This window comes from Canis lupus, chromosome 11, assembly GCF_003254725.2.
Source record: "Canis lupus dingo isolate Sandy chromosome 11, ASM325472v2, whole genome shotgun sequence".
NCBI lineage: Eukaryota > Metazoa > Chordata > Mammalia > Carnivora > Canidae > Canis > Canis lupus.
In genome coordinates this window covers 4,227,978-4,372,156 of record NC_064253.1, presented here as the reverse complement: position 1 = coordinate 4,372,156, position 144,179 = coordinate 4,227,978, and positions in this window count along the sequence as shown.

Below are 144,179 nucleotides of genomic sequence, written 5' to 3'. Positions count from 1 at the left end.
GTTAAAAATCATTTAGTCCTGTCTTCTTTCCATACATCGAAACTAAAAGTCCAATAGTGGACATAATGAAAAGATCTACGCTCATTGAAGAACTCATATGCTGAGTTAGGTTTTCAAGCAAGAGGTAGAATTCACCTGACATGCTTATATCCTTGAAGGCACCTGAACCCCTTGTCATCACTTTCTGGGGCTAGGAGGCAAGGATATATGACCTACAGGCCAAGGAGGCAAATAGGGTCCCATGGGTAGATCTGCCATTATGGCTGCTATTGGTGTGGGAGGATTCAAACACAGTATGGCTTCTCACAAACCACTAGCAAGTTCAGAGTCCCATTCCAGGCCTAGCACCCTCTCCACTCTGTTTATGGTGCCACCTCTTTGCAGTCTGCTTCTCTTAAAAACAATTTCAAGTTTCTCTTAAAATAATTAATGCCCCCAAATAATCACCCAGTGTATTTTTTTTCCAGTAGGCCCACAACCATGACACAGTGACACCAGGACAGGGGCTTCTCCTGTACCATCGATAGGGAAGATGTGACCCATCCTTGGTCTTTCTTATTGCTGTTATGCAACAGTTCATTGTTTTCTGACAAAAACCTCATGACTTTTTCATTTATGTTTCATGAGATATGCTTTATATAAACAGGTCAGTTGATTTCTGCACTTTCACCTCATGCTTTATACTTGGACAAACTAAGCACCATCAGAAGGAAAGCTCAGAAGTGCTGGGATTATGGAACATGAAAGCAGGAAAACATTAAGCAAGCTTACAATTCATACTCAGGAAATGTCACCAAATGTGTATTGTTAATGATCATATCGTGGGTATGAAGAAAATGCAGAGTTACAGAAATGATGATAAGGACAGGAACTTCAAGGAGTTGGGGAAAAGATGAGCTGTTTCCAACTATAAAGACAGAATCAGTCATTAAGCATATTTAGCTGGGAGCCCAAAATATCATTTAATTGGAAGGAGGCTTCCTAGTCCCTCAATGAGGTTCCCAGGCACTTCCTCATTAAACCGCATGACACAGCTGTTGAGTAGGGAAGGTTCTCAGCATTCCCTGGGGAGGCCAGCTTGGCAGCCCTGCCTGCCCATGTGGCAAGCTCAGGATGGATGAGGCGGCATGAGGGGCACCATCCCAACAACCCCTTTGCTGAAAGAGGATTCCTTGGAAGCTCCCAACACCCCTGCTAGAGAAAGAGGCACATGTACAGTCTACAGGGTGCTGGTTGCGTTGGCCATTTTATTCTTTAATCTCTTCATGCCTCAGCAAAATAGAGTTGCTTTTCAGAAAAGGGAGGATTTCTCATGTGAACTAAAGGTCAAAGACTGAATTTTCTGTATTTTATAAACTAAGACTAAGAATTAAACATAGAGTTGTCTTGGTGGGACAGGGTGAGGCTGGTTGTAGACTGCCAGAGGAAGAGGTGGGCTGGAGAAGCTTTGAGAACTCAGGATGAAGAGGGCAACCCAATACAGAGGGAGGAAGAGAGAGACCTCTCTGTCATACAGGAACAAGTGTGTAATAGATGCGGCAGATTTTTTTTTTTAAGATTTTATTTATTCATGAGAGACACACGGAGAGAGGCAGAGACACAGGTAGAGGGAGAAGCAGACTCCCTGTAGGGAGCCTGATGCAGGACTCGACCCCAGGACCCCGGGATCATAACCTGAGCCAAAGGTAAGATGTTCAACCACTGAGCCACCCAGGTGTCCTTACTTTTATTATTTTTATGTCTTTTTGACACTCTCTTTGGAAGTATTTTCTGTAAGCTCCAGAATGGGGATGATATTACAGAATCATAATATTCTAGAGTCAGAGGGTAATTTGGAGATTATCTGGGCCCATCACTTTCCTTGTAAATAGGAGGACTGAAGTCCAGAGAGGTCAATCATTTTTCCAAGGCCACAAAGCTAGATGGCGGATAAGCCACAAGTAAGATCCTGTTACTCTTTGTATTACAAGCATCCTGTCTAAAGTTATGATTTAAAATGACTCTGAGGGCCACCTGGATGGCTCAGTTGGTTCAGCAGTTGGCTCTTGGTTTGGCTCAGGTTGTGATCTCATGGGTCATGAGATCAAGACCCGCATAGGGTTCTGCACTCAGCACAGTCTGCTTGAAGATTCTCTTCCCTCTGCCCCTCCTTTCAACTTGTGTACGCACTCTCTCAAAAATAAATAAATCTTTAAATACATAAATAGATAAATAAATAAAGTGACTTTGAAAATATTCAACATTGACAATAGTTGATTTTAAAAAATACAGGTTTCAGCCAGTACCCGAAGCACTTCTCAGGCCCAAACAGAACATAATTTTAAATCAACCCCATAAAGAAGTTACTACTATTTTTGCAATTTTACAGGTAGGGAAACTGTAGCACAGTGAAGGAAATTTCTCAAGATTGTTCAGTAGCAAGCCGGGATTACTCCCAGGCAGTTTGGCTCTGAAGCCCATCCATCCTTTTTTATCCACTCCACTATAATTAACTCTCTTGAAAAATGTCTTCAAGGCCTCTATAAACTTTGGAAGTCATCTAACATTTTTGTATTTTAACTGCAATTTGCTTTAATGAACCAAAACATTAATTTGCTAAGTGGCTGGCCTTGAGCTGTAATTGGCCCTTTCCAGAGTCTGATGCTCTTGAGAATTTATACTTTTTCAAGATCAACTACAAAGAATACTTATTGATCCACTGAGTACAGAGAGGCTACCTCCTCCAACAGGTAATTTTTTAAAAATTGCCCCAATGAGAAAGTCTGGCTTGGAAATAATAACGGGTAAGGATAGCACCAAGTCCGACTGGAAAACACAGATGGCCATAAACAAGCTGCCAACACTCAGAAATTATAAATTGAGGGACGCCTGGGTGGCTCAGCAGTTTGGTACCTGCCTTTGGCCCAGGGCATGATCCTGGAGTCCTGGAATTGAGTCCCGTATCAGGCTCCCTGCATGGAGCCTGCTTCTCCCTCTGCCTGTGTCTCTGCCTCTCTCTCTGGGTCTCTCATAAATAAATAAATAAAATCTCAAAAAAAAAAAAAAAGAAAGAAAGAAATTATAAATTGAACAGGAATCTCTTCAGGTATGGGCTAGAAATTGCCATTCCCCATACTGAGATGTCTTTTAATAAAAGCTATGTCACCATAAGGCTTTAAATGTTTAGCAAAGTGGGGAGTTCCCCCCTACTTGACAGATGAGATGCCACTCAAGTCATGAACTGCTTCTGAAAGCTAATTAGATCTTTCAAAACAAAAACTCAACAAAATGGTACACAGCACCCTGTGTTCTGAATGAGCCTCCCCTCATTTGCCAGGCAAGTTTTCCAGATGTGCAGTTCATTCAGGACCAAGCACCACAGCAACCAGCACCACATCCCCAGCTCTCCCGGGGCCCTCTGTAGAATGGCAACTGCCCCGGCCATGGACTGTGCATTTGTGAGTGAGACGTGAGAGCACGTCTTCTGAAGTGACTCGAGTCCATTTTGCCATTCCCAAGCATCAGAGTTTCTAGTAAATGCACACAGCCCTTGGCAGTGCATAGGCAGCATGACCAGCCTGCACCCTCTCCCAGCTCCTGATTAGTCATACACTGCTGTGGAAATAATTATGAGAGGAAACCCCACCTCAAGTACAACCATTTCCTAGGAGGCAGGTGCAAAAGCATCACAGCTCCTGCTCTCGGAAATTCAGTGATGCTCTGGTTCTCTGCCTTTGGGCCCTCCGATCGCGCTTTGGATGAAAGGTTCACCCTAAGGCCAGCACATACTATTCTGATGACAACATCAGCCTGTCTGCTTCCAGACTGTGTGCCTGGGGCCTGCATTCTGGGATGACTAGGTGGCAGGACCACGACAAACTGGGGTTCACACCTGCTGGACTCCTGGATGCTTGTTCCTAGAAGGACAGATATTTCTTCCAGGCCCTTACTCTCACCATGAAAGGGCAGAAGGGCCCATGTAATCTCTGTAGCCAACCGGATGTCTTGAACACAACTTACTTCAGCCATAGAGAGGTACTTATATCATCTCTGCTAGTGAATCTTTAGATGTAGATTTAAATCGCCAGGCTGGGAATCTTGAGAGAGTGGTTCACATACAGTGTATTCTTACTTTCAGATGTACAATGTAGTGATTCAACACTTCCATACAACACCAGGTGCTCATCACGACAATCTAGCGATCTTGAGACAGGGAATTCCCAAATGGAGCTCTTTAAATGTTAACAAAACACCCAAGAGCGTCCTATTACTAATGTGTGCACCAGACGTTTGTCACCTGATTATGTTGAAGTGTTTAAAAACATGACCACCCTGGAGAAGCACAATGGTCCAAGAGAGCAGCAGTCACACACTCATGCCACACGGTCTCAAAGGAAAAGCTTCTCCTTCTCTCTGCTCTGCAGTCTCACCTGGTAAGGCTTAAAACAGACCTGTGGCCTTACTCCATGCAAACATTGGGAAGACAGGAAGGTGGGAGGGTTGCCAGCTTTCCACATGCAAATAAAAGCCACCTGAATCTCCTGGAATATTCTGCTGTGAGGGGAAACTTGGGTGGAAGGGGAGGCAAAATCAAACAAAGGAGGGAAAAAGATTCCCCAAAACTGCTCTCAGGGAAAAGAGAGCTGAAGGCACCAAGACAGACTTTCTTTTCCTTTTTCTCATTCATTTAAAAAAAAGTTACTTATTCACATTCTACTCTGTCACAGGCACTGTGCTATCAGGATACAGAAGAGGACAAGATATTCAAGGTTCTTGCTCTTAAAGATTTTACTCTTCAATGAGGAAAGACAGTATCAGCACACATAAATCAGCCCACAAGCAAATAACTACAGACACTCATTCAGCAGCATGATTTAAGTTAAGAGCTGATGGACAAGCAGGGGGTAAAACCATGGAAAATCTGGAAGAAGGATTATAGAGGAAAGGAGGGGATAAAGCCAAGGGACTGAGCTGTAGAGGAATCTCAAGATTGCGCTGGAGAGGGAAGCCAAAAGTCCATGTGTTGTGTTTTTTTTTTTTTTGTCCCCTTAGAACCAATTTTCACCCCCTTGAAGGTGATATCACTCCCTCTTATGGAGAATGCATGATGTACATTTAGCAGAATGAAAAGGAAATGCCACCTATATTCTAGCCTTTGTATAGCTAATGACATGACCTTTGCATGGTTCCATCATAATTTTTACAATTTTTCCCCATGAGCCAATAAGAGAAAGACTCCATATTTTTTAAGTTTTTGTTTAAATTCCAGTTAGTGAACCTACAGTGTAATCTTAGTTTCAGATGTACAATGTAGTGATTCAAATAAATAAAATGGCATTTGAAGGATTTAATAAATAACTAAATAGACATGTGAATGATTAAAAAGAGAAAAAGGATCCAACAAGATGGGGGTAAGAAAATGGCAGTCAGCAGGGTCACTACTTCAAGGGCTCTAAGGATTTTCAAGGAATGGAGGCACTCTGTGGTTGGAGACTCAGAAGCCGGAGGGTGAATGGCAGGGGTCGGCTCGGCAGGTGGGGCAGGGGCTGGATCAGGGTGTGTGCTGAAGGCATGGGATGGAGTTTGGATTCTATTCTAAGCACAGTGGAATGCCACTGGGGGATGGCAATCTGGGTAGTGGCATGACTTGAATTACATATTTCAAAGTGTGCCTTTGGCCGCTGTGAAGAGCCTGTATTAGGAAAGCCTAATAGAAAGCAGATAGAAGCAAAAGAAGGCTGGTATCTCCCGGAGGTAGAACCAATGTGAACGGAGATCTGAAAGCCTTTCATCTATTTGAATCAGCTTATTGTCAAGACAAACCTCCAGGTCTTGTTTATGGATACAATGTGATCCCCTGCTGGCCCTACTAGTCTTCTTCAGCTAGGGGCTCTCAGACCAGGCACAGTTCAGAGCATGTCTGAATTAGAAGACTGTTCCCTCCCTTAGCCCAAGACAAAGTCCTTCAGTTATGCACCCATAGTCACATGAGCCCTATGGGTATCTCTGGGACTCTTAGTCAACACAGAGAATATCCTAAACTAATGTTATTAATTTATGGAGGCTCAGAGCAGGACTTCATTTCTATCTGCAATAAATTCCTCTCATTAAATTCATCCCATCCACCAGGAGCTCTCTACACACACCCGGCATCCTAGCTTCTCATGTTCACTTTCTTCTTTCTATCCTCCAGCCTCCCTCAAACCCAACCTCCCCAGGAGCCTCTGTGTTTGAATTAACTACTGAATTTATTCAACCAGAGCAGGTCCAGAAAGGTCAGCTATGGTTCAATCTAAGGACTAAATATTTTTTCTAGAGAAAAAGGGGACTGGTTAGATTTCTAATTTAAAACCAGAATCTACTTTGATCTTGCTATTGATGAATTAAAGTACTTGTGCATTTTTGTAAGCTGTATGAATATCAGTCTCCTCTTTGAATCAACTGGAGAGTTAAGCTGAGGAAATGAAGGATGGGCTAATGGGAGACATAATTAGCCTGGGAAATGAGAGTTTGGGGAGAGGGGGAGAAGAGCAGGATTTGGAATTTCTTAAAGACACTTCTCAATTTTGATCATTTAGCTCTGGTTTTTAATGAGTGCAAGTACCTATAGAAATGATTCTTAGAATAACAGGTCTGCAACATATGCCAGAGAGGAGTGTCAGATCGTCGCATCACTGCTTGGGACCTTCTGCTTCCTCCTGTTTACCTGGTCTTCTGCCTCCTTTCTAGAACATGTCTATAGAGGAAGATCTTTCAATACCATACTTCTGTGGCACCTCTTCCTCTCTCCCTTCAACTCCATATCACTACCTCTGCCCTCTAACCAAATACAAAGGACAAGGCAAATTTAAAGTAAATAGAAGTTTCCCCTACTTTAAGCTCTGTCATTTGGTGAGCTATGCCCAGGAAACAGACTGCTCTTTAAATGTGGCAAACCAACAAATTCTTATTGACTTACCAGAGTGAGTAAAATCCAGCCTCATAAATTCATCAGATTACTTAAGATTTATTTCAGGTAAAACCAAGTTTATGGGTAGCCATTGAATAGGGTAGTAAAATCAGAACGTTCAGCATAATTGCATATGGATTTTCTAAGATTTTGAAAACATGGCTGATCATTTTTTTTCCCTCTAACTAAATGAACACATTTCATTTAAATAGGTTTTTTTTTTAAGGTACAGTTTCAGGAGATTAAGGGATACAAGGATAAGCCCTGGCAATGTGGGGCAAAGAACGAGTGTTTTATGGCACAGTTATGATAAAGAAAAGGCTTAATCCAAGTGCTCTATTAAAATACAGGAAAAAAACACCCTGTAAGCTAAAAAGGACCTAATACCTCTTAGGATTACTTTTTTTTTTCTGAAATATTTACTGTGATAACTTCTTTGTAAGCTCCATTCTGTAGAGAGTGGGGGCTGGTCCAGCTCGACCATTTTGCTCTATCAACGGGTTTTTAAAGATGATCATTCTGCAGAAATTGAATGACCCATATGAAGGCATAATTTTGATCTCTCTGACTAAATATCAGTTTTAAAGAAATGAAAACTGTAATTTCAGGGAAGCTAATATCTGCTGCTCCCCACAATCTCAAAATCAGTAGAAGAAAGGTTTCTAATCTTTACACACACAGAATTCAGACACTGCATTTTGGGAGTTTTTTTTCTTTTTTTTTTTTTTCCTTCAGATAGAAATATTTAAAGGTCTTTTTTTTTGTTAAGATTTTATTTATTTACTTGACAAAGAGAGATAAGAAAGCACAAGGCAGGCAGAGCAGCAGGCAGAGGGAGAGGGAGAAGCAGACTTTTTGCTGAGCAGGGAGCCTGATGGGGGGCTTGATCCCAGGACCCTGGGATCATGATCCCAGCTGAAGGCAGACACGTAACCAACTGAGCCACCCCAAGAGCCCCTGATTTTATTTTTTTAAGTAGGCTCCACACCCAGCGTGGAGCACAACGTGGGACTTGAACTCACATCCCTGAGATCAAGGCCTGAGCTGAGATCAAGAGTTAGATGCTTAATGGACTGAGCCACCCTCTAAATAATCTATAGCAAAATACTGTGATATATTTACAAAGTTTCTTTTTCTTCCCCCAGAAATATTTTCATTAGATAAAAATATTTTTTGCCAATGAGCCTCAGAATAAAAGACTCATAAACTTTATTAGTAAATAACAACTATGTGTGCCATCAAGTTTCTCTTGCTCACCATCTTCAGACCTTCCCCAATGACGCTGATGAAGTCCCCTTATAGGCATTTTGTTTATGATAGAAAATAAAGGTCCTTCAAGCAGAGTGCCAAGATTTTCAGATTAATTGCAAAATAAAGACCCAATAAAGATTTAACAAGCATCCAGCCATCTACTACAACCATGAAGCTCGTTCTGAAAAATAATTATAAAAGATTCATAACTTGTGAAAAGCCCATGGTGCAAACAGGGTGGAGATGGAACTGCAAAAGAAGAAACAAGAAGGCAAATAAGGAGAGATCTCTTTCTCCTCTTCAGATGTCCTTTCCAAAAGCTTTTCAACAAATGAGAAAAAGCACATTGGCCTTGATTATGCCTGGGAGCTCTGTGAGCAGCTGGATAAAAGATCCTTCCCTTACCTGTTGCACTTCTCCTCTGCTTCTGCTCTGCTCCGGTTTGGAAGCTAGCTCCAGCCTCCCTGTGGGCTTCCCCCCCTTCCCCCCCAGGGGTGCTCTGCTCCTCCCACAGGACAGACATTCCTGCACAGCCAGCCTGGTCTCCCTTCTGATGATTCATTCCAGACCTTACTTTTTCAAGGGTTGAAGGCACTAGGAAAGATATCTAGGTCTGCTGCCCCAACATCCCAGATGGATGGAACAGCAGTCTTTAGATTCTGCTGGGGAAGACAATCAAAAGGGAAAAAAACAAAAAACAAAAAACACCTGCTACTTTCCTCTCTGACTAAACATGGAAAAGAATCTTATGGGCCACTTGAAGTGTACACAAACTCTATTTAAGAAGTGCTACCCTCCTGGGTAGCTCAGTGGTTGAACATCTGCCTTTAGCTCAGGTCATGATCCCGGGGTTCTAGGATCCAGTCCTGCACCAGGCTCCCTATAGGGAGCTTGCTTCTCCCTCTGCCCATGTCTCTGCCTCTCTCTCTCTCCTTCCTATCTTTCATGAATGAATGAACGAATAAGATCTTAAAAAAAAAAAAAAAAGAAGTGCTACCCTCTTGCAAACAGATACACAGCCATTCAGGATTGAGGCAGTTTTCAACAAGCCAGGAGAAAGACCCTGCTTATGGAAGAGATGCAGGTGCTTATGGTAGGTGGGTCAGGGACAGCTGAATGAGGTTCACGGCCCCCACTGCTCGCTTCTATTTCCAGCCCCAGCCCACAGCTCCTGGGACCATGCACACAGGTCCTCACAGCATCTCCCCATCGCTCCTTCCATCCTCTGTGTTCCACACACAGTAGGAGGAAGCATTTCCTAGGACGCTTACCTTCCATAAACTGATTTTTAATGTTGCGATCTGACCTTTTCTGTTAGCTAAGTAGAGAAGAAATCCTCAAATGAGATCAGACTAAGGGTCTCCTGGTGCATTTCCCCTCCATTGTAGGGCCCATCTTATACAGCCAGCTTCACTGCTGGAAAAGCAAGCAAGGAAGGAATATACCCATGCACATGGGGAACCACCTTCCTAGGATCCAGAACGTGGTAGGTACTCATCATAAATCCTTTTTGCCTCAGCTGGGAGACAAGGCAGAAAGAAATTCTGTCATTGTAAGCTTCTCTGCCTACCTATTTCTCTCCATTCTCCCACATTACAATGTATTCCTTGTCCTGATTATTGTTGCATGTGTTTGATAACCCAACTGGGAATATAAAGAAATACATGTTAATAGAAAAATACTTTTAAAGTATTACAGGAAACAGAGAAAAGCTGTATAAACCACAAATAAACTATGTAACTATATTATTCTATTTCTCCAGTTAAATGTAGAAAATAAACTCAGACTCAAAGAGAAGTAAAAGAATCCATATCTTCAAGGTGCGGGGACCAAAAATAACCAATGAGCACAGTATAATTGTGAGAAAATATAAAATATAACTGACAGGTGGGATGCACATGCTACCCTATCTAGGGCACAATTTTATTTAAGAGAGTTTTTTTAATGTTACCAAAGAAAAGACTTAATGAAATAGTTTTTTCTCTTAAGCAGTAATGTAGAAAGAACAAAAAAAATCAAAATAACAATAGCAAAAATAATACCTAGCATTGATTTAGTGCTGTTTTGTGCCAGGCCTTATACTATGTATTTTCTATAAAAAAATTTTTTTTACTATATATTTTTTTCATTTTTTATACTTATTTATTTATTTCAGAGGGAGGGATAGGGCAGAGGGAGAGGGAGAGGGAGAATCTCAAATAGAAGGCCCGTTGAGTACAGAACCCAGTGTGGGGCTCAATCCCACGACCCTGAGATCATGACCTGAGCCAAAATCAAGAGTCAGACACTTAACTGACTGAGCCACCCAGGCGCCCTGATGTATCTTCTTGAATCCTTAAAATAACCTTGCAAGGCAGGTATTCATACTCCCACTTTACAAATATGTAAACTGAGACTCAGAGAATTTAAGTCATTTGTTCAACATCAGACGTCTAATAAATAGCACAAAAAGAATCAAACCAAGATCTGTTTCATAAGCCTCTGAACCTTCCAGTAAGCTGTGGGGACTGCCCATCCCTCTGGATCAAAGTTACAAAATCAGATGTTTAGAAAGGCTAAGGGGCAATAAAAATGGGAAAAGAAGGCCGGTTGCAATAACAGTTGGCACCACAACTGAGCATTGACGAAAGGTCTGTGGCAAACTGAAGAGCTCTGGCGCCCTCCTACAAGGAGTCCATTTGATTGCTACCAGGACACCATGTGGAACCAGCATGACAGGAGCTTTCAATTAATCAGAGGATTTGTAAATCTATATATTTTTTGGTGAAATCATTCTATTTTTTAAAAGATTTTATTTATTTATTTATTTTTTAATTTTTATTTATTTATGATAGTCACAGAGAGAGAGAGAGAGAGAGAGAGAGGCAGAGACACAGGCAGAGGGAGAAGCAGGCTCCATGCAGGGAGCCCGATGTGGGACTGGATCCTGGGACCCCAGGATCATGACCTGAGGAGAAGGCAGACCTGAGCCAAAGGCAGACGCTCAACCACTGAGCCACCCAGGTGCCCCCAAATCACTCTATTTTTTAAATAGTGGTGCTCATGTGGCTTACCCATGAAAACCACATCAACCTTCTGGGCACCATTTGGCCTGGACATGTCCTTAATAACTTAAAGCCACAGTAACCTGCTGAGTTGCTCCACTCAGGGAGTCACAGTCTTCTCAGCACTGTGGGTCAGCAAAGAATGGTCTCTGGACAGTTGTAGAGATGGACTCAGCTCCTTTCAATTAGTACCAGACGGAGTAAGTACGACTGGGTCACACCAATGTGGCTCTCAGTGTGGTCCAAAATAGACCATGGCACCATTCACTCTGAATCCTGCCTGCACATTTCACAGACTCTTGCCTGCATTCCTCTGGGGCCCTTAGACTTCATTAGATCATTTATAGGGTCCAATTACCAGCCGTCTCCTGGATGCCATTTTCATCAGACTTACGGAGATGTGCCTTGTGTGCTCTACCTTTTCATGGTATCAGCTGACATTTCCATCCAAGTCCTGAAAATGTCTCTAATTTTGTTCCGACACATCAAAGGAGAGAGAGCAGCCTTTCATTTCTAAAGCTCTGGTCTCAGAGAACCTTTGAAAATGAGCTCAGCACTAAGCAAGCTGGCTCTCTGCTCCTCAGTAAAAGAGATACTCCCAGTTCTCCCGAGACCCTACGTGGGTGAGCTCAGAAACCCAAGATCCCAGTCATGAGGAAGCAGTTCCACCAAGTTCCCAATTCTAAATCCAAATGTGCTAACAGAGAGCCTTTCTGTCTTTGGGAAGAGGCATCAATTAAAACAACAGTGAAGCTTGTTTGCAATGTAATATTCCTTTTACTAAAGCTTGACCCAAATGCTCACACTAGATTTGGTATTTCCAGTCTCCTTACAAGCCCATAGAAGACAAAGATACAGAATCACATGCTCATTAAAAGATTTCTCCCAATTTTCCTAGACTCTTATTAGGATTTTATTAGACATATCCATGCTGAACTTTGTATACCACAATGAAAACCACAGGAACCAAGCAATCTAGGCGAGGCTGCCCGAGTTATCAGAAAAGCTCACACAAGGAGAACATGACGAGTATCCAAAGTCACAGAGATCCTAAGCCACTCCTGTAACATGTAACCTGAGATGTTAAATTTCAGCATTTCTAATTTGACCTGTGAATCCTCTCCTCAAGGTTTTGATCCATTATATACATACACACACACACACACACACACACACACACATATATATAATGGATCATATATATGATATATATATATATCATATATATAGCAGTAAATCAGCTTTGCCCACCTCTTGCTGAAAAACAAAACAAATGCTTCCCTTTCATTTCTCTCTCTCTCTCTCTCTCTCTCTCTTTGGAAGCTAGGGAAAAAAAAAATTTAAATTCTTAACTGTTGAGGCTTTTATTCATTCAGCTCAACTCCAACTTACACCTATTTTAATGGCTGGATTGATTTTTTGCAAATGTGAATCTATTATAATATTTTCAGGGAAAAATTCTTTTTGAACAAAGACAAAGAACTTTTAGGGTACCATGTTTATATCCTCTACAAAGTTAGTCCCTGGCACTTCCAACTCACGACCTTAACAAAATTGTTTACTCTTCATGGCTAAACAGCTAATCAGAAGAGCTTCAATGAATGTGTTAATAATATATTCATTATCATGGAAGCAAGCTGGTAAAATTATTTGAAAATGTTTGCTTTAGATAATGTATAGTATCTTCCTCCCAGAATAGAAATCCAAGTGATAAGTAGTTGAGTTTAATGTCAAAGACCGTGTTTTCTTCTCTGTGAATACATTCGATATCATTCTCTATCTGGTAAATGACTCTACAAAACCATATATACTTATTTTTTGTTTAGCTGCCAGGATATAGAGCCTAACTTACTGCAGAAGCAATGCAATCCTTCACAAAAGCACCTAGAAACATCTATGCCCTCTGTTTCCTTGAAACAGACTCTGAGCTCTTTGGCCTGCAAATACCTTACTTCTTATGATCATCCACCTCCTATATATTTTTTTTGGAAGTTGGTCAAGCACACACTTTATATTAAGTGTAATTTTCCAAAAATAACTAAACTTCTCACTAGCCTTGCAGTTCTGAGATAAATTATAATAGGTACTCTAGGTAGCATTTGATGGTACAACTATATTTGGTCAGCATTCTACTAAACATGACAGGGAGCTTTCTTATCATTATGTGGATAATACCCAAAGAAATTATGTGTATGTATCTGAATTAGTTTGAGCCCCTACTACTCATTTTCCCCTTTTTTGCTCATGTAACAATTTGGATGAAGTCAGGAGTGTTATTATCCAAGAAGGTCTAGGATTGACAGCCTTGAGCAAAACACTATGACCCAACCCAAACAATGAAGGAAGCCTGGGGCCCCTCCATGGCAGTCAGCCTACTGGTGAAGAGCCTATGTCGTGCTCTAGATCATGATGGAAAGCAAAAAGAAAGGTCAGAGACTCAGCTGCAAAGCATAAAGACAATACCACATTCTGAAAACAATTGTGCTCAGAAAGGCACAAGGAAGGCTTCCAATTAAACTTGAAAGAGGTAAACAGCAAATCTAGAGATCCACCTGAAACATAATCCCTCTTCTGGAAAGAAAAATAAAAAACACAACTAAATCAATAATAGCTACTTTCCTGAATGCTTGCTAGTGAGTCAGACAGATACTGTTGTTAGCAATTTCCATAGATTAAATAATTTATCATATTTTATTAAATCTAGGCTTCTGTTGATTATAAGCAGCATCATTACATTGTGTACCACTGGAAAAGAAAAAAATGATATGTATTAGAACACAGCATTGATCGTATAGTGTACTCTGCGGAGATGGTAAAATATTTTTTAAGCATCCATTTTTTTTTTAATTTTAAGTTTGTGGGATCCCTGGGTGGCGCAGTGGTTTGGCACCTGCCTTTGGCCCAGGGCGCGATCCTGGAGACCCGGGATCGAATCCCACGTCGGGCTTCCGGTGCATGGAGCCTGCTTCTCCCTCTGCCTGTGTCTCTGCCTCTCTCTCTCTCTGTATGTGACTATCATAAATAAATAAAAATTTTTTTAAAAAATAAATTTTAAGTTTGAGATACATTTTACAAGTCTATTATGGAAATAGGCATTATTTCTTATCTCTGACTTTCAGATGAGGAAATTGAATCAGTGTCACCCACGGTTAAAGCACTAGTTAGGTGGAAAAGTGAGTATTCAAACCTAGGCAGTCTGGCTCCACAGACTGTGCTCTTAACCACCAGGCTATAAACCTAGCCATATCCCATTTCCAGTGATATTGGTACCTTCCAAGGCAACCCATTCTAGTTCTGGATAATTTCTTAGAGTTGTAACAAATAGTAACAATAGCCACAGCAGAAGCAATGATAGCTACCACTTATATATACCAGGTAGGATGCCAAGTGCTCTACAGCCAGAAACTGGCCAAGGGACCCAACCCTGAGCCACACACATATGAGTCTCACCAATCACCTGTTGAAAACAGAGTCTCCAGGGTCCTTACCATGAACTTCTGATTCCTGCAGGGCTAGAGTAGGACCCAGAAGCCAGATTATTTTTAGAGGGGACTTATAAAAAACATCACTCTATCATTTCAATACCTTACAAAGTAAGTATGATTGGATCCACTTTGTAGCCACATCTCCTCCACTGGATCGCAGAATCCCCACTTGGCTGGGCTTGCCAAACACTGGCTGTGTTTTCTAAAATATGCAAATTAGCATTGTGGGAGTGGTGGGAAGCTTACAGCTGTCCTAGCACCAAACCTGAGGAAAGGATCACTTCTTCTAAGCTCCTGACCTGATCCTTTGACTGCCATGGAGGTGGGGCATGGGACAGGAAGTGTGGCCTCCGGGGGGGCCCCCCACGCTGCTGTGTTCACACTGGAAGGATGAACCTGAAGGAAGAATTTTAGAACACACTGCCACAAAATATACCACGTTGGCATACTGATTATTCTGGGCTGAAGCACCTGAGAAAGAGCAGATGCAGGCAGGACTCTCCGGCCTCCCATTCTCTCTCACCGTACATCCTACGAAGCATCCTGAGAAAGGTGCCCTCCCTGGACCAGGAAGAAAAAGAACCCCCTTATCATCAGAGCCTGAGAATCAGTGGCAAGTCAGGACCTGTACAAGCAAACCTACTAAATTAACCCTTAGCTTCCATCAGTTCCCCTAGATTTCCTAACCCCATGATTAGTAAACTGTCCCCACCATTTATAAGATTATGGACCTAACAGCTTAGGTCTCCGTCCGCCTCTGAAGATGCCCGAGTACAAGTACAAATATTACATAAAACGTGTATGTTTTTCTCCTGTTCATGTATCTTACACCAGCTTAATTCTGAGGCCCAGTTGCAGAACTGTGAAGAAGATCAAGGAATTTCTTCCTTCCCTACTGAACCACAGGTTGGCCAGGAGTTGGAAGGACAGGAGGGTGAAGTAGTTGATACTGAGACACATTGCTGTAGAGAATCTGAGTGCGTGTTTACACTGGGATTTTCCACTCCTGAGATGAGTGGCTGCCACTAGATGATGAATGATGCAATGATCCTCTCTGTCCCAAGCCTCACTGGGAAAGGCTTACCCAAACGCACTGAACAAAGCCACTTTGATTCCTGGCACCAGAAGCCTGTTCTCTTTTGCATCCTGGCATAAGGAACCTGACACAGTAGTCTGCCTAACTCACCTGTCACCGTTTCATCAGCCTCCTCTGGCAACCATTCCCAAGCTCACCCAGCCCCTGCTGATTCAGGGGGAGGGGACAGTGCCCAGCATGTTACCTTTGGCCCACTCTAGCACAACATGGCGGCGATCCAACCCACCCAGTGCCTGTTCTTGGTTGAGGAGAAGAAATCCATCTGGGACAGATATTTATAAAGGTTTGCCCTGCTACAGAAGGCTTAAGGAAATGCAGCTCGGAACCCCTGAAAGTTTGCTAGGGCCGTCGGAGTTCTCACTGAGGCAGTTAAGTGGTAAGAGATGTATCATTTCAAAGCACAGGACCAGCTCCCAAACCCCACCTCTTAGATAATGGCTAACCTTCTTTCTATTCATTCCTCAGGATCCAATTCGGAAAGTGAAACTGCCATCACAGTAGGTGTCCACAGAAACAAATACCGTAGCAATTGCTGCATAGAGGGACTATGAAGTTTTATACAACACTGACATTATTTGTGAATATTGCAGATGATTAATACTTAATCTACTGGGTGAAGATTCAAAGGGGCTTCCCTATGTTTACATACTCTTAATCCCTCTGTGAGGATAATAGACACATGGCTCTCTAGAGACAGCTGAGAGGCAATTTTTTGACATATTTTTCCAGAAAGTTTCTAACACATTCTCGCTGCTTTTTCTAGGATTGTCTAGACTGGCACTGGATACCCCAGTCACAGGTCATTGAAATGTTTTCTTTACTGTTCAAAAATATCCTAGGAATAAAAAGGCTGTTGGGGTACTCCAAAGACACTCTTCAAGATGCTCCAGGCACACTCTTTTGAGATGAGACTTTATCTGTGGCTCTTAATTAAGCACTCCCAGAGCAAGAGATCAGGAATCATGCTTCTCAGGCCACACCCGCAGAGATGGCAATCCAGGTCATGATATAGTTTTCTCTGGCTCCATCTCCAGCTGCCATCGAAAGATCTTGCTTTGAGATCCACCTTCACAAGAGATCCCCACAAACTTATTATTCTAGGATATTCTCAAGGGTCATCTACCCTCGAAGTGTTACACTTCGAAGTCTGCTACTTTCTTCACGTCCTGACTTCCCTTGGTGACATCTATGACAGGACAACCACCAACTGGTGTCCAGTGATGAAAATGATGCCCTCTGCAGCTTCTTCCACAGGACAGATGTGGGCAGGTCTGTCTGAGATTCAAAGAGTCATTGCTCTAAGGAGCTCCATGTGTCCCAATGTATTCCCTGCCACAAGTGTTATTCTACGCTGTACTGGGTCAGTCTCAATCCCAATATATTTTATAAAGATTTATAAAGATTATAGTATAAAGATTAGCTTGGCATAGTTCAGACATTCATAAATTTCAGTTGACCCCTCAACAACACAGTTAAATTTCCATTACCACAGCGTTTTAACTGCGAGAAAGTGTACAATGCACCTACTTTGCTGCTACCTCTACTACTCACAAAGAGACTTCTCCCAAAGCCTCCCATTGATTTGTCATGGTCCATTTGGGATTCAGTTTATTTATTTTTTTTTAAGATTTATTTATTTATTCATGAGATACAGAGAGAGGGAGAGAGAGGCAGAGTCACAGGCAGAGGGAGAAGCAGGCTCCATGCAGGGAGCCCGATGTCGGACTCGATCCCGGGACTCCAGGACCACACCCTGGGCCAAAGGCAGGCACTAAACAACTGAGCCACCCAGGGATTCCCCTGGGATTCAGTTTACACAAAGACAGCAAAGCAGGCTATTGTCCCCTGACCGATAAACCTACATGACATTTTACAAAACTGGTAATGGACAGAGGGAAATGATCAACCAAGATGCAATTGCAGGAAAGAAACAGACACAAAAATTATAACACTGGGAGGAAAACTGTAATAGAAGACAACTAGGCTTGCAGAAGAAAAGAGTGAATTGTGAGAATGCTGATGATGTCAACATTTAAGAGACTCTGATAGGCAGCCAGAGAGATTTGGTGAAGGTAAATTTAGGGATTAAAGAGTAAAAGTGAATTTATGGATTATATTTATGTTCTAGCGGATCCTCAGTGGCTCAGTCAGTTAAGCATCAACTCTTGATTTCAGCTCAGGTTATGGTTTCAGCCCCACGATCCCAGCTCGATCGTAGATCAAGCCCCAGGACAGGCTCCAGACTCAGTGTAGAGTCAGCTTGAGATTCTCTCCCTCTGCCCCTCCCCGTGCTCACCTGCTCTCTCTCTCTTGCTCTGTGAATAAAAATTAAAAAATAAAAATTAAAAAAAAAAAAGTGAAGATGTTCTAGAAGAAGTGATGTGAGAAAAAAACCTTTCCATTAAAGGAAACCTTGGAGCAATTTCATGACACTGAAAGAGCAAAGGATAGAGCATAGAAAGCTAATCCATGCTTGGAAAGCAGCATGACAATTGACCAAGGCACAGAAAAGACATCCACTAAGACATCCATAGAGTAACGTGCTTGACAAGAGGGACAAAGCAAGCACTGTTCAAGCTATTTTTACTAGATTGTTGACAAAGAAACGAAAACTTTAGTTCTCAGTATTTCTAATGTTTTAAATGAGAGTGTACTAAATCTAGTTTTGCTATGTCCTCATTTCTCTACATATTTATAGCCAACAGCAAGAGAGTTTTTGACAGTTTGACAAAAATTTTGAAAGCTCTTGGGACAATCTTAATTTTTCCCATGGATTATTAAGATTGCTATGCACATTTCAGCTTGTACACTCACTGGTCTTGCACTCCTGCGTGGAGCATATACCACTTAGACAATTTGCTATTATGTAAGTTGCAGCCTCTTTTGTCTTAGACTAAGTGATAGCCGCATGATAAACACTGTATCGGTCCTCTTTTCTCTTTTCTTTCTTTTGCTTCTTTTTATTTTATTTTATTTTGTTTATTCATGAGAGACACAGAGAGAGAAGCAGAGACACGGGCAGAGGGAAGCAGACTCCCTGCGGGGAGCCCTAAGAGGGACTCGATCCCAGGACCCCAGGATCATGCCCTGAGCCGAAGGCAGACACTCAACTGCTAAGCCACTCAGGTGTCCCTTTTTTGCTTCTTCTTACAAATCAGCTGAGATGTTCTGTACCTACCGCCATGCCCACCAACTCACTGTTTCCTATATACAAGCCTCATGGATGCAGGCACCACCTTAGATGCTCATGCTAGAACAGAATGGAGAAGAAATACACCTGCATTTACAGAAGGGCTCAGGATGTCTGCTAAATGCCACCATGGAGAGGACTGTGCAGGCATGTCCTCAGCAAGTTCAGGCTACCAAAAACAGATGAGGTGATTTCGCTATTTTTTGCAGCTGATCTAACTACAGGATGGATAACTTGAAAGTGGATCCTATATCTGTCTTCATTCCTGGTCCTTTCATTAAAAATGCCTTCAGAAGTTATGCAAGAGGGCAGAAGTTATTCACTTTGGGCAACATTTCCAGCACTTTGCTAGCTTTTTGGTGCTGGCCAATAATAGAGCCCAAGTGCAAAATCTCAATAATCAAATTCTATAGTGCCCTTTTCATCTAAATGGACCTAAAATAGACAGACTTTTGGAAGTGTTTATTGGCAGAGGATGACTGAGAGAGACTCATTCCTCAAGTGAGTAACAAGGGGATTTAGGAAGGTTTCTATTACTGGTGGGGTCAGCACAGATATTTCCTTATTCATTTGGTCCACATCCCTCTTTGGTTCTATTCACTAGCTGGGATACCATCTTACCATTTCCAGGTCACATATATTTTGCTTGATTTTTGTCCTTGGAAGGACTTGGCAAATCAGAGAAAGTATGTTCCAACAAAAGAGTTAATTTTGTTCTTATATTGATTAAGAACATTCCGGTAATTCATGGATTTAGATTTGAGAAATTACTATCAACTGCTGTTAGATGATAAAAAAGCATTACTTATTGAGGCTTCTGGATGGATTTAAAGTAATTCATTTGAAAGTTAAAAACCAACTGGCTTCAGAAATCTCCTTGGGATTATGATAATCACAAATGTTTTCCTGTTTAATCAGCCTTAAAATAATGTACAATCAGACTCAGGAGTATGATAAAAAATATTAGATTTTTTAGTTTTACATGATGATCATGTTGATTTTATTTGGCATAATTATTGATTGTTGTATAGCCTTTCTGGGTTCTGAATGATTTATTCTACTCTAGAAACAATTCAGTTCAGAGGCCAAAATATATCATTATAATAGGTAGAAATTCACAGACATGAAAAATGACCTTGACATTATATTTCTTTTCTAAATTTTCAAAAAACACAGTTTACTTCTACCGAGAAGTTTAGACTGCTCTTGCTGCCTAAGGAATCACAAAATAATTTTACCAAATAGGATATATAATAACCCCAAATTACATTTATTAGATGTTTTTTATGCATATCAACAACCAAAAGGACAGCATATGGCAGCCTTGTTGATATTAGATACACTTTTGCCTCCAAGAAGTATTTGAGTACTTACTGAGGCAGATTTACAGAGAGAGCTACTTTTGGAGGAAGTTTAGAGAGAACCTTATAGACAGAATTAGAGAGAAAGCCTGACATTCATGAAGGCGGGAATTAAAATCAGGGGAAATTCAACCAACAGATCAGTGGAGACCAGAAATCAAAATCATGATGCTGTATCAAAGCCTAAAGATCATCCTGATGCTACAAGCAATCATCTCCAGCCTAGGAAATCTGTTTGTAGGTTTTAATATCCCCAAGTGATTTGGGGCCATACGGACTCAACTGAGCTTTAGAGTGAATTCCCCATGAGTTTCAATGGAGGTGGTATGGGCAAACGGGGTGACGGGGGATGAGCACTGTAGCGGCAGCCCCAGAGGACAGAAAGTACACTCACTGGCTGGTTGTGGACCATATGTCAATTCATTCTCCTCCAGTCTGCTAAATGCACCTTGGCAAGGTTGTTTCGCCATCCTGACCTTGCTTTTCCCATCTGTGAAATGAATGACTTGCACCATGAATACTGAAATTTGTTGATAAAGTTGCTTATATTGTTCTTTCACCGTCAGAAAAACTGTTCTAGAAGAAAAACAACTCATCAGAGCTGCTTTAAACAAACACACAGCTATCCTGTGGCTGAAAGCAGGCTGTGTGGGGAAATTAGAAAATCTGCTTTTGATACAGTTTCCATGTAAACTTGGGCAATTCATCTTCCCTCTCCCAACCTCTTGTTAGTAACAACAGTCTTGAGAAGATTAAACGTAATAATATATGTGAAAGGCTTCTGTGAAGTAGAAAATGCTACACAATTGCAAGGTGTTTTATTACTTGCCTGGAGAGGGATCACATCCATCAATAATCCTGCTAACATTCCAGGTCATTCTAAGTCTGACCAGACACCCAAATTCCTCTCTGCCTCCCTCACCTGCATACCAAATGCCACTTCAGTGACAGCAGGACCAGAGTTTTTGATTAAGGAAGAAACTTACCCTGTTTTTACCATAGAGTATTTATTTTCATCCAATTTGACACCTTAATCTTCCTTTATTATTTTAAGGGCTTAAATATTTTATCAGCACCTGCTTTTGTCTGATGAATTTGTTTGCAACTGGCTGAGCCCTTTAATTGACAATTCTTTTTAAACAGCTAATGCATTGTAAACCTGTTATTTCTTGGCTTTTATGCTGAGTAATTTGGCAACCATTAACATTTTTTTTTGCTTTTTTTTATTTAAGGGTTTCAACTTGCAGAGTTATGATTGAGTTACAGAATAATCCAGCAGTTCCAAGAGCTCCAAAATGAAGGCACCATTTTAAACAAACCAACCCACTAAGAAAATAAATTGGAATTTATGACTTTAGGGACCCATAACCTGCCATATTAAACTCACTAAGTACAGTGTCAGGTAGCACAGTTAGTGTAAAACATAAATATAATACCAGGAACTGTGGAATTATCCCAAACATCAGCAAGGAAACATGACTGGACTAGTGTCTGAAGAAGTCCACACACTTCCTTTTCTCTTTCTCTTTTTATTTTTTTTTAAGATTGTATTTATTTATTTGAGAGAGAGAGAGTACAAGCAGGGGGAGGAGCAGAGGGAGAAGCAGACTCCCTGTTGAGCAGGGAGCCAGATGCAGGGCTAGATCTTAGGAACCTGGATCATGACCTGAGCCAAAAGCAGATGCTTAGCTGACTGAGCCACCCAGACACACCCACCTCTCTCTTTCTCGCCCTCTCTGTTTTTAAAGAAACAAGCAAAAAGTCTTTCTAGCTATTAGGTCCAAAATTTCTACTGATGGTCCCATCTAGAGTCTCTTGACTACCTTCTCCAACAGGAAAATGATGCGGTCACTTTACCCCTTCCTGTTCTTAGGAAATCCTACAATTTGAGGATAGCCCTGAGTCTGCACATGAAGCTCCTTTAAAGCTGTCTTTTCATTCTGGATTAGGGGGATCACATCTTCAGGAGCATTAATCAAATACACACATTTGTATCTCAGTTGGCCAGCTGTTGAGGTGAGATATGCGGGTGTCACCAAGAGTCAACAGTAACCATAGTCATCTTGCAATTACTTTCGGTGACTCCTTCCTTTTGGGAGCTGTAGGCACTTGTAATCTGCAAGTGGTGGAAGACAGGGATTTAGAAGTGCTTTTTATACCTATAAGGCACTCTGGATGGAAGCTTGCTCATCTTCTGCTTACTCCAGCCCAAAGTAAAACTTGCTTTGGCTGTCTGCGATCTATGTGTAAATTGTTATGCAGCTGCATTGATATCAAAGATCAGTTTGATCTATCAAAGTTTCTGTTCTCCATGACTTGCCATTTAACTGTGGAATTTATGATACCTTTCTTCTAAGCCATGATCCAAATAAATCAGATAAGGGCTTTTTTAAAAAAGAGATTTATTTATTTTAGAGACAGAGAAAGAAAGAGAGCAAGAGTAGGAGGGCAGAGGGAGAGGGAGAGAGAATCTGAAGCCAACTCTGAGCAGAGCCCAGAGCTTGATCTCATGACCCTGAAATCATGACCTGAGTCAAGACCAAGAGTTAGCTGCTTAACCAAATGCACCAGCCAGGCACCCCAAATATTTTTCCTTTTTTGTATGAAATATATTATGTACCAAGAATTTTATATGGATGCATATTCTTTTTTTCTTTTCTTTTCTTTCTTTCTTTCTTTTCTTTTCTTTTCTTTTTTTTTTTTTTTTTTTGAATCAGAGTGTCTGATGGTAGACTCAGGAATTCGTATTTATTTTATTTTAAAGATTTTATTTATTCATAAGAGACAGAGACAGAGAGAGACAGGCAGAGGGAGAAGCAGGCTCCATGCAGGGAGCCCGATGCAGGACTCAGTCCCGGGTCTCCAGGATCAGGCCCTGGGCTGAAGGCGGCACTAAACCGCTGAGCCACCCGGGCTGCCCTGGGTGCATATTCTGTTTGTTTATTTTCTGACATCCCCACTATTATTTTAGTTCCACGAGATGACAGAATTTGTGTTCACTATTATATTCCCAAGTAGCTAAGCAGCATTTGACACATAGAAAATACTCAATTACATTTGCTGAATTAACAAATGAATAAATGAGTTCTGAGCAAAGCTTGTTGAGACCCACATGTTGCAAAGTAATGACTAATTTGATTTCTTTCTTTCTTCCTTTTATTATTAAATAATTTGTAATTTTTGTAATTGGAGAGGGGTGCCTGGGTGGCTCAGTCAGTTAAGCACTGACTCTTGATTTCAGTTCCAGTCATGATCTCAGCGTCGTGAGATCGAGCCCTGCATCAGGCTCCATGCTCAGCCCAGAGTAGGGCTCTCTTTCCCTCTCCCTCTGCTCATGCTCTCTCTTCCTCCCTCAAATAAATAAATAAATCTTAAAAATAATAATTTGTAATAGGATAAAGGATACAAAGAGGGTAGGATTTTTTTAAATTAATAATCTACCCTCTCTACATTGCACTCTGCCTAAGGAATCCAATGTAATATTTTTCTATCCCTTTCACATGTTCACAATGATACAGAGATAGGTTTCCTTCCTTATTTCCTTTCTTCCTGGGTCTTCTCCTCTCCCTACTCTCTTCTCTTTCTTTCTAACATTTATTCTGAAGTATCTTTTTTTCTACTTTCTGTAACAGATTTCTCTCCAGTTCAATAGAAATAGATTTAACACTGGGTCTTTCTAAGGACTGAATAAAGAAATATTTAAATGAATGTAACCATTCTTCTTCTGCTAGACATTCAGGTTATATCTCAATTCCTGTCACTGTAAAGGATGTTTATGTAAATATCCTTGTATACAGATATTTACAGGGAACTGGATTTCCATCTGTCACATAAATTACCAGAATGTAATTTCTGGGTCAAACCTATGCATGTTAAAGATATATATATATATACACACATATAACAGACAAACTCATTGCCTATCATAGATGCTATAAATATTTTTATGAAGCTTATTGTTTTACTTCTAACTTTGTCTATGCCACTTCGGGGAGTCAACTCTTCATGAATCTCTTGACTTTCTGTCGCCTGAGCAGAGGCATTGACTGCCTGTGTCCTGCACTATCCTTATCAGGATGTTTGTACAGAGAAAGCAGGACAGACAGAGATAGTGCTTCACTCTGGAGAAAAAGGTACACATGCATATTGGCCATTATAAAAAATTCAGTCTCTGAGTTCTCTAATTTCTCCTATGCCCCATAGTACTGACAAGTGTCACCTGATAATCTCTGCTTCACTAAGTGGGAATCAGGGCTCTGGAAACAAGTGCAAGAAAATGCTCTGGCTGCTGCTGGCTACAGTACTCTGGTTACTGCTATTCCTGTGAGCAATAAAGTCCATAGTCTCTGGACCAGGAAACATATCTTCTGTCAGCATCTGTAAAATGGTGGCAGGCTAATGTGTTAGGTTACAAGTTGGTCAAGTCTCAGATACTTCATGGTTTTATTTTATTTTTTTTTTTCTTCATGGTTTTAAATACCTATACACAGGTTTAAAAAAACCTGATAGCACAATATGTATATATTTAAGCTTTCTGAGTATCAGGTCTCATTTGGATGGTCTTTTATACTCTCAGATTATGTAAATACTGTCATAAATTTTCTTCTAATATTTTTTATGTTTGAAGAGTCAAAACAGATTACATTTTTTCTTCCATGGGACACGAATCTTTATTAAATAAAACATCCTTTATCCACTGAATGAAAAGTTTATTCCTGGGGATCCCTGGGTGGCTCAGCGGTTTGGCGCCTGCCTTTGGCCCAGGGCGCGATCCTGGAGTCTCGGGATCGAGTCCCGCGTCAGGCTCCCGGCATGGAGCCTGCTTCTCTCTCTGCCTGTGTCTCTGCCTCTCTCTCTCTCTCTCTCTCTCTGTGTGTGTCTCTCATGAATAAATAAATAAAATCTTTTAAAAAAAAAAAAGAAAGGTTTATTCTTATTGTACACTAACTCCTCATACATACTTGAATCTATTTGGGAATATTTTAGGTTCCACCAGCCCACTTATTTATATTCTGGTGAAAATAAAATAATGTTTTGATTATAACAGCTCTGTGTACATTTTAACTTTTGTTAAGGCATGGCTATTTTTAATGTTTTACTGCTCTTAAACATTTATCCTACTGTATGGATTATTTGAAGTAACTTTTACCTATTTTATAATAAATCCATTGAAATGCTGAGCAGAATTGCATTAATTTATGTAATATGTTTGGAATGACTATGATTTTGTGATGTTCGATCTTTTTATCTTTTACTATTTGATGTTAGTAAGTACTTTTATAATATTTCATGCCCTCCTTATATAATTAAGTATCTTCTTTTCTCAGTGCTTTATGTTTATGTTTGGATTAGAATACATACAGACACACACACAAATTATTCTCTCCCCAAAATAATCCATATTAGGTAGATATTGCTGGTTTGCATGAAAGCTATTAATTTATATATAAATGTATATGTATTTTTTTTAATTCAGCACTTTTATCAATTCCCCAGTTCAGCCTAAGTGTTCTTAATAAAGCCTCTTGAGATTTCAGGTATGTTACCAGTGACTTTTCACTCTTTTCAAATATTTACATAGGTTTTCAAGGATTTAAAAATTATTTTGTCTGATTACATTGGATATAATTGTCAAAACAGTATTGCATAATAGTGTTGATAAGTATATACCTCTCTTTGTTCATGATTTTACTGAATATGGTTTTCTTTTTAAAATACAATGATAAAGGGCACCTGGGTGCCTCAGTGGTTGAGCATCTGCCTTTGGCTCTGATCATGAACCCGGGGTCTTGGGATTGAGTCCCACATCGGGCTCCCCAGATGTAGCCTGTTTCTCCCTCTGCCTGTGTCTCTGCCTCTCTCTCTGTGTCTCTCATGAAAAAAGAAATAAAATCTTAAAAAAAATAAAAATAAAATACAATAAGTATTTATATAAATAGTATTACCACGTTTAAGTAATTTTCTTCTATACTATAAGTTTTTATGAGGAATGACTGATGAATATTAGCAGTGCCTAAATTTTATATAATATATAAATATTTTTAGTGGCATCTTATAACTACATATTTGTAATTTTAAATTTTTTGACAATATATTTTGTAATTCAATTCACTAATGTTGAACTATACCTGCATTCCTGAAGTAAACTTCACTTACAGGTTATTATTCTGTTAATATGTGACTGGATTAGATAAGCTAACATTTTATTTAAACTTTCACGTCAATATTCATAAGTGAAGTGATCTTTAGTTTTCTCCATGCACCGGGAGCCCGATGTGGGATTCGATCCCAGGTCTCCAGGATCGCTCCCTGGGCCAAAGGCAGGCGCTAAACCGCTGCGACACCCAGGGATCCCGGGGGGTAGTATTTTTAACAGAGTTTTGGTATTAGAGTTCTACTGATCTCTTAAAATGAATTAAGAAGCTTCCTTTAAAAAAAAAATATTCCCTGGATTCTTTAAGTAACATAAGAATTACACTTAAAATATTTAGTTAGAATTCAACCATAAAATCATTTGCAGTCTATTGCTTCAAAAAGTTTGGATTTCTAATCACCTATCTAATATCTCCTATGGCTCCTGTTTTTTTGGTGTTTGCAGCTGATGATTCAAAGGCTCTAACATCTGCAGCATAAAATGAAGGTCTCAGAAGGTTTCCTCGAGAAAACTGGTAAAATAAATGGCTGGGAAGAGCTAAGTCCTACCGGAAAAGTACTGGAGAATTACTTCACTAGCAGAGCAAAGAACCATCTTTCTTACTTGGACCTGAGTAACCAACTAGTGGACGCAGCAAGATAACCAATGAACCAATGGTTGAACCCAGACATGCTCCATTGTCAAGTACTCCTTCAAGTGAGAGAGACCAGAGGAATCACGTGTGGTCCCATCGCATCTTCTTTGTCCCCATGTTGGCTTTGCCCCAGTGAGTCTCCATTATAAAGCAAGGTCAGGAAACAAATTTGTCATTTCCTTCACAGAATTCAGTTTTAAAACTCCTAAATATATTTCCCTCATGACTTCAATAAGCACCTCCTTTCTAGTCTTTATTCTTCATGCCAGGCAACTTTCCCTTTCTTTGTTCTCAGTCTCTCTGGTGGCTTTTTTATCAGGCAGTGAGAACATGTCCCTGATGCCCGTCATCTCCTACATCATTAGGTTTGTAACTTTATCTTTGCTTCTAGCTCAACTGTTGTCCCAGTTCTTTCAAAGCTACATGCCCACGCCAAGCATGGGCTTCTTTCCATTCTGCTCGTACTGTTGCTTTGAGTCACCAGAAATCACCCCCCGAAGAGCACACTATCTCAGCAGTGGGCCCTTCCTGAAATGATTTAATTGCTTCTGATGCAAGCTTTGAACCTCTCTCGATCATCAACAAAGTCAAAATTGAATCTGTTGTTTCAGAAAAGTGAACCATGTGCAGCAAGATGTACCACCAAGAGATGAGACGCGGCTCTAATGATAAAGACCATACTATCAAGCTCAAAAAAACACAATTAAGTCACATCAAAGATGGCCAGAAGGACTGTTTCTACTCTGTTCTCCTTCATCTCGGCCCAACACAGAAGAAAATAGGGAAACACTTCAGGAGAAAAAGGCCTTGGCATTTTGATCTGTGTAAAAGGAAATAGATTGCTCAGGCTGGAAAGACACAGGTTAGCAGAATTACATTCCAAAATAATGTGAATTGCTATACCTACTCCTCAGGGTAGAACCTGAGAAGTTATTTTTTTAATTGAATATTAGTTCAATAGAGAGCAATAATCCAATTTTTTTTTTATCTTTCAACCCTAAAAGCAAGAAAATTATGGGTCGTTGGGGGAACATTGCCTATTTCTCAGGAAATAAAACAAAATGAAGGACCATACTGCAAATCTTCTTAAAAGAATAACTTACATGAGGATAACAAAGTACCTTTCTGAGGAAATTTCTCTGTTTAACTGTATATCACCTTGACACTGACTCTTCTGACCTTTTGCATCTGAGTCATGTTTCTTGCACTCGGTACATGTGCTAGAGTTACTCTATACCAAATACTCATTGTGCTTCCCAATGTGTCCCAGCCTCCTTTGTGGTGACTCTGGAGCCATGGGTCTTGGTTTGGTTAATGGGCTATGAGTTCAAGGATCACTTCTGGACGGAGTCACTCAAAGGTGGGTGGGCTTTGTCCATTCTTCTCCTCCTCCCTATGCTGCTACAATCTACAATGAGGCCACAGGGTAAGAACACAGCATGACAGGATTGAGGGCTCTGTCACTTAATGGAGGAGAGCCTCTGCCAATCTATAGCAGGCCATGTGAGAGTAAAAAATAGACCTGTCTAGGGACGCCTGGATGGCTCAGTGGTTGAGTGTCTGCCTTTGGCTCAGGTCATGATCCTACGGTCCTGGGATCGAGTCCTGCATCAGGCGCCCTGCAGGGAGCCTGCTTCTTCCTCTATTTAAGTCTCTGCCTCTCTCTGTCATACATGAATAAATAAAATCTTTAAAAACAAACAAACAAACAAACAAACAAACAAATCTGTTTAGGCTAAACCACTGAGATCCAGGGCTTTATCTCTTGTAGCAGCTAGCATTAGTTACCCTAAATCATACAATGCATAATCACAGGATATTAGGGTAGAAAAGGATTTATGAGATTACCCATTCTGGTATGTTTCACACTTTTGATCATACTTAACAACATGAAATATAAGATACTTTTTTTTTTTTAAGATTTTATTTACTTATGATAGACATAGAGAGAGAGAGAGGCAGAGATGCAGGAAGAGGGAGAGGCAGGCTCCATTCTGGGAGCCTGACGTGGGACTCGATCCCGGGGCTCCAGGATTGCGCCCGGGGCCAAAGGCAGGTGCTAAACCGCTGAGTCACCCAGGGATCCCCGAAATATAAGATACCTATTGATAAAAACAAAACTAATTTGTTAGTGGTGTTGATGGGTCTCCTGGGTTCCCAGCCTTCTCCCTACTTCCCCTCCCTTACCTTCACCTTCAGCTACTAAATAATCTCCAACATCTACACCTCCACAGATGCACAGATGGAGGTCACCACAGGACAGTCTGAATCTAGTCTAGCTCTTTCCATTTACAGAAGCTCTAGGAACTTCGACATCCTGCCCAGGTTCTTTCTCATATAGAGAGACAGAACCAGGGCTGTTTTTCTATGTATGTGTGTGAATTTTTTCAACCCACACCATGAAATGAAGGTACCAGATAGTGAAATTTTTAAGGAGAAGGATTACGACATTGGTTTACTGCTTTATCTCTAGGGCTTTGCCTATCTATTGATACTCAGTGAACAGTAGCTGGGTGGATGTTTATCAGAGGATGTATTGATGCTTGCACATATTCAAGACACCAATATACAATTCAAAATGTAAATGAGAAGTGTTTCACTCATATTGGAAATCAGTTTGGCATTACCTCCTATCACTAAACAACCACATAACTCCTGGGACCCAGAAATTCCAATCTTGCGAATTTATTCCCAAGAGAAACATATGTGCATGTACAATGGAATCCCCATTCAAGAATATATGTAGCAGTACTGTTCCCTGTAGGAAGAATTTACTGTGAATAGTGATCTCCCATTGGAGAGCTGATGACTACGATTTCAACTTGTGTGAAATGAACCAATTATAGTAACATGAAACATACAGATAAATCTTGGCAATGGACTATTATAAAGGAATTAATTCCCCAGAGATTACAAACAGCATGGAATTTTTATAAACTTAAACAACAATAAGTATGCATACATGTGTTTAAATCTGTGTGTAATACACATGGAGGCAACAGATGTGCATTTCACATACACAGAGTAAGGCAGGTTAATAATAAACACATGATTCCAGATCATTATTAGGTTGGATTACAGGGGCAAAGGCAAGGAGGACATATGGTTAGATGCTAGTCACTATTTTTGAGTTTTTAGCTTTTACTTTAGATGCTGGGCTCACAAGTACTTGCTCATTTTAGATAGTTAGACAGATAGATATAGACCCAAAATGGGTATCTGACTTAAATCTTACTACTGCGATTAATCTAAATCTGAGCCTTAGATCTGAAGGAGAAGAATACTGTTAAAGAAGGTCAATGGATTTTAAGACCAAAAATATGGAGGCAAAACTTGTTTGTCTATTCCTCTGTAAGCACACCAAATACACACTTAAGTACTCTACTAAGGGAAAATTGGCACTTATCTGTTAATATCAGTAGCTTTTAGGAAGATAAAGAACTATTCTAGGTGATCTGAAGGGTACAAGTGGCAAATGATACCCAATTGGAGAATAACAATGGATTCTCATGCCCCAAATAGGAGAAAAATATCTATGCTTCATTCAATTATGGATGTTTACATACATATAAACACATACCCTTCACCTAAGGAAGATAAGTTTGAACCAGAATAGTTTAAATTGTTCGGCCTCTGAACACTTCTCTACTTCTCATTTCACATGCTCAACACCAGCATGGTGACCTTTCACTCTGACTAGTTTTCTTCTCTGATTGGGTAATCTTGAGCTTACCACCCCAGGTTTTTATACCCTAGTTTCTCCATCAACTTTTGTGAGCATCAGGAAATAAATGAAAATACCAGCACAGTGTCTGATATTTAATAGTTGTCCAAGAAATGTTGACTGAATTTAATCTTGAGGTAGACAAAAAGGAAAAGAATATTGAACACATCATATTCAGTGATGCTTCAAGCAAGCTGCAAGGTGATGATGCAGAGGTGAGTCCTTTACAAATGAGTAGCTAAGCCTGTGCCTCCACCTGCCCCTAAATCTGTGCATCCAGAAACATAGAAAAAGAAATACGTATACATGTCGGCAATCCATAGATAGAGTTTAGAGGCTTTCTATTAAATAACCAATGTTCGTTTATAGAATATCTTGAGTTTCCAAGTAATGGTTGTGTTCTATTTGGCACTGTTATAATGAAGGTAATGAATTTCATCTTCATTTTTGTGCTAGAGTTCCATTAAAACATTTACTAAAATTAGGGAATTTTTAAACCATGGAAATATAATTGCATTAATTATCCCTTCTCATCCTCAAATGTTTTATAATGAAACTAAATAATGGATGCAATAATGAAGCAAAGTACAAGTTAGATTTGCATATTTTATAAACATGCTCAGGAGAGTAACTGTGCTATTTTGCTGGGAATGGTAGTTAGGTTAATCATGTGTTGATGAAAGAGAGAGTCAATTTACTTGGCGCAGGGAGGGGCACAGAGGGGTGACTTTGAAATGATGTCCTGGTGTCCTCCTTTGCTCTGATGAGATAGAAGATGAGAAAACAAAGCTTTCAAAGTCATGTTCACATTTGCAAAGATGCTAATTGTGAAACTTAAAGCAGTTTCTCCATTGCCCCCCATGTGGGTCATAACTACATTTAATTCACTTAGTGCAAATCTAGACAGATTGAAAACCTCCTCTCCAAGCTTTAGTTCCTGAAATATCCTGAACTTGCTTAATGAAATAAAGACTATTTGTAAAAAGAGTGGAAGAGGCCAGTGTAGTTGACCAGTGTTGGCTCCTCCATCCACTCCAAGGAGACACACTTCTCACAAGGTTGGCATCCTGCTCTGATGCCTACATCCAATGCCCTAAGAGTAAGAAGAATGTAATCCTGGCCACTGTTCTCATTCCCCTCTCATCCACAACTCCTTTAAAACACACATAAAACTGAGACAGCAGATCCCTGATGACTGTGAAGTAAGTAGCACAGTGCATTTTTAGATTAGTCACCCTCCAAACCACATCTCACTGGGTGAAGAGTCTATGGATAAAGAAGCACCCTAATTCTTCCAGAATTCTTTTGTTAGATATATTACATTAGTTCAATATAACTGATGTAACAAGGCCCTGGGGAAGAAAGAAAATGACATTTGAGCAGAACAGAACATGATATGTGGAATTCTGACTGAATCTTAGAATTTAAGTAGAACAACCTATCTGCCCTGCAGTCCAATCTGTTTATTTGAGCAGAGAAACTTCCTATCACACATGTAGACCAAGGACAAGACCAAGGTCAGCCTTTTCTGCTCATTGGAAATTCTAACTGTAGATAGTTTGAGGATGAGGGAAAAAAAAATTGCATGTGACCTATGGAAAATATTGCCAATGAAGGTAAAGATTCAAAAGACAAAAGCTACTTCTCAAAATAAGTTAGACTAGGGCTCAGAAAAAAATTTCCAGGAACTGTTGACATCTTCTATAAAGTTCAAGCTACTTGGTCACTATGAAATAAAAGGAGACTGTTATAATAACTAGTTGAGGTAAGAAGTCAAAATAAATGAGAACAAGATGGATTGCTTAAAAAAAGAAAACAAAATGCTATAGCCAAGTTAAAATTCATGTTGGAGACTGTAACAAAAAGCAGTTCTATGACACACATCAGTGAAGTGTATGAAAAATTCTAGAGCCTTCTCGGAACTCAGAAGAATGAGACTCAATTAAAATAATGCAAGAGGAAATGGCTGATACAGAGAATAGAAGACAGAGGAGAAAAACATGCAAACAAGAGTAAGAACAGAAGAATCAGAATAAAAGCAATCAGAAATAAAGCATACCCAATCTTTTTTAAGCAAGCTGAAAAGTCTTATTGTGTTCTGAGTTATGACCGAGTGAAATGGCCCTCTTGATTCAAATGATAAGAATAAAGGAAATTCTGATATTTCTTTAAATTGTACAAATAACAAAAAAGTTTTTCATATATTAGTTCAAAAAAAGAAAGTGGTTTCCCATGAAGAACCCAAATCAGGCTGGCTCTAGACTTTTTCACCATATAATAAAATATGAGGAGTCAAGGAAGAAACATGCAAATAATGATCAGAGAAGATTGTGGCTCAATTTTTAAAAATGCTATGGAAGCTTTTTTTTTTTTCATGAACTAAGGTAGAAATATGTTCTCAGACATGTGAGTGATCATGTACCACTCACATTATCACTTCATGTACTTCATGAAGTACATGAAGAGGTATTCCAATCGACCCAGAAAGAGCATAATCAAGGAGTCAAAATTGCTTACCATTGTAAAACAAAACAAAAAAAAAGGACTTCGAAGCAGTAAAATCAGTTTTAAAAGGCTAGAGACTCACTTACTTCAGTGTCTGGTAAGAATACTAAATATTATGTTAAAAAATTACTCTGATAATTAATAATAAACATTTTCTCCTTCAAAATCATCCTTCTGCTTCCATGAACAATACTGAAAATCACTTGAAGAGGTCTTATGAAGAAGACTCAATATCCTTCCTTCTCACACCATGTTCTGAGTGTTCAGTATCAATTTCCTGGAATTGACCTTTACAATAAAACGATGTCACATCACAGCATTAAAGAACAGGACTTAAAATTTTTTTTAGTTATTTGTTTTGAGAGAGAGAGAGAGCACGAGCAGAGGGACAGGCAGAGGCAGAAGGAGAGATAGAGAATCTTAAGCAGACTGGAGCTCCCTGAGCACGGAGCTGGAGGCAGAGCTCAATCTCACGACCCTGAGATCGAGACCTGAACCAAAATCAAGAGTCAGATGCTTAAGGGACTGAACCACCCAAGTGCTGCAAGAACAGGCCTTTTTAAGATAGAGATGGTAACTCAGTGGGAATTCCTTATTAAAAACTTCAACAAACCAAGATCATCTTAAGACAATAAAAAAGATGTGACAAATTTTGGTTAAGCCTGATTTATTGTGATGTATTCCTCATTGTTGAATACAGTTATGCATCTTCCTGAATACATAAGAAAAGTATACTATAAATAGGATGATACAAGCCTGGATGACTATTATGTGGACAGATTGGAAAGCAATACACTAATATGAAAAGATTCCTATTGGTTACCAGTGACTATTTAGTTATGTTTTTTAATGAAATTTTTATAATTTATAAAGGAAGAAAAGGAAATACTGCATGATTTAAGGTGGACCATTAATTTTTATATATTTTATAACACTAATTCAGAATTAAATTTAATGTAATAACTTGTAGGATAAATAAGATTGATGATGTGTTCTGATCTTATTTCCAAATCAGACTAGACCGTTAATTCTCTATTCAGTGGAGCCTCTTGACTTAATGGTTTACTCCTATGTGCCATGTTCTACTTCAACTCAAAACAATAAAAAGTCTGGTCAAATAGCAGATTCTCAGTGGAATTAAGATACTGAGATTCCCATAAATTTTGCAATATTCCTTATCTTTGGGCTATTGGTACAAGATTAAAAGTATAAAAAACATTTAAATCAGTGGATTAAAATTGTATTTTTAACTGAATTCAATACTTAGAACTCAATTCACTTAAACATATTTTTGCCAATTCAGATGCTAACAGCCATGAATCCAATTAACCTACAGATCTCACCTGTAACAACCTAATGCCAAGTACATGGTGCTAATAGAAAAACAAGGCATTTCATGGGAAAAGAGGATTATGAGGGATTAAGTTATCCAGTTATGGACACAGCCCTGGAATATTCACCTTTCCTTACTGCACAAAATTCAGCCAACCAACCCAGCCTAAATTTTCTGTTAATTGGCTGTCATAATTTTTAAACTGTAACTGGCAAACTTAATTCACACTGGGGTTAGAAAAATATTAGAAGCAAAAGGCTAATAAATGTGACCATGGTGGTCATTATTAACGTAATTGATCACAATGTCATCTACCATTAGCTGAACACATGGAAAATCAAAGAACAGACCAGTTTCCCCAGGTAACTCTAAAATAAAGACATTGGGGCACCTGGGTGGCTCAGTTCGTTAAGGATCTGACCTAGGCTCAGGTCATGATCCAGGAGTCCTGGGATGGAGCCTTGCTTTGGGCTCCCTGATCAGCAGGGAGTCTGCTTCTCCCTCTCTCTATGCCGCTCCCCCTGCTCATGCTCTCTCTCTGTCTCTCTCTCATTTTTAAATAAATAAATAAATAAAGTCTTTAAAAAAATAAAAATTAAAAAAATAAGGATGCCACTAGTCTATAGGTCTATCACTGTATCTCTCAGAAATGAAGACTCCTAATGTATTTAAACTTACCCTTCAAAATTCTATTTCAGAACTACGTTTAAAGAAGAAAACTAACTGCCAATCCAGCTCAGAAGAATTTCAACCTCTTCTTTTCAAGGCAAATTCTTTAACTTCTACTGGATCTAAATGCCATTGTCTGCTTTTTAAGTCTTTATAACAGGTTAGTACATCTGTCTAAAACACCTGACATTCCATCCATACAAAAAGAAAAAACTGTGAAGTGTCTTCCAGCAGTGAGGATGTATCTAGTTCAAGTCCGACCCCAGGGCTCTATCCTTTCTCAATCTCCTCATTTCTGGCTTTAAAATGGGACTCTGTTCCCTGTCCCATCTACCTCAGATGGCCCCGTGTTTCAGGGGTCCAATTGCTGCTACCTTTTTCGGCAATGCCATAATGGGATTTTGACTGATTCCAAGAATTAAGTCTGAACAACACAAGGTTATTTTGCTCTGTTTCAAAAAAGTTTATAGATTTAACTGTTGAGGTGCCTGGGTGGCTCAGTCAGTGAAGCGTCTGCTTTCTGCACAGGTCATGATCCCGAGGTCCTGGGATCAAGTCTCGCGTTAAGCTCCCTGTTTGGTGAGGAGCTTGTTTCTCCCTCTCCCCACCGCCTGCTTGTGCTTTCCCTCTCTCTCTCTCTCTCTCTCTCTCTTTCTCTCTCTCTCAGGAATAGATTTAACTGTTGCTTCCACATCTTCATTTCCTAAATCAAATAATGACCAATAGAATTTTCTTTAAAATGCCTTAAAATACCCGAAAAAATTTTGATGACTTGCAAGTGAAACACAAGAGTATACAAGGTGGTTAAGATAAAGGTAAAGAGAAGGAGTCTTTTAGGGGAAAGGAGGGTGTAACTAGGCCAGTGGGAATGTACTTGCTGTATCTGAATACTAGGTTAAATCAAGAGCTACTAATAACAAAATCACAAGAGGAAAATGCAAGAAATGGTTGCAGAAATTTTATGAGATGACAAAGAAAGCAAGTGGTTTACATTTTCTAGGAATCAAAATTCTAGAAAGAAACCGTCACCATCATGTGAATCCTACAAAAATGAGCACAGAGTAACACACTGGAAAATATCTTCATCTGAAGTTCTGAAAAAAGATCAGTAAATCTGTGTTCATTTCCAGGGCAATCATCTATTTTTGGAGCTTGACTTTTTCTATTATTTAACTAATTCAATAATTGATGTAATTATTTAAATAATTAAGAAAATCAAATTCAATTCTCTTTGAACTATTTTCCTTTATTGATATATTCAGGAAAATGTATTGAAATTTTTAAAAATATTTAAATATTAGGTATTATGCCATTAAACTTATAATTTATTGCTGTTACTGTCTTTCATGTTTAACAGTAAAAAATTCTAACATTTGTAAAGAGAAAACACAAGTGACAGATTTTATGTGTAAAAAGAAGACAGTCATAATATGAACTTAAATCATATAAGCCCAAAAGTCACTTTTTTTCCTTGTGTATGATTCACAACATTCTGCACTTTCTGAACCCCAAATAAAATAATGAAGAAAAACACAGAGTGAAAAATCATGAATGGATAATTTTCAAGCAAAGAGTTGAGTAAAAAAAGCTCCATTTACATACCAGAAAAGGAACAACATAAAAGAAATTATCAAAATATAAATTCCAGGCAATATTCTGCTATTTGGTCTATGTTTTGATTAAAAAAATATTTCTAATTATTGATATTTAGTGTAATTCCTGCCAAAAGTAGAATATAACATCAGGATTTTATTTCAAAGAATAAGGCAGGTGGTTACATGATATGCATTTTAAGCTGACTGCCTTTTAAATTTCTGTGCTTGAGAACATTTAAAAAATTGGAAATGTGGTCACTAAACTTACTTTTATTACTTTGGTAAATTATTTGTTATTTTGGTAAATTCAAGATTTTCTCTTCTACCCCATATGTTAATAAACTTTATATAAGTGTATTTTGCATAGATGAAGCAAGCATTCAAAAGTAATTCACCTGTTCTTCATTTTATTTGAGACTTCTATTGAGAAGAGGCTCCGCGTTTGCTCATTTTTCAGTGAAACAAAGTTTGATTTTAAAGAAATTGAAAGGACATCTCAAGACTGGAATTCTGTTGCTCCAACAGAGCGTATACCTGAACTTCAAATATCTTAATTACTTAAATAAAAATGTATTTCCTTGTTTTTTTATCCTTCCCCAAATTACACGCATATATCAATGGGAATCCTACTAAACCTGGGGATTTCTTCTCCTTCATTGTCATCATCATCATCATCATGTGCATCTGGTATAGTATGCCCTCAAATGTTTATCAAATGAATGAATGAATCACTAAATACCTGTCTACTATGTTTCAAGAACTATATGCTTCATATATACTTTACACGGGCAAATGTTTTATATTTAATAGCCATTGCAACCTTGCAAGTTAGGAATTCCAATCCTCATTCACACAAGGGGAAAGAGGTATGTGGAGATTAATTCAAAATTGGTATCTTAGTGCTAAGAGGGAAAGACCTAGGTTTCATAGAGTTTTGTTCTGTTTTGGTTTGTTTTGTTTTTTCTGGTTCTGAGACAGGCTGGGATTCTGAGGGACTTGCCTTTTTAGAGAAGCAGATTTTGGCAGGAGGTTGCCCTGGGTAGGCCTAATCTCATTACAATTTCAGTCGGTTTCAAAACAAAAGCTCCTTGAACATGTGTCAATCTGTTTATTGTTTTCTTAGGCATTTGTCTTACTGGACAGGAACTGGCAGAAAACCCCTCGGCCCCCTAGGGTCACCTGTTCCTTTAGCTCACCTGGCAGGTGCTGCATGCAAGCAGGGAGCCAAAAGCCACAAGCTTGAAACAAACTCCAGGGCCCAATTTGCAACAGGCTGGCTCCTGCAAAGACCAGACCAGACCAGTGACAGCCACAGTGCATCCCACCTCTGACCTTTCACTGACTTTCCCCCTCATTATAATGCTAAAAGACTTAACATGCAAATAAAAGGAGGTATGGCATAGGCAGTCACACTCTCCTGGGACTCCCCGCCCTCACCTGCTTAGCCATGTGCCTTTGAAATGTTCTCTGGAGAGTGTTCAGGGAACAGCCGGGTATCCTTCCTAAGGCTGTCTCCTTCACACCTGGGCATGCGCTTGCAATAAACAGTACCTGCCTTGCATCTGTTTCTTTCTTTTTTTTTTTTTTTATTTATTTATTTATGATAGTCACAGAGAGAGAGAGAGAGAGAGGCAGAGACACAGGCAGAGGGAGAAGCAGGCTCCATGCACTGGGAGCCTGATGTGGGATTCGATCCCGGGTCTCCAGGATCGCGCCCTGGGCCAAAGGCAGGTGCCAAACCGCTGCGCCACCCAGGGATCCCCCTTGCATCTGTTTCTACACGGATAGTCAAAGAACCCCAAGGTCGTTTACAGTTCCGAATTTCACTCTTTTTCTACTAAGCCTACTAAAACTATGAAGGTACTTAATTGTAGTTTTTCAATTCAATTAAAAATTCTGTCAAGTCGAAAGGTACAATGATCAGTTCTCCAGAGGGCAGGAAGAAGAATGCACATAAGCTCTCCCTTCAAAGACTTTGCAATCTTCTGGGAGGCCAGCTGGGTGGACAATGAACGATGATATTCTGGTAGAAGCCAGAGGGAAATAACATGTCGAGTACTGCAGTTCAGAGCATCGTAGAAGCGGGAGTGGAGCAGAACGTTGTCTCTGACAGGCAAAGGATACAGGGAAGCTTCATGGATTAGAAGGAAATAGAACGAAGTCTTGAAGATTAAGTACAGTTTGACAGGGGACAACATTTTTTAAGCAGAGGGAATAGCAGGAACTTACTAACTGCTATCAATGTTAGGCATATAGCAGGTTGGACAAAATCTCAGCCTAAATAGCCTGCATTCTACAGGTGAACTGAGTAAAATACCAGGAAAACAAACAATTGAATCAAAACTCAAAGAGCTGTAAGAAGTTTGTCTTAGAATGAGTGGTCTGGAAAATGAATAGGTTAAAGACAAAGAAATTCACCTGTGATTTGACTGGGCTGTCTTCCTTTACACAAGAGCAGTTGTTCAAGAATGTTCATTATTAATAAGAGCAACAACAATGAAACAGTCATTATCTTAGTAAGTACCAGCTACTCTGAAACATTGTGTAGCTGTTTAAAAGAAGGAGTTAGATCACTTTTTTGGATTATGAGTCCTGGCACTCATCAGCCTGCCCTAAATGATTAAATATTTGAGTTCAAATATAGACTCCCTGTGGCAGCTCATTCTCAACAAGTAGCCCCATCACCAGTTCTAATAATTGAAAACAGTGAAGGTGAAGCAGTAACACTACACACACAAGACTGGGACTCTATCATAACAGACTTGCCAGGAGGTATCAAATAAACACATATTTTTGAGACCAGAACCACTTGCTTTAAAAAGTCTGGCTTCTTAAAATGCCTCAGCAGTCAAGAGATTGTGAACATAAGTCATGCCTCTCTAAGGTAGAGTAGCTCCCCTCTCCATGCTTTTGCTTTCTCTGGTTTCTGTGACCCATGTGGGGTCACATTTCATTTCATTAAATGAAAAATTCCAGAAATAAACAATCTATAAGTTTTACACCAGGAGCCATTCTGAGTGGTGTGATAGAACCTCAGGCCAGCCTGCTCTGTTCTGCCCAAGAGGTGAATCACTGCTTCAACCAGTATATCCTTGCTGTATATGCTCCCTGTCCCTTTGCCACTTAGTAAGCGTCTTAGTTATCAGATTGACTGTGGTGGTATTACAGGCTTGTGTTTCATTAATTCCTCATTTTACTTAATAATGGGCCCAAATGGAAGAAGAGTAATGTTGGCAATTTGGATGTGCCAAAGAAAAGCCATAAAGTGCTTCCTCTAAGGGAAGCACTTAATAAGAAAAAAATACCGTATGCTACAGTAAGAATGAATCTTCTCTCTATGAAATGGCAAAGGAAAAAGAAATTTGGGCTAGTTTTCTTGTGAATACTTTGCTATCCCTAATTTATAAATTAAACTTTATCTTAGGTATGTATATATAGGAAAAAACATATTGTACATGGTTTGGTGCTGTCCACTGTTTCTGACAGCCCCTGGGGGTCTTGTAACATCTTCCCTGTAGATAAGGGAGGACAACTGTAATCAGAAAATTAAGCAAAGCACCCTGACTATTAGTGCCAGTAATCTAAATGTACCCAAATGTGTGGTGGCCAGCTAGTCAGGGAGCAAAAGTATAAAAGAATTACCCATAGTCTGCTAAGATGAGGATTTTACCACCAGGATGGAGCTGCCAGGCCATATTTGAGATTTCCCTAAATAAATAATAGGGCAGCAATGCATCCTGGACTCAGAAATTGCTTCTAGACTGAACAAAGGAAGGTGAGAAGCTTGTTTCTGTCTGCTACATACAAAAATAACTGGGTGACATATCCTGAAAGAGTATCTCATTAAGAACTTTATCTTCAAAAGTATGTTTCTATTTTCCAACCAAAAATCATTTTTTTGTTCTTGTCTTAATAAAACCAGAAAGTATTTTTAAACTTAAGTTATTTGAGGGCCTAAAAGAGAACTCCACAGAAGACTGTCTCCCCAAAAAGTATTCATTGAAGCTTGCCATAAGTTCTTAAAAAGGTCAACAGTGTAATATGTTTTAAACTATAGATTCACTTTTATCACAGTGTGCTGGTAAAAAACAAACTAGGGATATAATTCTCGGCTCTGATACTTAATCCCAACAAAGTGCTGTCTCTCATAGGAAACTATCCTTAAAGTTTAAAAAAGAATGTATTTATTCACTCGGGAAATATTTTTGAGCACCTTCTATCTATGTAGTAGGCATATTAATAAACACTGGATGAACCTTTCCAGAAGTCACAAAGACAAATGAAAAGTTACTCTGTAGGCTCATTTTTCCTCAAACTATCAATATTCCAACCAAACTATCAACATCCCTTTTCTTAGCATAGGTCAGCTAGTAAGAGGAACGAGCAGCTAATGGTTGAAAAGAGTCACTATGTTGAAAATAGTTGAAGCCAGAGGCAGAGAGGAGAGTCCAATTGAAGTAAATTTAGCTGGCCTAACTTTAACATTTGTTTTTCAATAAATTACCATGTTTTACATTTGAACCAAATAACATATTGTACCGTTTCTACTCACCGCTATTGCTTATAGCCCACTCCATTCCTTGGATTCACTTTTCCTCTTGCGGGGATCCATCCTTTTGTAGTTCTCTCAGAAAGAATCTGTAAGAAATAAGTTCTATTAGACTTTGTCTGAAACTTTATTTCATCTTTACTCTGGAAAGATAATTTCGTGCTGTATAGAACCTCAGGTTATAAGTCTATGTACAGTAATTCTTGGCCTGTACAAAGTAATAGGTCTAAGGGAGGAAGTGAGGGCTGAGAACTAGGCCATGGGCCCCTTAGCTAAGTCATGAAATTGAAGGATAGCTTCCACCAGAGAGTCCCAAGTTCAATGTTACAAAGAAGTGTCCGATAGGGTAGTGATGCCACTAGAGTATAGAAAGGATTAGAGTTTTCTTTTTCAGTGACCATTTGGGTCACTGTCTCTCAGAGGACCTAAGTCTTTCTTCAATTCGGAAGATACTTTCTCATTGTTATGGTTCTAATTTTTTGAATATGTAAGACATATGTTGGAGCAAACTTCTTGATTGATCTGATCTGGCTCTTTAACTTTATTGTCATTTTTAAAAAGTTTATTTATTTATTTGAGAGAGACAGAGAGCAAGCACATAAGCCCAAGATGGGGGAGGGGCAGATGAAGAGACAGAATCTGAAGCAGACTCCCCACTGAGTGTGGTGCCCAATGCAGGACTCGATCTCACAACCCTGAGATCATGATCTGACCCATAATCTAGAGTCTGACACTTAACTGACTGAGCCACCCAGGTGCCCCTTTCTGTCACTTAAAAAAAAAAAATTCTCAGTGTTTTGTTCTGGGTCTTCCAAGGTATTCATTATCTCTTGAGTTATATTCATCTGCCAATTTAAAAACAACCAGAATTTTCAATTCCAGGGTTCCTGATTGGTTCTTTTTTGTTTGTTTGTTTGTTTTCCCTGTTCTTGAGTCACAACCTGTCTTTATATTTCACAGTTCCTTTTTCCTCTGTTATGAATATTACTTATTTCTACCTCTTTTTAGAATTTTGAAAGTACTCTTTTTAAAAATCTGTTTGGGAAGACTGCCTTAGAATGATAATTCACTCACTCACTGAGTTTTACTGGCTACCTTTTATGAAGTTTTGTGTCTTTCCTCTTGGGTAAGATTTTTCTTCTCTTTTGCTCCCTTCCATTAAGTGATGCAGCCTGGAGATACTCTAAATATATATTTTAAAAGATTTTGTCCAACATAGCTATGTCAGGGGTGTTGAGAGAGGAAGTCAATGCATCAATTAACGACAGAATTTTAATCATATTCAAATATACATTTCTAATGCATTATTTGCTAAACCAAGAGGTGTGCAAAAATATAGGTTTGGTTTTCCAGGTTAACATTCAGAACTTTCTTTTGCGAGATCAATGTTTCTAATTACACAGTCCAGAGATCAGCAAACTATAACTCATGGGCTTAATCTGACCTGCTACCTGCTTTCATAAGGCCCAACAGCTAAAGATTATTTTCTCATTTTTAAAGAATTATACATTAGAAACCATATGTTTAGGCCTATAAAGCCTAAAATATTTATGATTTGGCCCTTTACAGAAAGTTTCCTGATTCCTGACACAATCTATCATCAGATGCCATCCAGTGATTTTTTTCCCCTGATATTTAAAAATAGATTTTATTTGCAAGAGCTTTCTGTTCGCTGCAAAATTGAGTGGAAAGGAGATTTTCCATATACTACCTGCCACTTCCACACCCATAGGTTGCCCCATCCTTAACATCCCCCATAACGGAGCCGCTTTTATTACATTTGATGAATCTGCATTGACACATCATTATTACCCAAAAACCATAGTTTACATTAGGGTTCACTCTTGATGTTGTACATTCTATGGGTTTAGATAAATGTATAATGACATATATTCACCATTATAGAATCGTACCACGTAGTTCACTGACATAAACGTCCTCTGGCTCTGCCTATTTATCCCTCCCTTCCTGTTAGCCCCTAGCAACTGCTAACATTTTTACTATCACCATAGTTTTGTCTTTTTAAACAATGTCATATAGTTGGAATCAAACAGGCTTAGTCTGAGGAGGGAACCTGAGAAAATAAGTTACTTTGTGATTTTGATTTTTCCTCACAGTGTTGAAATTTCAAACTATTTTTTCTTAGTATAGTAATGTCAGATGAAACAGAGAAATAGGAAGTTATCAGTTGAAAAATAATGAGTCAGTGAATCAAGAATATTTGAAAATCACTGATAGGAACATTCCAGGTGAAATAAATTCATCAAACCAACAATGTTCTTTTCAATAAAATAACTGAGTTCTACAGTAGAAGTTCATTATGTTGCACATCTGAAATATATATATCAATTATATCAATTATACCCCAATGAAAATGAATCAAATGCTACATTTGTCTCTGAGTATAGTTTGGGCAGCAAGTTAATTAATAAAAATTCTCCCAATTCTAAGTGATGGACCCCCAAAATTTTGTTGTTTCTTAGTCTTATTCTGGGTACAAAAAATTGCTAAATGCTTTTGGTCCAAACAGAAATGTTCCAGGGCAAAGTCATAGCTACTTCTTAACATAAAAGTGCAAAAGAGCTTCTAAAATTGTTTGCAGGGCTATTTTCCCAGTGAGGGAAAGGGTACAGGTGACATTTAGTTGGTGATGACAGAACAATCCATTGTTGTCATCCTGTCTCTTCCCAGAGACAGGGGTCCAGGAACTAATCGATACAGAAAGACATGGTGATATTTTTGACATGCAGAGAAAATGGTTCAAGTACTGAATGCAAAGGGAGGCCTGACTCTCTAAAGTTTTGTGTCTTGGGTTCTAATCTGATTTATTGATTCAACTGCAGTGACTATACCTGACTCTTTTTCAAATCATGGAGACAGCATGGTCTCTTCCTGCCTCCAGAGTCTTAGTCCCTAATCATGCGGAAAGGGTTTTATATTGCTGAGCATAAGGACTATGTTTCCTAATGAAAAAAGTAACTCTCCTTTGCTACTCTTTATCTGGCTACCGGTTTCTTTCTCCCTGCTGAATATAAAGTATATTTTCCACTTTAAAATCACCCTTTAGAAATTTTGTTCTTATTCACCGTGGCAGAGAGGATAAAAAGTGATTAGAGTTTCCATCCGGAGCCTTGGATCCTGGTACAGCTGACAAGTCTATACTATGGTAGGAATAAAATCTTAAATGATTGCTATCATGCTGGCTTCCTATACAATACAAAGACAAGCTGTGAACCGAATCCTTTTGAAAAATGGAAATATTTCATTAAGTCTCTCCAAGTTACACTCTTGGCGATGCAAAATCATTCTGTCACCAAACCAGTACATTTCTACTCCTTTCTAAGCCCTTGGCTATGTGGAGGTGATAAGCAAACCTTTCTTCTGATCTTGGTTCCAAATGAATAATATGAAAGATGGCATCTCATTATTCACTTGGAACTGATGATACCATCTGTTTTTTGTTACCAAAACCATGAGGCTGTAACAAAAAAGTTAGGCACTGATGACTTCACTGATGTGTCCCTTTTGATTGACATTGAGGTTGCTTCTAAAATTTTTCCTCAGAGAAAGTTTTTCTTAAGGTGTTGGAACATTGAAAGATCCCAGGTTATGGTTTACAACCACATTCATTCTTTAACAGTGTCCATGGCTGTTTTCATGCTACAATAGCAAAACTGAATAACTACAATAGTCAAGACACACAAAGCTTAAAATATTTACTAACTACCAGGGCACCTGGGTGGCTCAGTTGGTTAAGCATCTGCCTTCAGCTCAGGTCATGATCTCAGGGTCCTGGGATCAAGCCGCATTTTGGGCTCCCTGCTCAGTGGGGAGTCTGCTTCTCCCTCTCCCTCCGCCTGATGCTCTGCCCTCTTGTGCTCCTCTCTCTCTCTCTCTCTTTCTAGAATAAATAAATAAAATTGTAAAAATATATATTTACCAGAAAAGTTTGCTGGCCCCTGGTTTAGAGTCCTGACACTATTTAGGACTTTCTCTTACATTTTGTGTGAACTTTCTATGGCTCAACTTTCTCATCTATAAAATGGGGAGAGAAATAGGAACTTTCTCATGAGGGTTCTTATGAGGATGAAATCAGATAATGTACTTGAAGCACTTAGCACAGGGTCTAGGGAAGCAATCAGCTTCTTGTTTGAAGTTATCAGTTTGTACTATTTATTGTAAAGCAGTTTGTATAAAGGACAAGAGCATCAAACCCAGGCTCAATTTGTATGGCACAAGTTTTTATGCTGTCTTAAGCAACTTATTGTACCTTTATTTCTTATCTAGATAATGAGAATAAAGAAAGCTACCTCAGAGGGTAATTGTACCACGATCTACCAAGGAAGATAGGAGACCAAATACATGCCCCCTGTAAGGTCTCCCAATGTTCAACTAAAAAAGACAATAATAGAGTAAAAAGCCCAAATTCTGCAAAATCTACGGATGCTGGTGAAGAGATGAAGCAGATAAGAAATGTTACCATATATTTACAAGCCAGGAAGCAGATCATGAAGTATGAATGATTAGAGGAAGCTGAAAGCTAAATGTGGATTGTGGGGGGCGGGAGGGGGGGTGTGCAGATAAAAAGCAATTCAAGCCCACTTCAAACAATGGAAAGGCTGAAAAATAAGACGAAGAAAGACTTTCAGGAAATAGATGAGCATTTGTATAAGAAGCTATTAGGGAGATCCCTATCAAGATGGCATAATAGAAGGAGCCTGAGCTCACTGTGGGACCCAAGAAAAGAAAAATTTAACTTAACAAAAATCCCCTGCCCCTGGACAAGCAGAGCAAAACTAACTCCATTTCGTGCTACACCCGCCATCTCATGTAAAACTCCCCACACGACCTGCCTATTGCTTAAGGCACTCCCTCACCCTAGTCTAGCTGCTAAGCGCACCCTTATCGGAAACCAGCCCACATAGGAATGCGGAACCTCTAACCACCAAAAAATGTAAACCCCGTCTTTTGCCCGCCAAACCTGTGCACCAATTCTAACCAGAATGATAGGCTAGTTCAAACGGTCACTATAGGGTAAATTATAATTCAATTGGCCACCTGCGTATGGACCGACATGACCATGCAACTTTCTCTGTGTGTTACAATCTCATTGGCCACTGGCCCCTATAAAACTGCTGTGCTTCTTAGTCTCGGGGTCCAAGTCCCGCTCCGCTGTGTCAGGTATACTTGGACCCAAGCTCGAGCTTGTGAATAAACCCTCGTGTGATTACATCGGTGTTGGCTCCTTGGTGGTTTCTCGGATTTGCATTCTTGGCCATGACACTCACCTCCTCCCATGGACACACCAAAGCTACAACGAAATGCAGAGCAAACACAACAATGATCTAAAGACTAGCACGACAGCTCTTCCACAGCTGAAGTGTAGCAGGGGTAGGGACCCACACCTCTAGCCTGGTGACCCACAAATAGAAGGAGTATCACAGGCATGGAGGTCCTCCTGAGGAGCAAGCAAGCACCCCCCCCCCCCAACTACCACTTATTAAGCTAGTATAAAGTTAAAAGACAAGAGTAGTACAATCAGTTATATATCTAAAAGTAGTTAAGGAATACACAAAATAAAAAGACGTAAAATTTGATGTCAAAAACATAAAACCCTAGAGGGGGGGTTAAAATTTAGTGCTTTTAGAATGTGCTCATACTTAAGTGACCACTGACTTAAAATAGTCTGTTTTATACATAGGGTGTTATATACGAACATCAGTGGTAACCACAAATCAAAAACCTACACAAAATACACAGAAAATGAAAAGAAAGAAATCAAACATAACACTAGAAAAAGTCATCAATCACAAGAGAAGAGACCAAGAGAATAAATATGAAAACAACCAGGAAATAATTAAAATAGCAATAAGTATATACCTATGAATAATTACTTTAAAATGCAAACTGACTAAATGCTCTAATAAAAAAACATAGGGTGACTGAACAGATAAAAGAAGAACCATTTATATGCCACCTATAAGACACCCTTCACACCAAAAAACATATACAAACTGAAAGTGAGGGAGAGAAAAAGATATTCCATGCAAATGGAAATGAAAAATGGTTGGGGTGGCAATACTTCTATGTCACAAAATAGATTTTAAAACAGGTTGTAACAAGAGACAAAGAAGGGCATTTCATAATGATGAAAGGATCAGTCCAACAAGAAGATATAATAAATGTAAACATCTATGCACTCAACACAGGAGCACCTAAATATATAAGCAAATATTAGCAGACATAAAGGAAGAAATTGACAGTGATACCATAATACTGGGGGGCTTAAAAACCACATTTACATCAGTGGAGAGATCGTCCACACAGAAAATCCTTAAGGAAACAGTAGCTTTGAATGGCATATTAGATCAGGTAGGCTTAACAGATAGATACAGAACATTCCATCCAGCAGAATACAAAGTTTCAAAGGCACATGGAACATTGGCAGGAAAGATGGCATGCGAGGCCACCAGACAAGTCTCGAAAAACTTAAGGAGATTAAAATTATATCAAGCCAACTTTTCCAACCACAACAGTATGAAACTAAAAATCAATTACAAGGGAAAAACCTGGGACACCTGGGTGGCTCAGCCATTGAGTGTTTGCCTTCGGCAGGGGGCATGATCCTAGGGTCCTGGGATGGAGTACGCGTCGGGCTCCCAGCCTGGAGGCTGCTTCTCTCCCTGCCTGCGTCTCTACCTCTCTCTCTGTGTCTCTCATGAATAAATAAATAAAATCTTTGGGGGGGGAGGGGAACAAGGAAAAAACCTGGGAAACCACAAACATGTGGATGCTAAACAAAACACTACTCAAAAATCAATAGGTCAACAAAGAAATCAAAGAAAAAAATTTTTAAAATACATGGAGGCAAATGAAAATGTTAACACAACAGTTCAAAATCTCTGGGGTGTAGCAAAAGCAGTTTTAAGAGTGAATTATATGGGTAGCCCGGGTGGCTTGGCGGTTTAGCGCCACCTTCAGCCCAGGGCCTGATCCTGGAGACCCAGGATTGAGTACCCCCTCTGGCTCCCTGCATGGAGCCTGCTTCTCCCTCTGCCTGTGTCTCTGCCTCTCTCTCTCTCTCTCTGTGTCTCTCATGAATGAATAAGCAAAATCTTTAATTAAAAAAAAAAGAGTGAATTATATATATAATGACACATGCCTACCTCAAGAAGAAAAACATCAAATAAACATTCTTACTTTATAAGGACTAGGAAAAAAAGAAACAGAATCCAAAGTTGATAGAAAGAAAATAAAAATAAAGATCAGAGAGGAAATAAATAGGGACCAAAATGAATAGTAAAGATTGATGAAACCAAGTACTGGTATTTTGAAAAGAAGCAAACTTGATAAACCTTTAACCAGGCTCATAAAGAAAAAAAAAAAAAAGAACCATATAAATCATATCAGAAATGAAAGACAACAGATACCACAGGATAACAAAAGTTTATAAGAGACTAACAACACACTGGACAATTTAGAAGAAATGGATAAATTCCTAGAAACATGCAATCTTCCAAACCAAATCAGAAAGAAAGAGAGAATCTGAATCAAACAATTAATAGTAATGAAATTGAATTGGTAATAAAAAATCTCCCAAAAAACAGGTGTAATCCAAGATGGCTTCAGAGGTGAATTCTACCAAACATATAAAGAAGAGTTAAGACCTATACTTAAACTATTCCAAAAACTGGAGAGGAAGGAACACCTCCAAATTTATTCTATGAGGAAAGAATTACCCTGATAATCAAAAAATGAACACTACAAAAAAATAAAAAATTACAGGCCAATATCTTTGATAAACACAGATTCAAAACTTTTAACAGCATATTAGAAAACTGAACTTAATATTGCATTTCAATGAATCATACACCATAATTAAGTGGGATTTATTCCAAAGATGTAAGGATGATTTAACATCCTCAAATCAATTAACATGATAGACCTCATTAACAAAATGAAGGGTAAAAATTGTATTATCATCTTAATAGATGCAGAAAAAGCATTTCACAGAATTCAACATCCATTTATGATAAAAACTCTCAACAATGTGGGTGTAGAGGCAACACACCTCAACATAATAAAGTCCATATATGACAAATCCATAGTTCAGATCATAGGTAATGCGATAAGCTGAAGCCTTTCCCTCTAAGATCAGGAACAGGACAAGAATGCCCACTATTGCCAATTTTATACAATATAGTATGGGAAGTTCTAATCACATTAATCAGACAATAAAAAGATTTAGCATCCAAACTGGTAAGGAAGAAATAAAACTGCCACATTTATAGATGAAATGATATTATATACAGAAACCCTAAAGATTCCACTACAAATCTATTAGAATAAATAAATTCAGTAAAGTTACAGAATACACAATTAACAAACAAAAATCTTTCATGTTTCTGTATACTGATAACCAACTATCCAGAAAGAGAAATTAGGAAAATAATCCCATTTATATAATTGTATCAAAACAATGTAATACCTAGGAATACATTTAACTGAGGGGATGAAAGACCTGAGCTCTGAAAACTTAACACATTGATGAAAAAAATGAAAGATGACACAAATAGATGTAATACATACCATGCTCATGAATTAAAATAATTAATATTGTTGAAATATCTGTACTACCCAATCTAAAAAGTCAACACAATCCCTATCGAAAATATCAATAGCATTTTCCTTTTTTAAAAAGATTTATTTATTTATGTGAGAGAGAAAGAAAGAGAGCATGAGTAGGGAGAGAGTTAGAGGGAGATGCAAAGGGAAGGAGAATCTCCAGCAGACCCCCTGAGCACAAAGCCTGATGTAGGGCTTGATCCCACCACCCCAAGACCATGACCTGAGCTAAAATCAAGAGCTAGACACCTAACAGATAACTGAGCCACCCAGGCACCCCAGAAAAATATCAATAGCATTTTTACAGAACTAGGACAAATAATCCTAAAATTTGTGTGGAACAACAAAAAGTCCTGAATAACCAAAGCAATATTGAGAAAGAAGAACAAAGGCAGAGGTATCATGCTTTCAGGTTTTAAACTATACCACAAAGCTACAGTAATTCAAACAGTATGATACTGACACGAAAACAGACACACCCATGCTTATATGGTCAATTAATCTATAGCAAAGGAGGCAAGAATACACAATGGGTGAAAGACACCTCCTCAATAAATGGTATTGGGAAAATTGGACAGCTGTATGCAACAGAATGAACCTGGACCACTTTCTCACATCATGCATAAAAATAAACTCAAAATGGATTGAGGACCTAACTTTTAGAACTGAAACCATAAACCTCCTAAAACAAAATATCAGTACTTAACCCTTGGACATCAGTCATTGTACTATTTTCTGGGATCCATCTCCTCAGGCAAGGGCAACAAAAGCTAAAATAAATAATTGGGACTATACCAAACTGAAAGGCTTTTTGCACAATGAAGAAACCATCAACAGAATGAAAAGGAAATTTAGTGAATGGGAAAATATATTTGCAAATGATATATCCAATAAGGGGTTAATGTCCAAACTATATAAAGAACCTCTACAACTGAACACCAAAAAAATAAGCCAATTTAAAAATGGAGAGAAGTTATGACTAGACATTTTTTCAAAGAAGACATACAGATGGTCAACATACACATGAAAAGAGGCTCAACATCATTCATCATTGGGAAATGCAAATTGAAACCACAATGAGGTATCACCTCACCTGTCAGAATGGCTAAAATCAGAAACACAAAAATCAATAAACGTTGGTGAGGATGTGGAGCAAAAGGAACCCTTATGCACTGTTGGTGGGAATGTAAACTGGCACAGCCACTGTGGAAAACAGTACGGAAAAAAAAAAATAAAAATAAAAATAAAAATAAAAATAAATAAAAAAAAGAAAACAGTACGGAGTTTCCTGAAATTTTCAAAAATATGATCCACTAATTCCACTACTGGGTATTTATTCAAGGAATGCAAAAACGCTAATTTGAAAAGACATATGCACCTATGTTTATTGCAGCATAACTTATAGCAGCCAAATTTTGGAAGCAGCCCAAGGGTCCATCAATAGATGAATAGATAAAGATGTGGTACATCTAGACAATGGAACATTATTCAGCTATAAAAAAGAATGAAATCTTGCCATTTCCAATGATGTGGTTGGAGCTAGAGAGTACAATGCTAAGTGAAATAAATCAGTCACAGAAAGACGAGTACCACATGATCTCACTTATATCTGGAATTTAAGAAACAAAACAGATGAAGGAAATGGATTTTCAACCAGAATGTTCTCTTTAGCCAAACTATCAACTAAAGATCTATATAAAGTAATTTAAGGAATGCAAATTATAAAAGAAAATAAAAACTCCCATAATCTCGTTCTTGGTTATTTGCTGTAAGAAGTGCTGAACAAGAAAAAAATATTAACCAAAAAAGAAGAGACATCATGGTTTCTGGAGACAATCCAGGAAGATAGAGGGTTGCAGTATAGATTTTAAATATCCCTGAATTAGCCCTAAGGAAATAGCAAATGGGATAAACCAAGCAAAACTAATGAGAAATGTCTCCAACAAAATTGAGTGACAGTGTACCTCCCTACATCATGAAGTATGAGTGATTGGGAAAGAACCACTAGAACAGCAAAGACCTGAATTTTATCAGCAGCCATGTGGGAGGACATATATGGTGCAGGGCAGGGGAGACAAAGGACTTCTGATGGCCTTCTAGCTAGAAGACCTAAACATTTATACATTTTCTATTGGATTCCTGCTCTCAAATTAGTTAACCTCCTCTCCCTGCCCTCTTCCCCAGCATCTAATTTAAAGGAAATCCTTTTATCCTCAGGAACACATCAAAGGCAATTATTAGGCTCATGCTAATTTTTATAAACTCATCCAGTGCTCCCCCCATCATTATTAAGTTGTATTATGTATCTGTATTGTTAGATCATATTGCCTTTACACATGCTACGCCTCCCATAACTCAAGGACATTCATATAATTTACTAAGTCAGAAAAGTTTTGAGAGTTAAGGGACCACTATTAATCAGGCCAGGACAAAAGGCATAAACTAGACTCTACTGGCAATTTGCATATGTCATTATCTTACTTATAATAATCATTAAGTCTTAGTACTACAAGTACATGTCTATTTCATGCTTATCACCTGTCCTTACACTGGTATCTCTAGTTATTCTCATCTTTTAAAACCCATTGTCTAGTAAACTCTGCAGGAAAAGCTCACAATGACAATATACCTGAGTCTCTGCCCATTCATGGACATTCTATCCAGCCATTATACTTGAAGTTCAGGTAAAATGAAGATAAAATGTGTTTCATATTTTCTTTCGTTAGTAAAATTTTTATACCAGCTTTATTGAGGTAATTCACCTATAGTACCATTCAACTATTCAAAGTTTACAGTTCAGTGTCTTTTAGTATATTCACAAGGTTGCTCAACCATCATCTCAATTTTAGAACATTTTCATCACTACGGAAGAAGCCCTGTCTCCATTATCCATCATTGCACATTTCCTGTCAATGTTTCCAGCTCTAAGCAACCACTCTTTTCTGTCCCTATAGATTCACCTGTGATGGGCATTTCATATAAATGGAATTATGCACTATATGATCTTTTGAGGCTGGTTACTTTTACTTAGCACACTGTTTTCAAGATTTAGCAATGTCACAGCATGTACCAGCACTTTATTCCTTTTTATAGCTGGGTAATATTCCATTGTGTATGTAGAATAAAATGAGCAAAATTAACATTTGAATGTAAATAAGAGCTGACAAAAATTTGTAAGAAATGGTTTGAATCGGAGCATCTGGGTGGCTCAGTGGTTGAGCATCTGCCTTTGGCTCAGGTCATGATCCCAGGATCCTGGGATCGAGTCCCACATCGGACTCACCATGGGGAGCCTGCTTCTCTCTCTGCCTAAGTCTCTGCCTCTTTCTGTGTGTCTCTGATGAATAAATAAGAAAAACTAAATGGTTTGAATGATTTTTTCTTTTATCAGCATTGTCCTTGATATGGTTATCACATTAAGTATAGGGCATATATTCATTTAACATTTAATACATAATTAATAACTATATGATATATTTAATATAATAAAGGACATTTAATATTTTAATAAGAAGTATCTTATACTTTATTTAGTACAAACTAATGCTTATTTTAATACAAATTCAACACTTAATTGAATTAAAATGTTGTGTACCTTATGAAACCAACCACAAATGCAATTATCAATATGGAGGAGTAATAAGCCCTGTTCAAGGTTCAGGCATAGACACAAGAGATGATAGAAATGTGGTTCATGGATTTTTTTTCTGTCTACAGGGGAAATACTCTCAATAAAATCATATTTCAGTATACCAATCACTATCACACCTTAATCATTGCAGTTTTTCCAGAGCAAAGGAACTTCATATTCAGTGAACAAAGCCCTGAGTGGGCTAGGTTTCTAAGTGAGAAATGGTTACAACTTTTGAGGTCAAACATATATGTGAGAAATAGTGAACATATCAATTATAATAACTGAGGCATAAACTATTTACCTCTTTGTGCTTCTTTTCTCACCACCAGTAATAACTATAATTTTGTTCCACTGGTATTTAGAGGCTTCTTAAAATTTAGATTTAAATATTACTGTAGTACTATCATTTTTTTTCACTTTAGTTATATGAATACTAAAATTTACTCAAGTCAGGTATGGTAATCAGGGCATGTATGTGAAGAAGAACATTATACCATGATCATGACTTGATATAGTTGTGTTCTGCAGAGAGGAACAGTTTTCAACACACACAAGATATTTGACTTTGTGAAGTTTTTAGCCTAAGAATGGGTTTCCAAGCCTGGCTGCTCATGGAAGCCTCGCTATATCTAGGGAGCTTTTAAAACATTTTGAAACATGAGCTTCACCCTCGGAGATTCTGGCTTCATTGGCCAGAGGTAGGGCCTGAGCATCAGTTTGGCAAAAGCAGGCCAGCTCATTCTAAAATGCAGCCAAGGGTTGAGATCCACTGTTCTAGAGGGACAGACAGACTGAGCAATACAGTTTAGAGCCATGGAGTAGATCTGGCCCTTCAACACCATCCTCATGTATTTCAACAGCAATGAATGGGATGGGATGGATGGAAAGGGAGGATTGAGGGGAACTATCACTTAGTGACCTTTATTGTCTCCATGAAGTTAAAGGTAAAAACTTTCACTGAGAGTGAGAAACGGAAGAAAACTTAAGAAAAGGACAAGGGTGTAGACTGGTTTGCCCCAAAGGTTGGGAAGAAATGACAGCTACACAACAAGAATTGAGAACCAGATAGAGAAAGAAATCTTGAATTTATATCAACCTACCTGATTTGTAGCTAGGCTGGACTTTCTGTTCCAGATGACAAGAAGAATCTATGTCTTACTTTACCAACAAAATGTGAATTATTCTCATTTTTATTTTAATATCTGAGCCCATGGGGTGATGTTGGCAATATTATCTGCACAGACTCAGTAAGCAGTATTTAAAGGCCAGGAATCCAGTGACACCTCCAGCATAATGAATTCCCATTGTAGATGCTTGTTCTGACACACACTGCCTATATATCAGCCTCTTCCGGGTCTTACATATATATAAATCACTTCTGACTCAGATGGGGCTTTTGGTTTTTAATGACTAAATTCGCTATTACTTTGATTCTTTGTGATTAGACATTCCCACTCCTTTCTAGCAGGTAAATGACAAGCCTGGGTAAGTTTAGAGTACTGGGTATCACTGGAGAGATGGATACCATTTAAGAAAACTGTCTAATGTTTTCTTTCCTCAAACTGCCCTCCAGAGGTAAACACAAACAGACTTAACGTTCCTGAAAGTCATTCTGAGAGAGACAATGTATTAGGAATGTTCCTGTTTGCCTTTCCTTCAAGCACAAGAAAACATTACAACAGCAAATTAAGAAAGGCAAAGGGAGCAGACATGAACGTCCCCAGACAAGATGTCTAACAAAGGTGCTGAAGATGTTAAAAATGAAGCAACATGCATTTGCTGAGAATTTACCAGTCATTCTGCAAAGATCGCTCAATTTAATAGATATGGATATAGAAAGTTGGCCAACAAGGCAGGGCCACTGAAAACAACACATACACCATGACCAGAATCATGGAATTCACCTTGGCCATTCACTATTGTCAATTCCTCCTTTTACAAATGAGGGGGCTGACTCCTACAAAAGGTAAAACCTTATTTAAGGTGTGGTTAGTCCACTCTGACAAACAAGGCACCCGGTAGCCATGTTATTTATGGTGGTGAGAAAGTGAACACAAGGCTGTCTATATGTTCAGAGAACAGTTACTATCAGAGGTCTCCTCAGAGACCCAGGTCATGCTATACGCCAAGCAGGAGCTTGTCACAAGGGAGCTAGGTACAAATACTCTTTCCTAAGGTCCCACCAAGACCAGCTTCCAAGACAGAATCCACCACAGATACCCACTAAATACATATTGAGTGCAGGAAATAGCCTACAAAAATAAAGAGGGGTATGGTGAACAGGCACGTATGCATCTGGCTGGGCACAGCAGAAGAAATTGTAAGTGAGAAATATGGAAGAAAAGGCTCACAATCCAATAGAGCAACTAGGGTCTTGCTGATGGGTCAAAAGACTGGCTTGGCTGGCGTGGAGAGACCCAACTGAGAAGGAGTAGAAAGTGAGAGGAAAAACACAGACTGGGGGCGGACCTGTGTCAATCCTTGAGTCTGAGGCTGGGATCTTTTCATTCTACTGTGTGGGCAAAAGAGAAGAAAGAGGGTATAACAAACAGCTGAAAATCATGGTGACATCAGTATTTGAGGAGGGCTGCTGTGGCCTTATGAAGGATGGACTGCAGTGAGGAGAGGGACACAAGGGGCCCAGTCAAGGAACTGCTATCCCAATGCTGGGTGAGCTGTGATGATGGCTGGGACAGGCTGAGGAGGGTGATGCTAGGGAGGGAAAGCAGGCTATTCAAGAGAAATTCAAAGAAAAGAAGAATGACCTGGATCTGGTGCTGAAGACATGTGGGTGGAAGGGAAGTAGAGGACAGGAGAAAGAAAGGTGAGTTGGAGAACCAAAGCCTGGGGCAGGAAGAAAGATGGTGTCACTGAGAGAAATAATGGGCTTTGGAGATATGAATGGAGAAAACAGGCAAATTTGGTATTTGACACATCAAATTTTGGTATATCTTCACATCAAAAATGGAAATAAACACAGAAAGGTTGGAGATTAGGAATTAATCTTGGAAGAAGGGAGTATGTCTTGGGGCACCTGGGTGGCTCAGTGATTGTGTGTCTGTCTTTGGCTCAGGGCGTGATCCCGGGGTCCTGGAATCGAGTCCTGAATCGGGCTCCTCGCAGCGAGTCTGTTTCTCCTTCTGCATATGTCTCTGTGCATGTGTCTCTCTCTGTGTCCCTCATGAATAAATAAATAAAATCTTTTAATAGTGGGGGGTGGGGGGAGTATTGAGAGCTCCAGATGTGAAAGTTCATGTATTGGGGGCTGAGAGTCCAAGTCACAGAAACAGGTGTCTTGGTGAGGCAAGTAGGCAAACAGAGTAAGAATATTCTTGTTTCAGATGGAATTGTCTACTTGGTACAAATAGAAACAAAGCAAACAAACAACACAATCAGAGAAGCCAGATTAAAAACCAACTAACTAGCATTTATGAGAATTTTTATAAACTTTGACCTTCAAGTCTTTCCTTTAATTGAACTATAAGGAACAGTTACAGTAGGCAATCACTAGTTGGTACTATTTAGTACATTAACAAGCTTGCTTTTGAAAAATAACACTTTCTCTCTCTGTACCCTATCCAATTATCTGTAGGAGGCAGATGCCTTTGAAAAGGAATGACTTAGCTAATTTTTTAAAACCCTGTAAGTATTATCACTTACAGTTTTTAATATACCGTTGAGAGCATGAGAATGTGGATATTTTAAATTAGGTGTAAAATACTGAGAAAGAAGTATTGTCTGTAAAATAGAAACTATCCTTAAGTGAATTATATTTAACTCTTCAATTCATTGGGATTGAAATAAGTTCCCATAGGTCCATTTGGGGGGGCTTCTTTCCAAAACAAGAAATCCTCTGAAAAGTCTTTATTCTGGTGGTTTGTTTTGCTTAATATTCCATTTTCATTTGTGATGATTCTATTGTATTGCTCTCCTTTACTAACCACAGTGACCAAGGCTCATTCCTTTTCATTCATGCTTCTTTTCCTTTTTTTTTTATAGGTTATTTAATACTACATAATAAGGTAATTAGGCCACAACCCACTGCATACCAAACAGTGTGGGAATGATCCCAAAAACACAAAATAAAGTTAATATAACATAAAAATGACTGTGCAGCATATAAAGAAATCATATTACTGGTAAATACTTTAGTGTCATTAGAATCCACAATAAAGCCTATTAGCAAACTTAATATCTTTAGTGTCTTCTACATGGGGTGATTTTAACCAGACTCTTTTCAAATGGGTTTTAAAATATTTTTCTAAAAAGACAGAACCTCAAGTTTAAGTGCATTTCCTATTAGCTTTCTGTGCTGCCCAACAACCAAAATTGAGTCCATTTTACCTCTACACAGAGATGGACAGTGTTTTACCAAAAGACAGAAGTGAATTAGAAGGAAAAAACCTGAAGAATCTTCTCAGGCTTTGGGCTCCATTTAAGTTTGCTCTTTCCTGCTACTCCTCAGAGGGCTTAATAGGCATGGTGTTCTCCTTAGTTCACATTATCAAAGAATTCTGCAAATTGCGTTCACAGTGACTCTTCTATGCAACAACGGCTAGAAGTGATCTCTTCTCCTGAGCTTTGGAAATTATATTAAGGACAGAGCAGGCGATGCCGAGGTAACAAACTGACCTTGCAATCTCAGGGGATTAACACAACAGAGTTTTATGACTTTCTCACTCTACCTGTCTAAAACTGGCAAGCCCAGTGATCTGCTCCATAAAGTCACCCAGGCTTTTGGGGGCTCCACTGTAAGGTAACCCTTTGCTGTGGCAAGGAAGGCAGGCCATGATGAATTCTTACCCCAGAAGTGTTGAACATTAAAAACTATCTTTACATCCAGGAAGTTACCTCTCCTGGAAGGTAGCTCCGTGAGCTCAAATAACGACAGGACTTGGAAGCAAGAGACCTGTGGGACTTTGGACAAGTCACTTGGTTTTTCTGGGTCTTGTCCTGAACACTTAGGAACTTAGATGAGATTGTGGGAAGAGGAACATTAAGATGTTAGAACTTTGTCCTGTTACACAAGGCTCAGGGCTTTAGATGCTGAGTTTCAATACAGTTTTTGGGTTTTTTTTAAGGTTTTATTTATTTATTCATGAGAGACACAGAGAGAAAGGCAGAGACACAGGCAGAGGGAGAAGCAGGTTCCATGCAGGGAGCCTGACGTGGACTCAATCCCGGGTCTCCAGGATCAGGCCCTGGGATTGAGCCACCTGGGCTGAGCCACCTGGGCTGCCCTTAGTATAGTTTATGACTCAACTTACAATAATCACAAAAGGTGTGATGCTAAAACAGAATTAGATGTTAAATCCAAGGGAGCCAAAAAATCTGAAACTTTCTTCCCTCCCTCCCTCATCCACTGCTTGAAAATATTTTCCACCCAGTGAAAGAGCCTTGAATAGCAAGCAGGGCAAATATGTAATGGATTTCCTTTCCTGTTAGGTTGGAATTGCTTTGTTAAACCTTTGTCAAACGAGGATGCTTTCAGAGTTTGGACCCAATTAGGTCCTCAGAAAATACACTAGAAAAGATGAAGGTCTCCTCCTTGTTTGTGGTACAATATCTGATACTTATGATTTTTTTAATGCTAAACAAAAAGTACTATAATGTCCAATAAAACCAGGATTCTTTAATGTTTTTGGTGGAAACTGCTGATTGTAAATTACCAGGAACTCACAATGACAAGATAACTTTTTAGAACTCTCAGAATAAAAAAGAGAAGGGGCCCCATGTTGATAGTGGAGTGGTTCTCTATTCCCTACCACCATGCTTATTGCCATTATGTGGATATGGATAAAGTGTTATATTAGAAAATTATCAGAACTAATAGGAAAGACCTAGAAAATTGGTTTAATTTGGGGCATAATATTATATTTTAAAATACCTCTTTCTCTGAGTCATGATTAGCCTGGTCTTTGCTTGACTCTCATAATATGGGGAAAGCCCCATGTCCAGTGAAATTAATTCTATCATGCAAATTATTTCTGCCTTAATTCCAACCATAGGACCCATGGCTACTGGAGGGAAATATAATTAATACATTATCAAGATTATAAAGCTGTATACTACGTCTGGATTGGGAGTGATATCTCTGCTCCAGTATTAAATCCAGGTAGGAATCAGAGGCCGTTACTGGGTTTGGTCTGAAATTTAATGCCATGTAACAAGACATTGCACAAGCAAACCAAAGGATGTGATGGTTTGCCTGAGTAAGGTTCCAAGATACTGTCCCCAAAGTGCTGTCTGTGGAAGCTCACAGACAGTAGTACATCACTGTTATATACGAACCAGAGCAGATTCAGTATAATGTTATCTACAATTTTTATCAGATTCAGACTCCACATAAATCTCAATGAAGCCATCTGTGTTCATGGAATAGCTAAGAACTGGCAGACAGTGAGCCCATAGAGAAGAAGCTATTTATTGAATATACCTCTACAATTCCATTTCAGGTTACTAACACTGAAATGATCTTCTTATAAAAATAAATCATCAAACCAAGAGTGAGACAGGAAATAGAAGGAAGGCAGATGAGGCCAGCAGGACTGGGTCTATATTCTCCACCCAGCTGCCACTCGAGGTGAAAGCTCGACCCCAGGCTCTGTTGGCAGAAAGTGAGGGGGCCTGACCCCCCTGTCTCACTCACTCATAGGCTAGACATTCCACACTGAGAGGGGCAAGGTGAAAAGGAACAGCAGGGAAAAATAGCCAATTCAGCAATGATAGTTGGAAACTTTATTACCTCACTTCCAACAATAGGTGGAACAACCTGGTGGGAGATAAACAAAGAAAGATAAGACTTGATGAATTCTATACTCCAACCAGAAACAGCTCTCCCTAGAACATTCTACTGCACAAGAGAACACACAGTCTTCTCAGGCACACACAGAATATTCTCCAGAGCAGACAATATACTCAGCCATTAAAAAAATCTCAATGTATTAAGAATAATTGAAAGAATAGAATGTATGTTTTTTGATCACATAGGAATGAAATCAGAAACCAGTAACTGAAGGAACTTAACCATGCTAAATAACCAACTGGCCAAAGAAGGAATTACAAGGGATACTAGAAAATATTTTGAGATGAAGAAAATGAAAAAAGTCAGCCAAATCAGTGTTCAGGGTGAAACTTATAGCAGTAAATGTCTTATGTTTACAAAGAAGAAGGATCTCAGTGAGTAGCATCATGTTCCATCTTAAGAAACTACGAAAAGAAAAGCAAACCAAATGAAAAGACTGAAATTGGGCTAGTTCCTCACATCATATACAAAATTTAACTAAAAACTGACCATAAAGCTAAAATTCTAAAACTCTTAGAAGAAAACAAGGAGTCATCTTGGGCAAGGTAATGGTTTCTTTCTTTTTTTTTTTTTTTTATTTATTTATGATAGTCACAGAGAGAGAGAGAGAGAGAGAGAGAGAGAGAGGCAGAGACACAGGCAGAGGGAGAAGCAGGCTCCATGCACCAGGAGCCCGAGGTGGGATTCGATCCCTGGTCTCCAGGATCGCGCCCTGGGCCAAAGGCAGGCGCCAAACCGCTGCGCCACCCAGGGATCCCAAGGTAATGGTTTCTTAGATGTGCCACCAAATACCCAAGTGACAAAAAGGAAAAAAAAATACAAAAATTAAACTATACTAAAATTTAAAACTTTCACACGGCAAATAAACAAGGGTTGGGGGAAATGTGGAGAAACTGAAATCTTCATATGCTGGTAGGAATGTAAACATGATATAGTCATTTTGGTGAACAGTTTAGCAGTTCCTCAAATGGTTAAACAGAGTTAGCCTAAGATCCAGCTATTCCACTCCTAGGTATTCCACTCCTAGGTATTTCCAAGAGAAATGAAAACATATGTTCACATAAAAACTTGAATATGAATATTCATAGCAGTATCATTCATACAAACCAAAAAGTGACCAACAGATGAATAGATAAATAAAACATGCTATATTCATATAATGGAATATTATTCAACCATAAGAGGAATAAAATACAGATACATGCTACAACATAGATAAGGCCTGAAAACATGCTAAATGAAAGACGCCAGTTACAAAAGACCAAGTATTGTATGATCCCATTTTTATGGGATTTTTATGGGATTTTTATGAAATCTCCAGAACAGACAAATCTAAAGAGACCAACACCATATTAGTGGTTTCTTAGAGCAGAGTGAGTCAGAAAAAGGGGAGAGATGGGAAGTGACTATTAATGGATATGGATTTCCTTTACAGGGGATGAAAATGTTCTAAAATTATATTATGATGATGGATGCACAACTATAGAAACATTCTAAAAAATATGGGCTTTTACAGTTTAAGTGGGTGAATTGTATCACTTATGCATTATATCTCAATAAAGTTGCTTAAATTTTGAAAAAAAAGAAAAATGTATAATTTTTTTTCTAAGTATAGTCAACATGCATTGTTATATTAGTGAAGGTGTAAAACTCAGTGATTCAACAAATCTACATTTTTTTTAAGATTTATTTATTTATTCATGAGAGATATAGACTGAGAGAGAAAGAGAGGCAGAGACACAGGCAGAGGGAGAAGCAAGCTCCTTGCAGGGAGCCCGATAAAGACGCGATGCTGGATCCCGGGATCATGACCTGAGCCAAAGGCAGGTGCCCAACCGCTGAGCCACCCAGGCATCTCAACAAATCTTCATGTTAAACTTTGCTCACCAAACGTGTAGCTACCATTTCTCACCATACAATACTATCACAATACCATTGACTATATTCTTTTTGTTGTACCTGTATTTCCATGACTTATTCATTCCATAACTGGAAGTGAGTATCTCCCACTTCTCTTCACCCATTTTGTCTGGACAAAGAAGATGTGGTAGATATATACAATGGAATATTATTCACTAATGAAAAGGGTAAGACCTTGCCATTTGTCACAATATGGATAGATCTAGAGGGTATATGCTAAATGGAATATGTCAGAGAAAGACCAATACCATATTATTTCACTTATATTTGAAATCTAAAAAATGGACAAATAAAAAAACAAAAAGCAGAATCAAACCTATAAATACAGAGAGCATAGGACATGTTTTTATTTACTAAATTTGTGTCTTTCTTAGCATTTATGTTTGCTAACTATGGCAACTTTAACCTAGTGGATGAAGCTAGTTAATGAAATATCCAGACAATCACTTGGCATTCGTAAAGGCTGGAGAATAAGAGAGAAGCTCCAAGAGATGAAGACTGGGACAGAAGGAGAAGATGGCTGGGGCAAAACCCGGAAGAGCCTATAGCAGTAGCAATTTAGAGGACTTGGTAGCTCCATTTTAAAGCCTTGTGTAAGGAAATTACTAAAGATACATATCTACTATGGATAGAACATGGGATGGTTTGATTTCTTGGCTGCATGTTTAAGCAATATAAGCAATATGAAGATTATTTCCTGGCTAACATGTGACCACTGGTAATAGTTACAAGAACCAGCACTTTCAGGGAATCCCAAATGATGACCCTTTTTTACTGGACCTCTCAAAAGTGTAAAGTCCTATATTCCCATTCCCAATGATCCTGAGACATCTCTAGAGCAGCTACCCTATGAAATCCTCTTCCATGAAAGAAAAATCGAACTCTCACTGCCAGCTGAAATCCTCAGAAACAAGAGAATGAAAAAGGAAAGGCTGTCAAAGTCCACACATACACAGGAATGAGTTGTCCCCAAGAACTTGAAAATAGAGTAGGTACCCTCAGAATTAAACTAGCAAAATCTACCCTAAATCAGTGTGATTTACCACTTGGGGGAGTGAGCGAAGAAATAATGTGTCACCGACACATTAGAAAACAGTCAAAAAATTCAATCAAAGGGATAGGAGTGTGACTTCCAGGAGGCAGACATGGGAGAGGCATCTAGAATGCAAATATAACGGAATTTGTCAAACATACACACCCACATAAATAATTTCAGAAGGCAAAGCTAGTGGTATCCATTAAAGCAATGTTGTAAAAGTACACATCTTGGTTAAGTATACAGAGGTATTAAAATTTGTTTGACTGGAAACTCTCCAGGAACTTTGTTAATAAGTTGAAAATGTACTGGTCAGACTGATCTAAGTACTCAGGTCATTGTAAATCAATAGTCTACATTCTGGCTTGTGTACATTAGGCTCTGTGGGCTTGGTTCAATGTGACTCCATCCCTGAGAGGCAGATCCACTCTCACCACATTACTAAACCAATCTGGTTAGCGTTTCACAATTAATGTTTCATAGTTTGGAACACTCAAAGCCATCTTCCAAGCTGTGGTGAATGGCCCAAGGAAAGCCTTTGGTGTCCTGTGGTCAGCCAGCCAAACTTCACAGGGCAATGCCTCAGGGCTCACTGCCTACTTCCTTTGAACAAAAATGCACAGAATCCCTAAGCCAAAAAACATTCCTTAAGTGATTTTACAGGCTTAAGTTTCCTACTTATTGCAGGCAAACACTCCAAGCCATAAATAAAGCATGGGGATGCTTTGATGGAAAAGCAAATGCCTCAAATAACAGATCACTGCTGACAAAGAGGTAACGTATCTCAGACAGTTTCTAACTTCCAGCTCTTGATTTTCAGCCTTCATCTAACTTCCAAAGACTTACAGAAGCTTTATGCCTTGTATACAATCTGAAAAATTAAGTCCAAATCTACAAATAACTCAATTCATATAATACTACCAACAACTACCACTGAGCATTTGTAGAGTGACAGATATTCTGCTCCATTCCTTACATCTATGTCTTGCCCTGTTCTTATTGAAATAATCAAGGACAGTCATCAGGGGTGTGTTTGGAGCATGCTAGCTCCAGTCTGCAATATCAATAAGGTCTGTACTGCTTGCCTCATGATTTCATCCTAAAAGGGTCCAGTTGTCTACTTTGAGAGCCAGAAACCTTGGGTTTCATGAGTACAGAAGGGGCTATAGAAAGTCATAGCTCACTCCCTCTCTTAAATTCTCATCCTTCTCTCATCAATAGCTCATCAAAACCATGACATGCAGATGAAAGAACCATGACTACCCCAGTTTGTCTCTATGGTGCGATTTTTTTTTTGTATTTTATTTCAATCATTATTATTTCATAATTATACATGAGTAAAGATGGTTATATTTTTAAAAATCTACATACTTGTTACCCAGAAGTAATAAATGCTAACATTTTACATTTACTCTCATTGAAAAAAAATCACTAGAGTTATAGTAGAAGCTCACAATATATTGTTTCAAGTTTTCTTATATTTCTACATTCTTAAAATTTGTGTGTTAGTAAGTGATATACAAAATGATTTTTTGTGTTTATAAAAGTAGATAAATGATATTTATACCATATGTATGCTCTACAACTTGCTCTTTATCAATTTTTTAAAGATTTTATTTATTTATTCATGAGAGGCAGAGCCATAGGTAGAGGGAGAAGCAGGCTCCCCATGAGGAGCCTGATGTGGGACTTGATCCCAGGACCCCAGGATCACGACTTGAGCCAAAGGTAGACACTCAACCACTGAGCCACCCAGGTGCCCTATCACTCAATATTTTGGAGGGCTGTATCTAGGCTGAGCCATATAGATTAAGCTTATTAATCTCAAAAAATTTCAGTTATCTGAATATGTCGTTACTTATTTATCTTTTCATCAATTTGATTCTTGAGGGTATAGTTCAGGTGCTTTCAATCTTAGGTGATTTCAACAGAGCAGCCATGAAGATATACAAGATTCCCTGTAATGTATCTTTTTAGAAGCAATATGGCTAAGTCATAATGTATGTACATCTTCAGTTTGTTTTGTAAGGAATAACTCAGTTAATATATTCAAATGATTAGCAGTACATGGCAGGGAACAAGCTTGTTTGAGGTACAGGGCCACAGATGTTTTACACTTTGATGTAACTATCAATCCTGGTGGGGTCTTCTGTATCTTGTCTTAGAGAATTCCTTCCCTACCACAGTGTTACAAAGATTTTTTACATTTTTTGGTCAAGTTTCTGAACTTTAGTATTTCACTTTGAGATCTGTAATTCATCTGTAATTTGCTTTGGTATATGTTATGAGCTAAAACAGCAATCATCACAATACCATCTTCTCCCCAACTGACTGGCAATGCTGTCTTCATCATCCTATCCCAAGATTCCGTGTACATGTGGCTATTCCCTGGCTCTCTATTCTATACCACTGGGATAAATATTCAGGTTTCTAACTTTAGTGAGCCTAGTTTCATTTTTAAAATGGAGATAAGGGATCCCTGGGTGGCGCAGCGGTTTAGCGCCTGCCTTTGGCCCAGGGCACGATCCTGGAGACCCGGGATCGAATCCCACATCGGGCTCCCGGTGCATGGAGCCTGCTTCTCCCTCTGCCTATGTCTCTGCTTCTCTCTCTCTCTCTCTCTGTGTGACTATCATAAATAAATAAAAATTAAAAAAATAAAATAAAATGGAGATAAAAATCATACCTATTTCATAGGTTACTGTGAAAACTAAATAAATTCACATATGCAGAGTGCTTAGAACAGCACCTGGTAGATTGTGAGTAAAATATACAAGTTACCTATTGTGATGGTTAATTTTAAGTGTCACTTTGACTGGACCATGAGGTGCCCAGATACTCAGTCAAATATTATTCTGGATGAGTCTGTGACAGTGTTGCTGGGGAAGACAAACATTTGATTCTGTAGACTGTATAAGCCAGATGCTCTTCCTAAAGTGCGTGGTCCTGACCTCATCAATTGAAGACATGGATAGAACCAGAAAGCTAAATAAGAAGGAAACTCTGCCTGAGCTGGGGCATTGGTTTTCTGCACTCAGGCAGAAAAGTCATACCATCTGCTCTCCTAATTCTCAGGCCATGGGATGCAGAATGGGAACTACACCATCAACTCTCCTGGGTCTCAGCCTGCTGACTGCAGATCTTGGCCACTTCTCAGCCTCCATTATTACATGAACTACTCATTATACTCAATCTTGATCCATCAAAATCTCTCCCTTCCTCTTTCCCTCCCCTCCAGTATTTCCATTTCTCTGGAGAACCTTAAGTTTATATTACTTCTTGATCTTTGGTATTGTGAGTTTTCTTTATTTCTTCAAAGTTTTTCTTCGTTTACTTGGGCCTTCGCTCTTTCATATGACTTTTGGTATCAGCATTTCAAATTCCTCAAAAGGGCGCTAGGGATTTCAATCAGAAATGCACTCGGATCACAGATTCGGGAGAACTGAGATTTCACAAAACTGAGTCTGACCTCATGACTAGCTTCTATCTCTTTCTTTGAGTCTTCTTTTATTTTTCCAATTAAATATTCTGATTTTCCACATGATGAACTTAATATAGGTTTCTATTTTTTTTCAAGATTTTATTTATTTATTTATTCATGAGAGACAGAGAGAGAGAGAGAGAGAGGCAGAGACACAGGCAGAGGGAGAAGCAGACTCTCTGCAGGGAGCCAGACATGGGACTCAATCCCGGGTCTCCAGGATCAGGCCCTGGGCTGAAGGCGGCACTAAACCACTGAGCCACCTGGGCTGCCCTAATACAGGTTTCTTTTGACTTATTTTTTTTTTTTTTACTGTATATTGTTTTTATTGGAGTTCTATTTGCCAACATATAGCATAACACCCAGTGCTCATCCCATCAAGTGCCCCTCTCAGTGCCCATCACCCAGTCACCCCATCCCCCCACCCGCCTCCCCTTCCACTACCCCTTGTTCGTTTCCCAGAGTTAGGAGTCTTTATGTTCTGTCTCCCTTTCTGATATTTCCCACACATTTCTTCTCCCTTCCCTTCTATTCCCTTTCACTATTTTTTATATTCCCCTAATGAATGAGACCATATAATGTTTGTCCTTCTCTGATTGACTTAATTCACTCAGCATAATACCCTCCAGTTCCATCCACGTTGAAGCAAATGATGGGTATTCGTCCTTTCTAATGGCTGAGGAATATTCCATTGTATACCTAGACCACATCTTCTTTATCCATTCATCTTTCAATGGACACCGAGGCTCCTTCCACAGTGTGGCTATTGTGGACATTGCTGCTATAAAAATGGGGGTGCAGGTGTCCTGCCATTTAACTGCATCTGTATCTTTGGGGTAAATCCCTAGCAGTGCAATTGCTGGGTCGTAGGGCAGGTCTATTTTTAACTATTTGAGGAACCCCCCCCCCCCAGTTTTCCAGAGTGGCTGTACCAGGGCACATTCCCACCAACAGTGCAAGAGTGTTCCCCTTTCTCTGCATCCTCTCAACATTTGTTGTTTCCCGTCTTGTTAATTTTCCCCATTCTCACTGGTGTGAGGTGGTATCTCATTGTGGTTTTGATTTGTATTTCTCTGATGGCAAGTGATGTGGAGAATTTTCTCATGTGCTTGTTGGCCATGTCTATGTCTTACTCTGTGAGATTTCTCTTCATGTCTCTGCCCATTTTATGATTGGATTGTTTCTTTGCTGTTGAGTTTAATAAGTTCTTCATAGATCTTGGATACTAGCCCTTCATCTGATATGTCATTTGCAAAGAGATGGAAAAATATTCCATGCTCATGGATGAAGAATAAATATTGTGAAAACGTCTATGCTACCCAGGGAAATTTACACATTCAATGCAATCCCTATCAAAATACCATCGACTTTCTTCAGAGTAGGAACAAATAATCTTAAGATTTGTGTGGAAACAGAAAAGACCCTGAATAGCCAGGGGAATATTGAAAAAGGAAACCAGACGTGGGGGCATCACAATGACAGATTTTAGGTTGTACTACAAAGCTGTGATCATCAAGACAGTGCGGTACTGGCACAAAAGCAGACACATAGATCAATGGAACAGAATAGAGAACCCAGAAATGGGCCCTCAACTCTATGGTCAACTAATATCCGACAAAGCAGGAAAGACTATCCACTGGAAAAAGGACAGTCTCTTCAATAAATGGTGCTGGGAATATCGGACAGCCATGTGCAGAAGAATGAAACTAGACCATTCTCTTACACCAGACACAAAGATGAACTCAAAATGGATGAAAAATCTAAATGTGAGACAAGAATCCATCAAAATCCTAGAGAAGAACACAGGCAACACCCTTTTTGAACTTGGCCACAGCAACTTCTTGCAAGATACATCCACGAAGACAAAAGAAACAAAAGCAAAAATGAACTATTGGGACTTCATCAAGATAAGAAGCTTTTGCACAGCAAAGGATACAGTCAACAAAACTAAAAGACAACCTACAGAATGGGAGAAGATATTTGCAAATGACATATCAGATAAAGGCCTAATACAGATTTCTAAAAGATTTATTCCTAGTTACCAGTTTTTCATTATTACGGATGAAAATATTTTACAAATTCATTTTTATATTGGAGCTGCACAGGATCCTGTCAAGTCTTAGGTACAGATCTTGTGTTCAACAAGCTTGCTGAATTTTTTATTGCTTTTTAAATTTACTTTAGTTTATTTTTTATTTATTTTTATAATTTATTTGAGGGGTACTCTGCATGTTCTGTGTACACACTGTTTAGACTGCAGTATTTCTCTTTTTTTTTCTTATCCTTTTACATTTTTAGTATTCTTATCTTTTGCATTAAGACTTCCAATAAAACTTCAATACTGGCCTATTATCAATGTCCTAGCCTTCTAAGACACACAAAAAATGTATATGACATAAAGATGATGTTTGCCTTTATGTCATATACATATGTCATATACATGTTTGCCCCTGGAATAGGTTGGCAGGGCATTTGTCGAGTTGACTGCTCTGATCTGAAAGAAACAAGAGGGCCAAGTGGTTATAGCCTGGATGGGTTCCCCAAGCTAGGTCCCACCACAGGGAAGATTGAAGCCCTATCACCCTGAGTATTTACATTTCAACTGGTATGAATGCCAGACCTTGAGCACCTACATCTCTCAGTCTTAAAAGCCGAAACATCAGCCATTTCTCTGGCCCTTGGAAACACATATTTGCATTTCAAAGGTAACACTGAGAATCAAGGTTCCTTTCTATCCTCTCCAATGAGTAAAAATACATTTCTTTTCTTGCTTCAGGGCAGGAGAGTAGCTGTCTCCTGTACATAAAAGGAATACATCCATTGCTCTCCATCTCACACACGAATCTCAAGGCTACTCGCACAGGAGTTTGTTCCATGTGGGTTTTACTCTGTTACCTTAGGGGCAGAAGGGGAAGCAGAGGTGATGTGCTTATCATTCACTATAAGGTAATAAATAATATATCTGTCTCTCATCCAAAACACCTCAGAGGCCATTCAGGATACAACTAATAAATATGGTTATTAAAAATTCACATTAATAGATTTAATAGATTTTTCTAATGTTAAATGTTTCGCCTTCCTGAGCCAAACCCTAATTGATGATGAAATATATATTTCATTTTAAACATTTTTTAAATTTGTTTAAGTAATCTCTACACCCAATGTGGGGCTCGAACTCATGACCCTGAGATCAAGAGTTACATGATCTTCTGAGCCTGCCAGGCACCCCTATTTTAAGTATTTTTAGTTTGGATGAAGCAACATTTTATTTAGAACTTCTACATCAATGTTCATGTACAGAATTTCTTATGAATTTATGTCCTTATTTTATCAAGTTTGGTATTAAGGTTATACTAGCTTTATAAATGGTTGGGTGGCTTTAGCTTCTTTCTCTCTAACACTGCACAGAATAAAAATCACCTGTCCCTTGAAGGATTGTTCTAATATATTCTGTAAAACCACCTGTACCTGGTGTCTTGATGAGGAGGACAGGAAAGGGCATCTCCAGGTTCTAAATCTTTAGTGCATAGTGTTCATTTAAGTCATCTTTTATCATGTGTGGTATCCAAAGAAATTGTGCATTTCATTTATGCTTTCAAAATTACTGTCATAAACTTTTATACTAGGTTCTAAGACCAATATAATTATGCTTGTGAGTTTCCAACTTTGGCACATTAGACACCTTCCTGGATTTGCATTAACTTTGGTATCTGGGATCTTCCTTTCTAGCTTTTGAACTCAGACTGATTGACTAGTTGATTGATTGACTGCCTGACTGGGCTGACTTATTTACCTTCTGTTATACTTTATCCAGCCTCTAATGTGTCTGGAACATGAGTGACATTTCTGGTTTCAGCTCATTCATTCATCTTGACCAGAAAAGTACACTTCATTTTTCTCTCAGTGACTCTGGTTTTAGTCCCATTTCTCAGCTCTTTATTTCAATTTCTGATGAGTTAATGTTTATAAAAGTCTATTTTCAGGGCACCTGAGGGGCTCAGTCAGTTAATCATCTGACTCTTGGTTTCGGCTTAGGTCATGATCTTAGGGTCGTGGGATGGAGCGCCACCTTGGGCTCCATTCTCAGAGTGGAGTCTTCTTGGGATTCTCTCTCTCCCTCTCTCTCTGTCCCTCCACCTGGTCACGTGTACATAAGCTTTCTCCCTCTAAATAAATAAATATAGGGGAGGAGCAGGATGGCGGAAGAGTAGGGTCTCCAAATCACCTGTCTCCACCAAACTACCTAGAAAACCTTCAAATTATCCTGAAAATCTATGAATTCGGCCTGAGATTTAAAGAGAGACCAGCTGGAATGCTACAGTGAGAAGAGTTCGCGCTTCCATCAAGGTAGGAAGACGGGGAAAAAGAAATAAAGGAACAAAAGGCCTCCAAGGGGGAGGGGCCCGCGAGGAGCCGGGCTGAGGCCGGGGCGAGGGTCCCCAGGACAGGAGAGCCCCGTCCCGGAGAAGCAGGAGCTGCACCGACCTTCCCGGGGGAAAGGGGCTCGCAGGGAGGTGGAGCAGGACCCAGGAGGGCGAGGATGCCCTCGGGCTCCCGGGGACAGTAACAGCAACTGCGCGCCCAGGAGAGTGCGCCGAGCTCCCTAAGGGCTGCAGCGCGCACGGCGGGACCCGGCGGGACCCGGAGCAGCTGAAGGGGCTCGGGCGGCGGCTCCGCGGAGGGGGCTGCGCGGCCCCGGGAGCAGCTCGGAGGGGCTCGGGCAGAGGAGGAGGCTCCGTGCGGAGGGGGCTGCGCGGTTCCAGGAGCAGCTCGGAGGGGCTTGGGCGGCGGCTCCGCGGAGAGGGTTGCGCGGCCCGGGAGCGCGAATCCAACAGCGCAGGCGCCGGAGCACAGGGCGCCGGGACACAGCCCAGGATCCCGCCTCCCCCGGGACAGGCAGAGGCCGGGAGGGCCCAGGACAGCGAGGACGCTCCTGCCCCAGCTGAGCAGATCAGCGGCCCCGCCCGGAGCCTCCAGGCCCTGCAGACGGAGTTCCTGCCGGAGCTGAATCCAGGTTTCCAGAGCTGCCCCGCCACTGGGGCTGTTCCTCCTGCGGCCTCACGGGGTAAACAACCCCCACCGAGCCCTGCACCAGGCAGGGGCACAGCAGCTCCCCCAACTGCTAACACCTGAAAATCAGCACAACAGGCCCCTCCCCCAGAACACCAGCCAGACTGACAACTTCCAGGAGAAGCCAAGGGACTTAAAGTACAAAGAATCAGAAGATACTCCCCGGTGGTTCTTTTTTTTGTTTGTTTGTTTTTGTTTTTGTTTTTGTTTTGTTTTGCTTTTTGATTTGTTTCCTTCCCCCACCCCCTTTTTTTCTCCTTTCTTTTTCTTTCTCTTTTTCTTCTTTTTTTTTTCTTTTTTTTTCTTTTTCTTCCCTTTTTTTTTCTCTTTCTCTTTTCTTTCCTTCTTTCTCTCCTCTCTTTTTCTCTTTTTCCCAATACAACTTGCTTTTGGCCACTCTGCACTGAGCAAAATGACTAGAAGGAAAACCTCACCTCAAAAGAAAGAATCAGAAACAGTCCTCTCTCCCACAGAGTTACAAAATCTGGATTACAATTCAATGTCAGAAAGCCAATTCAGAAGCACTATTATACAGCTACTGGTGGCTCTAGAAAAAAGTATAAAGGACTCAAGAGACTTCATGACTGCAGAATTTAGAGCTAATCAGGCAGAAATTAAAAATCAATTGAATGAGATGCAATCCAAACTAGAAGTCCTAACGACGAGGGTTAACGAGGTGGAAGAACGAGTGAGTGACCTAGAAGACAAGTTGATAGCAAAGAGGGAAACTGAGGAAAAAAGAGACAAACAATTAAAAGACCATGAAGATAGATTAAGGGAAATAAACGACAGCCTGAGGAAGAAAAACCTACGTTTAATTGGGGTTCCCGAGGGCGCCGAAAGGGACAGAGGGCCAGAATATGTATTTGAACAAATTCTAGCTGAAAACTTTCCTAATCTGGGAAGGGAAACAGGCATTCAGATCCAGGAAATAGAGAGATCCCCCCCTAAAATCAATAAAAACCGTTCAACACCTCGACATTTAATTGTGAAGCTTGCAAATTCCAAAGATAAAGAGAAGATCCTTAAAGCAGCAAGAGACAAGAAATCCCTGACTTTTATGGGGAGGAGTATTAGGGTAACAGCAGACCTCTCCACAGAGACCTGGCAGGCCAGAAAGGGCTGGCAGGATATATTCAGGGTCCTAAATGAGAAGAACATGCAACCAAGAATACTTTATCCAGCAAGGCTCTCATTCAAAATGGAAGGAGAGATAAAGAGCTTCCAAGACAGGCAGCAACTAAAAGAATATGTGACCTCCAAACCAGCTCTGCAAGAAATTTTAAAGGGGCCTCTTAAAATTCCCCTTTAAGAAGAAGTTCAGTGGAACAATCCACAAAAACAAAGACTGAATAGATATCATGATGACACTAAACTCATATCTCTCAATAGTAACTCTGAATGTGAACGGGCTTAATGACCCCATCAAAAGGCGCAGGGTTTCAGACTGGATAAAAAAGCAGGACCCATCTATTTGCTGTCTACAAGAGACTCATTTTAGACAGAAGGACACCTACAGCCTGAAAATAAAAGGTTGGAGAACCATTTACCATTCGAATGGTCCTCAAAAGAAAGCAGGGGTAGCCATCCTTATATCAGATAAACTAAATTTTACCCCAAAGACTGTAGTGAGAGATGAAGAGGGACACTATATCATACTTAAAGGATCTATTCAACAAGAGGACTTAACAATCCTCAATATATATGCTCCGAATGTGGGAGCTGCCAAATATATAAATCAATTATTAACCAAAGTGAAGAAATACTTAGATAATAATACACTTATACTTGGTGACTTCAATCTAGCTCTTTCTATACTCGATAGGTCTTCTAAGCAAAACATCTCCAAAGAAACGAGAGCTTTAAATGATACACTGGACCAGATGGATTTCACAGATATCTACAGAACTTTACATCCAAACTCAACTGAATACACATTCTTCTCAAGCGCACATGGAACTTTCTCCAGAATAGACCACATATTGGGTCACAAATCGGGTCTGAACCGATACCAAAAGATTGGGATTGTCCCCTGCATATTCTCGGACCATAATGCCTTGAAATTAGAACTCAATCACAACAAGAAGTTTGGAAGGACCTCAAACACATGGAGGTTAAGGACCATCCTGCTAAAAGATAAAAGGGTCAACCAGGAAATTAAGGAAGAATTAAAAAGATTCATGGAAACTAATGAGAATGAAGATATAACCGTTCAAAATCTTTGGGATGCAGCAAAAGCAGTCCTAAGGGGGAAATACATCGCAATACAAGCATCCATTCAAAAACTGGAAAGAACTCAAATACAAAAGCTAACCTTACACATAAAGGAGCTAGAGAAAAAACAGCAAATAGATCCTACACCCAAGAGAAGAAGGGAGCTAATAAAGATTCGAGCAGAACTCAACGAAATCGAGACCAGAAGAACTGTGGAACAGATCAACAGAACCAGGAGTTGGTTCTTTGAAAGAATTAATAAGATAGATAAACCATTAGCCAGCCTTATTAAAAAGAAGAGAGAGAAGACTCAAATTAATAAAATCATGAATGAGAAAGGAGAGATCACTACCAACACCAAGGAAATACAAACGATTTTAAAAACATATTATGAACAGCTATACGCCAATAAATTAGGCAATCTAGAAGAAATGGACGCATTCCTGGAAAGCCACAAACTACCAAAACTGGAACAGGAAGAAATAGAAAACCTGAACAGGCCAATAACCAGGGAGGAAATTGAAGCAGTCATCAAAAACCTCCCAAGACACAAGAGTCCAGGGCCAGATGGCTTCCCAGGAGAATTTTATCAAACGTTTAAAGAAGAAATCATACCTATTCTCCTAAAGCTGTATGGAAAGATAGAAAGAGATGGAGTACTTCCAAATTCCTTCTATGAAGCCAGCATCACCTTAATTCCAAAGCCAGACAAAGACCCCGCCAAAAAGGAGAATTACAGACCAATATCCCTGATGAACATGGATGCAAAAATTCTCAACAAGATACTGGCCAATAGGATCCAACAGTACATTAAGAAAATTATTCACCATGACCAAGTAGGATTTATCCCTGGGACACAAGGCTGGTTCAACACCCGTAAAACAATCAATGTGATTCATCATATCAGCAAGAGAAAAACCAAGAACCATATGATCCTCTCATTGGATGCAGAGAAAGCATTTGACAAAATACAGCATCCATTCCTGATCAAAACTCTTCAGAGTGTAGGGATAGAGGGAACATTCCTCGACATCTTAAAAGCCATCTATGAAAAGCCCACAGCAAATATCATTCTCAATGGGGAAGCACTGGGAGCCTTTCCCCTAAGATCAGGAACAAGACAGGGATGTCCACTCTCACCACTGCTATTCAACATAGTACTGGAAGTCCTAGCCTCAGCAATCAGACAACAAAAAGACATTAAAGGCATTCAAATTGGCAAAGAAGAAGTCAAACTCTCCCTCTTCGCCGATGACATGATACTCTACATAAAAAACCCAAAAGTCTCCACCCCAAGATTGCTAGAACTCATACAGCAATTCGGTAGCGTGGCAGGATACAAAATCAATGCCCAGAAGTCAGTGGCATTTCTATACACTAACAATGAGACTGAAGAAAGAGAAATTAAGGAGTCAATCCCATTTACAATTGCACCCAAAAGCATAAGATACCTAGGAATAAACCTCACCAAAGATATAAAGGATCTATACCCTCAAAACTATAGAACACTTCTGAAAGAAATTGAGGAAGACACAAAGAGATGGAAAAATATTCCATGCTCATGGATTGGCAGAATTAATATTGTGAAAATGTCAATGTTACCCAGGCAATATACACGTTTAATGCAATCCCTATCAAAATACCACGGACTTTCTTCAGAGAGTTAGAACAAATTATTTTAAGATTTGTGTGGAATCAGAAAAGACCCCGAATAGCCAAGGGAATTTTAAAAAAGAAAACCATATCTGGGGGCATCACAATGCCAGATTTCAGGTTGTACTACAAAGCTGTGGTCATCAAGACAGTGTGGTACTGGCACAAAAACAGACACATAGATCAGTGGAACAGAATAGAGAATCCAGAAGTGGACCCTGAACTTTATGGGCAACTAATATTCGATAAAGGAGGAAAGACTATCCATTGGAAGAAAGACAGTCTCTTCAATAAATGGTGCTGGGAAAATTGGACATCCACATGCAGAAGAATGAAACTAGACCACTCTCTTTCACCATACACAAAGATAAACTCAAAATGGATGAAAGATCTAAATGTGAGACAAGATTCCATCAAAATCCTAGAGAAGAACACAGGCAACACCCTTTTTGAACTCGGCCATAGTAACTTCTTGCAAGATACATCCACGAAGGCAAAAGAAACAAAAGCAAAAATGAACTATTGGGACTTCATCAAGATAAGAAGCTTTTGCACAGCAAAGGATACAGTCAACAAAACTCAAAGACAACCTACAGAATGGGAGAAGATATTTGTAAATGACATATCAGATAAAGGGCTAGTTTCCAAGATCTATAAAGAACTTATTAAACTCAACACCAAAGAAACAAACAATCCAATCATGAAATGGGCAAAAGACATGAACAGAAATCTCACAGAGGAAGACATAGACATGGCCAACATGCATATGAGAAAATGCTCTGCATCACTTGCCATCAGGGAAATACAAATCAAAACTACAATGAGATACCACCTCACACCAGTGAGAATGGGGAAAATTAACAAGGCAGGAAACAACAAATGTTGGAGAGGATGCAGAGAAAAGGGAACCCTCTTACACTGTTGGTGGGAATGTGAACTGGTGCAGCCACTCTGGAAAACTGTGTGGAGGTTCCTCAAACAGTTAAAAATATACCTGCCCTACGACCCAGCAATTGCACTGTTGGGGATTTACCCCAAAGATACAAATGCAATGAAACGCCGGGACACCTGCACCCCGATGTTTCTAGCAGCAATGGCCACGATAGCCAAACTGTGGAAGGAGCCTCGGTGTCCAACGAAAGATGAATGGATAAAGAAGATGTGGTTTATGTATACAATGGAATATTACTCAGCTATTAGAAATGACAAATACCCACCATTTGCTTCAACGTGGATGGAACTGGAGGGTATTATGCTGAGTGAAGTAAGTCAGTCGGAGAAGCACAAACATTATATGTTCTCATTCATTTGGGAAATATAAATAATAGTGAAAGGGAAAATAAGGGAAGGGAGAAGAAATGTGTGGGAAATATCAGAAAGGGAGACAGAACGTAAAGACTGATAACTCTGGGAAACGAACTAGGGGTGGTAGAAGGGGAGGAGGGCGGGGGGTGGGAGTGAATGGGTGACGGGCACTGGGTGTTATTCTGTATGTTAGTAAATTGAACACCAATAAAAAAAAAAAGAATAAAAATAAAATAAAATAAATAAATAAATAAATAAATAAATATATATTTTTAAAAGTATATTTTCTACTATCAAGTAGAAAAGTTTTTCATTTGACTTTTCTGGGGTTACACTACTGTAGCCAAATCTAATGATATCAAATTCCTAGGCAAAAAAAAAAAAAAAGAAAGTTTATAAACATGTACTTAATTAGCATAATTAAACCGTAATTTGTCAGTAAGGGACAATGAAGATGGCAGAAATTCCACAATTCCTCAGTCAAGTGAAAGAGGAAGGAAATTGACTTAGATTTGCTAGAAATTGAATAATTGATCAGCAACAAGTAAAGTATAGAAAAGGGAACAATATGAATTATATCGGTTCATATTCTGCCCTAAAATGGCCTCAGCTACTGAATTTATCTGAATTACATATAAATCAAAATTTTCAACCATCTCTATAATAAAGTCACCATCCTATTTCAGCCTGTTCCCAACACAACAGTCTTCCACCAGGTCAAACCAAAAGTTTTACCCAAACCAGCTGATAAGCACCTCGTAGCAATAATCCTTTCACTTTGGCCCCTCCTTACTGTTAGTCAAATTCCTTGAATTCTGGGCAATCATCCAAATTTTGTTGATGAAAAAGATTCATCTCATCTCCCTACTGAATCAATCACTATCTTATTTTTTCAAGATTGGCATATGGCCTTTAATAATATTCACATATAAGGATGAACAGAATCTCAGGTCTAGTAATTATAATTAACATTTGTGTTTTTGGAAGAGTATATTAAGGCCAAAAAGGGCTAAATAGGGGATCCCTGGGTGGCTCAGTGGTTTAGCACCTGCCTTTGGCCCAGGGTATGATCCTGGAGCCCAGGATCGAGTCCCACGTCGGACTCCCAGCATGGAGCCTGCCTCTCCCTCTGCCTGTGTCTCTGCTTCTCTCTCTCTCTATGTCTATCATAAATAAATAAAATCTTAAAAAAAAAAAAAAAAAGATTCTCTTTTAAAAAAAAAAGGGGGCTAAATAACTTGCACTGGGACACATCCATGTATACAATGTCAGAGCAGGCCTTGAACTTGGTTCTACTTACTCCTGGTCCTGTACCTTCCCCACTGTATCACATTCCCTCTCCTTTTCCTTTTTCCTTTTTTAAACTGCAGCAATTTGAATCACCTAGAAAGTAGTACAAGATGCTCATGAAAATTCAGAGCCATATTTATTTGCCAACAATCAGCCATCTTTTGAAAAACTGAAATAAATGCTTATATTAGCAGCATTTAAACACCGAAAAGGGCTTTGCTAGACTCAAGGAGATTTATGGTTCCTTATAATTAAAATTTTCTGTTGTAAACAAGAGATTAAAATGAATGCTGCTACATAATGCACAGACATGTTACAAAAAAACGTACACAATGATTATACCTGTTACAAAATCAAATCCAAAAGGAGTTATATTAAGGACAGTCTGAAATCTCACAAATTATGGTTAATCTGGTTAAGAGAAAAGGAGAAACTAACATTATTTGAATGTTTACGTTGTGCCAGGAGAGTGGGGAACATTTTTTTAATAAATTAATTTTTTATTGGTGTTCAATTTACCAACATACAGAATAACACCCAGTGCTCATCCTGTCAAGTGCCCTCCTCAGTGCCCATCACCCATTAATCCCCACCCCCCGCCCTCCTCCCTTTCCACCATCCCTAGTTCGTTTCTCAGAGTTAGGAGTCTTTATGTTCTGTCTCCCTTTCTGATATTTCCCACACATTTCTTCTCCCTTCCTTTATATTCCCTTTCACTATTATTTATATGAGAGTGGGGAACATTTTATATCATTTGGCTCAATTAATCTTAAAACAAATGGGAATACTAGAACTACTGAAGTTATTATGACCTTATTTTTAAATTATCAACATATAAACTTCAATATAAACAAGCATTCTTAACAAATGTCACAGCACAGAGCCACACCATAATAAAGTACAACTCATATTGGACATTTCAAACGTTTCTCAAAACTTCTGAAAAACATAGCATATAGTTTGTTCATAATTACAGAATTTGCAATGTTTTGATTTGACTAAATTGCTTTATTTGCCTGGCACTGCCAGGAATTTCTCAACATTGTTACCTATCTGATAACATTTTTGGATTTTTCCAATTACAAAATCACTTCTGAATTCCTCACCAACCAAAGCATTTCCAAATGCTCCAGGGTAGTCCTGGTGATTTACAGTATTTATTTATCAGCTAGGCATTGTTTTTAAAACACAATGGTACTCTGAGTCCTTTGAGTAAAGTTGAGCTCTTCACCTTTCACAATCCTTAGGAACAAACTAAAACATCTAAGTAACTTAGAAGGCTGTAGATGTAAAGACAGGGAAGGGGAATTAAGCAATATAATCCAGTGGAAGGAACACTGAACTAGAAGCTATTAGGCCATATCTGAGACCTAACTGTATCACTACCAAGGTGTATATATCCTCTGGAAAGCTATTTTACTTTTATATGGCTTCATTCTTACATTAGAAAAGATGAAAAGTTTAAAATCAATGACCTAATTTTTCACCTTCAGAATCTATAATAATAGCAAAGCAAACTCAAAATAGAAGGAAGAAAATAGTACAGATCAGATTAAAGAAATTAACGACATGGAAAACAAGTAAACAACAGAAAAAGTATAAAAACTAACAAATAGTTCTCTGAAAGATCAGCAAATTTAAAACCACCTTGGTAGTTTGGGCAAGTGAAAAAGGGAGAACACACAAATTACTAACAACAAGAACAAAAGTAGTGTTGCAACTACAGATCCTACTGAGATAATAAGAAAATTATGATAAATTTTATACAACAAATTTAACATTGAGATGAAATGGACATATTCTTTAAAAAACACAACTTACTAAAACTGACAAAAGATGAATTAGAATATCTGAATATTTCTATATTTATCAAAAAATTAATTAAGAGGGACACCTGGGTGGTTCAGTGGTTAAGTGCCTGCCTTTGGCCCAGGGCATGATCCCGGAGTCCCAGGATAGAGTCCCACATCAGGCTCCCTGCATGGAGCCTGCTTCTCTCTCTGCCTATGTCTCTGCCTCTCACTCTCTCTGTGTGTCTCTCATGAATAAATGAATAAAATCTTTAAAAAAATTAATTTAGAGTTTAAAATTTGTCCACAGAGAAAACTCCATGCAATGATTGTTTTACTACAGAATTTTTCCAATATATAATGAAGGAAAAACACCAATTTTACATAAAGTCTCATTAAACACAGAAAGAATTCCAAACTTATTTATGAAGGCACCATGATCCTGATACTAAAAAAATGAAAAAGATACTCCAAAAAGAAGACTACAGATAAATAACACTCAAAGTCTTAAAGATATTAGTCAATTAAATCTAGCCATACAAATAATAAAAATAATATATCATAATCAAGTGAGGTTTATTTCAGAAATGTCAGATTAGTAGAGCACTTGAAAATAAATCAATTGTGATTCATTCTATCAATATTATAAAGGAAAAAAAGTTAGGAAAATTTCAATAGATTCAGAAAAAAATATTTCACTAACTTCAGCTTCCCTTTATGATGAAAATGAAATAGTCTCAATGAACCAAGAAAAAAAGATAGGTTCACATTCTGCAAAAAACCTACAGTTGACATTACATTTTAGGATGAGGTATTAATGTTTTCCCCCTAAATTATAGAACAAGAAAATAATTTCCAGTCTCAAAACTTCTATTCAACATCATACTGACAGTTGTAACCACTGCAATAAGTTAAAAAAAGGAATTAAATTCATAACCATCAGAAACAAAGAAGTAATATTGTCACTATGTGCAAATGGTATAACTGTTTATGTAGAAAATCCTATAGAATAGAAAAAAGACTACTAGAAACTAGTAAGTGAATTTAGTAAGGCTGAGAGGTAAAAAATCAATTGTATGATTTTATAATAGCAGCTAACAGTTGGAAATGAGTTTAGAAAAACAATTTTTTACTCTTGTGCAAAAACACATAAAATATTTGTAATAAAATCCTCTATGCTCAAAACAGTAAAATATTTCTGGAAGAAATTAAAGAAACCCAAAAGAAGTAAAGAAATACACACTTTTAATGGATTAAAAGTCCCAATATTATTAAGACATAATTCCTTGTCTGTAGAATCAGTTCCATCGTAATCTTGCAGTCATTCTGATTTTATATAAAAATATAAAGAACCATGGATTCATAGCAATACATTTAGAAAACAGTGATGTTGAAGTCACACTATTTGATTTCTAGGCTTACTATAAAACTAGAGTAGCAAAGATAGATCAACAGACATGATCAATAAGTAGATCAATGGAACAAAATAGAGAACTTATATAGGATCCATACCTCTAAGGACATTTGTTGTTTAACAATGATGTCAAGGTAATTCAAAGGAGAAAAGAATGTCTTCAGTAAACAGTCCTAGAATAAATGGATATCCATAGCTTTAAAAAAAATAACACAAGTTCCACCCTCACACCACACACACCACAAAATTAAATTGAGGTGGATCATAGATCTAAACATAAAAACTATAAAGATTTAGAAGATAACAGAGAATATCCTTGAAACTTCCATAAATAGGAAGCAGAAAGCAATAATTATTTAAAAAGTTGAGAAATTAGACTTTATCAAAATTAGAAATTTTGGCTCAACAAAAGATATCATTAGCAAAAATGAATATACACTGGGGAAAAAAATTAATGCACAAAGGACAACCATCCAGAATTTAAAGAAGTCCTACAACTCAATGATAAAAAAAAATTAGCAATCTAACAAAAAAAGGCAAATTACTTGTAAAGATTTCACAAAGAAACAAATAGTCAACAAACACATTTAAAAGTACGCAGTATCTAATATATAGTCAATAGTATTGCAATAGTGTTGTATGGTGACAAATGGTAGCTATACTTGTGATAAGCACAGCATAACATTTAGAGTTGTTGAATCACAATGTTGTATACCTGAAACGAATGTAACAATGTGTGTCAACTATACTAAAAAACAAAAAAAGTACCCAGTATCTTTATTCATCAAGAAAATGGAAATTAAAACTGCAAGGAGCTATCAATACCTCCTATATATGGCTAAATTTAAAAACTCTCAAAACCATTTAGAATGGCTAAAATTAAAAACTCTCAAAACCAAATGTTGGCAAGCAAGTATATTACTATAAACTGTCATGCAATGATACAACCGTTTTGAAGGAAGCTCTGAGAGTTTCTGAACAACGAAATATACTAACACTAAAAACATGTCTACTGTACCATCAAGGAATTTCAGTACTCTTTACCCAAGAGAAATAAAAGATATGCCCATAAAAAGACTTGCATGAAAGCATGTACAGTGGAGGAGGGGCAGGATGGCAGAAGAGTGGGGTCCCCGAGTCACCTGTCCCCACCAAATTACCTAGATAACCTTCAAATCATCCTGAAAATCTACGAATTCGGCCTGAGATTTAAAGAGAGACCAGCTGGAACGCTACAGGGAGAAGAGTTCGCGCTTCTATCAGGTAGGAAGACGGAGAAAAAGAAATAAAGAAACAAAAGGCCTCCAAGGGGGAGGGGCCCGCGAGGAGCCGGGCTGAGGCCGGGGCGAGTGTCCCCAGGACAGGAGAGCCCCGTCCCGGAGGAGCAGGAGCTGCACCGACCTTCCCGGGGGAAAGGGGCTCACAGGGAGCTGGAGCAGGACCCAGGAGGGCGGGGATGCGCTCGGGCTCCCGGGGACACTAACAGACACCTGCGCCCCGGGAGAGTGCGCCGAGCTCCCTAAGGGCTGCAGCGCGCACGGCGGGACCCGGAGCAGCTCGGGGGGCTCGGGGGCGGCTCCGCGGAGGGGGCTGCGGGGCGGGAGCGCGAATCCAACAGCGCAGGCTCCGGAGCACAGGGCACCGGGACACAGCCCAGGATCCGGCCTCCCCCGGCACAGGCAGAGGCCAGGAGGGCCCAGGACAGCAAGGACACTCCTGCCCCAGCTGAGCAGATCAGCGGCCCCGCCCCGGAGCCTCCAGGCCCTGCAGACGGAGAGCTCTGGAGTTACTGCGGGAGCTGACTCCAGGGCTCCAGAGCTGGCCCCGGCCACTGGGGTTGTTCCTCCTGGGGCCTCACGGGGTAAACAACCCCCACTGAGCCCTGCACCAGGCAGGGGCAGAGCAGCTCCCCCAAGTGCTAACACCTGAAAATCAGCACAACAGGCCCCTCCCCCAGAAGACCAGCTGGACAGACAAGTTCCAGGGGAAGTCAAGGAACTTGAAGTATACAGAATCAGAGGATACTCCCCTGTGTTTTTTGTTTTGTTTTTGTTTTTGTTTTTTGCTTTTTTATTTTTTGCTTTCCCCACCCTTTTTTTCCCTTTCTCTTTTTCTTCTCTCTTTTTTTTTTTTTTCATTTTCTCTTTTCTTTCCTTCTTTCTCTCCTCTCTTTTTCTCCTTTTCCCAATGCAACTCTTTTTTGGCCACTCTGCACTGAGCAAAATGACTACAAGGAAGACCTCACCTCAAAAGAAAGAATCAGAAACAGTCCTCTCTCCCACAGAGTTACAAAATCTGGATTACAATTCAATGTCAGAAAGCCAATTCAGAAGCACTATTATACAGCTACTGGTGGCTCTAGAAAAAAGCATAAACGACTCAAGAGACTTCATGACTGCAGAATTTAGATCCAATCAGGCAGAAATTAAAAATCAATTGAATGAGATGCAATCCAAACTAGAAGTCCTAACGACGAGGGTTAACGAGGTGGAAGAACGAGTGAGTGACATAGAAGACAAGTTGATGGCAAAGAGGGAAACTGAGGAAAAAAGAGACAAACAATTAAAAGACCATGAAGATAGATTAAGGGAAATAAACGACAGCCTGAGGAAGAAAAACCTACGTTTAATTGGTGTTCCTGAGGGTGCCAAAAGGGACAGAGGGCCAGAATATGTATTTCAACAAATTCTAGCTGAAAACTTGCCTAATCTGGGAAGGGAAACAGGCATTCAGATCCAGGAAATAGAGAGATCCCCCCCTAAAATCAATAAAAACCATTCAACACCTTGACATTTAATAGTGAAGCTTCCAAATTCCAAAGATAAAGAGAAGATCCTTAAAGCAGCAAGAGACAAGAAATCCCTGATTTTTACGGGGAGGAGTATTAGGGTAACAGCAGACCTCTCCACAGAGACCTGGCAGGCCAGAAAGGGCCGGCAGGATATATTCAGGGTCCTAAATGAGAAGAACATGCAACCAAGAATACTTTATCCAGCAAGGCTCTCATTCAAAATGGAAGGAGAGATAAAGAGCTTCCAAGACAGGCAGCAACTGAAAGAATATGTGACCTCCAAACAAGCTCTGCAAAGCATTTTAAGGGGGACTCTTAAAATTCCCCTTTAAGAAGTTCAGTGGAACAATCCACAAAAACAAGGACTGAATAGATATCATGATGACACTAAACTCATATCTCTCAATAGTAACTCTGAACGTGAACGGGCTTAATGACCCCATCAAAAGGCGCAGGGTTTCAGACTGGATAAAAAAGCAGGACCCATCTATTTGCTGTCTATAAGAGACTCATTTTAGACAGAAGGACACCTACAGCCTGAAAATAAAAGGTTGGAGAACCATTTACCATTCAAATGGTCCTCAAAAGAAAGCAGGCGTAACCATCCTCATATCAAATAAACTAAAATTTACCCTGAAGACTGTAGTGAGAGATGAAGAGGGACACTATCTCATACTTAAAGGATCTACCCGACAAGAGGACTTAACAATCCTCAATATATATGCCCCGAATATGGAGCTGCCAAATATATCAATCAATTAATAACCAAAGTTAAGACATACTTAGATAATAATACACTTATACTTGGTGACTTCAATCTGGCGCTTTCTACACTTGACAGGACTTCTAAGCACAATATCTCCAAAGAAACGAGAGCTTTAAATGATACACTGGACCAGATGGATTTCACAGATATCTACAGAACTTAACATCCAAACTCAACTGAATACACACATGGTGTGCACATGGAACTTTCTCCAGAATAGACCACATACTGCGTCACAAATCAGGTCTGAACCGATACCAAAATATTGGAAATGTCCACTGCGTATTCTCAGACCATAATGCCTTGAAATTAGAACTAAATCACAACAAGAAGTTTGGAAAGACTTCAAACACGTGGAGGTTAAGGACCATCCTGCTAAAAGATGAAAGGGTCAACCAGGAAATTAAGGAAGAATTTAAAAGATTCATGGAAACTAATGAGAATGAAGATACAACTGTTCAAAATCTTTGGGATGCAGCAAAAGCAGTCCTGAGGGGAAAATACATCGCAATACAAGCATCCATTCAAAACCTGGAAAGAACTCAAATACAAAAACTAACCTTACACCTAAAGGAGATAGAGAAAAAACAGCAAATAGATCCTATATCCAGCAGAAGAGAGTTAATAAAGATTCGAGCAGAACTCAATGAAATCGAGTCCAGAAGAACTGTGGAACAGATCAACAAAACCAGGAGTTGGTTCTCTGAAAGAATTAATAAGGTAGATAAACCATTAGCCAGCCTTATTAAAAAGAAGAGAGAGAAGACTCAAATTAATAAAATCATGAATGAGAAAGGAGAGATCACTACCAACACCAAGGAAATACAAACGATTTTAAAAACATATTATGAACAGCTATACGCCAATAAATTAGGCAATCCAGAAGAAATGGACGCATTTCTGCAAAGCCACAAACTACCAAAACTGGAACAGGAAGAAATAGAAAACCTGAACAGGGATCCCTGGGTGGCGCAGTGGTTTAGCGCCTGCCTTTGGCCCAGGGCGCGATCCTGGAGACCCGGGATCGAATCCCATGTCGGGCTCCCGGTGCATGGAGCCTGCTTCTCCCTCTGCCTGTGTCTCTGCCTCTCTCTCTCTCTCTCTCTCTCTCTCTGTGACTATCATAAATAAAAATTTTAAAAAAATTAAAAAAAAAAAAAAAAGAAAACCTGAACAGGCCAATAACCAGGGAGGAAATTGAAGCAGTCGTCAAAAACCTCCCAAGACACAAGAGTCCAGGGCCAGATGGCTTCTCAGGGGAATTCTATCAAACGTTTAAAGAAGAAACCATACCTATTCTACTAAAGCTGTTTGGAAAGATAGAAAGAGATGGAGTACTTCCAAATTCGTTCTAGGAGGCCAGCATCACCTTAATTCCAAAACCAGACAAAGACCCCACCAAAAAGGAGAATAACAGACCAATATCCCTGATGAACATGGATGCAAAAATTCTCAACAAGATACTAGCCAATAGGATCCAACAGTACATTAAGAAAATTATTCACCATCACCAAGTAGGATTTATTCCCGGGACACAAGGCTGGTTCAACACTCGTAAAACAATCAATGTGATTCATCATATCAGCAAGAGAAAAACCAAGAACCATATGATCCTCTCATTGGATGCAGAGAAAGCATTTGACAAAATACAGCATCCATTCCTGATCAAAACTCTTCAGAGTGTAGGGATAGAGGGAACGTTCCTCAACATCCTAAAAGCCATCTACGAAAAGCCCACAGCAAATATCATTCTCAATGGGGAAGCACTGGGAGCCTTTCCCCTAAGATCAGGAACAAGACAGGGATGTCCACTCCCACCACTGCTATTCAACATAGTACTGGAAGTCCTAGCCTCAGCAATCAGACAACAAAAAGACATTAAAGGCATTCAAATTGGCAAAGAAGAAGTCAAACTCTCCCTCTTCGCCGATGACATGATACTCTACATAGAAAACCCAAAAGCCAAAAAAGAAAAAAAGAAAGAAAAAAAAGAAAACCCAAAAGCCTCCACCCCAAGATTGCTAGAACTCATACAGCAATTTGGTAGCGTGGCAGGATACAAAATCAATGCCCAGAAGTCAGTGGCATTTCTATACACTAACAATGAGACTGAAGAAAGAGAAATTAAGGAGTCAATCCCATTTACAATTGCACCCAAAAGCATAAGATACCTAGGAATAAACCTAACCAAAGAGGTAAAGGATCTATACCCTCAAAACTATAGAACACTTCTGAAAGAAATTGAGGAAGACACAAAGAGGTGGAAAAATATTCCATGCTCATGGATTGGCAGAATTAATATTGTGAAAATGTCAATGTTACCCAGGGCAATTTACACATTTAATGCAATCCCTATCAAAATACCATGGACTTTCTTCAGAGAGTTAGAACAAATTATTTTAAGATTTGTGTGGAATCAGAAAAGACCCCGAATAGCCAGGGGAATTTTAAAAAAGAAAACCACAGCTGGGGGCATCACAATGCCAGATTTCAGGTTGTACTACTAAGCTGTGGTCATCAAGACAGTGTGGTACTGACACAAAAACAGACACATAGATCAGTGGAACAGAATAGAGAACCCAGAAGTGGACCCTCAACTTTATGGTCAACTAACATTCGATAAAGGAGGAAAGACTATCCACTGGAAGAAAGACAGTCTCTTCAATAAATGGTGCTGGGAAAATTGGACATCCACATGCAGAAGAATGAAACTAGACCACTCTCTTGCACCATACACAAAGATAAACTCGAAATGGATGAAAGATCTAAATGTGAGACAAGATTCCATCAAAATCCTAGAGGAGAACATAGGCAACACCCTTTTTGAACTCAGCCACAGTAACTTCTTGTAAGATACATCCATGAAGGCAAAAGAAACAAAAGCAAAAATGAACTATTGGGACTTCATCAAGATAAGAAGCTTTTGCACAGCAAAGGATACAGTCAACAAAACTCAAAGACAACCTACAGAATGGGAGAAGATATTTGCAAATGACGTATCAGATCAAGGGCTAGTTTCCAAGATCTATAAAGAACTTATTAAACTCAACATCAAAGAAACAAACAATCCAATCATGAAATGGGCAAAAGACATGAACAGAAATCTCACAGAGGAAGACATAGACATGGCCAACAAGCACATGAGAAAATGCTCCGCATCACTTGCCATCAGGGAAATACAAATCAAAACCACAGTGAGATACCACCTCACACCAGTGAGAATGGGGAAAATTAACAGGCAGGAAACCAAAAATGTTGGAGAAGATGTGCAGAAAGGGGAGCCCTCTTGCACTGTTGGTGGGCATGTGAACTGGTGCAGCCACTCTGGAAAACTGTGTGGAGGTTCCTCAAAGAGCTAAAAATAGACCTGCCCTACGACCCAGCAATTGCACTGCTGGGGATTTACCCCAAAGATACAAATGCAATGAAACATCAGGACACCTGCACCCCGATATATATAAACATAGCAGGAATGTCCACAATAGCCAAACTATGGAAGGAGCCTTGGTGTCCATTGAAAGATGAGTGGATAAAGAAGATTTAGTTTATGTATACAATGGAATATTCCTCAGCGATTAGAAACGACAAATACCCATCCTTTGCTTCAACGTGGATGGAACTGGAGGGTATTATGCTGAGTGAAATGAGTCAATCAGAGAAGGACAAACATTATATGTTCTCATTCATTTGGGGAATATAAATAATAGTGAAAGGGAATAGAAGGGAAGGGAGAAGAAATGTGTGGGAAATATCAGAAAGGGAGACAGAACATAAAGACTCCTAACTCTGGGAACTGAACTAGGGGTGGTGGAAGGGGAGAAGGGTGGGGGGTGGGGGTGAATGGGTGATGGGCATTGAGGGGGTACTTGATGGGATGAGCACTGGGTGTTATTCTGTATGTTGGCAAATTGAACACCAATAAAAAATAAATTTATTATTAAAGAAAAAGAAAGCATGTATAGCAATTTTATTCATATTCATATAAACAAAAACTGGAAATGGCCAAAATGCCCATTTACATGAAAATGGATAAACTGATAGATTCATACAAAGGAATACTATCCAACAACAAAAAGGAACCTTGGTGAAAGATCTCAAAAATATTACAGTGACTGAAAGAAGTGTTAAACCATAAAAGTACATATGGCATAATTCCATTGATATGAAGTTCTAGAACTGGCAAAATGAGCAGGACAAATTCAGATCAGTAGCTATCTCTGAGGGGTTTGTGGGAAATGAGCTGAGGGAATTTTCTGGGGTGATGGCAATATTCTGATTCTTATTAGGGGCTTGGGTTGCAGAGGTATGTATGTACACTGTTGGAACTTATCTAAGTACATTTAAACATTGTGCCTTTGGTATCCTTAAGCTTTCTGCATTTAACTGTATATAAGTGTAACCTTAAAAACAAAAGAACCATAAAAATATGCATGCTAAAGTATGGTGGTGGTGGTGGTGTACTAGTGTCCACAATTTACTGTATAATGAGTTAAAAATTCAGTAAGATGATGGATATACAGAAACAAGGATAGATGGATAGTGATGTGATAAGGGTAGTAAAATGATAATTTTGGAGTTAGTGTAGTAGTTTTTCACTGAAAAATTTTTGACCTTTCTATATCTTTGAAAAATTTTAAAGAAAACATTAGAAAAACTATGACTAAGACCTACTTGATTTGGAAGGTACAATCATGAATTTGATAAATCTTCAGGATCCCTTCTAACCCTTACTATTTCTTCTTCAAATCACTTAGAGTGACATTAATCATTAAGAGATGTTAGCTTTCCGAATGCACAATATTCATTTCAATTTTTTTATCCCTGTTCACATATTTGATTTTCTCCATTTAAATCTGTGCCCCATTTGTTTTCTACAAATTCTCTAGATAAGTTGCAGAGTATAAAGCACAGAATTTTTAAAATATTTTATTTATTTATTCATGAGAGACACACACAGAGAGGCAGAGACAAAGGTAGAGGGAAAAGTAGGTTCCCTGTGATGAGCCTGATGTGGGACTCAATCCCAGGACCCCAGGGAACATGACCTGAGCCAAAGACAGAGGCTCAACCACTGAGCCACTCAGGTGCCCTAAAGCATAGAATGTTAACCCAATGGCCTTCTTAGTGGACAATCATAATTATTTAAGGAATATACATTTACTTTGGTCAAATGGATGCAAGGGATGGGAGTAGTTCAGAAACCAATTTCAACAGAAAAAAATGAAATGTGATCTCTTGAGATCATTTATATCAAAGTTAACTCTTGTAATTTCTATATTAAAAGAGGGCCTAATTCTACTGAGAAGAAGATAATTAGTTTTGGTGAAAGATTTTAAGCAGCAGCATTAGAAATTATAGGTCAAATAAGTATTTTGTGTATTTTTGTTGTTTTTCTTTCTTTTAAGAGGAGTCTTTTTTTAGATTTATTTATTTATTTGAGAGCGAGAACACATGTGTGGGTGGGGGAGGTAGAGAAAAGAGGGGCAGAGGGAGAGAATCCTCAAGCAGACTCCCCATTGATTGTGCAGCTCAATGCAGGGCTTGATCCCAGGACCCTGAGATCATGATTTGAGCTGAAATCAAGAGTCAGATGTTCAACCAACTGAGCCATCCAGGTACCCCTTAAACACTTATTTTGGATGGGATTGTGCTTAACACTATAGTCAGTGCCAGAATGAAATAAAATTGAAATTAAAGCTGCATTACCTTTACTAAAAAAAAATGATTAAAATAATAGTAAAGAAGAGAGCCCATTTCAATAATTATGCATTGGTTACAGAACTTTCCAGAATTATAGACATCTTTACTAATTTAAAATCAATGAATATAAGAGCTTATTTGAGCTATTTAACTCCTCTGTCTTTTTGGATCCTAATTCAAACAAATGAATTTTAAAATGACATTTCTGATATCAGGGGAAATATTAATGGACTGAGCCTTAGGTGATATTATGGAATTATTGCTAATTTGTGTGTGTAATAATGACATTTGGTAATCTTCAAAAAAAAAATCCCCACTGTCAAAATAGTATAAAATGTCTGTTAGTTATTTCCTTAGTCTACTCTACTGTGGAGATCCTACAAATACAGTTGGATAGCTCTGATTTGTGTAGAGGATGTTGTGGTGCACCAGCCAGCTTGGTCTTGCTTCAAGACCAAGCCACTCATTTCCCCCAGCTGTGGGAGGACTGGTTGCTAACAACTCACAGCTGAGTCCCTTCACAGACACTGAGCCCTGCTGAAAGCGCCCCCTAGCCTAAGGTTGTCCATCTGCCCCTGGGGGAAGTCTACTTTCAACGACTGTCTGTTAATGGAAGACAAAACCCCTCGCATCGCTTAAACTAGGCACGATTCTCAAAGTCCATCTCAGACTAATGCTCCCGCCAGGATTGGCTTGGCCTCTGTTACAACTACATCTAAATTCAACTTGTTCTGCTCAGTCCTGCTTCCTCACTCCATTAAGAGTGTAGCTCCCAAGAGCAGTCCCCACCCATGCATACAAATCTTCATTCCAGAGTCTGTTTCAGAGTTCCTTTCTCAGGTAACCTGAAACAGACACAAAAAGGTAGCAAAAATGTTCACGGATGGATTGTCCCCAATAAAAATTCTTCTTCTACAAAATAGAAAGAGAACAAAACTAATACTCTGTCCTCCGTTTGGCTGTGATGACTCTTTGCTTCCTGCCATCAGTAATAATCAGCCACTAAGGCCTTTCTCCGTAAGCAATCCCAGTTGCCAAAAGTAATTCCAGTAGCTCTTCAGGGTCATGGACAAGCATCCAGAATGTTTCCCTGATCCCATGCCTGAGTGGAAAAACCCCTAATTGCCCCTTAGCATCTTCTCACAGCACAGTGAGATGTCTAGAGTTCTAAGATCCTAGGGAGTGATAATCAACGTGGTTGGAGCAGAGATTTCACAGTTCATGCCAAGCCAGAACAAACCTCCAATCTCCATTTCTTTCAGGATTCACAATTTGCTCTGTCAACCCCTGTAGGCCAAGTGTGCTTCTCTAACCTCTGCTCCAAAAAACCTTACATCGTGAGATCAGGAATTGAGCCTGGTTAAAGGCCTGAAATAGAGGCCCTCAACCAGTGTGGTTGAGGACAGCCCTAGCCTTTTGTAAAAACACTACCTCTGACTTCTTTGCTTAAAAGCCCTACAATGTAATTGCTTTCCAAAAGCATGTGTCACACAGTCTCTTCTGTTTCTTCATCATAGTAGTTTTATGATCATATCTACATAAAAGTAATTGGAGAAATAAAATTGTTTTTATTTTCATATAACATGATCACATACATAGATGACCACATATCTACATATGTGTATGTAAGAAATCTACATATGTGTGTGCAAAAAATCTACAAAAACATGTAACTAAGGAGGAAATGTGGGAGGGTGACAGGATATAAGGTAATGTACAAAAATCAGTAGTATCTTTTACATATTAGCAACAGACAATTAGAAAATGAAATTAAAAACCCATTTCATTTACAGTAGCATAAAAGCCATAAAATATTTATGAATAAAGCATGCATCCTTCTCATATTGCTAGAAAAATTAAAGAAGACAAATAAGTGGATCCAGTGCTATTCAGATGTCACTCTTCCCAATTAATAACCCAGTGGACATTTTTTATAGAAATTAATAGTTTAATTCAAAACACATATAGAAATGCAAAGGTCATAAAAAATTAAAATTAATCTTGACAAGACTGAACATCCAATAAAACATCACTAATCAAGAAGTCAGATATTCATTATAGTAAGTGACAAAGTAGGAGAATGCAGAGATACAGACTTACACAATAAATTGATTTTCAATAGAAGTGCTAAAGCAAAGTCCTTTGAACAAATGGCAGGGGAACAACTGGTTATACATACAGGAAAAAAAGATGAATCCTGATCCCTACCTCACACTGTAAAAAATATGAATTCAGGGTAGAAAATAGACTCAAATGAGAAAACTAAAACTATAAGCCTTTTTACAAAAATAGAGTATCATCTTGAACTACAAATAAGCAAATATTCCTTAATTCAGACACACAAAGTAGTAATCATAGGAAAAAAGTTTAAATTATATTTTATCAAATTAAAAATTTCCCAACTAAAAAAAAATTAAAAAAAAAATTTCCCAACTAAAGATGCCATTAAGAAAATGAATGCAGTGAATTCATTAACTGAAATTACACAGCTAAGACTTGTGCCTTACAATGTCAGTAAATTTTACCTACAAAAGAAATCACTATTTAATAAGAATAAATATGAAAGCTTAAATAATTGATAAGTGTCACTCCAGCAGAATTCCTCAGAGAGAGCTTCCTGGCTAGCCTTTTCCCATCTTCAGCTGGAGTATTCAAGCTCAATCCATAAATTCAATTGAGATATTAATGGGAGGACTTTCCGAGTGTGTGTGTGTGTATAAAAACTTCCCTATCCAACATTTTTCAAATTTCTCACTTCTCTACCTCATTATACACGTACATATAGCATGTATATATAACATATATAATGTATAATATATAACATGTATATATAATTTATATATATATATGAATTGTATTCTGACAATTACCATGGAACATTTAAATTAATTTTCCAGGGAAATATAAAACATTAGCCTCCACTCTTTTTTAATATATACTAATGTTTTAAATTCTTTTAAAGAAAATGTATGCTTTTCTTCACTGATTCAAAAACATCCTTTAAACAGTATCTTCAGTTCTCATCACAAGGACAAAATTCTTTTTCTTTTCTTTTCATATCTATGCAAGATGATGGATGTTAATTAAACTTACTGTGGTCATCATTTCATGATATATGTAAGTCCAACCATTCTGCTATACATATGAAACTTATACCATGTTATATGTCAACGATATCTCAATAAAACTGGAAAAAACTAATGTTTTCTATAACTTTCTAATCATTCCATGTCACAATTCAAAAACAGTATCTGGATAGCCAGGTTTTTGAGGTAAAATAGTAATAGTATCCTCATCAGCTAGGTTTTAAACTAAAAAGAGGGGCAGCCCCGATGGCCCAGCAGTTTGGCACTGCCTTCGGCCCGGGGTATGATCCTGGAGACCCAGGATCGAGTCCCACGTTGGGCTCCCTGCATGGAGCCTGCTTCTCCCTCTGCCTGTGTCTCTGTCTCTCTCTCTGTGTCTGTCATGAATAAATAAATAAAATCTTTAAAAAAAATTAAACTAAAAAGAGGAAAAATATTACCTATCACAATCAGCCTCTTTAATAGAACTCAGGTGTGTAAAGCTAATTTTAAATCTAGAAAGAATACTTACTTGTTCCTCTCTCATTATGTATCAGTTATAATATTTCAACATTAATTACAGGAATATAAAGAAAAATAGTCAATTCAAAAATAGTTCATCAATGATGAAAAGCAAAAAGCATACAAGAAAAGACAACCTACTGAATGGGAAAAGGTATTTGCAAATGATGTATCTAAGAAGGAGTTAATACTCCAAATGTATCAACAACTTGTACAACTCAAAACCAAAAATATCCATTAAAAATGAGCAGAGTAAGACATTTTTCCATAGAAGACATGCAGATGGCCAACAGACACATGAAAAGATGCTCAACATCACTCATCATCAGGGAAATATATATCAGACATATATCCATAGTGACATATCACCTCACACCAGGCAAAATGGCTAGTATATACAAGACAAGAAATGAAAGTGTTGGGGAGGATGTGGATATAAAGGGAACTCTCATGTTCTTGGTGAGAATGTAAATTGGTGCAGCCACTACGGAAAAGAGTATGGAGGTTCCTCAGAAAATTAAAAATATTTAATTGTATTAAATAGGATAAAAAGTTCTGACATTAACCACCGGGGGTGAGTGTAATAATTTAACAATTTCTGATTGGATATAACATGCAAACCAAATGCAAAGAGAACTCAATTCGAGGGACTTTTTGGTATTGCTATCTTACATTCACATTTGGACAGAGACAAACCTCTCTGCTTCAGCAAAGTTTGCTCAGAAAACGTCTCAGTGGCCTTACACACATTCAGGACAATCCTGCTGTCACCCACTTAGGCTTTTAAGAGTGCAAAGCTTGAAATTGCTTATTTCATCTTATATGTTCATAAATAATTTATGTCAATTCCCTATGATCGCATGCTATTTAATGAGTTCTAAAGATTTTTCTAAAGAGAAGTGAATAAAATCTGTTTATGTGATAAGTTAACTCATTTTGTAGAGTATTCATGCTTGGTTTATCCACAGCTGGCAAAGAAAACCACCAAAGGAGAACCATTTCAAAATAACTCTGAGGCACTGATCGAAGGGGTGTGGAAGCAGTGCAAATGCCAGAGAACTTTCCTAGGAAGACTCTCCAAAGCAACAGAACTTCAAACCTGGTCTTTCTCCTACTCTGAAACTTCAACAAAATGTCAACCACTTCAATTACTGAGAAAGAAGTAATTCTTCAATTATTAAGAAAAATGGATTCACAGCTAAGTACTTGATTTTCTTCATAGATTTGTTCTTTTAAACTCTGATGAAGCCTTCAGATGCACATGTAACTAGTGCTAACTTATTCTTTGATATTAATATGACAGTGGCTTAGAAACAGTATTTTTACAAGGAACATTGCTTTTATTTAACTTTTCATTTAAAAGTAAAGCAAGGAGGAGCCTGAGTGGCTCAGTTGGTTGAGCATCTGACTCTTGATTTCAACTCGGATTGTGATCTGAGGTTTGAGTCCCCTACCCCACCCCATTGGGCTCCACACTTGGGGTGGCAGTTGCGGGGGGGGAGGGGAGGCTGCTTGGGATTCTCTCCCTCTCTCTCTGCACAACCTGCTCTCTCTAAATAAATCTTTTTAAAAATGAAAAATAAAAAAAATTAAAATAATAAAATGAGAATAAGAAGGCTAATATTTCTCTTTTAAAATTCTCATTAAAACACACACACACACACACACACACACGAGCTTGTTTAAATGCAAAGCCCCCAAAATTCACTGTGTATAGGGTTAGCTTAAAAGATAAAAGCAAAGGATTCAAGGAGGATTATACTTATTAGGATTATAAATATTGCCTGAAATATATTGCCAGCTGTAATTGTGACAATAAAGGAAGAGATTAAATATTAGATATAGCAAAGTTTGTTCCTAGACAAAATGAGACTTGGTAGAAGTGACTGAATCAAGTTCTCTGTGGTGACCAAGGGCTCAAGTTGAGACTCGAAGGGGGAAAAAAAAATGTCCATACGGATTTGGGAGATGGAAAGAGCAGCACAAGTGTGATGAGTGTGTCCAAACTATTTTGCTATTTCTTATTCAATGCCGCTCTTACATTCTGTTTTGTTTTATTATGCAAAATCTTGGTAAATTCCAGTAAGGGGGCATCTGGGTGGCTCAGTGGTTGAGCATCTGCCTTTGGCTCAGGTAGTGATGTCAGGGTCCTGAGATCAAGTCCTGCATCAGGCTCCCTGCAAGGAGCCTCTGCCTCTCTCACCGTGTCTCTCATGAATAAATAAAATCTCAAAAATAATTAAAATAAAAAAATAAAACTATTACCAGAATTAGAAAAGATAGAAGGTCATAGATAAGAAAAAGAAAAGAGAATTCAGCTGCCAAGTATTTCTGGTCATAATTCAGAAAATACATCAAGCCAGAACAGGAACATACAACCTAAATTTAATACACCCACAAGGGGGAATCCCTGAGTGGCTCAGCAGGTTTGGTGCCTGCCTTCGTTGGGGGGCGTGGTCCTGGAGTCCCAAGATTGAGTCCACGTCCGGCTCCCTGCGTGAAGCCTGCTTCTCCCTCTGCCTGTGTCTCTACCTCTCTCACGCTCTCTCTGTGTCTCTCATGAATAAATAAATAAAATCTTTAAAAAATAATAATAATACAGCCACCAGATGTGACCTCAACAAAATGACAAGTGAAACTGTAATTCCATGAGTAACCTAAATTCCAGCGCGAGATAAAATGCAATGGGAAATTAACTGCCGTATTCTTGGACTGTTAAGAGGAAGCACTTAAAAATATCAAAAGAAGAGTGTAAAAATATCAAAAGAAGAGTGTTATATAAAACCAAGCGAAGCCCCCTTAAAGACTAAATGAATTGAAGTGGGAAGGTTATGCATTTAAGATGTTCCTATCACAGGGGACATAAACAGAACAGGCTTTGGAACAGGCTTTGGAGGAGGGAAAGGTGATTGTATCTGGAATTCTTCATCTACAGCTTTTGATAATCTCCTGAAAGCTCTGAAAATTGTTTTACTTCCACAAAAACTGTCTTCAACACATCGGATCACACAGTCTACCCTGAAATGTAAGATGATTTCACAGCTGTGCTGTGTGTGAATCCACTTGTCTTCAGATGGTCACATTCAACCACCTGATGAAGTAAATCAGACCAAAGAGAAAAGCAATTGCCAGTCAGCAAATAGTGTACGGAACTATTGTTGGTCTTCCCTCCCTCTGTATATTGTAAATATGAACTTATGAGCCTCTGTAGAAGTCCAAAGATATGTACATCAAGAAGTCTGTATATTTTTTTATTTAAGTGCTGACAAGGGACGCCTGAGTGGCTCAGTGGTTGAACATCTGCCTTTTTGGCTCAGGTTGTGATTCTGGGGTCCAGGGATCTAGTTCCATATCAGGCTCCCTGCAAGTAGCCTGCTTCTCCCTCCGCCTATGTTTCTGCCTCTCTCTGTGTGTCTCTCATGTATAAAAAAATTTTTAAATCTTTTTAAAAAGTAAGTTGGATTGTTTAAAAAATCAAAGAAGCCACATTTAAGGTCAGTTTTATTGTCTTTCACGACTGAATGAAAAACACTACCAGGCATTAAAATTGCAAAGGTGGTCTAAATTTGATGGGCTTCTCTAAAATGGACAGATTTGGGCAGCCCGGGTGGCTCAGCGGTTTAGCGCCGCCTTCGGCCCAGGGTGTAATCCTGGAGTCCTGGGATCGAGTCCCACCTCAGGCTCCCTGCATGGAGCCTGCTTCTCTCTCTGCCTGCGTCTCTGTCTCTCTGTCTCTCTCTCTGTCTCTGTGTCTCTCATGAATAAATAAATAAAATCTTTAAAAAAATAAAAAATAAATAAAATGGACAGATTTCTGCACTTGGGTCATAACCTCTGCTGTTTTGCAAAGACCTCAAAAGTATTTCTTTCAAAGGCCTTTATTTAAAATAACGTCTAACTGATCAGAATTATTCCTTTCCTTTTCTGGTCTTTCCTTTTTGTTTATTTCCTTGAGAAAAGAGTATTTTCAATAAAATATTAAAACAGAATAGTAGGATAAGTTCCATCCTGATTAATTACCCCATTTTAACTTTGGAAGTAATTCTAGGTTTCCACTGAGTTAGCACAATTTTAATTAAAGCACTCCAGGGAAAAGCTCTAATTATTATTGTTAATAGCTTAGACTTACTAATGGTCTATTTTTCTGGACCAATTTTCACACGTTGCATCATATATTCCAAAGAAACCAGTTAATGTACCAAATTTTACCTTAGGTCCACTACAGGAGCACACAATTATTTCGATTCTAGTAATCCATCTTAATTTTCTTGTGTAAAGTGTGACATGTTAGCAGTATTATAACCCAACATTTGATATCTGGGATCCAATAATCCAAAGATATTGGATGCCTGATTTTAGGGTGTGGAACACAGATGCAGTCACTGTGGACCATTTATTCAGTATTTCAGAGGTGAGTACAGAGATACATTTTGGGAAAAAAAAAAAAAAAGCCTGTTTCCCCTGGTACAATGCAAAAGAATGGATAAGAAGTTGCTCTTTGGAGAGACATACGTTCTGGAGGTGGAACAGTTTACCTTAAGAAAGAAAAATATTTCTACCTATGAACAAGGAAATGTTTAAACACTATTAAGAATATCGATTAAAGATCTGAGATTTAGTGAAGTTCCATATTAACTTGTAGACTTTTATCTTAATGCTCTTAAGACCAGTCTGGTATTTTACTGGTTCCCTTATTAATTTATGTGTTGAATAAAAAATGGTTGGCATGTATTAATTTTATATTTAAATGAGAGTCATGACTAATAACTTACAGAACTACTAATAATAAGTGATGCTAGCATTGCCTTATAAATGCATCGTCAAAAGCAATCCCATTCTTCTCAGTCATATGGGTGATGTTTTCTTCATGATATTTAGAACTTGGAAGCATCTGAAGAGCTCTGGCCCCCACATGAGTAAAATGTTTTATGAACTACACTTCAATATTCAACCTTATAAACTTAAACTCTTCCAAGCCCTGGAAAAAGTAGGCTCCATGATTATTTCACAATTTTCTTTGACATGAATGAATAACCAATTATTTCCAAATGAACAAGAGCTTAAGGAGCAGGGTAGTGAAAAATTTAGAATCAGACATGGTATAAATGCTTTGTCTGCAGTGGTTCTCAAATTTTTACTCCCCAGAGGACACCTGACAACATCTGAGGCCATGATTAGCTGCCACTACTAGGTGGAAAGTGCTACTGGCATCGTGTGGGTAGAGACAAGGGTTGCTGCTAGGGATCCTATGTTGTACAAGATGGCCTAAAATGTCAGTAGTGTTAACACTGAGAAACACTGGTCTATCATACCAAGGCAAAGTGAGCAAAGAAATTAGCAGGCAAAAAAAACAAGGGAGAAGGCAATTACAAATGAAATATAATTCTCCCCAATAAAAACTATGTATGAGAATATTACATCAGCCCAAGAAATAGTACAGCAATTACCTTCAAAACCCACTGTTTTCAGGTAATATAACTTGTGATTCAGTTCAGAATTGATGTAGAACATTAAGAATAGCAAATTATTTTCATTTTTCACAATAACTTTGGCAAAATGGGAAATTATATGGCAATTCAACTCAAGTACAATTACCACTTGTTTTATGGACGATGTTAACTCTAAAAAAATGAAATATTTCATAGATTCAATTTCTTTTGGTTATTTACTACATGAATTTTGAGGCCAACTATCTGCTTTCCCCCTGAAGGGTATGTGTCCTTAAGAATACCTATACATTATGTCTCCTTTCATCATTTGAAACTAGATTGAAAAATGATTTCATCTATAGAATCATAAGCACTTCCACCAGGGTTGTCATGGTAAAGAGAATCCTACCAGACTCTTCTATTTGAGCACAAAGAAAACCAAGAAAAGCCTCACCTTTTCCAAGCTCTGTCTATGCCACCATATTCAATTATAAATCTTTTTCATCTTTGTACATACCCTGGATTTTTTTTAAGAATCCATTCCAAGATTCACGAGCACATTATTTTCAAGAGGAAACAAAAGTCCTTATGTTCATAACATCACAACTTAATGTTGCAGAGTCTCAAAATCTAGAAAGGTAGTTTGAGGCAGAAACTGACCTCCAACCATCAGGGAGATACATCGAAGGTGGGGGAAAGTAACATTTTCCGTATGTGTTAGAAGAATATTAAATTAAGAATTCCAAAAAATCCTCACCTATAGAGAAAATGATTGATAACATTCCAGTCTTTTTTAGAAAAACATGTCTAAACCGTTGCCTGAAACTACCTCTCTCCAAACATCACATGGTGGCAAGTAAAATCCCCCTGCAATAAATACCAGTAGGTGTTAAAAGTGAATTGGCATTTGAGGGAACTAAGGATTTTTAATTATTTCCTGATGGAGCATACAACAAGACTCACAAAACCCACTGAGGAGGCTTTGATTTCATATCCTGAGAGGTCAAATGATAACTTCCCATTCCCTGCCTTGCCTTGAACTGGATTTCCTGTCCAAAATCATCTCAGGGATGGAACATATATTAACCCATGACCAGAGGAAGCAGGCCTTTTGGATCTAATGAGAAATTATATTTCATGAAATGCTATTTCATTGTGAAGGAAAATGGACACATTCGTCCGCCAGGGCATGCCAGATACAGAGGTTTTCTGTTGCATCTGAGCAAACAGGATGCCTGACTGTAACTGAACTCTTTGAAATACACATCAAAGCCCATACAGTGAGGAATAAATTATTCTCCTGTTGTGGGTTAAAGGATCTTCCATCCCTGTTGTGGGTTAAAGGATCTTCCATTTCAGGCAAAAGTTGGTTAAGAAGTGAAGCATACATACTAGAAAACTTCCACGGTACACAGTTAATATGAGACCCAGCAAAGGTCAATTCCTATAATCTACTCTGAGTGGTCTTGTCTAGGGTATTCTAAACCCTGTAGCTCAGTCATTAGGCATCTACTGTGCATCTGTTTGTGACACTGCTTGGATTGAAAGCACATTTATTGCAGGAGGCAATTCTGTAGAAACATTTTACAAGTTGTTTTCTATCAAGTAGCATAAAAGTTTCCAGCAGAGCTCATGTAGCTTGGAAGCCATAACAACCATTAATAGCTTATAGTGGGGCACCAAATTTGCCAACGGTCCCTGGGTTTTCTAAATTCATCATCTCTTCAACACTTTGGTTTCAACTGTCCTTAATTTTGAGCTACTGGAAGAGAATAAGAGTCATAGTTATGTTATAAGAAATGTTCCATTTAAAAGGCATCTCAGGAAAATGTATCCATTTAGAACTTGTTTGTGAAAACCAGACACATAAAAGCTCTTTCCTTATAGTCATAGAGACATTTTAGGAGAGTTAAAATAAAAAACATTATTTCATAACTACATTCTTATTGAATTCACCGTCCCATTGCCAGTAAGACTGATGATTTTCTCAGGCATTTTTTTCATTTGGTACTTTTAGGCAAAAGGATGGACAACAAAGAACAATTTAATTAAAATACTCCATAACATTTTGAGCACTCATCAATCCCCTCAAAGTGAAGCATTGATATTTGAAGGTCACACAAAGAAAATACATGGAAAGTCTCTCTTCTGAGAAGGAAGCATTGTTTCCATTGGAATTCTTCAGAGTTTCCCCCTTTTGAATTTCTGGTATATTAAATATGAATTCATAAAAATGCTACAAATTCAGAGATCAGTCAATGCAAGACCTGAAGATCATACAAAGTAGTGTATGTAATGATAGGTCTTCAATCTTCTTCTTCTTTTTTAATTTAGAGAGCAAGAAAAAAAAAGTGTGCATGCACAAGCAGGGGAAAGGAAGAGGTGGAGGGAAAGAGAGACTCTGTGCTGAGCATGGAGCTGGACATGGGGCTCTACCTCATGACCCTGAGATCATTACCTGAGCTGAAAATCAGGAGTCTGAAGTTCAACCAACTGAGCCTCAAGTCTTCAATCTTCTGCTTCTACCTATAGGTCCTAGAGATGTTCCTGAATATGGTCACTAAGAATTAAGTCTAAGTTGTTAGCTGTAGCACTATTTGCAATAGGAAAATGTGGAAATCACTCCAATGTAATTAATAAGAGGATATGTAAATAGACAATATTATAAACTGGAAGAGACATCGAGATAGTCACTTAGACTAAATTCACATTGAATGTACCAATGTGGAAACATTTTAACATATATTAAAGTGAAGGGACTAAGTGGAAAATTCTATGCATACATGCAGATACACTCGGTATACAATAATGTACTATGTATATGGAGCTATGTATGCATCATTCCTCTGTTTCTCCCAGTTGAAAGCTTCCATTGTGGAGTATGACTCCCACATGCCATATCTCTCCTCATCTTCACAAGGCCAGGGTCATTCTCTGACAAGAACCTGTAAATATTCTAATGACAGATAAAAGAAAGATGAGGGAGGACATGCCTATTCTTCCTACCCTATAAAAATCTGTTAACCTATGACCTTTGATGCATAGATATCTGTTGGTGGGAGAATTCATGATTAAAATAACCTAGTAGGTATTAAGAAGGCTGGAATAAAGGGGGGTGGCTCAGTTAGTTAAGCGTCTGCCTTCAGCTCAGGTCATGATCCCAGGGTCCTGGGGTGGAGCCTCCCCAACAGGCTTCCTGCTCAGCGGGGATCCTGCTTCTCCCTCTGCCCCTTCCCCCAGCTTGTGTTCTCTCTTGTGCATTCTCTCTCTCTCTCTCTCTCTCTCTCAAGCTTGCTCTCTCTCAAATAAATACATTTAAAAAAAAAGAAATCTGGAATAGCCCAAGACTCTAGCTTCATAGTTTATACTGTAAGTTTTAGAATATCAAAAATGAGATAAGAACCCTAGGAGGGAAAGCACCATTCCTACCTCCTTTATTAATATTTATTAGGTGCTTTGCATGATGCCTTGCCCATAATAGACACTAAATAAACATCTGTTGAAGTAACAAATGGTGCTGCAGTTCACTCTAAGGTATACATTGTTATGCTGGGATAAAAATGAGCGTCATGCAAAATTGAGAAGCAACCAGAGAAGCCATTACAGTCTTCTCCAAGGGATTGTCTACAAAGTCTCTGTAAAAAGTTCCCTTCTCTTCCTCAGGCTTGGCATGGGATGGCATCATAAGATCAATATAATTTCCTAAGTTCCTATGACCCAGACCAGATTCCATGTTTTTCATTTTTACTATTTTACCACAGTTAGAGGTGCCAATACCATACACCCTGCAAATTGGAAACATAGTAATAAGTTTTCTTCCCATTCAAAATTTAGCTCAGTTTCAGGCTACCTAAATTCAAAGAAGTCATAAAGACTTCAGCCATAAAATGACCATTCATAGGTCAAAGAGTACACCATGCAAAAATCATTAATCAGTAGTCCTCAAGGTATTCATAATTAGGGTCAGGCATCAGGGAAAAAGGATGCAAAAATATGCATTTTTTTGTTGTTGTTGATGTCTTTTCTTAACATCTTCCATGGTGTGGCCTCCCAGCTGAGGATGAAGCTCCTCGAATGCCTACCTCCTTCATAAAAAATGGATTTTGCTTTGGTACTTTTAGACATGGTCATTGATGCATACAAGAATATGAGCCCCCAAAAATGAAAAATTAGGGACCAGTGGAATATCAACACAAGAAAGTAAGGATTAGTACTTGAAAGTCAGACCACAAGGTCTTATTCAATTGTTAAAGCTGGGGTAACAAATATGACTTCGAGCCTCCTTGTAGGCCAAAGCATAAAATGAAATACACTCAGAGCATACATAAAAGAAAACAAAACAATTCACAAAAGAAGAATATCTTGAGATCTTGGAGAAATATTTTTTGTAGATTTTCATAGGAAGCACACAGTTATAGTCCAAATAAGCTGATTTGTAAAGGTCTGACCAACTTCATGGACACAACTAAGGACGTCAGAATCAATTTGTATAATGAAGGGTTTGGAAAAATTGAGAGATTTTGAGTTTGCATTCTCAGATAAGACATTAGGTACATAAAGGCATGCAGAGATTGTAAGTGAAACGATGGAGAAAAATATTCCATGCAAATGGAAACAAAAAGGAAGCTGGAGTAGCAATACTCTTACCAGACAAAATTGACTTTAAAACAGAGATTGTAACAAAAGACAAAGAAGGGCATTACCTAATGATAAGGTGGTCAATCCAAGAAGAGGGCAAAACATTCATAAATATTCATGCATCCAGCAAAGGAGCACCTAAATACATAAAGCAAATATTAACAGACATAAAGGGAGAAATGGACAGTAATACAATAATAGTAGGGGACTTGAATACCTGATTTACATCTATGGAGGATCAATTAGGCAGAAAATCAATAAGGAAAGATTGGCCTTAAATGACACATCAGACCAGATGGACTTCACAGTTATAGACAGAACATGTTATCTAAAACCTGCAGAATATACATTCTTTGCAAGGGCACATGGAACATTCTCCAGAAGAAAACACATGTTAGGCCACAAAACAAGTCTCAGTAAACTTAGAAAACAGAAATCTGTCAAGCATCTTTTCCAACCATAATAGTATGAACCCAGAAATAAGTTACAAGGAGAAAAGTAGAATAAACACAAATTTGTGGAGGTAAATCAACATGCCACTAAACAACCCAGTGGGTCAACGAATCAAAGAAGGCATTTTTCATATGCCTCGAGACATATGAAGATTGAAACACAATTTTCCGAAGTCTATGAGACATAGCAAAAGTGATTCTAAAAAAAGAGGGAAGTTTATAGCAACATAGGCTTACCCCCAGAAACAAGAAAAATCCCAAAGAAAATATCTAAGTTTATATATAAAGGAACTAAGAAAAGAAGAACAAAGCCCAAAGTTAGTAGAAAAAGGAAATAAAAATGATAGCAGAGGGGCCTCTAGGTGGCATAGTCAGTTAAGTGTCCAACTCTTGGTTTCAGCTCAGGTCATGATCTCAGGGTCCTGGGATCGAGCCCTGTGTTGGGCTCCATGCTTAGCCTGGAGTCTGTTGGAGATTCTCTCTCTCCTTCTCCCTCTGTCTGTCCTCCTACTCACATGCTCTCTCTCTCTCACTTGATCTCTCTCTCTCTCACTCTCACTCTCCCTCTCTCATAAATAAATAAATAAATAAATAAATAAATAAATAAATAAATAAAATCTTTTTAAAAATCCTAACAGAAATAAATGAAATAGAGACTAAAAAAATAGGAAAAAATCAATAAAACAAAAAATGGGTTCATTGAAAACACAAATGAAATCAATAAACCTCTAGCCAGATTCATCAAGGAAAAAAAGGGCCCAAATAAACAAAATCAAAAATGAAATAGAAGTTACAACTGACATGTACAGACTACAAAGAATTGTAGGAGACTATGACAATTATACTCTAGGAAATTGGAAAATCTAGATGAAATTGATCAATCCCTGGAAACACAACCTTCCAAAACTGAATCATGAAGAAACAGAGAATTAAATTGAATCTCGTTTAAAAAAAACCCAATAAACAAAAGTCCAGGACCACATGGCTTCACAGGTGAATTCCACCTAACATTTAAAGAGTTAATACCCATTCTTCTCAAATTATTCCAAAAAAGTTGAAGAGGAAGTAATACTTCCAAATTGATTCTATGAGGTCAGCATTATGTTGATATCAAAATCAAAGATCACACACACACACACACACACACGCACATTACAGGACAATATCTCTGATGAAGGTAGATTGAAAATTGTCCAAAAAAATATCAGCAAACCAAATTCAACAATGTATTAAAAGGACTATACACTATAATCAAGTGGGATTTATTCCAGGGATACAAGAATGGGTCTATATGCACAAATCAATCAATGTGATATACCGCACTAATAAAATGAAGAAGAAAAAATCCCCATGATTATCTCAGTAGGTGCAGAGCAAGAATTTCACAAAATTCTACATCCACTTATGAGAAAAAAAATCTCAACAAAGTGAATATAAGTATACAGGCAACATACCTTAACATAATAAAGTCTACATATGACAAATCCACAGCTAAGATCACTCTCATTGGTGAAAACCCAAAAGCTTTTCCTCTAAGAAGTCTGAATACAAACACTTTCTCAATGAAGTTTAGTAAAAGGGAATCTAACAGTGGCAAGCTGAAATGACTAATTCCTATTCCTCATGAAGAGTATTAGCCTGAGAAACAGAGGCTTATGATTTGTCAAGGATGGAGCTGCCTTTGTAATTAAAAGAAATGCTCAATTAATTTGAGGTTTTCATTTTAAGAGGCTCAAGGAGCCTCTTTTAGACAAAAATAGTCCAGCCCATTTTGAAATATATGATTAAGGACAAGAGGCTTTCTCCATTATAAGACTCTACTATAGCAAAGTGGCATGGGCAGAGAAAAAGAAATTGGCCATCAAAGCCACACATATAGAACTTATAATCAGCCTCATGTATATGTGGAAACTGGTGTGTGTGTGTGTGTGCACACACATGCATCTGTACACACATATGCATATTTGGCATTTACAACACTACCTAGATTATGTGTATATCTAAAAACTGTAAACAAGAGGCCATCAGCAAAATGACTATACATCAAGGAATAGCTATACAATGGCATAATATTCAGCAATAAAAATTATGAACAACTACTATTTGCAATAGCATGAATCAACCTCAAAAATCACGACGCCAAGTTGAGAGAACCCAAGCAAGAGAGTACACACTAAATGATTCCATTTATACACAATTCTACAGCATGCAAATTAATCTAAGGCAACAGAAAGACAGTGGGTTGTTGCATAGGCATTGGGGTCAAGTATGGGATGGACTGCAATGAGCAGGAGGAAATTTTTCAGGATACATATTCATTATCTTGAGTGTGGTGGTGGTTTCTTGGGTGAATACATAACTTAAAACAAGTCAATATGCACATTTTCACAGTTTGTACTCCAATTACAGCTCAATATTGTTTTATGAGAAACATCTGATTCAAAGAGAAGAGGTTCAAACTATAATAGAAGGCATCATAATGATTATTAGTTCATCAGCAAACTGGAATGGGTTACAAAACCAAGCAGAAGTTCTTGGCCTAAAGTAAAATAAGAGGAGAGGAAAAGAGAATCCATGTACATATAGACAGATTTGCTGGAAGCAAGACAGTTTTCTCATCTCATCACTTCTACTTGACCTGAAGCTAGCAAGATTACCTGCCCAGAGTGAGCGGGAGAGATGGGAGTTAAAAAAAAAAAAAAACGGGAAAGCATTGCAGTTGCTGTTACTGTAGAACAAATCAAACATAGTGGCATAAGATAGCAATCAATTTATTATGCTCAAGAATAGTGTGTGTCAAGCATATGAGGAGGGCATGGCAGAGATAGCTTATTTCCACTCGAAAATGCTTAGGATGTCAGCAGTTCTCTTGAGAGAGAGAAGAAACTCAATGACTAGGGCATGAAGTCATCTGAAGGTTCACCATCTCACATGTCTGGAGATGGATTCTGGCTTTGGGTCAGGTTTCAGCTGAGGTTATTGGCTAGACCATCTACATATTGTGGCCTGGAGGCTTTCCAGAAGACTACCTGGGCTTCCTCACAACACAATATTTGGTTCTAGGCCAGAACAAAGTCTCCCAAGAGAACCAGGTAGGAATTGCACCACATTTTATGACCTACTTGAAAGCTACTGCTTTGGGGATCCCTGGGTGGCTCAGCAGGTTGGCACCTGCCTTCTGCCCAGGGTGTGATTCTGAAGTCCCAGGATTGAGTCCCATGTTGGGCTCCTTGCATGGAGCCTGCTTCTCCCTCTGCCTGTGTCTCTGCCTCTCTCTCTCTCTCTCTCTCTCTCTCTCTGATGAATAAATGAATAAAATCTTAAAAAAAAAAAGAAAGAAAGAAAGCTACTGCTTCAACAACACACCTGCCCAAATTCAAAGAAAATGAACACAGACCACCCCCACCCCCACTCTGATGGAAGAAATAGCAAACTCCCATTATTATACCAGCCAGTGAGATATTGTGGTGACCATCTTTGGGAAAATCTGATTGGCTACAGAAAGTCTGGAAAAGTCGTTATATGTGGAAGAGTAGTAGTGAGTTACATACTGCCAGGCTCCATCTAAGACCCGTTAGTGATATCTAAATATAGTAGCACCATCTGCTCTACTGTGTGACTTTCCCTGGCAGTTGTAAGTTGCTATGGAATAAATACCAAGAAAGCAAAGAGCAGAGCCCATCAGGAGCAAGGGTTTGCCAGATGTGAAAGACCAGAGCGGAAAGAGAATTAAGAAATCCTGGCAAGAGTATGTGAATCATAGAATTAAAATAGGTAAGAAGAAACTTCTTTGAAAATTGAGGATTAACAACTAATGAGACAATACACAGATTGCTTATTCCTATCAACTGGCAAAGTTAATAAGGAAAAAAAAAACATTGGCAAAAATCAGAGTATGCATAGAACTGGGATTAACAGCACAAAGCCTGAAGCCAGACTACCTGGGTTTGTACCCAACCCTTACCACTTACTTGCTTTGTAGTTTTAAGCATGGCAAACTCTCTGTGCCTCAATTTTTGCACCTGTAAAATGGGATAATAGTACCTTCCTCATGGAATCATTAGGAATACCAAGTTTCTCATTATATGCAAAGCCCTTAAAACAGTGCCTGGCATATAATAAACATGAAATAAGTGCATTATCAGTATTAGAAAAGGCCTAAATAATTCTTGGTATGTAACAGCTTCATCCAATGCCTTCTGCAATTATACTTTTAAAATGGGCTATAAAGCTTATCCCTAATAAAAGAGAAGGCTGAATTATTCTCAACTAATAGGACCCTTGCACGTCTAAGTTTAAATATGTATATCTCAAAAGTGCACCTGTCTTAAAAACTCATTCCTAGTCACAGAATTACAGTTTTCATGCACATATGCTAGCTCCTTCTTAGGATTTGTTATGCTTGACTTTTCTTAGAGGCAATATCATGATTGTCAGATAACATGAATTTGGTAAATTTCCAAGGCTACTGCTTCTTAAATACATTCCAGTTTCATGTCACCTTAAGATTGTCCAAAATAAGTTTAGAATCCAATAGTCCTGATTATCCATATCAGCATCCACATAGAAAGGATATAGTCAGTTTAACTTACCAATAATTGTTTAATTAGAAAAACTATAGCACATAATTTTGATGTTACAATGGAAATATAAATCTAAATGGTTTATGACTAAGGTAACAACAGATCATCTTAATCCAGTTAAAGGATGCATTAGTTCTTAATACTGCATGGTACAAGTACTCCTTATGCTAATTTTTGACTCAACCCAGTCCCAATGACATGCATTAAAAACATTTCCTGAATGAATCTGATTTTGGGGCCACTAATTTGTTCTAAATATTTCATACTTTTTAAAAATTTTTTTATTGGAGTTCAATTTGCCAACATATAGCATAACACCCAGTGCTCATCCCATCAAGTGCCTCCGTCAGTGCCTGTCACTCAGTCACTCAAACCCCCCACCCACCTCCCTTTCCACCACCCCTTGTTCGTTTCCCAGAGTTAGGAGTCTCTCATGTTCTGTCTCCCTCTCTGATATTTCCCACTCATTTTCTCTCCTTTCCCCTTTATTCCCTTTCACTATTTTTATATTCCCCAAATGAATGAGACCATATGTTTGTCCTTCTCTGATTGACTTATTTCACTCAGCATAATACCCTCCAGTTCCATCCACATCTAATTCATACTTTTAAGTTGGATTTACTATGCGACATCTCTCAAGAAGGTAATGTCCAGGTATCTTTCTGAATATTTCTGTAATCCCTCATGTAAGATATAGTACAATTCATTGGAAATTGGCAATTCATTTATTCTGAGAATCAAGTTCATTCCATAAGTTCCAAAAGACAACAGACCCTCCCCACCTCGAATAATGAAACACCTACTGCTCCCAATATTCTGCACCCACAAATGAAGTAAAGCATATGAAAAATGAGGCACAGTAAACCTGCTAGCTCCCAGTTAATATCCCAGCAGTAGAGCAATACCGTGTCTTCTGACCACGTCAATAATTACAATTCATTGACCACGTAAATATCTGTAAAGCATTTCATATGCATTTTCACCAATGATCTTCACATGGGAATCCCTTAGCCAGGCTAAACTGTACATATGAGAGGGCACACACCCTGCCTCCCAATGTTGCCAAGACCACAAGGGAGAGCAGGAAGAAACAACCTTCCTAACGCTTTGGTTGAAGGGGAAAAGACCATGAAAGCAGTCAGTAGTAAAATCCACACAAAACAGACATGCAAAATGCAAAAAAGCAACATGCAAAATATTCCCAAGGGCAAAACATCCTATTTCCAGATACAGGCAAAGTAAGAATATACCTATAATGTGATCAGTCATCATAATGCACCTGAAAAAATTCTATGACATACAGAAAGAAAGATGTACAGAGGGATGATCTGCTCACAGGAGCCTGGTTTTGGAAATATCTTGTGTAGCAAGCAACCCAAAAAAGCAACTTTCAGTGACCCAGAAAAAAGCCTACAATAGACAATGCTGATTTACATATACCACCTGGATGGCAGTCCTATATTTCTCCCTGAAAATAAGTAAATTGGCGTTTCCAGCATTTCTAGAAAGAGGTATTTGCAGTATGCTTGTGGAATCAGATTTCTAAGCCTGCAGTGTGGGCAACAAAATCAGTCCAGAGGTCTCAGTCTTACATCCTGACTGTCCTGTGGTCCCACCCCCCCTACAGCACACCTTCCCATCTCGCCAGAACCCTAAAATGGCTTCAGTGTCAAACCTCCTAATACAGAAGGCTTTTTACAAAATCTGAAAGCGAAGTTTTTGTAGTGACTAACATCTCTGTTGTGGATTCCTATTTCCCTACACATGCCATCACAGTGGTATTCCTCAGGGTCTTCCCTTGCCCTTTCTTCTGATGCTTCACCCTCTCCTATCCCATAACCTGGTGATCTGGGTGTCATCCAGGATCCTAATAGCAAACAGATGGCACACTCAAAGTGGGGCAAATCATGAAGAGGTCACCTGCAAAGAAGCTATTCACAAAGAAGTGGACAGGAAATGAGGGACCTTTACATGATAGCGCAGTAAGCTGGGTCAGGGCAAAGGAAGAACAATCACCAACCCCAGACCTCCAGGGATTAAGAGCATGATGACTGGAATGTTGGAGAAGGCTGTGTAGAGAAGATCAGCCTGAGAGAAGTGACCTTCAATTGAGGGACATAACCAGACCTAAGCAATCTCCAAGGGAGAGTAGTGGGTAAATAAATAAATGTGATTTCACTCTCCCATTGGCTCCCAATGATCTCCTTCTGGGGATCATTGGAGAAATTCTCCATGGGTTGTTCCTATTTCTCACATCTTGAGAGCAGAGGCACTGACTGCCTTTGTTAGAGACTCCCTTTCCAAAGATGCTGGGAGAGCACACAGTCTTGGAAGATAAAGATTATTGTCTCCCTCCAGAGTCAAAGGCAGGCATACTTACTGCCCATTATAAAAGATTCAGGTTTTTAAGCTCACAGATTTCCTGTACTGGTGCCACTGGCCTTCTTCACATTGTCTTGTGGATACATTACAGTTTGGGGGACAGACATAATCAAATGCTGATCCTCTAGCTACCACTATTGCTGTAAGTGATATAGTTTATTACTGACCAGGAGCCCAGAGTCTCCTTAGCTTCCGTGGTGAGCTAACTCGTTCACTAATAAGTAAGGCAAAATCTCAAGCCCTTCATAGTTCTTGACAGAGGTCCCTATGGGCAGAACCTATTCTGAAGTCAGAGGACAGAGCTATCATCTGATTGATCCATAGAGCTCAGCCTTCTGTAAAGCAGAGAAGCACATCTGAAGAGGCAAGTGCATCTGCCAAGGCATCTGCCACATCATCTAAACACTACTGACTGTCAAATCTTTATCTCTACACCTGATAGAGTATATCCTGAGCTTCTGACTCATACGTCTAATTGCTCACCGGCTGTCCCAAGGGCATCTGACTCCCAAGGTTTCCAATTTCAGGGAATGACACCACCATCTATCTGTCCAGTTGCCCAACCTGTGTTTTATTCTTGACTCCTCCTCCTCAAATCTCATCTTGTCAATACAAATCGCATCTAGTCTGTTCCTTGCTTTTCATCTCTATGACCACCAGTGTGCCAGGGCAACACCATCTCCCTGTTGGGAGACATATCCCCTTGAGCTCTCTCAATACTTCAGCCACATTGATCTTCTTCCAGGTCCTCCTATTGGCTCTGCTCCCTCCCCTTGGCATGTCTTTTATACATGCTGACTTCTTTTCAGGAACGTTTTCTCCTTCTTTTTGTAGGTAATTCCTATTCATCCTTCAGTCCTCTGATCGAGTGTTTCTCCCTTAGGGATATCTCCTCCAGCCCCTCAGCTAGGCCATGTCTTTCTTTCCCCACGAGGCTATGTTCTCTATGAAGGAAGGAACCAGTTTATTCTTGTTCACCATGATAGTGCCAGCTCCAAACACAAATGCCTTCACAGAGTAGGCTCCACTACAGATATGTCACATTGACGAGTACAATGAAACACAGTGGTCAGGGTCAAGGTCAAATAAAGTATCCCTCCAATATGCCTATTCTGTCAATGCTCAATGGAGCAATAAAACATCTGACTCATCTAACATAATATTGGATCAGAGGATCGCTTTTTGAGCTGCTGGGAAATTCTTAGCAAAATGGGAAAATTGCCAAAGAAATATTTTCAAGATGTATGAAACACAGATAAAATAACTTTTAAGTGTTCATTGTGCTGAAGTAAAATTTAATATCCAAATATTTTTCATGATCTTCTTGACATTTTTTGAAACCTAAAACATCACTTTTTAAAAAAATACATGACATTTCTCCTAGAGCAATTTGAACCTAAATTAATGTAGCAGAAACAGAAATGGTAATTAGAACTATAACTGAGCCATTTTTATTCCTATTGCAAAGTATTTATTCTCATCTACAGTGTCTGAGCTTTGACTTTCTGGTTTAATATCTTTTTTATATTTAAAAAGAAATGCGTAAAATGAAAAACAGGGACCAGCTCCACTTTAGTAAGAACACAATATAATTTATCTGTCACTATCTTATTGCTCTAAGAACAGGAACAGTTTCATTTCCTTACCTTTATCTACAAAGATACAGTGTTAACATTGCATGAACACAAACATTGGTATTCTCACTCCCCTTTTTAATTGAGAAATGTGATAAGGAGCCTATTCCCTTTAGTACCATGCAGAGGTTTTATTTTTTTCCACAGTCCCACCAATCCCAAAGCCAAACACCTGAACAAGGCATGAGAAACACATCTTTCCACCTTCAAATTTTCAGTTCTGGGTCAGCAGCAGCAGCTAAAATGGCAACCCTAGGACAGCTTGGCCACCAGTTGAGAAGCAAAAAAAAACAAACAAGATTCCATGAAACTTTTTATTTTGAGGAGAGGGCATTCATAGTTCTTCATATGCTTAGTTTGATTGGGCTGTTCTTTGAACTGATCAATTTATTTTCAGGACATGTCTCTCTTTTATGTTTTTTTTCATTGCAGCTGAAGCTGTCATGGACAGCAAGGGCAGATCAGCAACACCAAATCTAAAACTGATTTTCCTGACATTTCTCTTTTCAACCCACCTTCTGCCCCAATAGTGGGGGGGGGGTGCCTCTGGAGCCAAAGAACAGTGTAATAAAGAAATATTGGGTTAATGAAAGGGAATCGGTGGTATCTGAGTTTTGTCCCTGACCTGTCACCACATAATTTTAAACTCAGTTCCCAAAATTTAAAAAAAAAGGGGTGACAAGTTTAACTCTACAGTCCTTTAAGCTCTGTGATTTCTATTATTATAAAAAACAGCCAAAAAATGAAAAAAGATCACTTCTTTCTCAAGTGGAACTTAGAAATGTTTTTGGTCCTCAAAATTTGTCACTGATATTTGGTTTTTAAAAAATAATGAGGATGATGGTAGCTTTTTTGCAACAGACTATCTGGTATCAAGGTATCAAGAAAAAACATTTTTGTTTTTTTTTTCTTTACAGCCATTGATAAGTACACATTTTAAAAAAGCAAAAATTCCAAAGTGTTCATAAGCAAATGTCATCCGACAAGCATGAATTATTTGTGTAATGTTTTGCTTGCTTAAGTCAATTTCCTTGCTATCAAACTAGAAATTTACACTGTGATCAAAGTAGGAATTTCTATCTAAAATTTAGGTGGTAAAATGCAAAGTTCATTTATATGGATGGTGACAAATATGTGAATCAAATTACACACAGAGCCTTTCAGGGACTCATTATTCCACAGCTAGACATTACTTTCATACCAAGTACCTTTGAGGGGGTAAACAGCTCAGAAAGAATATGTGGGTACAAAGTATGGACAGCAATTCCACAAAGCCCCTAACTCTGTGAGATCAGGGTATCAGGCCAGCAGGGAGCACTAAATCTAGTGACTAGACACAGACTTTCCAGATCTAGCTCCAAACAAAAGGTTCATTGAGGGGCTATCAAGCTACTTGAAAATAAACCTCATACTGTATGCCAACAAATCCCCAAATTTTACTCTGAGGATCTCTGTAAAATGTTAAAAACTAGTGAGGAGCCCAGGAAAGCCTCCATCTCCATGGGCTATATCCAGTATTATTTACCACACAGGAAACTAAAACTGAGCAATCTATTAAATATGTATGTATTAATTAGTTTTAAAATAACAATAAGAAACCATAGTATATCAGAAGAGAGATAATAGTTATATGAAAAATAATATTGTAAAACAAAAAAAGACAGTAAGTGGCACCATTTCACACATTTTGCCAATCTGTGTCTGGCTTAACAGGAAACAACTGTAATTGTCTATGTGCTTCTGCATTTGATCCATTAAAATATGTTGCTTTGGTTGAAGCATATGAAAAAAAAATATGGTCTAGTCCAGATATAGTGTTAGAAAGCAGGAATATTTTGACTTTTCATTCAATTGTGGATATTCTACATAAACTCTTGAATGAACCTAAAACAAAGTTTCTGATAATTTGTTAGATTTAAAAAAGCAACTTGTTGATCAATATGTAGAACTTCTGATTTTTGAAAAATAAATGCCCAAATGTATATATGAATGTGTAAATATGGTCCTGAAAGCATACAGAAAAGGTCCTGAAAAGTAAATACTATATTTATTTAACTTCTAAAATACGCATCATATATTATTGTATAATATGTTATATGTGAATATTACTATTTAACTTCTCTGGTAATTTGGAAGAAAATGGTGGTCCCAAAAAGAATGACAAGCAAATTATGGATATGTTTTATTTTCTTGTCGGGAGTCTCTGTGCCTGTGTGTATATACCTTTGTTTTTCAAATTTAAAAAAAAGGGGGAAGGAGTGGGTTGGACAGGAAGCCAGGCCAAGTTTCAGGCTTTTGAGCAGTGCCTAATGCCAAAAGACAATGGAAAATTTACAAAGTCTTGGTAAAAATGGTTTTTCTCAAAATTCTATCTCTATCAAATAACTTACTAATATTTGAAAACAAGACAAAGTTCTCATATAAGCAAAGTATACAGAAGAAACACCATCCATATGTCCTCTTGAAAAGCACTTTAAAATGTACTCTAGCCAGGTTAGAGAGGAAATTCCAAGTGAAGAATAGACAGGTTGCCACGTACAAGGATTAATCACTAAACATGCTGTCCTCTACTACAGGATGTCGTGCATTTCAGGTACTATTACAGCAGCTCAGTTACTCAAGTTAAACATATAAAATAGGTACTGGGACAAGCAGAACTTCTAGTGCAGAACCTATGGCACATATTTCCTTGGCTTTTGGAACTCTCTATACCACTAGTCTGTCAGAAAGTGTAACCACAAGTCAACTAAAAACCCTTCCGACAAGTGAAAGTTCATAAAGGAAAAATCTAGAAATAAAACTGAAAATCGGGACCCTCTGACCAGTGTTTCTCATTCTCCTTTGCTTTGTCCTCATGTATATAACTCTCCTCCTCCTCCTCCTCCTCCTCCTCCTCTTTTTTTTTTCTCCCTTACAGATGTCAAAGTCCTATCCCAGAAAATCTGCTTCAGCAGACTGAGTGGAACTTGGCTATCTATATTCATTAAAGTTTCTCATTCAGGTTTGAGAGTATGGAGATCACTCCAAATGGAGGTTATCTTGGAGGAGTAGGTCAAGTTAATAGTAATATCGTTGTCTATTCATCTAAAACTATACATTCCACATCTCTTTCAGAGGAGAAAGAGATTTGAATTTGCCATTTAGTTACTAAACCTATGATCTCAATTCAATTGGAAGAGTAGCACATACAACTTCAAGGAAATCTTATTTTCTGACTCTTGATAAAAAAAGTACAGAATTGTATAAGTCATTCATCTACTCAAAAAATGCTTAACGAACACCTGTAGGTCCCAAGTACTGTGCTGGATGGTGGAAATAGTATGGTGCATAAAGTAGATACATACCCTATTCTCCTAGAACTAAGATTCTTTGTCATACTTTGTCATAGATAAAATATTAACTCACTCAAGACAGCAAATATACTTACAAAATATTCTCTGGAGATAGAGAGTATATCAACACATTTCTTTGAACAAATGTACCAACAGAACATTCATTGGATTCACTGTCAATCTGTTTTCTGACCAAAACAATGCAAAATTTCAACAGTTGGTCTGAAATTTTCTCCACATGTTTGAAAAATATTAATGTTTTTAGCTATAAATTTAGATATTAACATGATAAAAGATATTAATCTAAATAAGATTAATGCAAATTTTGGCCACCTGGCCAACATCTAAGATAAATGTATTAAGTTAATGTATTTTCCAAAAATTCTGTTCTTTGGAAGGTTAAATTTACTTAGTTCCATTTGAAATATTTTTAAATATTTCCACATGTTCTTCATAGCAAGTGACTTAAAAACAACAAACTTCAGTGTATTTTTCAGCGTTGTAATTATTCATCCCATTTCCTCCAATTTTTTCTTCCAATGTTTCCATTTTCCCCAATATGCAATACCATTATATGTCTTTAACATTATGCAGTAGAATGCAAGCCTCCCAAAACAGGCCTCTTTGGCATAAGTATTCTTTGAGCTGAAGGCAATCAAGACCCTGCACACTCAGGAAAAGGTTTTTACCTTGGGAAGGGAGTGGGGGTGGAGGTGGTGCTGTTCCATTAAGAGAGCAATTACCATTACCAGAGATTTTTTTTTTTTTTTTCATTTAAAAGACTTAATCTACATGTCAGGGCAAACATCTGATTACCTAAGAACTCCATCTTTTCCTCTTAGCTTCCTATGAACAGCCTCCCCAATATGAAGCCCTAAACCCTATACTTTTCCCTAGCTCAGGATGGCATTTAAGCCTCAATTGCCTGGCTGCCTTTGAGTCTCCCATCTTTACGGGGCTAGGGTAGAAGTAAAATTATTTTTTCCTATCTTATGCCTATTTATTCAAGCAATTCTTGTTTAATTCATTTCTTTTTAAGATGTTTTATTTATTTATTCATGAGAGACACAGAGAAAGGCAGAGACATGGGCAAAGGGAGAGGCAGGCTCTCTGCGGGGACTCTAATGTAGAACTCCATTCCAGGACCCTGTGATCACGACCTGAGCCAAAGGCAGGCGCTCAACCACTGAGCAACCCAGGTGCCCCTATTTAATTCATTTCATCTTTCCTCATAAATCCTTTTGCTGGCTCCTTATAATTCTTATGGCTCTTTTCTGATTCCTTCTAGAGATTTCTGGAGCCAATGAAGTGGTCAGTGCTTAGCCTGTTGCATTTCTTTGAGACTTAGGTAAGAATTATGACCACTCTGTCCTAGGTCATGTTGTTTCTGTCTATAAGATAAACTATCATATCAAAGCTCCATGGTGCTATGCTAAATTTTCATAATTTAATCTAACTCAGGTATTTTTTGGCAGCCTCCTCACACAGGATAAGATCTATGTGTCTGGTTTACTTCAAGTCAACATAAGTTAAAATGATGTGTCCAGTGTCTACTCATCTGTTCTCTGATGTGTGCATGAAGGATTTCTATGTACTTAGAAGGGAACAGGGGAAAAAAGAGGCAAACATAATGGATCTCTTACTGAAAAAAAAAACTGCCATAGTGTTTTAAGAAATATTTTGGGCATATACTTACAAGTGTGGGGTGAGTCAACTATTAGTTATTTTTTTAAAATAGTGTTTCTCACTACACATTGACTATATTCTTTTCCCTATTACATTAATGGAAATAGGTGAACATCATGGTCTGTGCATATAAAGAGCCAATGATTCAATTGCAGGGAAAAACTATTGAACTGACAGCCAATATTAGAATATTGGTCCTAATATTAATAATGGCCTATCATGAGTTTGGTGCTATACTAGATACAGCATGAGAATGAAAAAGCAGTTTCTACTGACAAGGAAGAGCAGGAAAGAGCAGCCGATATGGTTGTGAAATGTGAGCCCGGGCTCAGACTCTGAATCAAATGTGGCTTTTATGCTTCTTAGCAGTTTAACTTTGAACAAGTTCTTGAACCCTGCTAACTCTAAGTTTCTTCCTCAGAGGCTCAGAAAACATATAAAGCTAAATTGAATGCCTCCCATTTACTACAACTTACTTAAGGTTAATGCTTCCTATCATTACGCGATTTACATAAATTATCTCATTTAGTTATGATTTGTCTTGTGAAGCTGGAGAGCTGAAGTCACACAGGAAGGAAACAACAGAAGTGGGACTGGAACATGCTGTTTCCTTCTGTTTTTCATTAAATTTGTTTTAATCGATACACCAACACAAAGGTTTATAAGTCGTTCTAAAGGGATTATGAAAACCATTCATCTTTATAGGTCTGCCTTCCTCAATCCCCAAAGTTGGCTGCCTAGAAGTCTTTGAGCTATCTCTCGCTTTGCATTTACCTTTGCATCAGTAAATAATTGTGTTTATGTCTCTGTAAATGGTAGGTGTTCATCCTTTCTGATGGCATGGATGGAACTGGAGGGTATTATGCTAAGTGAAATAAGTCAATCAGAGAAAGACAATTATAACACTTCCACACCACATCCACCATTCCCTCTCCTACCAATCTCATTGGTAGAGTAATACATTCTATTCAGCATTTACATCATCATGACAATTTAATTTAATATTATTGCCTTAGTATACTTTGATTATATTTTTCTTGCACAACCTTCTTGTTTTCTTCAAGGCTGTTTTCACTTCCCACATGCTTAACATTACTGTGTTTCCACTCCTGTTGATTCTCTAAGTCTTTCAATGTATCCAAATATTCCAGGTATTCTTTGTTGTCACTTTTTTCTATTGGAGACATTGCTCTCAGAGCTTTCTGATCTGTTCCACTCCAAAATAGTGGCCCTCTATGCTGACCTCTAGCCTGAGTCTGTGCACTCTCTTCATCTCTTCCTTAAATTGGATTCCTTATTCCCTAAATCTCATTAGTTGCTCTTTCTTTATGTACTCTCTTATTTTAGTGAAGCAACTCCCCCCCTGTGGCTTCCCAAGAAAGAGTTCTTAGGAGTTAAAATGTTTTAAGGCTTTGCATGCCTGAAAATATTCCAGTCTTCCACACTTTACTGATAGTTTTGACGGGTATACAATTTTTGGTTGGATATAGTTTATCCTCAATACTTTGAAGAGATTACTCCTATTTTCCAGCTTCCAGTTGCCGTGAGGAGCTCTGAAGTTCTTATGATTTCTGATCCTTCATGTGTTACCATCACCACCTCCATCCCTCTTTGTGCTTCTAGGACCTTCTGTGTGTCTCCAGGGTTCTATTTCAGGATGCTACACCTTGATGTGAGTCTATTTTCATCTGCTATTCCAGGAAACTCAATTGTTTGACTCTAGAGATTTTTCTTGAATTAATTTTTAATTGTTTTCCTCCATTCTAGTTTCTCTTTCAGATATGGTACTTTCACTACTGAATTTCTCAACTGACTTTTCTTTCCAATTTCCCATATGTTTATGTTAATTTGCAGGAGGTTTTCTCTGAATATTACGTCAAAAACTGTATTTTGTTCTTCCTTCACAGAGCCACAGTATTTTCTCTTACATCTGAGAAGTAATGATCAATTTCTCTAAAGCTTTCATTTTCCTTACTAGCTTCCTGTAATTTTTATAGTCTTTTTGTGGGTTTTGTTTTGAACTCTTTTATGTTAGACACTCCCTCAGGTATCTGTTCATTATTGACTATCTGCTCATATCTAAGAAACTGACTGGAAATTCTGTGGGCTGCCCAACCATGGTCTTTATTTAAAAAAAAAAAGATTTTATTTATTTATTCATGAGAGACACAGAGAGAGAGGCAGAGAGAGAAGCAGATTCCCCATGGGGAGTCTGATGCAGGACTTGGTCCCAGGATCCCTGTATCAACCCTGAGCCAAAGGCAGATGCCCAAACACTGAGCCACCCAGGTGTCCCTACAATGGCCTTTATACAAGGGAATCTGGCTCTTATTTTATTAGAGAAACCTTGGTATCAAAATATTTAAATATTGTTCTTAGACTTGTTAGAAATCCCAGAAAATAATCTTCCAGTTTCATTTTGTGAATGCAAGGGGGGAAAAGGTCTGCAGGTGAAGGGATCTTAATATTCATATGTAACATTGCATTTAATATCCATGTTTCAGTTTGGTTGTCTTCCCTCATATGCACCACATTTGTCAACACCTGGTTTATTATCTACAGAGAAGAGTCTTTAATTTACTGTTGACTTGGAGTAAGCACAGTATTCAATAGAGGGGAAACTGCTCCATTAAGAGTCTTTCAGTCAGTCATTTTGGTTTTAGCACCATCTTACCCTCACTTTCTGAGGTATCCGAGGCTACCATATTTAGGGCATATTTGAGGTATGCTGTGAAAAAGGGTGCTTCCTGTATTTCTCTGTGATTGGCTTAAGATTCAACAATCTCAGACCAACTAAACTTTTTCCTTATTTCTAAAATATTCCTGATGTTGCTGACTTGCCTCTCCACCTCTATTTTATGCCTTACTACATTTTTTTTAAGTGTGATTTCAGAAAATGATTCAGGAAGGATATGCATCTGTGATAGATATATGTGTTTTTGTCCTGCCTTTAACCAGAAGCCCCTGGAATTCCATGCATTTACCACTATTCCAGCATAGAGAAACATCACACAATGTACTTCACTTCTTTGCATTTCCCTGTTTTTGGCTTTCCTTCTGTTCAGTGAGAGACACTCAAGGAAAATTAGAATTATTATAGGTGGAATGCCAAGGAAAAGTACTGCAAAAGAGGCTCTTTCAGGAAGAAAAGCAAAAATGTCAAGCTTTCAATTACAAGAGACATAGAGTTAAGAGAGAGAAGAAGTTTTCTAAATTAAAAATTTCCCAATAAGTTTCAAGAATCAAAGCTAAAAGGACTCAACATATGGCTCTTACCATAAACCGTGGAGTAAAAAATTCCTGCTCTACAGATGGTAATAATAATTCCTTGCTAGGATAGAGTTACTAGCCTGGAGAGAGGGGAGGGAAGTAAGAGGGCTTAGCCCTGAGCCTCTCAGGACTGGGTAGAGAAAGAAACTGGTAAAAGAACACCTCAAGGGTCACCTCTGTGGCTCAGTCAGTTAAGCATCTGGCTCTTGGTTTCAGTTCAGGTCATGATCCCAGAGTCCTGGGATCAAGCTCCGGGTCAGGGTCTGTGCTAAGCAGGGAGTTTGCATGGGACTTTCTCTCTCCCTCTATGCCTCCATATGCTTCTATGCACTCTGTCGATCTCTCTCACTCTCACTCTCTCTCCCTCAAATAAATAAATAAGTCTTTAGGAAAAAAAAGAGCATCTCAAGATGAATTGGGAATCTCTGAGCAGGGTACAGAAGAGTCAGTTGCCACATGGAAATCTGAGCAGAATTCTCCTTGGAGATTACATCAGCCAACAGGATTCAGGCTCAATGAAATTGTATAACTAGATAAATGTCATCTTTAAATGGAATGAAAATAAGTAGAGAACTGACTCTGTACAATAACAAACTAGAAATATACTGGTTATCTCCTTGTGATATAAGAAAAAAAATCACACATGTGCCTGGGTAGCTCAATTGGTTAAGCACTTGACTCTTGATTTTGGCTCAGGTCATGATCTCAGCATCATGGGATCAAGCCCCACAACAGGCTCCACAATTAGCAGAGTCTGCTTGTCTCTCTCCCTCTGCTTTTCCCCCTAATTGTGCTCACTCTCTCATAAATAAATAAATACATACACACAATCTTTTTTTTGAAAAAAAAAAGAAGAAAATCAATCTATATGCATTTTAAACCATCAGTAAACTACCAACAGGCTCCTTAAAAGGTCAGGATGCCCACAATGTTGGTAAGCATTGATAACCTGTAGAAATATGGTATTAGTATTAAACATCTATTTTTCTTCAACTGTTAGGATCTTCACTTATTTATAATTATATTCCCCATATAAAGATCTGAATTTCTTTTCAATAAATCCAGAGCAGCTTTCACAGACCACAAAGTGACACCAGAGAAGTCACCAAAAGGATGAAGCTATTAAGATCCCAGTGAGGCTGTGACCACAGGGGTCCTCTGTGACCAAGGATCACAGAGAAGTAGACAGTGTAGCACTTGCTTCCCTGGGTTTCTCTAAGTACAAGGGAAGTTAACAGACCACATAAAGTTGAGCTCCCCCGCTTTTTGTTCTCTAAACAAGTAATTTTAAGGAACAGCAATAAACACAACTGAAATAGCAAATCAAAAGTAGTCAGTGCCTATGCCAAATAGAAGTTCTATTACAGCTGATCCTTGAACAACACAGGTTTGAATGGCATAGGCCCATGTATATGAAGATTTTTTCAATAAGTATGTTCAATAAGTATATTTCAATAAGTATATTTTTCAATAAGTATATTTATTTAATAAGTATATTCAATAATTATAAGTATTTTTCAATAAGTAAATATTTTGGAGATGTACATCAATTTGAAAAAACTCATAAACAAATGTTATAGCCTAGAAATACCAAAATATAAGAAAAAGTTAAGTATCTCAAAATGCATAAAATGCATGTAGATACTAGTCTAATTTATCATTTACTACCATAAAATATGCACAAATCTATTAGAAGTACTGAAGATTTGTCAAAAATTATGCAGGCACATGACATCATACATGGCACCATTCATAGTCGAGGGAAATATAAACAAGCTTAAAGATGCAATATTAAATCATAACTGCATAAAATTAACTGTAGTACACACTGTCCTACTGTAATAATTTTGTAGCAACCTCCTGTTGCTATTGTGGTGAGCTCAAGTGTTGCAAGTATCTACTTAAAATGCCATGTGACACTAATTATCTCTGCCTGAACAGTTCATCTCTCCAGGAAATTGTTTGTTATGGTAAAAAGCGATCTCTCGTTGCTCTCACATATGTTTCATCATGCTTAGAGCAATACCATAAACCTTGACTAACACCATGGGACCCATACAAAGTGTCACTTGTGATGCTTGGAAGTGCTCCCAAGAAGCAAAGGAAAACCACAACATTACAAGAAAAAGTCAAATTGCTTGATATCTGCTGTAGATTGAGATCTGCTGCAGCAGTTGCCCACCATTTCATGATAAACGAGCCCAGTGTAAGAACCATTTAAAAAAAAAGAAAGGAAATTTGTGAAGCTGCTCATACACCAGCAGGTGTGAAAATCCTGCACTTTTTGCAAAATAATTTTTTATCTTCTGTAGAAAATTCAGCTTTTATAGGAGTGCAGGATTGCTATAAAAAAGGCCTACCTATAGATTCTAATATGATTTGAGAAAAAGCTAAGTCATTATATGATGACTTAAAGAAAAAGGAAAGTGAATCAACATTTTTCTAGATATGTCTCCTGAGGCAAGTAAAACAAAGGCAGAAATAAACTAGGACTACACCAAAAATAAAAGCTTTTAGGGCAGCCTGTGTGGCTCAGCGGTTTAGCACCGCCTTCAGCCCAGGTTGTGATCTTGGAGACCGGAGATCAAGTCCCCCACTGGACTCCCTGCATGGAGTCTGCTTCTTCCTCTGCCCATGTCTCTGCCTCTCTCTCTCCCTCTCTCTGCATCTCTCATGAATAAATAAATAAAATTTTAAAAAATAAACTAAAGCTTTTACACAGCAAAAGAAACCACTAACAAAACAAAAAAGCAACCTACTAAATGGGAGAAGATATTTGCAAATGATATTACCCCAAAGGGATTAATGCCCAAAGTATATAAAGAATTTATACAGCTCAGCACCAAAAAACAATCTCATTTAAAAATGAGCAGATGATCTGAATAGACATTTTTCCAAAGAACTACTACAGATGGCCAACAGACACATGAAAAGATGCTCAGCATCACTAATTGTGAGGGAAATGAAAACCAAAACCAGAATGAGACTTCACCTTACACCTGTCAGAAGGGCTAAAATAAAAATAAATAAATAAAAATAAACAAAACAAAACAAAACAAACAAACAAAAAAAAAACAAGAAATAACAAGTATTGAGGAGGATGTGGAAAAAAAGGAATTTTCATGCACTGTTGGTAGAAATGAAAACTGGTGCAGCCACTGTGGAAAGTAGTATGGAGAATAGAACAACCATATGAGCTAGTAATTTCACATCTAGGTATTTACCCAAAGAAAACAAAAACAGAAACTCAAAAAGATAATACACACCCCTATGTTTACTGCAGCATTATTTATAAGAGCCACGATATGAAAGCAACCTAAGTGTCCATCAAGAGATAAAAGGATAAAAGGGATGTGTGTGTGAGAGACAGAGATAGAGACAGAGAGATGAGAAATATTATACAGCTATAAAAAGGATAAGACAAAAAAAAGAGTGAGATCTTGAGATCTTGCCATTTATCACAACATGGGTGGACCTAGAGGGTATTATGCTATGTGAAATAAGTCAGAGAGAAAAAGACAAATCTCATGTCATTTCACTTAAAACAAGTGAATAAACAAAAAGTAGAATCAGACCTATAAGTAGAGAGAACAGATTGATGGTTGCCAGAGGGGAGGGGGTTGTGCAAGATAGATAAAATGGGTTAAGGGGAGTGAGAGATACAGAGTTCCAGTTATGGAACAAATAAGTCATGGGGAAAAGGACACAACATAGGGAATATGGTAAATGATATTGGAATGGCATTGTATGGTGACAGATGGTAGTGACACTTGTGGTGAACACAGCATAATTTATAGAGATATCAAATCATTATTTTGCATGCCTAAAGCTTATGTAATATTGTGTGTCAACTATACCCAAAATTTAAAAAAAATTGTTTGTAACTATGAAAAGAAAAGGAGGGTGAAGGATCTAAAGCTGGTAAATTTAGTGCCAGCAAAGGATGGTTTGATAATATCAGAAAGAGCTTCGGTTTAAGAAATGTCAAGATAGGGACACCTGGGTGGCTTAGTGGTTGAGTGCCTGCCTTTTGGCCAGAGCATGATCCTGGAGTTCTGGGATCGAGTCCCACATCAGGCTCCCTGCATGGAGCCTGCTTCTCTTTCTGCCTATGTCTCTGCCTCTCTCTCTCTCTCTCTCTCTCTCTTTCTCTTTCTCTTTCTCTCTCTCTCTCTCATCTTTCATGAATCAATCAATCTTTTTTTTAAAAAAGAAATATCAAGATAAGAGGAGAAGCAACTTATGCTGACCAAGAAGCCTCAGATGAGTTCCCTGATACCCTTAAGAGAATCGATGAGTAGAAAGGATATCTGCCTGACTAGGTTTTTAATGCAGACAAAAGTACCCTGTTCTGGAAAAAGATTACACAAAAGACATGTATGAGGAAGGAAGAGAAGCATGCATCAGGATTTAAGGCAGGAAGGGAAAGGCCGACTCTACTGTTTGGTGCAAAAGCAGTTGGGTTTATGAACAGGACTGCCCTTGTCTATAGCGGCAGTCTACAGGACTGCCGCTAACTTCTGAGACCTGAAAGAAATATATAAGCACCAACTGCTAGTCTTTTGGTTGTACAAGAAAGCCCGGACAATAAGAACCCTTCTTCTAGATGGGTTCCATCAATGCTTTGTTCCTGAAGCCAGGAAGTACCTTGCCAGTAAGGAACAGTGTTTCAAATATCAAAAATCTAATATCAAACTCTTTTGATATTAGACAATGCCTCTGGCCACCCAGAACCCCATGAGTTCAACACCAAAGGTGTCGAAGTGGTCTACTTGTCCTCAAACACGATATCTTTAATTATGCCTTGAGATTGGGGGGTCAACAGCTTCTGGTCACCAGTAGGTTATTAGATTTTGGGGGATTCAAAAATTATATATGGATTTTCCACTACACAAGGGGGTTGGCACTCCTAACCCCTGCATCATTCAAGGGTCAACATTGCTATTGTAATTTTCAAGAAGTTTGTTTGTATGTTTGTTTTTGAGCAGAAAACATGTTTTATTGAGGAGTAGATACAGAACAGCACATTCTACCAAATGTGGGGAAGGGTTAGCTTTGGTAAAAGGCCTTTACCCCTTAAGAAAATCTGCAGTGAAGTCAAGTAGGTATTTTTAAAATAAAACTGCAGATAAATCTTATGGCACAAAACGAATCATAAAAACAAAATTCCCTGGTTTCTATTAGTCTATTCTCTAGGGCATGTTATGCTAGTAGTGGCTTTAGAATGATTACAGAGTGATCTACTCCAGAAATAATAAATAAATATAACTGGAATCAGAAACAATTATAAATAACAGATTCACAAAATTATCAAACCCCAAATAATGCCTTAATGAGATGGAAGCTCATTAATTATGTTTCTTAAATTTAGGCAAAGGCAATAAAACCACGAAAAAAAATGTACTTTGATATTTTTGGTTTTGGAATAATCCTAATCAGTACTGGAAACTAAGGGAGTATGAGTACAGCAATCTTTCTCTCTTTCTTGTTTTCTCTTCCCAGTTAGACCAGGGTGTGTAAAAGGTCCTTTTCAATAGAGCATGAGTGTTCATTTGTCTTTTAGAACAGTCTGATCATAAATGAACTCAACATGACCTTCTACGGTTATGGTTAATTCTTATACTTGTTCATGACACAAAACGCATTTGTGTTAATTTCTCTAGCAAGCCATTTCTCTTGTCTATATTATTAAAAACAAAGACATTAAACAAGACCTTACTGAAGACTAATTTCTGTGGCACTTAATCTGATGCTTTGTTATTTATCATTATGGTCAATCCATATTGCCAGGCTCCATCAAGATGATTTGAAATCACAATGGAATATCAGAATATATGCTTCTCTAAAACCCAAAGGATAACACATTAAGGATGACAGAGATAAAAACAAATAAAAAACATATAGCAGCATTATCTATAATGTTCAAATTATGCAAATAGCCCAATATGTGTGTGTATATATATATATATATATATGTCTGTGTGTATATATGTACATACACACACACACACACACTGGAATATAATTTAGCCATAAAAGAATGAAATGTTGCCATTTGCAACAATGTGGATGGAGCTAGAGAGTACGATGCTAAGTGAAATAAGTCAATTGGAGAAAGATAAATACCATACGATTTCATTCAAATGTGGAATTTAAGAAACAAAACAAATGAGCAAAAGTAAAAATAGAGACAAACCAAGAAACAGACTCTTAACTATACAGAACACATTGATGGTTTCCAGAGGGGAGGTGGGTAGGGGGATGAAAGAATGTGCAAAACAGGAAAGGGGATTATGAGGTACAAACTTCCAGTTTTAAAAATCAATAACTCATGAGGATGAGAAGTACAGTATAGGGAATATGGTCAACAATATTGTAATAATGTTGTATGATGAAAGATGGTGACAACACTTACCTTGGTGAACACTGAATAATATATATAGAATCATTGAATCACTATGGTGTACACCTGAAATGAATATAATATTGTATGTCAACTATATTTCTATTAAAAAGAAATTTTTTTTTAAAAGTACAAGGCCCACCACAAAAAGGGTGTACAAATATAAGACTGAGAAGATAGGATGGGACCAGGTTGAGCAGCATCATTAGCATCTCCCTTTCTGCCAATATCTGAGGCCACTCTCCCAAGAATTCATGGCAGGCTCCCAGATTTTTGTAAAGATAGGCTAAATTATTCATACCAATCCTTCCTCCGAAAAAAACTTTTACAAACCCAGATAAAACTTAAACAATACCTTCTTTATTCAACTGAAAAGCTGAAAAGGGAGTGAGGCATATGTGGCCAAAATAACAGGAAACTGGAGATAGAGAGCTAAGTACAGCCTGGAGACCACATTTGCCATGTGAATATTTTCCAAAACAGAAAACTGTTTTTGATAAACTTTTACAATAAAAAGAATACAAACCAAAAGTCAAGACTTACATAAAGTAGAGAGTCTAATATGTAGGGAGAAAGACCTGTACAGATGTAGCCTTAGTATATTGGATAAAATTTGAACATGTCGTTTTAAGAGTGCTACCTAGGAAACCATACAGGTTTTCCATTTACTTCTGGATGTTCACAGTTTTTTGTTGTTTATTTTGTTTTTAAATAGGCTCAACACCCAGCATGGAACTGAACATGGGGCTTGAACTCAACCCTGAGATCAAGACCTGAGCTGAGATCAAGAGTCAGATGCTTAACTGACTGAGCCACCCAGATGCCCCTACACAGTTTTATTTTTGATCCAGAAAATTAAGATCACTCATTTGCCACAGTTTGAAGCTTGTCCCAGACTGAGGTCAAACTCTCTGAGCTACTGGGTGCAGCAAGAGTAATCAGATCAAATCGCTGAGGGTTTTTTTTTTTTTTCTAGTGACTAGTGTACATAGACTTACAGGAATACCTGTGCCTCTACAGACATGCAGTGTTTGTCATACATGCCTGGAATTGAGGTTCTCTGAATTTACCCTTGTTATATGCTGCATGGGTTGTATTAGCACTGAGCCATAAGGACACTGCAAAGCATATAAGCTTCCTTATCCAGTAAGTAGAGACAAAGAGAAGCAAAGCTGGATAAGGATATCCAGATGGACCATAGGCACAAGACAGACTAAATCTAACTCAACTCTGCAAGTCAGAGCTGGCAGCAAATCTACAAAGCTGAGATGGCAAAATAGCTTGGCATATAGTCAAAGAAGCAGAACTACAGGATGTTAACCCACCAGAGCTGGGAGAAGACTAAAATTGTGGTAGGCAAGAAAAAGAAAGCTAGATCCTGTTTGAGCAGCTCCAACAAGAAGATGCAAGGCCTCTACCTCCTCCCCTGATCCTCACCTTCCTGAATGAATGCAATAATGGTGTAAACCCACATTTTCCTATCCTGCTTAAGTTCTACTAGTGCCTAACTAATCAGGAAAGAAAGCTAAGGCAAGAGACTCCTGGGTGGCTCAGCGGTTGAGCATCTGCCTTCGGCTCAGGGCATGATGATCCCAGAATCTGGGATTGAGTCCCACATGGGGCTCCCCTCAGAGAGCCCGCTTCTCCCTCTGCCTATGTCTCTGCCTCTCTCTCTGTGTCTCTCATGAATAAATAAATAAAATCTTTAAAAAAGAAAGAAAGGTAAGTAAGTATCCCCTCCTCATTCTTAGAGAGACTATAGACTTGAGGAAACATATACCCAATCAAGGATGAAGAAACAGAAAAGAAGAGAGAAAAGAAAAACTATTTGCAGAACTCTAAAACAGGGGAAAAAATATGTGTAGCATGATAGATTTAAAGAACACATTTATTAAGCTTTATATCCAAAAAAATGACAAAATTGTAAACAGCAACTTCTTTGCAGTCTTAAAGATTGTAGAGAGCAAGGTCAGGGTGACGGGCCACACGGTGAATACATGCCTTAACAGGGAATATTTAGTGCTGTTTCCTCCAATGCCAGAATGCATGGGGCTGGGAGGAGGGAAGGCTCTCCCAATCACATCTAATAACACTCTTGAAGAACTTTGGGTTTGATGTGCTGGGAGATCCTGAGATCCGCAGGAAGAGCAATTCTATCAGAACACAGAAATGTGTAGAATAGAATGCAAGCAAAACACTTCCAGATCACTTTGGGTTGGTTCCTCATGCCCAAAATACAATGGTCTAAAAAGCAGGTCTCCATGCTGGCCAAGATTATATGTGCTGAGAGGGAGGAAAGTGGGTTGCTGCTATGTGATGAAGAACCAGCAGTGAAACCAGGGATGCCCTGGGTCCCCTCGGAGTCCCGCCCTGTCCAACTGTAGTGGTCAATGGGAAACTCTAGCCATATGACAAAAAGATGACCATCCAAAACTCAGATCCTACTGGAATGAAAGAGTGGGTCACCAGCTAGATAAAGAACACCATCCAGCTAAAACTGTAACAGAGGGGCAGGGAACATAGGATGGGTGGTAGAGGAAGACCAGTATAATGGGGAAGGAAGAAGGCCACATGACCAACTACAGAATCAGAGATCTTAGCAGATATATTTTATGTCACTGAATTGTTTCTCTAGTTTCTCTAACCTTCCTACCCTTTAGACCTTCTAGCCAGCTTATATGAAAGATCTAATGTTTTAGGTGGGGGTATGACACACTGGCATTTGTTTCTAATGCAGCTGATGTGACTTCAGGCATCTCCTGTGTTGGGTTTCAACCAGAGGAAGGAAAAAGAGTGGATACTGAACAGCAAAAGGAACTTCCACTGCTTATCTTCCAATGCACCTTCTGTCTTACAAGCTTGTCATGCACAAATTTCATCAACCATCTCTCTTTACCCTAGATTCCAGTGAGGTTTGGCCAATGAAAAGCCACAGCAGGAGTCAGTAGAAAACAAGGAGAGTAAGGTTCAGGGTTCTGCTCTCCTCACGCCCTCCTGTGTCTCATGATCCTTCTCTTATACATAGTCTGTGTGCTCAGTGCAAGTCTCATTTATTCATTCAACAAGTGCTCACTTCGGCAGCACATATACTAAAATATTCATTCAACAAGTATTTGTTGAGAGCCTATAAATCTCATCTCGTACTGGGGATACAGCAGTGATCCCAACAGAAAAAGTCCTCCTCCCCCAAGGTTACATCTGGTGATGGGGAAAGATAAACAAGGTAGATAAATAACATACAGACATACCACACTCTATTGTGCTTCACTTTATCGCATTTTTTTTTAAATTGAAGGTGTGTGGCAACCCTGCCTTGGGCAAGTCTATTGGCACCATCTTTCCAAAAGTATTTGCTCACTTTGTGTCCCCCTTATGCTTGGTAATTCTCGCAATATTTCAAACTTTTTCCTTATTATTACATTGGTTATGGTGATCCGTGACTATGACTGGCTGAAAGTTCAGATGATAGTTAGCATTTTTTTTGTCCATGAAGAATTCTCCAAGGATATACTTTTTTTAAAAGATATATCTAAAAATGCCATTGCACACATAACAGACTATAGTAGAGTGTACACACAACTTGTATATGCACTGGGAAACCAAAAAATTCGCTGAACCCCTTTTATTACCGTGGTCTGGTACTGAACCCTCAATTTTCTGAGGTATGCCTATGTTTATACTGATAGATGTGATAATGCTGAGAAGAAAAATAGAAAGTGCATGCATGGATGCATGCATGTGTGCATGCGTGTGCATGTATGTGTGTGTGTGTTGAAGGTGTGGGCCAAATTTACATAATGTAACCAGGGAAGAAAGGCCACATGGAGCTAGAGATATAAGACCAAAAGGAAGTAATAAGGCAAGCCACTCAGGTTTCTGAAAAGGCATTCAGAACAGAGGAAACAGTGATCACACCTTCCTAAGGCAAGCCTGCTTCCCAAAGACCAGATACAAGGTCACTGTGATTGCCAGGTGGAGAATGGTGAGAGGTGAGGCCAGATAGGTAACTGTGGCTGGGGTGGGGAAAAACAGTTATTTGAGCTTATCATTTCCCCTGAAATAACTCCTATTTTCCAAAGGCACATACACGACATCCCTTACATCCCCACCCACAGTGAATGTGCAGGGGGCAAATCATGTTACCGAACTGTGGTTTCTACATGCAATAAGGTCCTCCAAAGGCACACTGTCCCTTCCCTCATTGCCCACAGTGAATTCCAGTTTTGCAAATCATGTTCTATAATTTTGTTTTTCTGGGTCTCTAAAGAAAAGTTAACAATATTCAAGAATTACATGTGACACTGGGGGAGAACTTATTTTATGAAGTCATTAGAAATCCTTTTTCTTTTTTCTTTTTTTCTGTTATTTGAATGTCCAATAAGTTTCTGATGTTATCTCTCTGGTAATTTCAATCTATTTACCATCCCTGCCTCAATACCATCTTTTTTATGGAGAACCTCTTAGCTGATCAAAGGGAAAGAAAATAAGGGAAGTCAATGAAATATATTTTTTATAAAGCTTAATAATGACAAGATGTTTGTGATATCTTGATTACTGAGATATTGACTTTTCAGCCTAAGAGCATTTCTACTGCAAAATCTTGAGTAGGAGAGAAAATGGGTAAGGATAAGTTGGGTTGAACCAGCAGCTGTGGAAATGACAAGACTTGGCAATGCCGAAAATGCCCATTAGGAAGAACAAGTAGTAAGCATCAGGAAGCCAGAGTGGCTACATAGGCATCCCTGACAGGGAAGTATATTACAGGCATCTATTTTAAAGTGGAACTAGGAGCATACAGTGTAGTAGAAATACAACAGAGGAACATGAATCAATCTTCCTTCCTCCTCTGCAGGGATCCTGCTTCTCCCTCTGCCTATGTCTCTGCCTCTCTCTGTGTCTCTTAAGAATAAATAAAACCTTAAAAAAATGGATTTATCCTTCAGTTGCACTGTCCATTTTATTCCTTCCTTCCTTCCTTCCTTCCTTCCTTCCTTCCTTCCTTCCTTCCTTTCTCCTTGGAGTGATAAGGGGAGAGTCAGAGGGCAGAAGGAGAGAGAGAATCTCAAGCAGGCTTCATGCCCAGCACAGAACCCAAAAGAGGCTTTATCTCAGGACCCTGAGACCAGGACCTAAGCCAAAATCAAGAGTTGGTCACTTGAACAACTGAGCCAACCAGACACCCCAGAAGGAGCATGAATCTTTTAAAGTAGCCTGAAGATCAAAGTCAAGAATGGTCTGAGGCTTAAGGAAAAGGCTGAAGACAACCTGACAAAAAGCATTACGAAAATGTACCTCATGGAGTGATTAAAGAATCTGTCGAAAATTCCAGTGAATTAGAGATGTAACAGATCTTTGTAAAAATAAATGATCTCATTTAAAAATGGCCAGGACATCTGAACAGACCTTTGTCCAAAGAAAACATACTGATGGTCAACAGACACACAAAAAGATGCTCAATATCACTAATTACCAGGGAAATTCAAATCAAAATCACAATGAGAGATCACCTCACATGCATCAGAATGGATAGAACTAAAAAGACAAATAGCAGGTGAGGATGTGGAGAAAAGGCACTTTTATGCACTGTTGGTGGGAAGGCAAACTGGTGCAGCCACTGTGGAAAAGAGTATGAAGTTTCCTCAAAAAATTAAAAATAGGGATCCCTGGGTGGCGCAGTGGTTTGGCGCCTGCCTTTGGCCCAGGGCGTGATCCTGGAGACCTGGGATCAAATCCCACGTCGGGCTCCCGGTGCATGGAGCCTGCTTCTCCCTCTGCCTGTGTCTCTGCCTCTCTCTCTCTCTCTCTCTGTGTGTGTGACTATCATAAATAAATAAATAAATAAATAAATAAATAAATAAATAAATAAAAAATAGAACTACCCTATGATCCAGTAATCCCCCTACTGGTATTTACCCAAGAAATACAAAAACACCAATTCGAAAAGATATAACCACCCTTATATTTACCACAGCATTATTGCAATAGCTAATATATGCAAGCACCTAAATGTCCATAAGTAGATGAATGGATAAAAGGGATAAGGTGTATACATACAATGGAGTATTATTCAGCCATTAAAAAAGAGTGAGATCTTGCCATTTATCACAATGTTGGTAGACCTGGAGAGTATCATGCTAAGTGAAATAAATAAGTCAGACAGTGAAAGACAAATACTGTATGATTTCACTGATAGGTGAAATCTAAAAAAAAAGAAAGAAAGAAAAAAGAAAGAAAAACAAAAAGCAGGAGCAGACCCATAAACAGAGAGAACAAACTGGTGGCTACCAGAGGGGAGAGGGGAGAAGATGAACAAAATGGATAAACTGAAGTAGGAGATACAGTCTTCCAGTTATGAAAGGAGTAAGTCATGAGAATAAAGGCACAGCATAGAGAACACACAGTGGTATTGTAACAGTGTACGGTGACAGGTAGCAGCTACACTTGTGGTGAGCACAACATAACATATAGAGTTGTTGAATCACTATGTTGTACACCTAAAAGTAATGTCACATTGTGTGTTAACTATACCTCAATTATAAACACACACACACACACACACACACACACACAAAATACATGGCCTCAATAAAAGTGCTGCCTGGTTTACTTATAATCTGGATTTATCCTTGATGGGGTACCTGTGCAGCTCATTGGTTGAGCATCTGCCTTTGGCTCAGGTCATGATCCCAGGGTCCCAGGATCAAGTTCCGCATCAGGCTCCCTGCAGGGAGCCTGCTGCACCCTCTGCCTATGTCTCTGCCTCTCTCTGTGTCTCTCATGAAGAAATAAAATCTTTAAAAAAAAAAAAACCTGGATTTATCCTTCAGTTGCACTTTCCATTATATGCCATCCTTAAACCATGTCTCTCACATTGTTCTCTGTCACACATAGGATAGATGGATGGACACATCCTTTTCTAAAAGTCCCTAATTACTAATTGCAGAAAATACCAAATCTCTGCGTCCCCAAATACATGAAGCACACCTTTCCAAAGATAGGGTGTTCATCTTTTACTTAAGAGTCTGCTTTCCTCCAATGTTCTTTTTCTTTTAAAGATCTAATTATTTATCTGAGAAAGAGAGAGAAAGAGAGAATGAGAGTGTATGAGTAGGGTAAGGGGCAGAGGGAGAGGGAAAAGGAGACTCCCCACTGAGCAGGGAGCCCAAAGTGGGACTCAATCATGACCTAAGTCAAAGTCACACATTAACCTAGAGCCACCCAGGTACCCCTCCAATGTTCTTAACTAAGTATCTGATACCAGTAACTTCTCACCCCAGGACATATCCTCTTCCAGTGTCTGCAGCCCAGCAGGCTCCCTCCCACCTTTTCTCTTCCCTCTGGTTTTCCCTCTATGCCAAGAGACAGGGTCGTTCACATTCCTCTCCTTTTCATTGGGGAGAATAAATTCCAGCTTTGAGTCCAAGCTCAAGACAAATCCTCTGAAGAGCAGTACAAAGCTCACCTATTTCCTGAATACCACTAATAAATGCCCTTCCTTACAGAGCCATCCCTAGGGTGTGAAGGGCCCTTAGGAAATAATTTTGTGAGGCCCCTGTTTGATTTTTTTTTTTTTTTGAAGTACAGAATTCATGGGGTATGGTGATTTGTGGACAAAGAGACAAAAAAAAAATGAGTAGAGTGGAGATAAGCATTGGTTTATTTTCTAATCGGTGCATGTAAAATATCTTTTTAGTATCTAGGTACCATCTCTTCCTGTCCAGGACCAGGTATCATCAATTCACATTCTCCACTGCCATACACATCATTCCCGGCTAATATCTATCACCCCCCATGAGAAAAAGGTAGCCGCGCCATTATTACTCACAATGCCACCATTGAAACAAAAGTAGGACTTTTTGCCTTTTTATGAAATGAAATTTATGAAATGCTGGTTACATCATTACTCCTGATACTATTATCATCTGCCATGCCAGGAACATGGGCTTCCACTGACTCTCACAAAAGTATTTAGTGTGCTCCACTGACTCAAGCCTTAATCTTACTCAGAGGATGTGGGGAAATGCAAATAATTAACTTGTATTATAATCATGTTTAATTTACTTTCGAAATTGTATGGTATATGTATATAGCACAACACATGTTGTCTTTGAGCCCTTTAAGACACAATCACAACATTCTTAAAAATGTGATCCTTCTCAGTGTTGACCTCACCTTTGTGTTCCACACACTGCCACTATGGGGAGATAAAAGAAGCAAGGAGAATTCTCATTAGGGCAAGAAAGGTCTTCCCCTTGTCCAGCAACCTGGGACAGCATGAAATCACCATACAGATCATAGGCAAGAGAGGACATCAGTTGCAAGGGTCCACTGGCACTGCAAATACTTGAAGGGAGATAGATACAGCCACCCCTAAGGACAGCCCAACACATGGTATGAAACCTATAGAGGGGATGGGGCAACTGCTCTGGACTCTAGCAGCAAGGGATCATGAGTACAAGATCCCTGCCTCCAATTCTGCTACTCTTAGGTGTTGCAGACTGGAGGTGACCCTGCATTCACAACATGGGTAGGCAAGAGCCAACACATCCAAAGCATGGGTCCAGATAAATGACTCAAGTCCAAGGGATGGTGGCAGACCACAGGTATAGGTCATAAGCTCATCCTGCATCCAATATGTGTAAAAATTACCCAAGATGATTAGGTCAGCACCTTCTAACAGCCCAATCTTATGGGAGCTCACAAATACAGTACTAGCCATAGGAGTTATCAGCTCACCAGGCTACTCTTTGAAACCAGAGCCCAGCCATATGAACCCTACCATGGAGTCCTGGGATATTCCCATAGGCCTCAGGGTGTCTGGTCAACCTGTCACATGGGATGGAGAACTGCGATACTCCAAGGGAGAAAATGAGACCGGGGCCCACTCATATCCCAACCCAGGCCTAGGACATCCTGACTAGTTGGCACTAAAAGCCCCCTGGACAATTGGAGTCATCAGAGGGGGATTTAGAATATTGCAAGCAATGCACAGTTTAAGGTACATGGCACCTGAAAGCATGATGTCTGGGGCAGATCTTGCCCGAGTCTAAAGACAGCACTCTTCCCAAACACAGCAGCTCATACTTGTATGCCATGCCAGAGCCATGTGGTGTACACCTACATATACCTCCTACTTCACATTAAACTATATTTAATTAAATAGGTATTTCTTGGTACTCCACAAAGTGGCAAGGTGTTTCACCATTTGAACAAATATGAAAGATAATTATTATTTAGTCTAATTTCCAATAGACTAATTTAGTCTCTTTATTTTCTTCCTGACAATACTGAAGCCAAGGTTATCAGTCATGTGGCATTTCCTCTCCACCTCTGCATCCTACTGCTCACTCTCTGGCACTAATCAGGTTGCAAAGTACAAAGCTGCCTGCCCACCACATCCAGTGCTGAGGCCTTGATTCCTTCTGCTTAGAACAAGATATTGTTCACCATCAGTACCCAATCAACATCTTCCCAAGAAATGACCCAAATCCCCATAACATGGACAGTGCTGAGAGTTCCCTTAGCTCCGTTCTGATACAGAAATTTTACTACATTAGGAACATGAGAAACTAGGTTTCAAAATCCAGAAAATCCAGGAAATCAGAGCCTCAGCATTGACCTTGTGATGGGATAAACAAACAGGCAGCTGTGATCACTCCAGTGTAATCCTATTAATCACCACGGCACCAGAATAAAATAGGAGACAAACCAAGCCTACTGTACCAGCACTAAATTAACTTCCTCCAACTCTGCCACACAGAGGAAACGATTCATCATTTTCAGGCCTGAAGCTCATTTTCCACATGAAAAATGAACTTAAGTATAATTTAATGAACCTCAGAAAACAGGTACCTTTCCATAATGTTTGGGGATTTATATATATTTTTAAAAAATTAAGAGCTTCCTGGCTGAAAAATGATCAAAGACTACAGTATGGCCCAAACTGAAATTCTTTTTTTTTTTTAATTCATTTTTAAAGAGCTATGGTTGACCTTTCCTGGCACAGATTTCTTTTACATTTTTTATTGAGTAAATAAACAATTGCACCTGTGTGTATGTCTGTGTTTCTTTTTGTTCTTGGTGACTTTCCATCTCCTAGTAGCATAATGATGATAATCTCCAGCATCTCAACTCTCAACACCTAATCTAGACACCAAGATATAGTAAACCTGTCTGTCTTTCTTGCTCAGCATGGCCACCCAAATAGAGTGTTGATGCTACAGTCATTTTGCTAAGTGATGAAGGATTTTGGGAGCTCCATGAATTTTAAGGACATTTTAGGCTCTTCTCAAAGACCACAGACAAGCAGAGACAAGCTCCCTTCTCGGGAGCTATGAGTGTTGTTCTGGGTCCACAATGAGAGCCATTTAGGACATGCAGATCTTAAGTTGGGTCTTGAAGGGAACAGAGCATGTTACCAGACACAGAGGTGGAAGTAGGGTGCTCCAAGAGATGGGATTAGAATGCTCAAAACATAAAGTATATACTTCATAGAAATTAGAGGGAACCTAAAGTTATCTGCATTTGTTGGCTAAATAATAGTGATTAAAAATACTATCTGCTAGATATATCAAAGGCAGATTAAAAACTGGTGTACATAAATTCATGTTTTGGGGTTGAAAAAATTTTTAAATGAAATTAAAGCATGAAGAAGGCTTTTAGTTTAAAAGTAGCCAATTGGTTGCGGGGGGGTGGGGGGGGGGAGGGTGCTGCGCAGACACTTGTACCTAACCTTCTAGCAGTGCACCACACTGAGTTCTCCAGAGGACTCTCTCACTCTCTCACTCCAAGTCCACTAGTCTCAGCTCAGGGCAGATTTTGTTAAAGCCTCCTATGCCCCACCCCTCCCCAGCCAATGAGTGTGAAACTGCCCCGCACCCTGACACATCCACCTCAATGCACCCCCAGCCGCCATTTTGTGCTGCACTCAGCCACATGTTCCCAACCACTACTGAACACTGGGCCCAGTCATGCTCAGTCAATGTCACATGCCATGCCCAGCCTTGTACTCTGTGCCAACCCAGCACGTTGACCCTAGGCCCCACAGCACCCGGGGGTCCAGTATTAGACCTGTGGCTCAGTACAAATTTTGCTAACACTAGCTCCCTGCTCTTAAGTTCCCCAACAGGTATGTCGCCTCAGAGCTGGTCTGCCTGCATCCCAATAACACCAAGACCAAGAATAGCCCAAAATAGGCAGAGTCAGTGCAGACAACTGCACTAAAAGGAAAAGTGACTCAGACACAACAGAGTATGTAAACAACACACACAGGATAATCTCCTCAGGTGCCAGGTTCTAGTGAACAGAAGATACTACACTGCAGGGCACTCCAGGACCTCTTCATAAAGTCACTATTTCAAAAGCAGAAAACAGAGCTGACTTTCTTAACACAGAGAAACAGACACAGAGAGGCAGAGAAAATGCAGAGAGAGAGAAATTTACCCCAAATGAAAGAACCAGACAAGGCCAGGGCCAGAGATCTAAACAAAACAGATATAAGTAACATATCTGATAGAGAATTTAAAGCAATGATCATAATGATTCAATGGACTTGAGAAAAGAGTGAAAGATGTAACTTAGATTCTTAAAAGAGATAAGGAATGACACAGCAGAGACAAAAGGCACGATAAATGAATGAGAAACACATTTGTTGGGATAAACACCAGGCTGGAAAAAGCAGAGGAATGAATTAATGACCTAGAAGATAAAATAAAGGAAATTAGCCAGACTGAACAAAACAGAGAGAAAAGAATTATGCAAAATAAGGATAGACCTAGGGAACTCGGTGACTCCATCAAACATAATAACATTCATATTACAGGAGTCCCAGAAGAAGAGACAGAAAAGGGGGTAGAAAATTTATTTGAAGAAATAATAGCTGACAACAGACATCTAGATGCAGGTGGCACAGAGAACTCCCATCAAAATCAACAAAAGCAGACCCACACCAAGACACATTTTAATTAAACTGGAAAAATACAGTGATAAATAAAAAAATTTTAAAGCAGCAAGACTAAAGAAGACACTCACAAGGGAAAACCCATAACATTAGCAGGAGATTTTTCAACAGAAACTGCAAGCCAGAAAAGAGTGGCATGATGACATGATATATTCAGAGTGCTGGATGGGAAAAATCTGCAGCTAAGAATACTCTATCCAGCAAGGCTATCATACAGAAAAGAAAGAGAGAAGGAGTTCTCAGACAAACAAAAACTAAAGGAGTCTATGACCACTAAATCAGCCTTGTAAGAAATACTAAAGGAGACTTTTTGAGTAGAAAAGAGAGACCAAAAGTGACAGCGTAAAGGTAGGAAACACAAAAGCAGTAACAATGAATATTTCTTTAAAAAGTAAGTCAAGAAACTCACAAAATACAAGGATATAAAATATAGTAGCATACATCTAAAATGTGGAAAAGAGACAAGAAAAGAACAGGTTCAAACTTAAATAACCATCAACTTACTATAGACTGCTATAGGCAGAAGAGGTTATATACAAATATAACAGTAACCATATATCAAAACCACCAATAAGCATGCAACGAATAAAGAGAAATAAATCCAAATATATCACTAAAGAAAATCAGCAAAACAAGAAAGAGAGAAAGATAAGAAAGGATCAGAGAAAATCTTCAGAAATACCCACAAAACAAATAATAAAAATGGCAATAACTACAAATAAATACACATCTATCAATAAATACTTTGAATGTAAATGGACTAAATGCTCCAAACAAAAGACATAGGGTGTTAGAATGGATTAAAAAAATAAGACCCATCTATATGCTACCTATAAGAGATTCATTTTTTTTAAAGATGTTATTTATTATTTGAGAGAGAAAGAGAACATGAGTGGAGAAGGGGCAGAGGGAGAGGGAAAAGCAGACTCTTAGCTTAGCAGGGAGCCTGATGCGGGGCTCAATCCCAGGACACTTCAATTATGACCTGAGCCAAAGGCAGACACTTAACTGACTGAGCCACCCAGGCATCCCAAGAAATTTATTTTAGACTAAAGGACATTTGCAAAAAAAAAATAAAAAATTAAAAAAAAAATAAAGGACACTTGCAGATTGAAAGTGAGGGGATTAAGAAACATCTATCACACAAATGAATATCAAAAAGAAAGCCAGAGTAGCAATACTTATATTGGACAAACTAGATTTTAAAGCAAGACTGTAAAAAGAGACAAAGAAGTACACTATATAATAATAAGAACAATCCAACAAGAAGATGTAATAATCATAAATATTTATGTATCCAACATAGGAACATCCAGATATAAAAAAATAATAACAAACATAAAAAAACTAATCAATCATAATACAATAATAGGAGGAAACTTTAACATTCCATTTACACTAATGGACAGGTCATCTAAACTGAAAATCAACAAGGAAACAATGGCTTTGAATAACACTCTGGACCAAATGGGCTTAACAGATATATCCTGAGCATTCCATCCTAAAGCAACAGAATAGACATTCAAGTATACATGGAACATTCTCCAGAACAGATCACATATTAGCCCACAAAACAAACTTCAAGAAGTCTGAAGTCATATTATGCATCTTTCTGAACAGAATGCTATAAAACAGAAATCAACCACAAGAAAAATCTGAAAAAACCACAAACACATGAAGGCTAAATTACATGCTACTAAACAATAAATGGGTCAACCAGGAAATAAAAGAAGAAAATAAAAAGTACATGGAAACAAATGAAAATGAAAACACAACAGTCCAAAACCTTTGGAATGCAGCAAAAGCAGTTCTAAGAGAAGTATATAGCAATACAGACCTACCTCAAGAAGCAAGAAAAGTCTTAAATAAACAATATAACCTTATACGTAAAGGAGCTAGAAAAAAAAAAAGTGAATCCTAAAGCCTGAAGGAAGGAAACAATAAATATCAGAGCAGAAATAAATGATATAGAAACCAGAAACGGAAGAGATCAATGAAACCAGGGCCGGCTCTTTAAAAAAAAAATCAATAAAATTGATAAACCTCTAGCCAGACTGATCAAGGAAAAAAAGAAAAAAGGATCACATAAATAAAATCACAAATGAGAAAGGAGGAATAACAACCGACATCACAGAATACAAACAATTGGGACACCTGGGTGGCTCAGTGGTTGAGCATCTGCCTTCAGCTCAGGTCATGATCCTGGGGTCCTGGGATTGAGTCCTGCATCAGGCTCCCCATGGGAACCATGCTTCTCCCTCTGCCTATGTCTCTGCCTCTCTCTGTGTCTCTGATGAATAAATAAAATATTTTTTAAAAAAGGAAATACAATTATAGGAGAATATTATGAAAAGCTATATGCCAACAAGCTGGACAACCTAGAAGAAACAGATAAATTCCTAGAAATATATACACTACCAAAACTGAAATAGGAAGAAATAGAAAATTTGAACATAACCATAACCAGCTAAGAAATTGAATCAGTAATCAAAAAACTCCCAACAAACAAGTCTGGGACCAGATGGCTTCACAGGTGAATTCTATCAAACATTTAAAGAAGAATTAATACCTATTCTTCTCAAATTATTCAAAAAAAAATAGAAGAGGACAGAAAACCTCCAAATTCATTCTATGAGTCCAGTGTTGCCCTGATATCAAAACCAGGTAAAGGGATCCCTGGGTGGCGCAGCGGTTTGGCGCCTGCCTTTGGCCCAGGGCGCGATCCTGGAGACCCGGGATCGAATCCCACATCAGGCTCCCGGTGCATGGAGCCTGCTTCTCCCTCTGCCTGTGTCTCTGCCTCTCTCTCTCTCTCTCTCTCTCTCTCTCTCTCTCTGTGACTATCATAAATAAATAAATGAAATAAAATTAAAAAAAAGAACAAAACCAGGTACAGATACCACTAACAAAGAGAACTATAGGCCAATATGGATGTAAAAATCCTCAGTAAAATACTAGCAAACCAAATTCAACAACACATTTTTAAAAATATTCACCATGATCACATGGGAAAACTAGACAGCTACATGCAAAAGAATGGAACTGGACGACTTTCTTACACCATACACAAAAATAGACTCAACATGGATTAAAGACCTAAATGTGACACCCAAAACCATAAAAGTCCTACAAGAAAACACAAACAGTAACCTCTTTGACATCAGCAATAGCAACTTTTTTCTAGGCATATCTCCTGAGGCAAGGGAAACAAAAGCAAAAATAAACCATTGGGACTCCATCAAAATAAAAAGTTGCTGTACAGTGAAGGAGACAACCAACAAGACTAAAAGGTAACCCACTGACTGGGAGAAGATACTTGCAAATGACTTGTCTGATAAGGGCTTAGTATCCAAAATATATGAACTTCTAAAACTCAACACCTAGGAAACAAATAATCCAATAAAGAATGGGCAGAGGGGCACCTGAATGGTTCAATGGTTGAGCATCTGCCTTTGGCTTAGGTCATGATCCCAGGGTCCGGGATTCCCCCATCGGACTCCCCATGCAGACCCTGATTTTTCCTCTGCCTGTGTCTCTGCATCTCTCTGTGTCTCTCATAAATAAACAAACAAATAAATAAATAAATAAACAAACAAATAAATAAATACATAAAATCTTTTTTAAAAAAAAGAGGAATGGGCAGAAGACATGAACAGATATATTTGTCCAAAGAAGACATCCAGATGGCCAACAGACACATGAAAAGATATTCATCATCACTCATCACCAGGGAAATGCAAATCAAAACTACAATGAGATATTACCTCACACTTGTGGCTAAAATCAACAACACAAGAAGCAGTAGGTATTGT